Source organism: Schistocerca nitens, chromosome 8 (genome assembly GCF_023898315.1).
Source record: "Schistocerca nitens isolate TAMUIC-IGC-003100 chromosome 8, iqSchNite1.1, whole genome shotgun sequence".
NCBI lineage: Eukaryota > Metazoa > Arthropoda > Insecta > Orthoptera > Acrididae > Schistocerca > Schistocerca nitens.
In genome coordinates, this window is record NC_064621.1 from 19,605,879 (window position 1) to 19,750,057 (window position 144,179).

General features: G+C 42.8%; 1 protein-coding gene across 1 annotated transcript; it reads right to left on the bottom strand.

The window, feature by feature from the left end:
• Positions 1-19,792: 19,792 nt before the first annotated feature.
• On the bottom strand, positions 19,793-91,094 carry LOC126198861 (uncharacterized). The gene is made up of 3 exons (XM_049935456.1): positions 90,966-91,094; positions 88,781-88,909; positions 19,793-21,505 (listed from the first exon to the last, which is right to left on the bottom strand). The coding sequence occupies exons 2-3, from the start codon at positions 88,826-88,828 to the stop codon at positions 20,978-20,980; spliced, it is 576 nt and encodes a 191-aa protein (XP_049791413.1). The 5' UTR covers positions 88,829-88,909; positions 90,966-91,094; the 3' UTR covers positions 19,793-20,977.
• Positions 91,095-144,179: the final 53,085 nt, after the last annotated feature.

A 144,179-nucleotide genomic window follows, 5' to 3' on the forward strand; every position in this document is an offset into this window, starting at 1 on the left:
CTTCCTTTGCGCATTTATGAACCAAACACATACTTCATAAGCCTGATGCTCAAGGTGAACTTATCAAGCATCCCCTACTACTACTAAGTATAATACTTGGCCAATAAATGATACCAGATAATACAAAATAATGGTGGCGGGTGGTGGGTGGACATGTTTCATAAGTGTTTATTGCAAGTTTCACCACTGTGTCTTAGAAAGTGAGGCATAATCATCCAGATGACTGAGGTCATAAGAAATGTGCACTGGCTTTTGAGATCTCTAATGCCTCGCTGTCCGCTAGAAATGCTGTCTGGGATTTGGAATCAAGTCCCTCCATTGAAGCACATACCCGCGTTAATCACAGGCACAAGTGAATCATATTTCTGGCACTCTCATATCTCAAAACAAGTGACATTTCTCGAACCTATCTGCTACAGTAAAACTCCAGCCTCGTCGTTGGTAGTCCCTATGCATCCCGCAACATCCCCCTCAGACCCTGCACTTTGCGCATGTGATCATTCCAGTGTAAGTCGGCGTTGAGTGGAAGTCGGAGGAAACTATATCTACCACCTTCTGCATACCACGTAGATACACGCTAAGCCGCGACAGGACTGTGTTTTGACCATTCGATGGAAACGGAAACTGAGAGAAGATTGAGGATTTCTGCTACAGCACTGTGGTGCACCCCCAAACTATATACAAGCACTACAGATCCACGTCCATTCACATCTGTCTCCCCATAATACTATCCTCACTATTCTGTACCATCCATGAGGTAAAAATTACGAATTATATAAGTTCAACTAACTTCATCCAATAGAGAACTAGATAAGATTTTTATTGCATCTGCCTCCTCCCATATATCAAAAACAAATATTACTTGCTAGCAGGCATCGAGCACATGTGACGGTGCTATTAAGTATGCAGGTGCTGACCAACTGCGAAGACCTGTTTAAAATCTCATCACCTGTACTCTAGGAGGATGATCACATACCGCGGACTGTACTGTAAGTCGCAACAGACGCCCTCTGTGGCCCTGTCTTCTTGTTTGAAACGTTATTTTTTTCTGCTCTATCACGCTTTCTACACAGCGAATCATTTTGTTTTTCTACCACGAATTTGAAGTCTGTGTCAGGTTCTAAACTGACATTACGACGTTCTGATCCACTGCCTCTCACAGACAACAAGTACATCACCCCAAAGTACAGTTATCCAAGATGGCGCACTGTGACACGATTGATGTCATTCAAGATGACTGCCGTGATGTCAGTTAATGGCTCGAAAGTGGCTGGAAAGTGCCACATACCCCTTGCCAAGGCCCCCTTGGCGGAAAGTCTGAATTTTGGAGGGAAGACAGGTCAATTGGGCTACCTCTAGACCTCAAACTGTGTAAACCACATTGCTACTGCTGTTAGCATAACACATCACACACGCTGGATGATTTTAAACAAAAGTCATTTGCAACATAAGAAAATTGTTATCCTTTAACGCAGATGCACGTAAGTTTAGTGGTGAATGGTTCTCTGTCTTCCTAAAAAGCATCAAACACAGTAGTCAACAAGCGTGTACACCAGTACCTCAATAGACAATCAGTATAATGGTGCCTCGACAGCGAAAAATCGACTGCTTTCCTGATTCCCTTCGCTTCCATGTCGACGTTTTCTCGGATTCCTCTTGCTGCCGTATACTTGTTCCCATGTACAAATTGTTCTGCGTGAACCAGAACATACGAAAGTACTTCCACAATTTCCGCGCATTTCTGTGTATATTCGGTCAATCTACACCTACTCCCTCGTCATTTTTCGCAATTCGATCGATTTTATGTCAGATCTATCCATGCGATCATAACATAACCTCTCGTTCTGTGTTCTAAAATTGCTTGTAAAAGTATCACAGCCGCCAACACGTAGCCCAAATGCACTGATGGTGAGGTACAGAATAGCACTGTACTCGATTGTGTCCAATCACCTCCACATTTGGAGGGTGTTTGCTCTGTTTTCTGTATGTCTGTGTATATGCATGTGTCGCGGATGGCTCCCAGGTGGAGGGAGACATGTTAAAAATCTTATCTAGTTCTCTATTGGATGAAGTTAGTTGAGCTTTTATAATTCGTAATATTTCCCTGATGGATGGTACAGAATAACGAGGATAGCATTATGGAGAGATAGATGTGAATAGACATGGATCTGTAGTGCTTGTATATAGTTTGGGGGTGCACCACAGTGCTGTAGCAGAAATCCTCAATCTTCTCTCAGTTTCCGTTTCCATCGAATGGTCAAAACACAGTCCTGTCGCAGCTTAGCGTGTATCTACGTGGTATGCAGAAGGTGGTAGATATAGTTTCCTCCGACTTCCACTCAACGCCGACTTCACTGGAATGATCACATGCGCAAAGTGCAGGGTCTGAGGGGGATGTTGCGGGATGCATAGGGACTACCAACGACGAGGCTGGAATTTTACTGTAGCAGATAGGTTCGAGAAATGTCACTTGTTTGGAGATATGAGAGTGCCAGAAATATGATTCACTTGTGCCTGTGATTAACGCAGGTATGTGCTTCAATGGAGGGACTTGATTCCAAATCCCAGACAGCATTTCTAGCAGGTAGCGTGGCATTAGAGATCTCAAAAGCCAGTGTACATTTCTTACGACCTCAGTCATCACACCATCTACTATTTGTCATCCTTCTCAATTATCCATAGCCTATATCCCAGTGGAAATATCACCGACCCTCTGACATTGCATCGAGACAGAATGTGTTACAAATACTGGAGAAATATCTAGCGATGGAGGCGTAAAGGGGGTTGCAAATACCGGTTTCATACCAGGTTCCTTAGCTGAATAACTTTCAAAATTAAGTTATTTTATCACGAGGTTGCATCGTGGACTAGGTGTAACCGGACTGCTGGTCTTGATAATACATACTCCTGCGATCACCGTCTCGGTATTTGTCCGGAAAAACCAATTCATTCGGAAGTAATGCCATATCTCGATCTGCGATCGGGTTTCTTAACGTCTGGCCGATTATGCCTCTATTTATAAGACACAGTGGTAACACTCGCAAGAAAAACTTACGAGACATGTCCACCCACGGTTCATTTTTCTCTCACTATTATGTTGTATCGTCTGGGATCATTTATTGGCCAAGTATTATACTTATCAGTAATATGGGAAGCGTCATAGGTTGATCTTGAGCATCAGGCTTATAAAGTATGTGTTTGTGTTCAGACATGCACAAAGGAAGGTATGGATTTGACGTCATGTACTGTGATAGCAAAGGGAGAGTATGTCAGGTCATGAGAGTGGTACAGATATTTCTATTTCCAGAGACGTTCAATTGAGACAACGACCGTAACATTTAGTTGTAAGTACAATGATAAAACATATAAGTGACCGATTTCTTTGGATGATGATTCTCTGTGTGTGCTCTCAGCCTGTAGCGCTCAGCTGTCAGAATGGAGAGGTCTGTTGGGGTGTAGGAATGTGGACGAATTAACCGTGTTGTCCTCTAGATGACTCAATAGCGAACTAATACTTAATATGTGTTGGATAGCTTCACACGGAAATTTGAGAAGAGTGAATGTAGAGATGCATTTGTGCTGGACCGTTAGTCCCCCTCATGTAAATTGTTCGGTTGACTGCTTCTACACATTTCGCGCCTTTAGAGATTATGATGTGCACATCTAGCATGTGGAAGACACGTTCGCCGGTTCTCTAGGCATGAGAAACACCTTAGTTAACCTTGTTAATTAATGGGGTGATTTGGAATCTGCTACACCACCGACATCGATATTTTCAAGTGGAAATATCATTTTCTCTATTTTTTGTGTTTGTGAGTAAAAGTCTTCGCAGACGTGACTGATTTCTAGTTAGTGGTTTATAGCATGCCCCACCTAGCTAAACTTTTAGGTTTCTAGAGAAATAATTTCCAGTCTATATCTTCGGAGTTATATCGTGCGAGTGGTACTGCTATGCAAGCGATGTTGATATCTGTTTGATATCGAGATGTACCACGTAAATGGTATGATATTCTAGCAAGCTATGTGAAATTAGATAAGTTCGTGTAGTCCCAGAGTCAGGATATGGGTGCAGAAAAGTGAGCGAGCAAGCAAGCAGGTCCGGACCAGAAACAGTAATGCATTTGTGCCAAGGGGGGAAACGAGACCAAATTTGTGGAACTGTTCTGAGAGTGACTTGGATCCACTGAGGGCGCTCTGGCCACACGTTGGAGGTGAATGCTCGGCCTATCTCGCGATATCTTGTGCCACGAGTATATGTACTGTGCTGTCTGTCTTTGCGGTATATGTACGAATGATGTAAAAGGGCTGACTTTGTATGGCACAGGATACGAATTGCATGTTTACTACATTGATACAGTACGCGGTGATATATTGATAGGTTGGAGATCGGTTTCACACTGTAATATTCAAGCTCCTGTCCATGGTGGGAGAGCAGTGTAACTGAGTAGGAGTCTTACTGTATATGTCGATATGTAGGGTACGTGGTGATATATTGATGGGTTGCATGTTGGTTTCGCGTTCGAATATTCTAACTCTTGTCCTCAGTGGGAGAGCAGTGTAATTGGGTAGGAGTCTTTCCGTTTTTGCGATATGTAGGGGCACATTGCAGGATTTAATTTGCAGTGTAATATGGCGACCTTTGTAAAATATTGTTTTTTGCTGCCGAAAGTCTCGTCTGCAGCAAGAAAGAAAATTGCATGGTGCTTCCACACCGGCTTCATCAGTAATTCAGAGGGTAAATTCGATAAGAGCCAGTAATAATCCTCCATTCATTCAACAACATCCTTTGTGCTGGGAAAAAGGAGTCTCTACATAGCGGTGAGAACATTGCGTATGTTGAAAGCAGGAAGGCTGACAGATGATGGTTGGGGTGCCTCATTAGGAGCATGAGGAAGAATGCATTCCAAGGTTATTCTAAGCTATTTTCGTAAATAAGTTGTGTTAGGACAAGAATTTCCATGTGAACAAGCTGAGACATCATAAAAGCTCCTACAAAAGCGACCGCTAACTATTTCTGGGACACTATACAATTTCCGAGAGGTCGACTCGGTTCTTATTTTAGATAGCCATGTGACATCAGTATAACATTGAGAACCGTTTAGATGGTGAGTCGCCACACAGGTATAGTGTCAGCAACGGTAAACACACGTGCTGCCCAGAGGCGGTTTGCATATGGGATCGGTGTGAGCATGCCTTGGAGTTCTGTGGCAAGATGAACTGGGGTGTGTGCTGTACCTCACGTAATCGGCGAGGACGTGACGGTGGAGGAGGAGACGCTGCGGAATTGGGTCGCTGTGAGCAGCATGGTTGCTGCAGCCCTAACTCGCTAGCCTGAGGGAGCGTGGCCCATGGACATCAGAGCGACGCTGTGGTGGCCACGGCTGTGGTGGGATTGGGGCTGGGGATGGCGGAGGGTTGGTAGACGGCGGCGGCGGCGGCGGGCGTCCAGTGGCGGAATGTGTTTTTTATTAGCGGTCTTTTGTTTAAACAGTATTCCATCGATTTCACCCACCAATAGGCTGCTGCAAATTTTAAAAAAATCTACTCCATACATGTGAAAAATATCGATTTAATTAATTTGAATAAATTTTTTATATCAACATGGTGTTAGTGGTACTACAGTTACAGGAGGGTGTGCGTGACTGAGTGACATGGAGCAGAGCAGCAGGTTAAGTGCAGAACATTAGGTTAATGTGCATAATTTTTAAGTAAAATGCAGTACAATAGTTTAAGAGGGTGGGTGAGAAAGAAGAATGCGGCAGAAATGACGTTCAAAAGCATGTGAAATTCGAAAAGTGAACCAGAAAATGGTGGGAGGACAAAACTAATTACTTAATTTGGTATCAAAGGCGGTAGAACCCAAGCATATCAGAGCATGTGGTTTGTATCAATATGATAAATATACCGTCTCAAATCCATCCGTAAATAAATTGTTCCAAAGTAAATAAAGTACACTCCTACCTCTCTCCAGCAGTCAAGTGCAAACTGAGTCATTTTCCCCTCCAGAGTGTCATCTTGAGTTATGTCACGGAATGGGTGACAGCACCCTCTGGTGACAGTAGTGTGTACTGAGTCCATACCTCATGGCGACCACTCTGTTTCCCGCCATTTTCCTCCACCGTCATGGGTTACATCACGGAACAGACGACATTGCTCCCTGGTAGCAGTACTGTGTACTAGATCCAGACCTCGTAGTGAACACACTGTTTCCCATCCTCTCGGATAATGGTACTTGCGTCATCAGCTAACGTCATGGCCGCCATCTTGGATTACGTCACGGAATGAACGACAGCGCCCTCTGGTGGATGTACTGTGTACTAGGTCAGTTGTAGTCCGGACCCCATGGCGACTACACGTGATGGTGGTATTGCCTCTTATTGTTTAAATAAAGACTGGTGCACGCAAAATAAAGACGGACGTCCAGCACAGGTCGTGTCTTCTCCCCGCCATTTTCTAGGATGGGGTGGCGGTCAGATGACTTAGATCAGTGGAGGTAGCCCAAGTGACCTAACTTCACGCCATTTTCTTAGGTTCTTAGGTTAGTGGAGGTGTGTTGCATTCTCCTGATGGAATTTGAACTTCCCACCAGGGGAGGGGGGGGGGGGCAAGCCACGGGGCGTGGCAGAGGGGCGCAGCACTTTCCCACCACCTTGTATAATGGTAGTTGCGTCATCAGCTGACGTCTTGGCCGCCATCTTGGATGATGTCATTAACTGACGTCACAGACGCCGTCTTGAGTGACTTCATTAACTGATGTCATTTGATGACGTCATCGCTGTCATCTTGGATAACTGTTTTTTGTGGGCAACACCAGACTTGTCCCAATACTTCCCATACCGCACTTCAGTATTCTAAAAGAGGATGGACGAGCGTACTGTAGGCAGTGTCTTTAGTAGACGTTTTGCATTTTCTTAGTGTTCTGTCAACAAACCATAATCTTTGATATGCTTTTCCCACAACAATATATGTGTGATCATAGCAGTTTATAGTTATTTGTAACTGTAATCCCTAAGTATTTAGCTGAATTCACAACCTTTAGGTATGTGATTTGTCGTGTAACAGAAATTTAGCGGAATTCCTTTAGTTTTCGTGTGGAGGACTTGGTGCTTTTCATTATTTAGAGTCAACTGCCACCTTTAGCAGCGTACAGATATCTTGTCTAAAACGTTTTGCAATTGGTATTGACGACTTTACGAGACGGTAAATGACAACGTAATCTGCAAACATTCTAAGAGAGCTGCTGAGATCGTATCAGGAACAACAAGGGGCCTGTAACACTTCCTTGGAGAACGCCAGGACTGCATTTCTTCTGTTTTGCGCGATGACGTTCCTTCAGGTATTACGAACTGTGACCTTTCTCACAGGAAATCATGAATACAGTCGCGCAACTGAGGCGAGAGCCCTAGACACGCAATTTGATTAGAATCCATTTGTGACGAACGATGTCAAAAGCCTAATGGAAATCTAAAAACATCGAATCAGTTTGGCATCACATGTCGATAGCGGTTACTTTGTGGGAATAAAGAGCTAGTTGTGTTCCACAAGAACGATATATTCTGAATACGTATTGGCTATTTGTCAATAACAGTTTTCTTCGAGGGAATTCATAAAGTTTGAATACAGTGTACGTTCAAAAAACCTACTGTAAATCGGCCCTTCAACCATCTCTAGACTTTTACTATCTAACGTTCTAAAGAATTTGGCACGATATCCCCCAGGAGGAAATTACAATCAATGCCCAGCCGAATAACTGCTTGCGCAAAGGCCAGATGTGGACCACAGAGTTATTGACTTGCTCAATTTGTGAAGCCCTTTTCCTGAATAAATCACGCAATTTGTCTGAAATTGTAATAATTCATCTGTAAATGTAGATCACATCAGCCGATTTTTGTCACTTTCGGATAAGTCTTTCGTGGTACGTGTTTTTTCGTTTTGTTTTGTTTTGTTTTATCTTACGGTGTATTTTAATGAACTGGTAGGCAATATTAACAGCAACCCTGGTTTTTTTATACAATATTCCGTTATCTATAATGAAGTTCCATATGAAAACGGTGCACTAGTACTTAGGTATCTTCATAAGATTTCAAAGTGGTACAAAGATTGGCAACTTGTTTCAGTGTTCAGAAGTGTAAAATTATCAGTTGTCAAAACCAAAAAAGTGGTATCTGACAATTACAACACAAATTATTAACAATTAAAATCAGTCAAGTCATACAAATAAATACCTGGTTGTAACAGTTTGCAGGGATACGAACTGGAATGATCACATAGGCTCTGTTCACAGAGAGAATACTGACAAAATGCAGTCAATCTACAGAGGAGATTGTTTAAAAAAAACTCCCTGCGAGCCATCCCAGAAAACTGTTCGAGTGTGTAGGACCCACACGAATTATCAGGGGACACTGAACGTATAGAAAGAAAGGTAGCGCGAATGTTGTTTGACTCACGGAACAGCGTCACAGGCGTGCTTAAACGGCCAAATGCTTACACTTGGCCGCAAACTATCCTACGAAAGTCAATTTATAAAGCTTCAAGAACCAGTGTTTAGTTAACAATATAGAAATACACTGCTTGACGATTGCTAAGGAACAGAGACGCTGTTAGTCAGGAATAATCGCAGGTAATGAAGAACGACATGAAACACAGTGTATACGTGATAGAGTTGGAGTGGTATATTAATAACGAAAAATGTTACAGATTTTACCACATGGGGAAGCAGGATAACAGACATAAAAAACGTTAATCTTTGACTCAGAGCAGACTCCCGACATTAAGGTCGAGACCGGACTATCAGTAAAGAACATGCCCTCCTCTGTCACTAAGGCACATTTTACATCTGTTATTCATAATGGTCACCAAATCGTTGAGGAACCCTTGGGGGATATTGTCTTGCTTCTCTCTCAGGCGGTTTTCGGTTCTTGCACGGTTCGAGGAGGAGATGTTCGTTGAGAAACACGCCAGCCAAGAGCGCCCCCGGCGTGCTGTGCAGGGTTCAGGTTCTGGGAGTACGCAGGCCATTCCATACGTCCAGTATCTTCACTATCCAGTTTCTCCGACACCTCAGCGGTCCTATGTGGGCGGGTGTTGTCGCCCATAAACAGAAAGTCGGGACCTACCGCGTCCCTAAACAGACAATAGCTCTGTGATGTAACAGTACATCGTCCAAAGGTATGCAGCGGTTTTGGGCTATGGAGCTCAATGTCTCCCCACACCGTAGCGCCTAGGCCATACAGATGGTGTTCCATGTACATTCTGTGGTGTGTATTGTGTTCCTCTCTCTCTCCACACTCGCTGGTGGGCAGAATCAGTTGCCAAACCATCCTGATTTAATCAGGGAGAGACATGTATACCATCGATCTGCCGAGGAGTGAGGCCTTGGTTCCTTGCGATGTGGTGATCCGCCTACGACCACAAGCATAGCACTTCCATCTTCAGTGACCTTTTTTAATCGCGACATGACCGGCTTCATGTCGTCCACGATCGTAAACACTCCAATCGTGTCCTGCAGACACGGTGCCCCACCGCATGAATGTGGCTCTAATCGGTTCCACAACAAACTCCGTGAAACACAGCACCGCATGAACTGTCGGATGTGTGCAGAGCGTTCTTGCGCAGGCCGTCAATAGTCCCGCCCTCTATATTTCCATTTACTATCATTGTTCGAGTGTTACGTAGCAGTTGTATGTTTTTCCGTAGTAATTGGCAGCTGTTCCTTAGCAAATGTCAGTTATTGTTTATCAACTCTCAAGCAGTGTATAACACGGCCATCTATACGTAGCTCCCTAGAGACTAACGACAGCGCGCACAGAGGCACTTAATTTGTCATTGTTCCTGCACCTCATATGTGAATGGACGGAGAAGAAGCCTTAATATGTAATACAACGGGAAGTATGTTTTGAGATGCGCTTCTCAGTGGTTTGCAGCGTCTGCACTTTATGTAGACAGGCTCGAGAGGAATTTGTCATCTAACCATCTGCTCTGACCAGCGACGTAACATGGAATAAGGAGGAGTTTCAACAAATGTACAAGTAGGAAACAAAGACAAAAATATCGAAATAAGCAGTTTTCTTATATATAAGAACAACGGGCTTGTGAGATGTTGCTACAAAATACAGGGTGTATCAAAAATAATTATCCGATTTGGTACGTCTATATTTATGAAACTGATAAGCATATGCAATGAATTTTGTTTTTTGATTAACTCAAAAACTTTTTTTCCATACCTTTTAATAGGTGTACAATATGCCCCCATTGAGATGCACGGCTTTTGTCAATGCGGTATTCAAGTTGTTTCCACAACTGCAGCGAACATGGCTTGAATTACAGCTGCCACAGCTGCTGTTATGCGATGTCTCAGTTCATTCATTGTTGTTGGTAACGGAGGCACGTAAACAGATCCTTTTAAAAAAACCATAAGAAATAATCACATACAGTCAGGTCCATTTACCTTGGAGACCAGTAATGTAATTATTTGAATCAACGCGACAGATCTGTCGTTCAGTAACCCTTTGATTAAAAAATTTCCGCACTTCCAGATGTCAGTGTGGCGGTGCCCCATTCTGTTGTTAAATGAAGTCGTTCGAATCAGTCTTCAAGTGTGGGAAAAGAAAGCTCTCAAGCATATCGAGATATGGGCTTCCTGTAACGGTGTTCTCGAAAAAAAAAAAAAAATGGGCCATACACCTTTTTCCGTGCAACTACACAAAGCACATTAAATTTTTGAGTCTCCCTCTCATGCTATACAACTTCATGTGGTTGATCCATACCCCACGTTCCCATATTGTGATGGTACAACTTTCCATTTAAATAGAATGTTGCCGCGTCACTAAAAACAAAGTCTGGAAGAAAACTGTCATCCTCCATCTTGCCAAGAACGAAATTACAGAACTCCACACGTTGTTGTTTGTCACATTCATGAACAGCTTGCAGTAGCTGAATTTTGTACGGTTTCGTGTGTAAACGTCGACGCGACACACGTCAGACGGACTCAAAGAATAAAATGAAGCAAATGCTTTTCCTTCGAATTTCGAAGCTAAAGCTTCGGAATTTATGAATGAAATGTGAAGCAAGAGCTTTTGCTTGTGGGGACAAAAAGAACAATGAAAGCTTTTGCCTTCCCCTTGAGCTCTTGCTTCGGTATTAGATGAACTGTAAGAATAAAGAGAAGCTCTGACTTCATTCTGGAAGCAATTGACTGTAAAACTTGAAGGCTGGTCAGTAGCAGGCTCAAGTTGGCCGAGTGCACATATGGCTCAAATAGCAGCACGTTTACGTCGCGAAACATGCTACAGACCACGTCGATGTCCACCTGGAGAGCATTATGAAACTCTGTATCGCTTCAACGAAGAAAATGTTAAGTGGACTGCAAAGCATTTTCTGACAGAGACAGGGGAAAGAAGAGGTTGAGCACTATCGTCGGAACAGAAGATGAAGATTTTCCTTCGGTATGTAGCTGATCCAGGATTCCAGTCTGGAATAGCAGAAGAAATGGGAATTCATCAAACTACAGTGAGTAAAACAGTGAGTGGTGTTTATAAAAGATAATGGAAAAAGCTGATTTGTTGATCAACTTTGCGTCATCAACAAATGATATTACTGTGGCTAAAAATGAGTGACTACAAAAATGTAAATTTCCAAGTGCTGTTGGTGTAATTGACTGTACACATGCGCGAATTCCAATACCTGTGCAATTTGGCGACGAATATATCAACAGAAAGGGTTTTGCTAGTATAAATGTGCAGGCTACATGCAATGTGAAGGAACAGTTCACTAGTGTTGAGGCTAGCTGGCTCGGGTCGGTACATTACAATCGAGTATGGAGAAATTCAAGTGTCTGGAAAGTGCTGAGTGAATGTAAGAATACTGCTCTTTTGGGTGATGAAGGCTATGGCCTAGAGCCCTGGCTGATGACCCCCTTTCGTAATCCAACTGAGGACAGTCACAAGTCATTCAATAACCTTTTAAAAAATGAAAGAGTTGTGGTGAAGCGTTGCTTTGGTCAGCTGAAGAGGCAGTTTCCTGTTTTGCAGTATATGTGGATGGATGGATATGGTGTTGTGGGCGCTCAACAGTGTAGTCTTTAGCGCCCGTGCAGTATATGTGTAGAGTTGCCTTACCAAATGTTCCAACAACAATAGCTTGCTGCTTTATACTATATAATGTTGCGAAACATCTACAAGATGAAGATTTTGAAGACACGGCACAGGATTTATATGAAGATGGTGATAATGAGGAGGAGGAGCCTTTAACTGAAGCGGATATTCTTCGGAGAGGACGTCAAAGAAAACAAGAAATTGCAGCTCTAATACAAAATGCAGGGTTTTGAATTTTTTATTTATGAAAAGATACAAAACAACTGATCGTCTACAACAAAAGGAATAACACAGTCTACAGAACGGTATAGACATTAAAACTATTTTCATTGTCCTCCTGTTGCAAATTGTTTACATTATTCATCTTTATATTAAGAAAGTTCATGAACACGGCTTCTTTTTCCATTTCCAGTCGAGTGAGGTGCAGTTGCCGTAGCAGCATCAGCCTATGTAATTCTGTGGTACTGAGCATCTTCGTCTCGTCTGCTTCTGGCAATGCTCCTTTCTTCAAGGGTGGTGGCCCGACATATGGACTTGCTCTAGACGAAGAGGATGGTGGGCCAGCAAGAGGTGTCACATCTGTTCCTAGAAACACATACGTATACAACGGTACAACTTAACGCGTGTTTGCGTTTTTTGAAGATAACAGCGGAAACTTTCCTTCGCAAAGGGCTGCGAAATTTTGGCGGCCCAATTTAACTCTAGCCATGGCACTTAATGAAACTGAATAGCAAACATGGCTCTTACGTATCATATTACCACTGTTGTTGTTGTTGTGGTTGTTGTTGTGGTCTTCAGTCCTGAGATTGATTTGATGCAGCTCTCCATGCTACTCTATCCTGTGCAAGCTTCTTCATCTCCCAGTACTTACTGCAACCTACATCCTTCTGAATCTGCTTAGTGTACTCATCTCTTGGTCTACCTCTACGATTTTTACCCTTCACGCTGCCCTCCAATGCTAAATTGGTGATCCCTTGATGCCTCAGAACATGTCCTACCAACCGGTCCCTTCTTCTAGTCAAGTTGTGCCACAAACTCCTCCCCGATTCTATTCAATACCTCCTCATTAGTTATGTGATCTACCCATCTAATCTTCAGCATTCTTCTGTGGCACCACATTTCGAAAGCCTCTATCCTCTTCTTGTCTAAACTATTTATCGTCCATGTTTCACTTCCATATATGGCTACACTCCATACACATACTTTCAGAAACGACTTCCTGACACTTAAATCTATACTCGATGTTAACAAATTTCTCATCTTCAGAAATGCTTTCCTTGCCATTGCCAGTCTACATTTTATATCTTCTCTACTTCGACCATCATCAGTTATTTTGCTCCCCAAATAGCAAAACTCCTTTACTACTTTAAGTGTCTCATTTCCTAATCTAATTCCCTCAGCATCACCCGACTTAATTCGACTACATTCCATGACCCTCATTTTGCATTTGTTGATGTTCATCTTATATCCTCCTTTCAAGGCACTGTCCATTCCATTCAACTACTCTTCCAAGTCCTTTGCTGTTTGTGACAGAATTACAATGTCATCGACGAACCTCAAAGTTTTTATTTCTTCTCCATGGATTTTAATACCTACTCCGAATTTTCCTTCTGTTTCCTTTACTGCTTGCTCAATATACACATTGAATAACATCGGGGAGAGGCTACAAACCTGTCTCACTCTCTTCCCAACCACTGCTTCCCTTTCATGCCCCTCGACTCTCATAACTGCCATCTGGTATCTGTACAAATTGTAAATAGCCTTTCGCTCCCTGTATTTTACCCTTGCCACCTTTAGAATTTGAAAGAGAGTATTCCAGTCAACAGCTTTCTCTACGTCTACAAATGCTAGAAACGTAGGTTTGCCTTTCCTTAATCTTTCTTCTAAGCTAAGTCTTAGAATCAGTATTGCCTCACGTGTTCCAATATTTCTACTGATCTTCCCCGAGGTCGGCTTCTACTCGTTTTTCCATTCGTCTGTAAAGAATTTGCGTTATTATTTTGCAGCTGTGACTTATTAAACTGATAGTTCGGTAATTTTCACATCTGTCAACACCTGCTTTCTTTGGGATTGGAATTATTATATTCTTCTTGAAGTCTGGGGGTATTTCGCCTGTCTCATACATCTTGCTCACCAGATGGTAGAGCTTTGTCAGGACTGGCTCTCCCAAGGCAGTCAGTAGTTCTAACGGAATGTTGTCTACTCCTGGAGGCCTTGTTTCGACTCAGGTCTTTCAGTGCTCTGTCAAACTCTTCACGCAGTATCGTATCTCCCATTTCGTCTTCATCTACACTCCTGGAAATGGAAAAAAGAACACATTGACACCGGTGTGTCAGACCCACCATACTTGCTCCGGACACTGCGAGAGGGCTGTACAAGCAATGATCACACGCACGGCACAGCGGACACACCAGGAACCGCGGTGTTGGCCGTCGAATGGCGCTAGCTGCGCAGCATTTGTGGACCGCCGCCGTCAGTGTCAGCCAGTTTGCCGTGGCATACGGAGCTCCATCGCAGTCTTTAACACTGGTAGCATGCCGCGACAGCGTGGACGTGAACCGTATGTGCAGTTGACGGACTTTGAGCGAGGGCGTATAGTGGGCATGCGGGAGGCCGGGTGGACGTACCGCCGAATTGCTCAACACGTGGGGCGTGAGGTCTCCACAGTACATCGATGTTGTCGCCAGTGGTCGGCGGAAGGTGCACGTGCCCGTCGACCTGGGACCGGACCGCAGCGACGCACGGATGCACGCCAAGACCGTAGGATCCTACGCAGTGCCGTAGGGGACCGCACCGCCACTTCCCAGCAAATTAGGGACACTGTTGCTCCTGGGGTATCGGCGAGGACCATTCGCAACCGTCTCCATGAAGCTGGGCTACGGTCCCGCACACCGTTAGGCCGTCTTCCGCTCACGCCCCAACATCGTGCAGCCCGCCTCCAGTGGTGTCGCGACAGGCGTGAATGGAGGGACGAATGGAGACGTGTCGTCTTCAGCGATGAGAGTCGCTTCTGCCTTGGTGCCAATGATGGTCGTATGCGTGTTTGGCGCCGTGCAGGTGAGCGCCACAATCAGGGAGCGGTCTCCTACACTGGCCGTACACCACTGGTGATCGTCGAGGGGACACTGAATAGTGCACGGTACATCCAAACCGTCATCGAACCCATCGTTCTACCATTCCTAGACCGGCAAGGGAACTTGCTGTTCCAACAGGACAATGCACGTCCGCATGTATCCCGTGCCATCCAACGTGCTCTAGAAGGTGTAAGTCAACTACCCTGGCCAGCAAGATCTCCGGATCTGTCCCCCATTGAGCATGTTTGGGACTGGATGAAGCGTCGTCTCACGCGGTCTGCACGTCCAGCACGAACGCTGGTCCAACTGAGGCGCCAGGTGGAAATGGCATGGCAAGCCGTTCCACAGGACTACATCCAGCATCTCTACGATCGTCTCCATGGGAGAATAGCAGCCTGCATTGCTGCGAAAGGTGGATATACACTGTACTAGTGCCGACATTGTGCATGCTCTGTTGCCTGTGTCTATGTGCCTGTGGTTCTGTCAGTGTGATCATGTGATTTATCTGACCCCAGGAATGTGTCAATAAAGTTTCCCCTTCCTGGGACAATGAATTCACGGTGTTCTTATTTCAATTTCCAGGAGTGTACATCCTCTTCCATTTCCATAATATTGTCCTCAAGTACATCGCCCTTGTATAAACCCTCTATATACTCCTTCCACCTTTCTGCTTTCCCTTCTTTGCTTAGAACTGGGTTGCCATCTGAGCTCTTGATATTCATACAAGTGGTTTTCTTCTCTCCAAAGGTCTTTTTAATTTTCCTGTAGGCAGTATCTATCTTACCCCTAGTGAGACAAGTCTCTACATCCTTACATTTGTTCTCTAGCCATCCCTGGTTAGCCATTTTGCACTTTCTGTCTATCTCATTTTTAAAATGTTTTATTCCTTTTGGTTGCTTCATTTACTGCATTTTTATATTTTCTCCTTTCATCAATTAAATTCAATATTTCTTCTGTTACCCAAGGATTTCTATTAGCCCTAGTCTTTTTACCTACTTGATCCTCTGCTGCCTTCACTACTTCAACCCTCAAAGCTACCCATTCTTCTTCTACTGTATTTCTTTCCCCCATTCCTGTCAATTGTTCCCTTATGCTCTCCCTGAAACACTGTACAACCTCTGGTTCTTGCAGTTTATCCAGGTCCCATCTCCTTAAATTCCCACCTTTTTGCAGTTTCTTCAGTTTCAATCTGCAGTTCATAACCAATAGATTGTGGTCAGAATCCACATCTGCCCCTGGAAATGTCTTACAATTTAAAACCTGGTTCCTAAATCTCTGTCTTACAATTATATAATCTATCTGATACCTTCTAGTATCTCCAGGATTCTTCCATGTATACAACCTTCTTTTATGATTCTTGAACCAAGCTATGATTAAGTTATGCTCTGTGCAAAATTCTATCAGATGGCTTCCTCTTTCATTTCCTACCCCCAATCCATATTTACCTACTTTGTTTCCTTCTTTCCCTTTTCCTACTCTCGAATTCCAGTCACCCATGACTATTAAATTTTCGTCTCCCTTCACTACCTGAATAATTTCTTTTATCTCATCATACATTTCATCAATTTCTTCGTCATCTGCAGAGCTAGTTGGCATATAAACTTGTATCTTGTAGTAGGCGTGGGCTTCGTGTCTATCTTGGCCACAATAATGCGTTCACTAGGCTGTTTGTAGCAGCTTACCCGCACTCCTATTTTTTTTATTCATTATTAAACCTACTCCTGCATTACCCCTATTTGATTTTGTATTTATAACCCTGTATTCGCCTGACCAAATGTCTTGTCCCTCCTGCCACCGAACTTCACTAATTCCCACTATATCTAACTTTAACGTATCCATTTCCCACTTTAAATTTTCTAACCTACCTGCCCGATTAAGGGATGTGACATTCCATGCTCCGATCCGTGGAACGCCAGTTTTTTTTTTCTCCTGATAACGACGTCCTCTTGAGTAGTCCCCGCCCGGAGATCCGAATGGGGGACTATTTTACCTCCGGAATATTTTACCCGAGAGGACGCCATCATCATTTAACAATACTGTAAAACTGCATGCCCTCGGGAAAAATTACGGCTGTGGTTTCCCCTTGCTTTCAGCCGTTCACAGTACCAGCACAGCTAGGCCGTGTTGGTTAATGTGACAAGGCCAGATCAGTCAATCATCCAGACTGTTGCCCCTGCAACTACTGAAAAGGCTGCTGCCCCTCTTCAGGAACCACACGTTTGTCTGGCCTCTCAACAGATACCCCTCCGTTGTGGTTGCATCTACGGTACCGCCTTCTGTATCGCTGAGGCACGCAAGCCTCCCCATCAACAGCAAGGTGGGTGTTGATGGGGGGGGGGGGGGGAGATAAGTAGCAGTAATTAATTTTGTTTGACTAACAAAAACTAGAACTGAATCTTCCCAGATAACTTTGAGTGCTCTACTGGCTCTACGGGCGATAGTGTAGATATGGTGCAACCCCTATAATTTATCTTACCTGTTATCTGGTCCATTGTAGGATTCCCATCTCCTTGTAGCGAGCTGTAAAACTCTTTCTCCCAAACATTTAAAACAATCGATTTATTTCCCGTTCTGTTCTTATCCGCTTTCCTATTTAGTCTCGTTTTCATGTTACTAACTTTCTTTAGCAATTGTTTCCTGTCAATTTTAATGCTGGTATGAGTTTCAAATGAATATATAACATCTAGGATTGCTTCTTCTTTCTTTCATTTTGCTTCTGGAAGTTGTGACTTCTCTAATAACTAAGGATGATTTTCTAAAGCCGTGCCTAAAAGCAACATCGTATTTTCTGCACATACCAAGCTTTCATCTGAATCGGACGAGGACATCTTCAGTCTATATATGACAGTACTCACTGAAAATAAATGAAGCGCAATGCAGTTTCACGACAAAGGAAACAGTGATGAAGCCGGCTCTTGCTCAACAATGGTTTGCTGGAGTAAACGGTAGAGAGGAGAAGCAAAAGGTTATTCTTACAATCAGAAGCTAATGATTCTGCTTTTACCTTTTGTTGTGAAACTATGGCGGATGCATTCGACGTCTGCATCACTCCGAGATGGCCCGGCGATTTGCCTTTACACAAACAACCTGTTTCTCGGAAATATTCATGACATCGTCTAATGCTCTGTCCTGTAGGAGGATCCACACCATATCTAGTACGAAAAGTCACGCTAAACAGTTATTACTGACCCGCACTGCGGAAACGTAGAACACAACGCTTTCTTTTGTCCAGACACCATTTTTACTAAAACTGAAATGAGCTCACGCTATTGCTACCTAGCGGGAACCATGTAAAACTCGAGTTTGCTCTTTCCAACAGTACGTTGTTGAAGCGCGTATCTCAAATTTAATTTTTTTTTTCACATCGGATGATACTTTTTGATACACCCTGTACTTTTGTGTGACATCACTGCATAGTGAACGTTTTGATACAGTCTACCTTTTTATAGCGCAGTTTGTAGTTATATTTTTATTGGTTGTGAGAGAAATTATATTTTTAAACTCCGCTGAATATGAGAAAGAAAATTATAATGTTTAGTCGATGTCAGTCTTTCTTTCTTTCCTTCACAAACTTTTTTTTTTTAATTCATGAAATTTATCGTTAGCTGTAGTGCTTTTTCTTACGATACTAGGTTCGTTTTCTTTCCGATAAACAAAGTGGTTCAAATGGCTCTGAGCACTATGGGACTTAACATCTGAGGTCATCGGTCCCCTAGAACTTAGAACTACTTAAACCTAACTAACCTAAGGACATCACACACATCCATGCCCGAGGCAGAATTCGAACCTGCGACCGTAGCGGTCGCGCGGTTCCAGACTGAAGCGCCTAGAACCGCTCGGCCGGCTCCGATAAACAGTTAAAGTTCTTTATGTAACAACCGTTTCGATTTACTCACGACACACGCATATATTAGTTATTGGGTATCCAGTCTTTACTTCAGATATCTTGCTAAAGTGTATTTTTGGATGCTAGCTTCGACTTATAATCTCGTTTCAGATCACAGTGTGTACCGTTATCCCCTTGCATATTCGTAAATGCGTATCGTAGTCTCTACTTACGCTGTATACCTAAAGCGTGTTTCTAGATACTATTTATTTACGAAATATAATTTTTAAGTTTTTACTGTATGTTGTGATATCCATTACAGCTACAATACTTCTTTTTACGATACTTGAGCCGTTTTAAACGTCTAAAACTGTGCAAGGCGCATTACTCCAGTTGTAGGTTGCCTGTATGGCGGGAACGAGGAAGCAACAGGAATTTGGCATTCAGTGTTTCATATAACAGGCCGAATTCAAAAATTTATAACGCTCTCATAACACTGGGCAACAAAAAAAGATTTTTTTAAAAAAGTCTAGTGTTTTCCCGCTGAATTAGACTAATTTTGATGCCCTGAGTCCGAAAATGACCTTGGTTTTGTTCTATCAGGTCAGGATTTTTTGCTACAGAAATTTTTAAAAATCGATTTTTCGTAAAAAAACAAATTTCTTTGTATCATCTGCTGAGAAACCCCGGAAGATTTTTTCCGTTTTCCTCAAGAAGTAAAAGTCAACGTATGCAAATTCATTAAGTTTTTACTTACTCCATCAAATTAAGTAAGCATATTTATCATAATATTAGTATAACAATGAGCGTTACGTGACACAAAAGTTCAGAGTTCACGGCATGAATCGGCGTTTCTTCGATTCCCGTTTGTGAGCAGCTGCTGGGTTGTCTCTCTTCAGCATCCAGCAGTAGTCCGCCATCATGACTGCGTCCCACCTCCCCTGGTACCTATCCTCCATTTGGCGCATGTCCTGATGGAACCTTTCTCCCTGCTCGTCGCTCATCGCCCCAAGGTTTTCAGGAAACTTCTCCATGTGTGAGTACAGGAAGTGCATCTTTATACTCATCAAACACCCGAGCTTTTGAAAGGCCTCTATCATGCTGATGATGAGTCTGGCGTGGTTTGCTGCCTTCGTGTTCCCCAGGAAGTTGTTCACCACCTGCACAAACGATTTCCACGCGGAGCACTCTAACGTGTTCATGGAGTTTTCGAACTCTGTGTCCTTTATGAGCTGCCGTATCTGTGGCCCATCGAAAATGCCGGCCTTCAGCTTCTCAATGGTCAGTCGCGGAAAGGCTCGGCACAGGTAGTGGAAGCACCTCCCATCCTTGTCCAGAGCACGCGTGAACTGTTTCATTAACCCAAGCTTCATGTGTAGCGGTGGGATCAATATCTTCTCCCGGTCAACAAGAGGTTCGTTTATGATGTTTCTCGCACCAGGTACTAACTGCTCTCGTGGCGGCCACACTTTCTTTACATAGTGCTGGGCTCTGTCTCGACTGTCCCACATACATATAAAGCATGGGTATTTCGTGAACCCGGACTGCTGACCAAGTAGAAAGTTCACCATCTTGAAGTCGACGCAGATGATCCATTGGTGCTGCTCATATTGGATTTTGTCGAGCACGTACTTCACTGCTTCATATTTCTCTACGAGAGTTGTGGAGTGAGCAAGAGGGATTGAGGCGAACTCGTTCCCGTTGTGGAGGAGCACACACTTCAAAGAGCGCTTGCAGCTGTCAATAAAGAGTCGCCAATCTCTCGGATCGTATGTAGGAGCCCCGAGTTTAACAAGAAGACCGGCGACATCTCGGCAGTACACTAGGTCTTCCTCCTGGCAGAAGTAGCCCATGTAGTCCTCATGCCTTCTACGAAAGAAAGTGATACGCGCGTCCTCGCCAAGTAGATTTTTCTCTTTGAGTCTGGAGGCCAACAGCTCGGATGAAGTCTTCGACAAGCTGAGATCCCGAACAAGATCATTAAGCTAACATTGTGAAAAGAGCTGCCGACCATCTTGTGCTTCATACTCCTCGTCTGCTATATATCCTCCCTCGTCTGCAGTGGTGGCCTCGTCGTCGATGTTAGGAAGCTCTGTGAACGCTGGTACAGGAATTTCTTCGCAGTGAGCAACTGGACGGCGGGCAGATGGAAGGTCGGGGTACTGGAGGCTGTGCCGATTCTTCCGGTTGATGCCAGTAGTATTGATGGCGCAGAAGTAACAATCCGATGCATGGTCCAAGGGCTCCCTCCAAACCATCGGAATCCCAAACTTTAGTGAAGTTTTCGTGCCCTTCGTCCACCGCCGGAGGTATTCCACGCACTTCTTGCAGACCGTGTGCGGTGCCCAGGGCTTATCTTGGTCACCCAGCTTGACTTGAAAGTAAGCCTGGTAGGCGTTCTTCACAAATCCCGTGATGTTCTTCCTCTCCACTGAAAGCGTGTATTCTCCGCAGATGTAGCAGAAAACGTCTGGATTATTCATGCATGAACGTCGCGCAGAAGCCATATCAATCTGAAATAGTAATAGAAATATGCAGTTGACTGTCAGACAATAAAAATTAGAATAAATTTTATACTATAGTAAGAAAAGAAGGCATCTATTGGAATGATTAACTGTTACAATCTTAAAGGCTTCTTTTGTTTTCATATGTCCTGAATAATCCCCTTAAAACCCCTAATATTAGCATATTGAAGCCTATAAAAAGGCTTACATTTCAGGGAAAAATGGTCATGTAGGCCTGATAGAGCAAAATCAATGTGATATTCGGACTCAGAACACCAAAATTAGTCTAAATCAGCTGAGAAACCCATGACGTTTTTTTGGTTGTTGCCCAGTGTAATCGACTCATTAAGAGATATAACCTTACGTTAAGGTTTATCTCAAAAGTTAAATATTGTAAGTCGAATTGCCGCAGATGTTTGACGCATTATTTTTGTAGACCAAATTTTGATTTAAGAGGTATTTAATGAATGGATGGCTTACGTAATGTACTGGGACAATAAAGATCAATTTCAGGTAACTGTAGCGACGGTTGCTTCATGACTGTATTATTTCTGATAAATGAAGAAAGACATAGACAGTGGGAAGTTTAGTGTTAAACTGGAAGAGGGAAATCGTAAAGGCGGTTTGTGGAAACCGACAAATGACTACTTTCTCTGTGATGCGCGCAATTTGTGCAGTGATATTCCATTATTAATTTCTAACCAAAAACGTTTCGTTGTATCTATTATTGTTCCAAGAGTATTGAATGTTGCAGTGAACAATTTAGACGCAGCTAGCACAAGAACGAATAGATAAGCCACATTTTTACTACCGAACAGTTGTCATACGATGATTTTAGTAGCTGGCCCATAACCAAATTATTTATTTAGGATATAACGCACTGTGCCTCACAATTATATATCATATTTTAACATAAAATTTTTAGTAGTTGATTTGATGAATAAGTAGTATAGTACTTGACTACTAATCCGAGGTTGTCGGGTTCAGTCCCAAGTAAGCTTCATAAGTTTTTCAGTTACCGTTTCCCTCACCTATGATTGAGATTTTTTGTTGTCAAAACTGACTTTCGACTTATGACACATGCCTGTTTTCATGGGTCCATTAACAGACTGCACATTTTTAATTTAGAACCTTCATTTAAATTGATGTTTATAGACATTCACAGGGCAAATTACCGATTACGGAAGTATGGGACAAAGCGGACGCGAGCACAAACTACCGTTATCCAAGATGGCGGTAATGAAGTCATCCAAGATGGCAGATTTTGGCAGGAGGTTTGAATTTTGGCGGGAAGAAGGTCAGTTAGGCTACCTCTACTAACCTAATCCCCACCCCAATAAAAATGGCGGGAAGTTCAAATTACAACAAGAGAATGCGTCATACCAAGAAAAATGATGGGAGAAAGGGACTTGTATTTATTATTCAACCAATTTCAAACGCATGTGTCCACCACTAGCTCTAGAGCGCAACTGGCTTAGTTGATATCATCGCCACCAGAGAGCGACACCATAACGTCATCCAAGATGATGACTGTGACATCAATCAAGATGGCTGATTTTGGTGGGAGGAAAGTCAATTGGGCTACCTCCACTAACCTAACTCCCTCCCCAAGAAAAATGGCGGGAAGTTCAAATTCCAACATGATAATTCGACACACGAAGAAAAATGGCGGCAAAAAGGGACTTGTCTTTATTATTTAACCAATTTCAAGCACATGTGTCAGCCACGAGCTCCAGAGCTCAGCTGGCTTAGTTCATATTGGGCCCACCAGAGGGCGCTACCGTGAAGTCGCGTGATGAGACAACATCGTCTGCTCTCTCGTGAGCGAGCGTTATAACTGGACACGCGCCGCGCCTCCGGCCCGCGGGCGTCCGAGCGCTTACGTCACACACCCTCGGCCGCCACCTCCATACGTGCGCTGGACATAGTCTTCTGTAAATATACTAACTAAAGTAACACACACATCGTCCATCTAACACATCAGTTACCTGAGTACTTAATTCCATTTCTATTTTAATCATATTCAATAAGTCAATTTATATCGATCAAAGGAGAAGTTCCACATTTTCCCACTATCAGTGCAGTGTTCATTCATGACCTACCACCCTCCACCCCCAGAATGCTGCACTTCTATTGGCTACTGCATTAGTCACGTGATTCGACTTCATATAGGTAAGAAAAGGGGTTCACCATACTTTCAACTACCTAGTTTCAACTACTTTTCAAGTTCTAGACAGACACCTCCTCCTAGGAACCAGTGTCAAGTTTGAATTCTGGCAGTAAAGAAAGGACACTTGGGCTTTCGCTAGCAACATAGGAAAATTGTTGCAAACAACGCCCACACTCACTAACCCTAGCCTCCAGGCCACCACCTCTTCCTAGGGGCGGGTGGTAGTAGGACTCAGCCTGCACTAGGCTGATGGAGAGAGGAAGGAGTGTACTTTATTTATTTTGGAGCAGTTTATTTAGGGATGTAGTACATCTATCCCCCCCATGAACCATGGACCTTGCCGTTGGTGGGGAGGCTTGCGTGCCTCAGCGATACAGATGGCCGTACCGTAGGTGCAACCACAACGGAGGGGTATCTGTTGAGAGGCCAGACAAACGTGTGGTTCCTGAAGAGGGGCAGCAGCCTTTTCAGTAGTTGCAGGGGCAACAGTCTGGATGATTGACTGATCTGGCCTTGTAACATTAACCAAAACGGCCTTGCTGTGCTGGTACTGCGAACGGCTGAAAGCAAGGGGAAACTACAGCCGTAATTTTTCCCGAGGACATGCAGCTCTACTGTATGATTAAATGATGATGGCGTCCTCTTGGGTAAAATATTCCGGAGGTAAAATAGTCCCCCATTCGGATCTCCGGGCGGGGACTACTCAAGAGGACGTCATTATCAGGAGAAAGAAAACTGGCGTTCTACGGATCGGAGCGTGGAATGTCAGATCACTTAATCGGGCAGGTAGGTTAGAAAATTTGAAAAGGGAAATGGATAGGTTAAAGTTAGATATAGTGGGAATTAGTGAAGTTCGGTGGCAGGAGGAACAAGACTTTTGGTCAGGTGATTACAGGGTTATAAATACAAAATCAAATAGGGGTAATGCAGGGGTAGGTTTAATAATGAATAAAAAAATAGGAGTGCGGGTTAGCTACTACAAACAGCATAGTGAACGAATTATTGTGGCCAAGATAGACACAAAGCCCATGCCTACTACAGTAGTACAAGTTTATATGCCAACTAGCTCTGCAGATGATGAAGAAATAGATGAAATGTATGACGAGGTAAAAGAAATTATTCAGGTAGTGAAGGGAGACGAAAATTTAATAGTCATGGGTGACTGGAATTCGTCAGTAGGAAAAGGGAGAGAAGGAAACATAGTAGGTGAATATGGATTGGGGGGAAGGAATGAAAGAGGAAGCCGCCTTGTAGAATTTTGCGCAGAGCATAACTTAATCATAGCTAACACTTGGTTCAAGAATCATGAAAGGAGGCTGTATACATGGAAGAAGCCAGGAGATACTGACAGGTTTCAGATAGATTATATAATGGTAAGACAGAGATTTAGGAACCAGGTTTTAAATTGTAAGACATTTCCTGGGGCAGATGTGGATTCTGACCACAATCTATTGGTTATGAACTGCAGATTGAAACTGAAGAAACTGCAAAAAGCTGGGAATTTAAGGAGATGGGACCTGGATAAACTGAAAGAACCAGAGGTTGTAGAGAGTTTCAGGGAGAGCATAAGGGAACAATTGACAGGAATGGGGGAAAGAAATACAGTAGAAGAAGAATGGGTAGCTCTGAGGGATGAAGTGGTGAAGGCAGCAGACGATCAAGTAGGTAAAAAGACGAGGGCTAGTAGAAATCCTTGGGTAACTGAAGAAATATTGAATTTAATTGATGAAAGGAGAAAATATAAAAATGCAGTAAATGAAGCAGGCAAAAAGGAATACAAACGTCTCAAAAATGAAATCGACAGGAAGTGTAAAATGGCTAAGCAGGGATGGCTAGAGGACAAATGTAAGGATGTAGAGGCTTGTCTCACTAGGGGTAAGATAGATACTGCCTACAGGAAAATTAAAGAGACCTTTGGAGAGAAGAGAACCACTTGTATGAATATCAAGAGCTCAGATGGAAACCCAGTTCTAGGCAAAGAAGGGAAGGCAGAAAGGTGGAAGGAGTATATAGAGGGTTTATACAAGGGAGATGTACTTGAGGACAATATTATGGAAATGGAAGAGGATGTAGATGAAGACGAAATGGGAGATAAGATACTGCGTGAAGAGTTTGACAGAGCACTGAAAGACCTGAGTCGAAACAAGGCCCCGGGAGTAGACAACATTCCACTAGAACTACTGATGGCCTCGGGAGAGCCAGTCATGACAAAACTCTACCATCTGGTGAGCAAGATGTATGAGACAGGCGAAATACCCACAGACTTCAAGAAGAATATAATAATTCCAATACCAAAGAAAGCAGGTGTTGACAGATGTGAAAATTACCGAACTATCAGTTTAATAAGTCACAGCTGCAAAATACTAACGCGAATTCTTTACAGACGAATGGAAAAACTGGTAGAAGCGGACCTGGGGGAAGATCAGTTTGGATTCCGTAGAAATGTTGGAACACGTGAGGCAATACTGACCTTACGACTTATCTTGGAAGAAAGATTAAGAAAAGGCAAACCTACGTTTCTAGCATTTGTAGACTTAGAGAAAGCTTTTGACAATGTTGATTGGAATACTCTCTTTCAAATTCTGAAGGTGGCAGGGGTAAAGTACAGGGAGCGAAAGGCTATTTACAATTTGTACAGAAACCAGATGGCAGTTATAAGAGTTGAGGGACATGAAAGGGAAGCAGTGGTTGGGAAGGGAGTGAGACAGGGTTGTAGCCTCTCCCCGATGTTATTCAATCTGTATATTGAGCAAGCAGTAAAGGAAACAAAAGAAAAATTCGGAGTAGGTATTAAAATTCATGGAGAAGAAGTAAAAACTTTGAGGTTCGCCGATGACATTGTAATTCTGTCAGAGACAGCAAAGGACTTGGAAGAGCAGTTGAACGGAATGGACAGTGTCTTGAACGGAGGATATAAGATGAACATCAACAAAAGCAAAACGAGGATAATGGAATGTAGTCAAATTAAGTCGGGTGACGCTGCGGGAATTAGATTAGGAAATGAGACACTTAAAGTAGTAAAGGAGTTTTGCTATTTAGGGAGTAAAATAACCGATGATGGTCGAAGTAGAGAGGATATAAAATGTAGACTGGCAATGGCAAGGAAAGCGTTTCTCAAGAAGAGAAATTTGTTAACGTCGAGTATAGATTTAGGTGTCAGGAAGTCATTTCTGAAAGTATTTGTATGGAGTGTAGCCATGTATGGAAGTGAGACATGGACGATAACTAGTTTGGACAAGAAGAGAATAGAAGCTTTCGAAATGTGGTGCTACAGAAGAATGCTGAAGATAAGGTGGGTAGATCACGTAACTAATGAGGAGGTATTGAATAGGATTGGGGAGAAGAGAAGTTTGTGGCACAACTTGACTAGAAGAAGGGATCGGTTGGTAGGACATGCTTTGAGGCATCAAGGGATCACAAATTTAGCATTGGAGGGCAGTGTGGAGGGTAAAAATCGTAGAGGGAGACCAAGAGATCAATACACTAAGCAGATTCAGAAGGATGTAGGTTGTAGTAGGTACTGGGAGATGAAGAAGCTTGCACAGGATAGAGTAGCATGGAGAGCTGCATCAAACCAGTCTCAGGACTGAAGACCACAACAACAACAACAGTACATTTATCACAGAACACTGTCTCTGACATGTCCCACAGCATACTGACCAGCAAACTACTCCTACATATCTCATGTATAATGCTCTACACACACGCTTGCTAATTGTAAACCGTCATAAATAACGCATTGCACAGCCTACAACCATGCGAACCACTCTTAAATAATCCAATACATTTACGTCCAGATAGCCAAACAACTCGTAAATTGTCAAAATGATAATCCATCTAAAAGACTTTGCTTCCTAATTTTAAACTGTCGAAATGATACATCAGTCTTTATTTAAACAATTAAAGGCAGCACCAGCAGCAAGTGTATTCGCCACTGAGTTCATATCCCAACTGACTTAGTTCATATCGATCCCACTAGAGGACGCTGTAGTTACGTCAGGTGATGACGCAAGTACCGTAATCTAAGATGGCGCCACCTAGTCTGTTCACCACGAGCTCCAGACCCCAACCGGCAAGGTACATTTCGTCGCCGCCAGAGAACGCCACCGTAACACCAGCTGATGACGCAAGCACAATTATCCATGATGGCAGCAAACAGTGTGTTCTCCACGAGATCTAGTATTCAGTACCACCAGCAGAGGACACTGTCGCCCACTTTCGGACGCAAACCAAGATGGTTAGGGAAAATGGTGGCAAGACGACTCTGCCTGCTCAGGGCTGCTGAAGAGAGTAAGGACAGAGTGCAATCTATTTATTTTCAAACAACTTATTTAATGATAGAGTATATCTATCACACTGATACAAAACATCCACCCTGATGTGCCTGGGGTCATGTTGCACAGCCCACAGCCACACAACCTACTCGTAATTTCAGTACACAGTAACAAACTGCCCCTAAATAATTCTTCACACTGATGTGTAGACACGCTCTCAGTACTCGTAAACTACGCAAATAGCTCGTAGCAGGGCCTACAGAGACGCTCATGAAATAATGCAATCAACACGCGCAAGCACGGTTCACCGCCTCCTGTCCAGTAGAGTACCCAGGAGGTAGTGATAAGTAACACATCCGACAGATGTCAAACTGCGCACAGCCTCTTGCTCGGCTTCCGCAAGCACGAGGTGGCGGCACCCCCAAGTATAGGAACAGGGTCGGTACCATTCCAAAATACCGATATCCATGATGGCGGCCATGACGTCACCCCCCCCCCCCCCCCGCCTACGTATACGCGCTAGACATGAAATGTTTTCATAACACCGTCACCATTCCAAAGCATCGTTAGTCGACAAGGTCGCACGCAGTGTATCCGGCACGTGTTGACTCACTAGTCTTTATTACCGTAGCGGGTTGTGACAGAGAGAGAGAGAGAGAGAGAGAGAGAGAGAGAGAGAGAGTTAGCGCCATCTCTCTCTATGTCACAACCCCGCGCTTACATACACGCGCTAGGCAGGACCTATACAAATCAGTGCCCGGCCCACCTCACTCTCACACTGCTCGTATACTTCGTTCGTCCAGTACTTGTCACGTCTTCGTAATTAAACGTGCAAAAAATGAAGCGTTCAAGTGTAACTGCACTCACTAAGGATACGATATTACTTATTGCCTAATACACTTCCTCTTACGTCATCACGTACAATACATTACAATTATTTTACAGAAATACATTTCTTAAACAAAATTTTCAAAACAAAATTATAAAAACAATCATGATGATCTGTTCCTGTGGATAAAATAAACGTTTATTAATTTAGTCATCCCATCACCACATGGTCTCTAACTACTAATTTCTCTATTTCTACTTTCTACAGTTGACGTCAACATGCTACTACTACTACATGCCGTGACCTTTTATAGTAAACTCCTTTCCCTGGCGTCGCTCAGTTGTTGCTATTATCTGCGAACAATTAAAACCATTTGTTGCACATTATTGTACGTTACTGTAACTCCGAATTTCTCCGATACCCCTTCGATGTTACGCTTGTTTGACTGGTTATGGCATTGGTCTTCCGCTCCTAGTCTGCTTGTCTGTAACGGTAGGCTCAATTCAACGTCATGCTTATCTGTTGAACAAAACAAGAGTTAGTTTTGCACGTTACAGCAAGTAAAAATCAGTGATAGTGGTCAAGGTTCATGGCTGGACTTGAGAGCATCTATCTTTTGTGGTGACCTTCATTATCATCCTTTAAACGGACTGGCGTGTTGTTTTAGCGTCTCTGCTTAACTCAACTAGTTAAGCCCAGACTCGGCTAGCGTCTCTACAGCACTCCTACGGCCCAAATCATCAATAAGCTCTGTCGATCACGCTATTGCGTGCGACCAACCACCTGATTTACGTCTTTCTATGAAGGCTCAAAACTCGCCTTTTCACACAACATCCTCATCGCACCCATTACGAATTATCCATGTTTGGCGCGTCCCTATCGCCTAATTTCGATTGACTGGCCACCGGATAGTCGTTTTGATCACCGTACTCACACTATCAACACAATTGAGATAACAGGTGCGTCTCGAACACTACTGCGTCGGACAGACCACCTAATAATTATCACCCGAAACACCCACAATCGCCATACGCCGATAACGCAACGGGTGGGTCCGGAACACTACCGCGTCGGACATCATACCCTGCACTCGTCTCAAGAAACGCAACACATTCGGTGGGACGCAATATCCACCTACCACATCACAACACGCTCAACACACCCCACATCCATCCACCACAGATCCAGATTTTATCCTGAAAGCTCTCCTGTCCAATAGCGTTGCCATAAAATTTTGTATAGGAAGTTATCTACATAAGATAACCCCTTCTATAATTAATCTAATACTTCTAAATATTGTTTGTGTCATAGCTGAAGCAAATTTTCTATACTAAGCGACCCAGTGGCCCCCATACAACAAAATTTAACATCAAACACATAATATACACACAATCCATACCAAAATAAGACAAGCACATGAAAATAGGAAAATAAATACACACAACATAAAACAAATAATCACAAAACAAAAATAAAACACTGCCTATAGTAATACAAATAAACATCGCCAACAAATCACAAAAATCTAATCTAATTATACACTACTTTGTTCCGCTGCCGAGTGTGCCGCCCTAGCCATTCTTGTCTGTTTTGCGCAGTTTGCGTACGGCAAGTGTTAGCCGGACGTATTTTGATTATTTGTGTAGGTTCTGGATTGAGGTCTTCACTCGCTCTCCAGTTCTGCACTGGTTGATCCCTTCCATTTTTATTGGCTAGTTTCCAGTTATTATTACCCTGGTTCCACCTACGTTCCTGTGGCGGATAATGTTTGTCCTCTATTATCGCGCCACTGTGGGTTGTTTCCCCTATTGTTACCGTTAGCGGTATAGTTATTCCTCATCTGGTTTCTGTTTCTCTCTATATTCGCGTCTTGGCCTTCCTCATGCGGTCCCCTTTGCTTCTTCTTCTCACACACCTGCTGGTCATTATAGGCAAACTCCAGTTCCCTAAGAATGCCCTTAAATGCTTCTACTTCATTTCCGCATCTGCCAGCTAGCGTCTGCTGATATATAAGTGGCAACTTCATATAGCATACGCGTATAATCTCCCCAAGGCTGCACGGTTCGTCCAGATACTGATTCTTTTTCAGCATGTTCTATAAAAATTTCACAACACTTCGGAAACCTGAGCTCTCGAAGTCGCGTGTCATGAGAATTTCTTGTTTAATTCTGTTTTGGGTCTCCTTTGACCAATATCTGCTCATAAATGCGTCGCGGAACTCTTGGTATGTTCTGCAACCTATAGCAACACTACGCATACTTTCCGCTGATGCACCTTCCAAGTGCGCGCACACAAAGTCAAGTTTGTACATTAACGGCCACTATAGTGGTAACGTTAGATCAAACTGTCCAATGAACGTTTTTGGATGAAACGTATTATTATCATCCATATAGTGCTGGAACTTGTGTACCGACAGAAAGTGTTTATAATCAAACTGCCTAGTTTCATCTTTATGCTGTGGCGTTACGATGTTTTCATAAACTACCTCCGTGTGCGCCTCCTGGATATCCTGTGGCTCTTGCAAGTGCGAGGTGGATCGCCTAAACGGGTAGCAATTGCTTGCGCCAGTTGTTCTGCTACTGAACTCCGCCTCCGGCAAATCACTTACTACACGCGGTACCTCCGTACGTGTGCCTCGCGGTTCATAGCTGCCATGACGTTCTAACGGTCTGGTTTCCAGCATGCATGCTTCATTATCACGTCGGTTCACAACTCCTGTGACAGATACTGTGTCCCGTTAACGTACTTCCGAGGTTATCTCTTCCGTGGATACTGTCTGAATATCGGCTCCAGTTTGTCCTGTATTTGTAGAAGTTCTGTCGACTGACAGTGCCTCTACCCTGCTCTCGATTTGTCGTTTAAATTCGGCAAATTCTGCCATCAGTGGTGCCTCTCCGGCTTCCTCCTTCCTGCTCGACACGGTTTCTTCAATCTTTTTCACTCGTGTCTGCAGCATATTTATAACAGTTTTGCCGACCTTGGTCTTGTTCTCTATGTCCTCCTTCGTTTCTCTCGATAGTCTCTTGGCTCCCCGCGCAATTAATTTCGCCTCATTGGCGGTTCTTTTCGCTTCGGCTATCTCTCGCTCTAACTTCATCCTTCACACCGCATGTTTCACGCTTTATGATGGCAAGCTGCGCCCGGGTTTCCTTTCTACACTTCCGTATGCTGCTTTGTGTTTCTTCACTGATTCTTTCCAGACTAGCTTGCCTCTCCTTTCTACACGTTTAAATTCTTTCCTGCATCACTTTCGTACTAGCGTCTATCTTCTGCATCATACGCTCCAAGAATCCAGCGATGCCTGAACCGTCTACCGCCAAGTCTCCCCTTTCCGCATGATAACTACTGTCATGACTTGCAGGTGATCCCCTGCTCATTCTTCCGTCTCCTGTCGAGTAAGGTCCAAACCCTGCTCGGTACGACAGTGTCGGACTGCAGTCTTCGACATCTCCACAGCAACAAAGTTTTCATTGAAGATGGTGGCACGCTTAAAATTTGGCCTGGCTATACATTTTCTCACGCCATAACGCCCTTCCCATGCGGTTCTAATAACAATATCACGTTCATTTCTTACATATTGCATAGTTTTCCCGAAAATGGAATTATTCATTAATTTATAAAAGTCTTTTTCAAAATCATTACTCGCGACCGCCCTCTTTTCAGTATTTAGTTCAATATACTCCTTCAACCAGGGGGATTGCTTGAAGGAGATTGCCCGGGTGATTTTAATGAGCTCCATTCCTAATCTGAGGCACTGCTGGAAGTTACGATAATGAATAATATACCTCTGCTTATCCCCAACAGTGGCCAGCAGTTTAGGGCTGGTGCTTCCTCGTGGAATTTGTTGCTCTGAACATAACGGCAAGTCGCTTGTCAAAAAATGGTTCAAATGGTTCTGAGCACTATGGGACTTAACATCTGTGGTCATCAGTCCCCTAGAACTTAGAACTACTTAAACCTAACTAACCTAAGGACATCACACACATCCATGCCAGAGGCAGGATTCGAACCTGCGACCGTAGTAGTCGCGCGGTTCCGGACTGCGCGCCTAGAACCGCTAGAACGCTTGTCTCTCCATGCAAATTATTAGGGTACGCGATGTCTGCCTCAAGCACATACCCTACATCAGAATCGGCCGCAAGACCCATTATCTGTCCACCTAATCCCTTCAATTCGTCTTCAGGCACCCATTGGAACCCGGCAACCGGCAGCGGTTGCTTCATAGCATGCCCATATAAATTGTTAACATCTAAGTACAAAATGTAACTAGAATCAAGGGATGCGTTGTACTCGACACCCATCCGCGGGTTATTTGCCTTGGCGTGCCTGTGAACACATTGACAAAGTCCGCCGCGGATCCCTCGCTCAAAAATAGAAGCATCGAAGCATCAGTCAAAAGTTCAATGTTGCAATCCGTTTTTTTGAGCATAGCGTCCCAGGACAACCCAGGTGCCGTGTAATAAAAGGCAGGGTCCAGAGAGTACGTGGTCATACATACACTCCGGAACTTTTCGAAAACATCTGCAAGCAAACGAACGTCAGTGTCCATGTATAACCTTGCATATTCTCCCAAATTGGGGATGTTGAATTCCTGCCAGACATTAACGGCATGCTCATAATCTGTGATAGTTATGGTATCGCCTGTGAGAGTACTGGTAAAAGAAGTTATTTCGGGAAGCCTTGTTTCATTGAGTTTTGCCATACTATCAAGATACTCGTACGGGAAAACTCCTTTCCTCGTCGCAAGTTGAAACTTTTCCTCATCGGTAAATACAGATCGAGTGATATGCATATCATTCCGAGGTAAAGTCTCAACCAGTTTCTGGAGCGAAGTCTGCATAAATCGTAGAGAGTCAAGGAAGCGGAGCGTAATTTTCGGCGTCATTCGTTTTGAAAAAGAAATGTACTTTTCAACACTTTCAGGCAGGATACTGAGCTGATCATTCTTCATACCGAACTTAGCCAAGTGCTCAACGAGAAAATGAGCGTCATACCCGCTCAGATTATGAAAAAAGACGGGTATGTGTGTAGGTAACTGATACTTCAAGTTGCCCCTTCATCTATCGGGTGGACTCCTAGTTGTAGCAATAGTAATAATAGTAATTTCCCTATGGCTAGCGGTAGTTCTCTCCCCCGTCCTATCGATAATGAATTCGATCAGAATGACGGCATAATGACTCCCTTAGAATACTCAGCAGTTGCTAGAGCGTTTGAGGGGCGAATCTCTTTCACCAGAATTGAGAATCCAGGCGGGAGGTATCGCGATCCTGTAAGGTTTTTGGAGGCGTGTCTCCCCGTCTTCGAGACCGAGCTCCTCAAACTCTTAGATGATCCGGAATTTAACGCCATTAAATGCAGTGCGGTATTATGCTGTGAACTGAGTCACCCCCCTAAACATCAAGGACGCGGAGACGGCTACTCTGCATTATATATGGGGTGACAATGGCGTTATTTCTCGGAGCACATCGATTGCTGAGTGGTACCGAGAATCCACCTTGAGCGCTATTATGGCTCGATTTTCCGAGATGGAAGTACGTGGATCCGCTAAAGCGCTCAGCAGTATACCGCACCTCGACATCCATATACATGTCTATGATCCAATGAATGGAGGGTCCAGTTATATTAAACTCCCTATAGATATTGAGAAAAAACAGTCGTGCATTAATGTTCAAAATAACTATGATAATGCGTGTTTTGCATGGTCAGTCCTGGCTTGCGAGAGAAATTACAATTACAACCATCATCCCGAGCGTCCCAGCAGTTACAAAGTCAAAGATATTAAGAGATAGTATAACTTTGACGGAATAGAGTTCCCTTTAAGAATCCAGGACATACCTAAGTTTGAGGCTCAGAATACCGCCATATCGGTCCACGTTTATGGCCTGGAGAAGAAAAGCAAGTCAAATGAGCAGAACAAGCATACAGTAGTAGGCCCCCTCCATTTCTCAAAATTTGCAGGTGAGCGAGAGTTGCATGTCAACATGCTGCTCTTCTCCGAACGTGATAATTATCACTACGTCTGGATCAAAGACATGTCCCGACTCATTTCCTCCCAGTTAAGTAAAAATGAACATAAACAACATATTTGTATAAGGTGTTTGAATTATTTTTCATCTCAAGAGTTATTAGCGACACATCTATTAGATTGTGTATGCAAGGACCCGGTACGTGTTGTTATGCCCGCTGAGGAAAATAACTTCATTAAATTTAAAAATGCTCACCACCAGCAGCGTTGTCCTTTTGTTGTGTACGCCGATTTTGAATGCTTGATGGCTCCTATTACTCGTTGTGAAGGGAACCCCTTAGCCTCACACACAACCTTCACACAAAAACACGTACCTTATGCGGCGGCGTTCCAAGTTGTATGCGCGTATGATTGTAAACTTAATAGCTATCAGTCTTATGTAGGGGACGATCCGGCGGTTTGGCTTCTCACTGAGCTTTAAAAACTTTCATGGGAAGTTCACAAGCTCTACAGCATCAATATTCCCATGACCAAATCAAAGGAAAATGATGACTTGTATGAAAAGGCTGTTAATTGTCGTATTTGCGGGCTGGCCTTAGATAGAAAAGCGGAGACTCCTCGTAGAGACCATTGTCATCTTACGGGTAAGTTCCGCGGTGCAGCCCACAAAGCATGCAACTTGAAGTATCAGTTACCTACACACATACCCGTCTTTTTTCATAATCTGAGCGGGTATGACGCTCATTTTCTCGTTGAGCACTTGGCTAAGTTCGGTATGAAGAATGATCAGCTCAGTATCCTGCCTGAAAGTGTTGAAAAGTACATTTCTTTTTCAAAACGAATGACGCCGAAAATTACGCTCCGCTTCCTTGACTCTCTACGATTTATGCAGACTTCGCTCCAGAAACTGGTTGAGACTTTACCTCGGAATGATACGCATATCACTCGATCTGTATTTACCGATGAGGAATAGTTTCAACTTGCGACGAGGAAAGGAGTTTTCCCGTACGAGTATCTTGATAGTATGGCAAAACTCAATGAAACAAGGCTTCCCGAAATAACTTCTTTTACCAGTACTCTCACAGGCGATACCATAACTATCACAGATTATGAGCATGCCGTTAATGTCTGGCAGGAATTCAACATCCCCAATTTGGGAGAATATGCAAGGTTATACATGGACACTGACGTTCGTTTGCTTGCAGATGTTTTCGAAAAGTTCCGGAGTGTATGTATGACCACGTACTCTCTGGACCCTGCCTTTTATTACACGGCACCTGGGTTGTCCTGGGACGCTATGCTCAAAAAAACGGATTGCAACATTGAACTTTTGACTGATGCTTCGATGCTTCTATTTTTGAGCGAGGGATCCGCGGCGGACTTTGTCAATGTGTTCACAGGCACGCCAAGGCAAATAACCCGCGGATGGGTGTCGAGTACAACGCATCCCTTGATTCTAGTTACATTTTGTACTTAGATGTTAACAATTAATATGGGCATGCTATGAAGCAACCGCTGCCGGTTGCCGGGTTCCAATGGGTGCCTGAAGACGAATTGAAGGGATTAGGTGGACAGATAATGGGTCTTGCGGCCGATTCTGATGTAGGGTATGTGCTTGAGGCAGACATCGCGTACCCTAATAATTTGCATGGAGAGACAAGCGACTTGCCGTTATGTTCAGAGCAACAAATTCCACGAGGAAGCACCAGCCCTAAACTGCTGGCCACTGTTGGGGATAAGCAGAGGTATATTATTCATTATCGTAACTTCCAGCAGTGCCTCAGATTAGGAATGGAGCTCATTAAAATCACCCGGGCAATCTCCTTCAAGCAATCCCCCTGGTTGAAGGAGTATATTGAACTAAATACTGAAAAGAGGGCGGTCGCGAGTAATGATTTTGAAAAAGACTTTTATAAATTAATGAATAATTCCATTTTCGGGAAAACTATGCAAAATGTAAGAAATGAACGTGATATTGTTATTAGAACCGCATGGGAAGGGCGTTATGGCGTGAGAAAATGTATAGCCAGGCCAAATTTTAAGCGTGCCACCATCTTCAATGAAAACTTTGTTGCTGTGGAGATGTCGAAGACTGCAGTCCGACACTGTCGTACCGAGCAGGGTTTGGACCTTACTCGACAGGAGACGGAAGAATGAGCAGGGGATCACCTGCAAGTCATGACAGTAGTTATCATGCGGAAAGGGGAGACTTGGCGGTAGACGGTTCAGGCATCGCTGGATTCTTGGAGCGTATGATGCAGAAGATAGACGCTAGTACGAAAGTGATGCAGGAAAGAATTTAAACGTGTAGAAAGGAGAGGCAAGCTAGTCTGGAAAGAATCAGTGAAGAAACACAAAGCAGCATACGGAAGTGTAGAAAGGAAACCCGGGCGCAGCTTGCCATCATAAAGCGTGAAACATGCGGTGTGAAGGATGAAGTTAGAGCGAGAGATAGCCGAAGCGAAAAGAACCGCCAATGAGGCGAAATTAATTGCGCGGGGAGCCAAGAGACTATCGAGAGAAACGAAGGAGGACATAGAGAACAAGACCAAGGTCGGCAAAACTGTTATAAATATGCTGCAGACACGAGTGAAAAAGATTGAAGAAACCGTGTCGAGCAGGAAGGAGGAAGCCGGAGAGGCACCACTGATGGCAGAATTTGCCGAATTTAAACGACAAATCGAGAGCAGGGTAGAGGCACTGTCAGTCGACAGAACTTCTACAAATACAGGACAAACTGGAGCCGATATTCAGACAGTATCCACGGAAGAGATAACCTCGGAAGTACGTTAACGGGACACAGTATCTGTCACAGGAGTTGTGAACCGACGTGATAATGAAGCATGCATGCTGGAAACCAGACCGTTAGAACGTCATGGCAGCTATGAACCGCGAGGCACACGTACGGAGGTACCGCGTGTAGTAAGTGATTTGCCGGAGGCGGAGTTCAGTAGCAGAACAACTGGCGCAAGCAATTGCTACCCGTTTAGGCGATCCACCTCGCACTTGCAAGAGCCACAGGATATCCAGGAGGCGCACACGGAGGTAGTTTATGAAAACATCGTAACGCCACAGCATAAAGATGAAACTAGGCAGTTTGATTATAAACACTTTCTGTCGGTACACAAGTTCCAGCACTATATGGATGATAATAATACGTTTCATCCAAAAACGTTCATTGGACAGTTTGATCTAACGTTACCACTATAGTGGCCGTTAATGTACAAACTTGACTTTGTGTGCGCGCACTTGGAAGGTGCATCAGCGGAAAGTATGCGTAGTGTTGCTAAAGGTTGCAGAACATACCAAGAGTTCCGCGACGCATTTATGAGCAGATATTGGTCAAAGGAGACCCAAAACAGAATTAAACAAGAAATTCTCATGACACGCGACTTCGAGAGCTCAGGTTTCCGAAGTGTTGTGAAATTTTTATAGAACATGCTGAAAAAGAATCAGTATCTGGACGAACCGTGCAGCCTTGGGGAGATTATACGCGTATGCTATATGAAGTTGCCACTTATATATCAGCAGACGCTAGCTGGCAGATGCGGAAATGAAGTAGAAGCATTTAAGGGCATTCTTAGGGAACTGGAGTTTGCCTATAATGACCAGCAGGTGTGTGAGAAGAAGAAGCAAAGGGGACCGCATGAGGAAGGCCAAGACGCGAATATAGAGAGAAACAGAAACCAGATGAGGAATAACTATGCCGCTAACGGTAACAATAGGGGAAACAACCCACAGTGGCGCGATAATAGAGGACAAACATTATCCGCCACAGGAACGTAGGTGGAACCAGGGTAATAATAACTGGAAACTAGCCAATAAAAATGGAAGGGATCAACCAGTGCAGAACTGGAGAGCGAGTGAAGACCTCAATCCAGAACCTACACAAATAATCAAAATACGTCCGGCTAACACTTGCCGTACGCAAACTGCGCAAAACAGACAAGAATGGCTAGGGCGGCACACTCGGCAGCGGAACAAAGTAGTGTATAATTAGATTAGATTTTTGTGATTTGTTGGCGATGTTTATTTGTATTACTATAGGCAGTGTTTTATTTTTGTTTTGTGATTATTTGTTTTATGTTGTGTGTATTTATTTTCCTATTTTCATGTGCTTGTCTTATTTTGGTATGGATTGTGTGTATATTATGTGTTTGATGTTAAATTTTGTTGTATGGGGGCCACTGGGTCGCTTAGTATAGAAAATTTGCTTCAGCTATGACACAAACAATATTTAGAAGTATTAGATTAATTATAGAAGGGGTTATCTTATGTAGATAACTTCCTATACAAAATTTTATGGCAACGCTATTGAACAGGAGAGCTTTCAGGATAAAATCTGGATCTGTGGTGGATGGATGTGGGGTGTGTTGAGCGTGTTGTGATGTGGTAGGTGGATATTGCGTCCCACCGAATGTGTTGCGTTTCTTGAGACGAGTACAGGGTATGATGTCCGATGCGGTAGTGTTCCGGACCCACCCGTTGCGTTATCGGCGTATGGCGATTGTGGGTGTTTCGGGTGATAATTATTAGGTGGTCTGTCCGACGCAGTAGTGTTCGAGACGCACCTGTTATCTCAATTGTGTTGATAGTGTGAGTACGGTGATCAAAACGACTATCCGGTGGCCAGTCAATCGAAATTAGGCGATAGGGACGCGCCAAACATGGATAATTCGTAATGGGTGCGATGAGGATGTTGTGTGAAAAGGCGAGTTTTGAGCCTTCATAGAAAGACGTAAATCAGGTGGTTGGTCGCACGCAATAGCGTGATCGACAGAGCTTATTGATGATTTGGGCCGTAGGAGTGCTGTAGAGACGCTAGCCGAGTCTGGGCTTAACTAGTTGAGTTAAGCAGAGACGCTAAAACAACACGCCAGTCCGTTTAAAGGATGATAATGAAGGTCACCACAAAAGATAGATGCTCTCAAGTCCAGCCATGAACCTTGACCACTATCACTGATTTTTACTTGCTGTAACGTGCAAAACTAACTCTTGTTTTGTTCAACAGATAAGCATGACGTTGAATTGAGCCTACCGTTACAGACAGAAGCAGACTAGGAGCGGAAGACCAATGCCATAACCAGTCAAACAAGCGTAACATCAAAGGGGTATCGGAGAAATTCGGAGTTACAGTAACGTACAATAATGTGCAACAAATGTTTTTAATTGTTCGCAGATAATAGCAACAACTGAGCGACGCCAGGGAAAGGAGTTTACTATAAAAGGTCACGGCATGTAGTAGTAGTAGCATGTTGACGTCAACTGTAGAAAGTAGAAATAGAGAAATTAGTAGTTAGAGACCATGTGGTGATGGGATGACTAAATTAATAAACGTTTATTTTATCCACAGGAACAGATCATCATGATTGTTTTTATAATTTTGTTTTGAAAATTTTGTTTAAGAAATGTATTTCTGTAAAATAATTGTAATGTATTGTACGTGATGACGTAAGAGGAAGTGTATTAGGCAATAAGTAATATCGTATCCTTAGTGAGTGCAGTTACACTTGAACGCTTCATTTTTTGCACGTTTAATTACGAAGACGTGACAAGTACTGGACGAACGAAGTATACGAGCAGTGTGAGAGTGAGGTGGGCCGGGCACTGATTTGTATAGGTCCTGCCTAGCGCGTGTATGTAAGCGCGGGGTTGTGACATAGAGAGAGATGGCGCTAACTCTCTCTCTCTCTCTCTCTCTCTCTCTCTCTGTCACAACCCGCTACGGTAATAAAGACTAGAGAGTCAACACGTGCCGGATACACTGCGTGCGACCTTGTCGACTAACGATGCTTTGGAATGGTGACGGTGTTATGAAAACATTTCATGTCTAGCGCGTATACGTAGGCGGGGGGGGGGGGGGGGTGACGTCATGGCCGCCATCATGGATAACGGTATTTTGGAATGGTACCGGCCCTGTTCCTATACTCCCCCATTCGTACGTAACACATGAGAAATTCCTATCCCCTAGACACCGATGATGGCGCGATCGCAGGTACGGTCGACGCGGCTGACACCTGTCAAACCACGCACAGGCCCCCCACCCACGTCCCGCAAGCGGGGGCATCTCATTCATCATTTCTGAGAAATTCCTATCCAAATATGTGTTCACCTAGAGACATATGCTGACATGATCGGGCGGGACCACAGTAGCGAGATGCCCCTGAAGGCAGGCGAAAGTTGAATGTAACCACCATTGATAACACGTCCAGATAGGGTCGGGGGGCTTATTTACTCCAAGCAGAACCGCGCACATGGGTAGGTCCTCCATACCCTCACTCTAACTGCGGTCAGGCGAAGACACTGCAGAATACCATTCCACAATAGCAGAACCTGCTTTCCGCTTAGCGATTCTAACGGACCATAAGTGAAATTTGACTGACACTTCACTGCGCGCAGCTACATACCACCGCGAAGTGAGGCAGCTGCAGTTCGGGTCCCGTGTGCTCCGTCACAGTCCCCAAGCTGGCATCGTCGAACACCGGTGAAATTTGCATGCTTCTATACAGTCACCGTTATACTCGCATAGCATTCCAAAGCGCGTTCACGGCAGTCTCATATTCGAGCCATCTCCAGACGCCACTTGTCTCTACCATTGAAGGCAGAATAGCACAGAGCGTGTTGACACACGCGTTCAACCGCACATACCCGCCCCAGCGTGACTGACACATCGCCATCTAAAACATTCTCAGTGTTATTCTTACGTCACTTGGCTTTGTGAAAAAAAAAATATCAGCCAAGTTCAGCTCTCCCTAATTTTATAATGCCCCAGAAATAGTTAACGCTCGCTTCCTGTTGTCTCAGCTTGTATGCGCCAAAATTCCTACCCTAACAGAACCGGTTTACCAAAATACCGCCTAATCCAGTCTTCCTCCCGGACATAACGTGATAGCCTTCCTGCTCTCAACATACACAAATGTTCTCACCGCTCCTATATCCCACCACAATCAATCGAGCATTCTAATTGGCTCTTCTCGAATTTACCAGTCGCATTACTAACGCCGTCGGTATCGAAGCACCATCCACCTCTTCTTTCTGGGGCTTTCTGTCGTTATTTCGCAACGATTGCTAAATTGCACCAACAGTTCCCTCAATCTACGAGGTGCATTCAGGTTCTAAGGCCTCCGATTTTTTTTCTCCGGACTGGAAAGAGATAGAAACATGCGCATTGTTTTAAAATGAGGCCGCGTTCATTGTCAATACGTCCCAGAGATGGCAGCACCGTTCGGCAGATGGAATTTTACCGCCAGCGGCGAGAATGAGAACTGTTTTAAATACTTAAAATGGCGACGTTTTCCTTACTTCAACAGCGTGCAATCATTCGTTTTCTGAATTTGCGTGGTCTGACATCGACAGTTGAAGGAGACATGTGGTGATGGAGTTATGGATGTGTCGAAAGTGCGTTTGTGGGTGCGACAGTTTAATGAAGGCAGAACATCGTGTGACAAACCGAAACAACCTCGGGCTCGCAAAAGCCGGTCTGACGACATGATCGAGAAAGTGGAGAGAATTGTTTTGGGGGATCGCCGAATGACTGTTGAACATATCGCCTCCAGAGTTGGCATTTCTGCGGGTTCTGTGCACACAATACTGCATGACGACCTGAAAATGCGAAAAGTGTCATCCAGGTGGGTGCCACGAATGCTGACAGACGACCACACGGCTGCCTGTGTGGCATGTTGCCAAGCAATGTTGACGCGCAACGACAGCATGAATGGGACTTTCTTTTCGTCGGTTGTGACAATGGATGAGACGTGGATGCCATTTTTCAATCCAGAAACAAAGCGCCAGTCAGCTCAATGGAAGCATACAGATTCACCGCCACCAAAAAAATTTCGGGTAACCGCCAGTTCTGAAAAAATGGTGGTGTCCATGTTCTGGGACAGCGAGGGCGTAATCCTTACCCACTGCGTTCCAAAGTGCACTACGGTAACAGGTGCATCCTACGAAAATGTTTTGAAAAACAAATTCCTTCCTGCACTGCAACAAAAACGTCCGGGAAGGGCTGCGCGTGTGCTGTTTCACCGAGACAACGCACCCGCACATCGAGCTAACGTTACGCAACAGTTTCTTCGTGATAACAACTTTGAAGTGATTCCTCATGCTCCCTACTCACCTGACCTGGCTCCTAGTGACTTTTGGCTTTTTCCAACAATGAAAGACACTCTTCGTGGCCGCACATTCACCAGCCGTGCTGCTATTGCCTCAGCGATTTTCCAGTGGTCAAAACAGACTACTAAAGAAGCCTTCGCCGCTGCCATGGAATCATGGCGTCAGCGTTGTGAAAAATGTATACGTCTGCAGGGCGATTACGTCGAGAAGTAACGCCAGTTTCATCGATTTCGGGTGAGTAGTTAATTAGAAAAAAAATCGGAGGCCTTAGAACTTGAATGCACCTCGTATACACCCCCAACCTGTTCTTTCTTTCTACAGACGCTACACTAAGTGGTAATAAACTACTTTACACCGATCACCATTTTGTACCAACAACTAAACATTGCAAAGTTGTCTACAGGTCATAAAACACAAACGACACTCGCAAGAATATTGGAGCGTCAAACCGATCTCCAACCAGGGAATATATCACCTAGTACCGTCTCGATCTAGTAAACATGCAATTCATATCCATCACAATACCAAATCATCCCCTTTACATCAACGAACCGAAGTCACTCTCAGAACTGATGTTCAAAGGCAGGCTCGTTTCCCCTCGGCACAAACGCGTTACTGTTTCCGCTTTCTTGCTCGCATTTCTACAGACATCTGCAGACTCATCGATTACAAGAACACCCGTATTTTCGACATAATATTATGCAATTTTCCCCGTACTTCTCGATACCAAGAACACAGCACTAGCCTCCCGATCGCTAACGCAACGTAATGCACAAGATACAGACTGTAAATTATTTCTCCACAAACAATAAATGTTAGCGAGGTGCAGCGTGGTATTCACCATTGACTAACCAGAAACAAGTAGAGTAAACTGATATTCGCACTCTCGAATATCGAAGTCGGTCAACTAACAGATTCCAGATGATCAATATTCCTTACAAACCAACTAGGGTCTCTCCCACGTCTAGAGAACGGGCAAACCTGTGTCCAACACACCACAATCGATCTTCCTTCAACTAAATAAAGGCACCAAATGTAAAAGGCACCAAATGTGCAGAAGCAATCGGCCGAACAATTTACATGGCAGGGAATAACACGCCACCGCAAACGCATCATCTCAAAGTTACATTTGATCACGAAAGCCACCGAGCACATACTAAGTATTAGATCGCTCTTCGGACGTCTAGAAGATGGTGAAAGGTCTCTGTTGGATTCTTTTCATGTTTAATTTCTCAAATTTGTTGTCTTTTAAGGAATAAATTCCTCTTCTAAATTTACTGTGGCGTTTCTGACTATCTGGGAGGAGACTGAGTAGTGGAACGTGTTACTTTTACACGTAAACAAGAACGATCTCTCACACTACTACACTTTAAAGCACAGTTTATATGTAATTCTTATATGTAATTCATGTCACACAGTCTCATACGGAACCTACATCCGCTTTCTTTTATATACTGTGTATGATAAGATACTGTCATCCCCCTTCCCTTCTGTGTGAGAGGATGAATGATCAAATGTGTTTGTAGCTGCATGCTTGAGGGTAGCAGACAAGGCTGTCTGCTAGAGAACAGTAGGACCAACGTTGAAACAGGTAGCTACGTTTCCTAAAAGCAGAGAGGTTTCCATTCTTAGTATGGTCCGGTCCGTCCCCTGTCATGTTGGTATAGGAAGCTGCCCCTCTGGCGCCTTCCGTTGGTCTTTGTGAGCGACTCTCGGGAGCACGCTGGGTAGTTCAGTGGGAGTCTGGCAGCTGGAGAGTAAGCAGTTGGAGTCCAGTAGTAGCGCAGGGCAGTCCAGCAGTTGCAGTCTGGCGGTGCGAGCGTCTGAAGTGGTAAGATCTCCGGCTAAGCGCGTGTCTGTTAAGTCCATAGGACAATGGATTTGTTAAGTTCAGCTTAACTGAGAATTTAATCATTTTATTTCGGGTTAGCTTTAAAATAGCTAAGGTTATCTTTAATTCCAGCGGAGTGTAATTCTCGTGTCCAGTTCAGATTAATTGGCGGTAGTTGCTTTGTTATTACTTTGTGAGTAAAGTGGAACCACGTGTTGGTCAGTAACTCTAAGTAAGATCAATCTTAAAGGCAAATGCTTGTGTGTTTATAACGTATCGTCTTGAAAAGATTTTGAATATACCAACTTTTCTTTATGTTCAACCCACGTGGCGTGTACTTTGTGAGACCAGTACCACGTGCTTATATAACTGTTTGACCCATCAGGTTCGTAGTAAGACGTTAGTAACCAGTTCGAGGTTTTTGTTTTGTAATTTGTTTTTTGATCTAATTTACTTTTATTATCTAAATTATTGCGGAGTTATACGCTTTCTGTAAACCAAGTTGACCACGTGAAGGGTAATTACAAGACGGACAGGATTGTGCTATGAAAGTAATCTCTGAATCTGTTTGTAGTGATTAACTTTCTCTTGCATGCGTTTCAATGTTCTTTGTGTGTTGTTTTATGAATGCAGTGTTGTATCCAGTCTCCCAATCTTGGCTCCATATTTTATGTGTTCCGTAATATTCCAATCTCACAGTCTCACAATCGTAAATAAGGCACCAGCTCAGTTATAACTCACGTATAATATGCTGAAATTTCAATGAACAATCTTTAAAATAAATTTGCAAATATAAACTGATTTCTTTCTTTTTATTTAAATTCTCCTTTTATATAGATATATTACCGGTTGTTGTATGACTGTAAAAAGATTATAATCAATGATAGTCTGATTGGTAATGTGGTAAACCTAGACTAGTTACCCAGTCGTGAAACAGTGGCTCAGTAAACGCACGGTTAACCTCACAAGACAGCTCACAGTTTTAAACCGCTTTCATGGTCTAATTAGCACCCGATTTCAGCATACCAAATTCAAGTCACAATCTTACGCTATTCAGCAAAGCAAATTAGAGTTACAATCTTTCACATGGCGACCCTGTTCTGTGATTCCGCTAGACTCTGGAATCTCTGAGACGTTAGATTGCAAGCGTTGTATAATCTTAATTTTTTTTCCCTACAGCGCTCAAACAACTTTTGCGTTGTTTCTGAGCAGACGTTCAAAAGATTCACGGCGTTGTTGAGCGGCGTTGTGTTGTTTGTCTTGTTTTGTTTTCTATATTTGTTTGTTCTATATATGTGTGTTTTTTTTTCTCTTCGCTTGTAAATTCCACGGTTTCGAACAAAGATAAAAATTTGTTTTGCGTATGAAAAATTGCGTACTAGGTTGGGTATCTTTCTTGTGACTGTCGTAATTTTTGGGGGACACATTTATTGTGATTAGTGTGTTACGTACTGGGTGTAAATTGCACTAATGCTGACACGTAACCAAGCTAAAAGTAAGCGGTCCGACAACTTAAGCAACATGGACCAAGGGGATAATTTGATTTCCAATATTAACGCGTCGGGCGGTTCCGAAAATGCAATGGGGAATACTTCAGACGAAATGCAAAACAGCACGAACGGGCTCACATCAGAGCCAGAAATTAATTCGCCTCCAACTAACCAAATTGATTTGGCGGAATTCATGAAAGCCTTATTGCAACAAAATAAAGAATTGTTCCGAGAACAAAAAGAATCATCCGAAAAATCGATTCGCGAGCTAGGCGAACAAATGACGCAAAAATCTGAGAAATCGATCCGCGAGCTAGGCGAACAAATGACGCAAAAATCTGAGAAATCGATCCGAGAGCTAGGCGAACAAATGACGCAAAAATCTGAGAAATCGATCCGAGAGCTAGGCGAACAAATAGACGAAAAACTAATCCAGCAGACAAATAAAGTCGACAAGTCGATGCAGAGAGTGTCCGATGATATCTCACAAAGAATAAACAATCTGGCAAGTGAAATAAAAAGCGATATTATGAAAGAATTAGGCCGTACATTTGAACAAATCGATGACCGTCTGCAAGCCCTAGAACAGAGCAAGCAGTGTGGCGAGGCGGAATCTAAAGAAAGCGAAGAACGGCTACTTAGGAATTTCCAAGAGCTGAGAGAACAATGCCAAAGAGATCGTCAGCAGGTACTCTCGAGGGTCCAAGATGCTGAAACGCATTGTCCCACGGCCGTTAGCAACACAATAGCGGACAACAGTTTAGCGATCCACGCGTTGGAACTGCAGGTCGAACAATTGAAGCAGACTGGGGCGGAGGACAAGAGACAAATAGATGAGAAGATCGCGGCATTAGCGGACATTGTAGGCACAATGAAGCTGACGGAAAGCGAGAACAATATCACACAGGTAGCGGCCGCAGAGACCGAAGAAGTGCGTTCGCTTCTTAAATTCCAGAAGGGACAGTTTGAAGTGAACAGACAACACAAAGCTGTAACAGGCGATTTACAAGAACGCGTGGCGCATCTGGAAAACCGCATGGCGTGTGATTCCGAACTCGCCAATAGCAATAAAAATAGCCGTACGAACAGTGCAGAGAGGGACTCCGGCCACGAGGGAGATTGTGACGACAGGGAAGAATGTAATTTAAGGGGCAGACATGAAACAAATAGAAACATTCAAGGGCCTCGCCAGGAGGAAATGCGGGGATTTGATTTCAAACATTTCCTTACGGTAAGAAAATTTGAGATATTCCGTAATTCTCAAAAAGGCATACATCCACGAGCATGGCTCGAGCAATTTGAGTTCTGTCTTCCTCCCGACTGGGCAAGTTCACATAAAATAGAGTATATGTGTGGCTATTTGGAAGGCGAACCGGCGAGTCGTATGAGGTCGGCAGCGCGTCACTGCAACTCCACTCGGGAGTTTCGACAAGCCTTTCTCTCCGCCTATTGGTCGGAAGCGGCACAAGATAGGGTCAAACATGGCATAATTATGCTGCCAAATTTGAACCAGTCTGGTTTCGGCAGCCCTGCACGCCTATTCGACCACATGCTGCAGGCAAATCAATTTTTATACGACCCATACGGACCTGCGGAACTAATTAGGATATGCATCACCAAATTGCCGATGCACTTGCGGCACGTCATTCTTGCGGGACGATGCAAAGAGGACGTGGAAACGTTTAAAACGCTTCTCCAAGAGTTGGAATACAATACACCAGAATGCCCGCCTAATCAGGCACAAAGTTATTACGGGGCACAGCAGCGCGATCGCAGTCGTGACCGTGTTACTAATCAACGGCGTGACTGGTCGTCGCGACGCGAACGAAACAATAATCGAGACAGGCCGTATAGAAACTGGGGTAACAGTCGCGAACACAGATGGAGCAACAGAAATGATCGAGGATGGGGACAAGATCGTGAACGCAACAGGTACGGCAACCAGCATCGTTACTACGATGAACACGGTGGGAGTAGAATTGTAGGAGGAGCCCCACATGATGTCGAAATTCGGCCAGCCAACCCCAGACATAATCCAACAAATGGAAATGAACGAAACCGGCAATGACAAATGATCAGCCCAGAAGGCGCCAAATCGGAACAAATGAGCGACATGGCAAATGAGTAGAGAGGATGGTGAAGAGAATGAATTGATTAGTTTAAATTTGTGATGTATGCATTTTGAATAATATGATGGTAAATATAGTGATAAAGATATTTTTATGTGATTGATTGAAGTGATGTTGTTAATTTGTTTTCTTTCCTTGTGCAATTAGGATTTAGTTTGATTCAAACGTAAAGATAAAAGGTTTCCTTGTGAACAAGTGAAATGCTTTTTTTTGTGTCAATTGAAAAGAGTTGCTCCTGAGAGAAGCAAGATCGTTGATGAAATTGCAAGAACTCAGGGGAATATCCGATCTGTGGATATTATGGGTCTGGCAAACCCAGGTCCCCAGCTGTTAGTAGCCTTGTTTCCGATTTTCTGCTTTCAGTGCTACTATCTATCTATTACTATTCTATATCTGTCTGTATAAATGAGGATCTCTTACTGTAGTATGCGTGCTGTATGAAAATTTTAAGTTACGAGAACTCTGAGAAAGGAATGAGTAAAGCTGGAATCGTGAAAACAGGATGCGATAATACGATTGTTTAACCATTGGCTTCCCAATATGCGATGATATGTTAATATTGATGATATATGTCTTTTTTGTTCTTTATAGCTGAGTACGTAAAGTGCTGTCTGTGGATTTCGTAAGTATATTGATTCCCTTCAAGGTGAAAGAAGAATTGTGGTTTGTGTAATTTACGTGGTTCTGAAATATTATTGTGGTAGTCAAATACGAGCAGTTTTTCAGCAAATGGAGAATGGAACGGAAATATAGATCCTTTTTTGTAGTCTTGATTGATGTTGAGCCAAAGCCCGAAAAATTATTCTGCGTGAATACTTGTCCTAGAAAAGCGACGTTTATGTGTTTTGTATTTTGCTGATGCTGTGAGCATTGCAGCTTACTGTTTTCGCTGGTGCGGGATGCACTGCAGCTTATATGGTTTGTACTGAGGAAGTTTCCCTCTTGAAGGTAGAGGATGATTAAATAATTTTGATTATGGGAACGAAGGAAAGCTTGGTTTAAGGTAATAAGGATGAAGCAAAACATTTGTCATTTAAACTACAAGAGGATTCGAATCTTTTGTGTCTGTTGTAAGTTCAAATATGTAAAGATGAAACTGTTTTACAGAATAGAGGTCACCACAATTTTGCCATTCATGAGAAATGAATCCAGAATAACCACCACAGGCGAAATAACTGATTTGAAGGCGAAAGGTAACGTAAAGAAGGAACGAAATCGAAGCAAAATGGGTAAGAAAATGTAATATAACCTGTATAATTAAAATATTTTACCTTCTCAGAGCCATCTGTGTGATTAATTCTTGTAATAACGTAATTTTAGATGAAATTTTCTTACTGTGTTATGTGTGAATATATGAGTATGATAAATGTATAATTGCGAGTCTCTTTTCAGGTGTGCAAACTGGTATAAATGTTTTTGCGTGTAAATAACCATTGTTCTTTTTACTGTGTATGTTTAAGGAAAGTTCTCCATTTATCATGTGACAAGACGTATGCCGCGAGCGTCAAGAAGAGGGCGAATTAGAACATTTCTGTAGTGGTGTAAACACTTTGTTGAAGTAGCATTGAAGTGGCTTGTGGGATTAATTAGTAGTGGATAGAAGTAGAATTTTGAGTAATGCATGTTTATGGGTAGTTAGTTTGTAGAATAGACAACAGGTGTGCATGTGTGTGTGTAAATAACATGTGAACCCCATGCTCTCCTAACCTATACTTGCGCAAGGCATAACCCTATTCATTTTAGTGGATTAATAAGTGGCATTTGATTTATTAAAACACAAGTGAACCACATTAGTGATGTGGATTTAAATATTATGTTGTCAGTTCATTTAATTTTTATTTTTACATTGTAAAGTCATTTCACTTTTATTTTTTATATTGTCAAGTCATTTAACTTTTAATTTTATATTGTCGATTCATATAACTTTGTTCTTAAAAATTGTGAAAGACAATACTAAGTGGTATTATGTATGACATTGTGTAATCACATAAGGATGATAAAAAAAAATTTCTGTGAATGCAGTTGAGAACGTGAAAGCGAACCGGCAAAACTCTTAAGAGACAGCGGGAGCAGCCAGCTAGTTGTAAACTGGCGGGTTTCCCAGCGGGACACGCTGTCAGCCAGGCCACTTCGGGAGCGCGGCCGACAACAAAAGACCCTACGCCGCAAACACTTTCCCGTATACCTGCAGCTAATGGGCGGCCGCCCCGCGCGACCCCCCTGAAGGGAATGACCTGAGATGGGCGAGCGGTCCACCGCGCGGAAATCCATCTCCTGGCAACGCACCTCACGCACGCGACGGTGACGTGACGGCCGCGGTGAAACAACACAAGGGGCGTGGAGCCTTTTGACAGGTACTGTCCAAAGAAACTTGCAGACGTCAACGACGCCTATCGACATTTCCTGACGGATGCCTACTGTCAAGCGACAGTAATTCATGGTTAGATGTTCTCTGGTCGCTAAGGGTGACACGAAGAAGAGCCATTGAAGTGTCATCCTTGCCCAGGAATATCAACCTGGCATGTCAATCGAGGATACTGCACGAATTTGACAATACAAACATGGAACAAAATCGAGATGTTCGTGACACAAGAGAAACTTCATGAGAGGGCAGAGACGGCGGGATCGCACGCAACAGATGGACAAAAATCCCTACTGACAGCTGCGGCGACGAACCCCCTCCCCCTCCCCTTATATTGTGCCACGGAACAGTGGAACTAGTGAGTGTATCAGTGAACAGTGATTATACGGTTCTTAGTTCAATGCATATACGTGTGTTTCTGTCACAGAAACTTTGACTCGTGTGTTTTGCAGGGACTCGATTTATTGGTCTTTATTAAACTTTGACTCTTGTATTTTGCAGGTGTTCTATATTTTTTTAAAAACTTTGACTGTTGTATTTTGCAGGTGTTTTATTTATTGGTGTTTTGTTTTAGATGTTGACTATTGTACTGTTTTATTGATCAATGTTTGTTCTTGTGTTAGGTATTAGATCTGTGATATTTTGTTTCGAAAATTCATTGCTGTGGCACTGCTTCCTTTATGAGTCAGATAGCTATTCATTCTCATTGGACTGTGATCGATTAGCCTTTGCATGGGGCATATTTATTGTGAGGAACCCCTTAAGGGTAACAATCACACAATTATTGTACTTTCAGTATAATGACACAGTGCTCATTGTTTGCTAACTAACTGAAATATTGTAGAGTGATTAAATTAGTGCCACATAGTTAGGTTAATCCTACAGATTATTAGTTTTATAAGATATAGAATTTTTTTGCGATAACCACTTAGTAAAACATGTTTTTTTTGTCGATTTTTTTGCTTTTGCGAATTGTGCATTGTAATGTTCTACTTTATGATACTGATGTTATTTGATGTTCTCCTTTTTAATTGCTGTGGCACCTTTGCTATTTTCATAAATTTTGCCTGTTAATAAACAGTCATAAATTTGCCTGTGATCAGTTGGCTCTTGCAAGGAGCAAATACTGGTGAACTCCATAAGGGTAACAACCAGAAATTGTTTTCATATTAATGACACAGGAACCATTGTTTTTACTTGCTGACCGATTTAGGTCTACATGATCTTTTAAATAGGTGTCACAGATTGCGTGTTTTTATTTTTTCTCTCTTTGAAATTGGTAGATTGTAAAGATGTTTGAAATTATTGTGTTTTAGCAAGTAGCTGGTGACCTTTTGCCTTTTTCTTTACACTTTTGGTTTAAGTAGGGTGTGAGAAGCCTGCTTGGGAATGTCCTAGCATGGCCAGAAAATTCCCTGCACAGTCTTTTCCCGGAGCGTTGGGGTTATGAAAGGTCTCTGTTGGATTCTTTTCATGTTTAATTTCTCAAATTTGTTGTCTTTTAAGGAATAAATTCCTCTTCTAAATTTACTGTGGCGTTTCTGACTATCTGGGAGGAGACTGAGTAGTGGAACGTGTTACTTTTACACGTAAACAAGAACGATCTCTCACACTACTACACTTTAAAGCACAGTTTATATGTAATTCTTATATGTAATTCATGTCACACAGTCTCATACGGAACCTACATCCGCTTTCTTTTATATACTGTGTATGATAAGATACTGTCATCCCCCTTCCCTTCTGTGTGAGAGGATGAATGATCAAATGTGTTTGTAGCTGCATGCTTGAGGGTAGCAGACAAGGCTGTCTGCTAGAGAACAGTAGGACCAACGTTGAAACAGGTAGCTACGTTTCCTAAAAGCAGAGAGGTTTCCATTCTTAGTATGGTCCGGTCCGTCCCCTGTCATGTTGGTATAGGAAGCTGCCCCTCTGGCGCCTTCCGTTGGTCTTTGTGAGCGACTCTCGGGAGCACGCTGGGTAGTTCAGTGGGAGTCTGGCAGCTGGAGAGTAAGCAGTTGGAGTCCAGTAGTAGCGCAGGGCAGTCCAGCAGTTGCAGTCTGGCGGTGCGAGCGTCTGAAGTGGTAAGATCTCCGGCTAAGCGCGTGTCTGTTAAGTCCATAGGACAATGGATTTGTTAAGTTCAGCTTAACTGAGAATTTAATCATTTTATTTCGGGTTAGCTTTAAAATAGCTAAGGTTATCTTTAATTGCAGCGGAGTGTAATTCTCGTGTCCAGTTCAGATTAATTGGCGGTAGTTGCTTTGTTATTACTTTGTGAGTAAAGTGGAACCACGTGTTGGTCAGTAACTCTAAGTAAGATCAATCTTAAAGGCAAATGCTTGTGTGTTTATAACGTATCGTCTTGAAAAGATTTTGAATATACCAACTTTTCTTTATGTTCAACCCACGTGGCGTGTACTTTGTGAGACCAGTACCACGTGCTTATATAACTGTTTGACCCATCAGGTTCGTAGTAAGACGTTAGTAACCAGTTCGAGGTTTTTGTTTTGTAATTTGTTTTTTGATCTAATTTACTTTTATTATCTAAATTATTGCGGAGTTATACGCTTTCTGTAAACCAAGTTGACCACGTGAAGGGTAATTACAAGACGGACAGGATTGTGCTATGAAAGTAATCTCTGAATCTGTTTGTAGTGATTAACTTTCTCTTGCATGCGTTTCAATGTTCTTTGTGTGTTGTTTTATGAATGCAGTGTTGTATCCAGTCTCCCAATCTTGGCTCCATATTTTATGTGTTCCGTAATATTCCAATCTCACAGTCTCACAATCGTAAATAAGGCACCAGCTCAGTTATAACTCACGTATAATATGCTGAAATTTCAATGAACAATCTTTAAAATAAATTTGCAAATATAAACTGATTTCTTTCTTTTTATTTAAATTCTCCTTTTATATAGATATATTACCGGTTGTTGTATGACTGTAAAAAGATTATAATCAATGATAGTCTGATTGGTAATGTGGTAAACCTAGACTAGTTACCCAGTCGTGAAACAGTGGCTCAGTAAACGCACGGTTAACCTCACAAGACAGCTCACAGTTTTAAACCGCTTTCATGGTCTAATTAGCACCCGATTTCAGCATACCAAATTCAAGTCACAATCTTACGCTATTCAGCAAAGCAAATTAGAGTTACAATCTTTCAATGGTAAAGTTAACTATCATACATTCCTACACTCCAACAGGCCTCTGCACTCGGAAGACTGCTACCATTAACATGGGAACCCGAATCAGTACCACCACACACTTTGCATACACGGACACATTCTGTATGTTCTATCGTTATATTTAGAATTAAATGTTACGATCGCGGTCTCAACTGAATGGTATTCGTCAATGACCGAAGTATCGGAAATACACTCTGTTGACCGCTGTGGCTCTGGAAGTACCTGTACCTTCCTTAGCACTAGTCACACTCTTCCCTTCGCTATCATAGTACTTCAAGTCAAATCCATACCCTCCCTATAACAGCACATAGACATTTCCTTTACACAAACAGATATACTTTATAAACCTGATGCTCCAAAGCGAACATATCACACACCCAGCACTAATACTAACTATAATATTGCCTCCTCAATAACTGGATGCATACGACACCAAATAATACTGACCAAAATTCAGCAATGTGTGTGCATGTCTCTTACGTTTTTCCTGTGAGTCATACCACCGTGTCATAGACGTAATCGAGCACATGTTAAAGAAAAAAATCTCGATTCCAACAACGAATGCATGTTACTCTCACAAGCACTCTTGGTTCTACAGGTGCACTCAAGTCTCCATGTTAAAACTTATAACTTTACGAATCCGGACAAATACCATGACAGCGATCGTAGGAATACATATTATCAGCCAACGATGCAGCCTATGGATAAAAATCACTGAACTCTGAAAGTGATTCGGCTAAGGAACGCGGTATGTACGCGGCATTTGCGACTCCATCACACCGCACCCAACTAGATAATTGATTAGTTTTTGCAACGCATTCTGTCTCTAGACCATATCAGAGGTTCCGCTATATATCCAACGAGTTATAGGCAATGACAGATGATGTGCTGATTGAGGTCGTAAGAAGAAAAATATACACTAACTTCTCAGATCTCTAACGTTACCCTATGTGTTTACGTCCATTCAAACACACATAGGCTCACACCAACGAGTCAATCATATTTCACACACTCTCATGTCTCTAAACGAGTCACATTTCTCGAACCTGTCTGCTACAGTAAAATTACAACCTGGTTTTAATCACACCTTACCCATTTCTACAGCTTTCAACAAGTGCTCGTTCCAATTTAAGTCCAAACTGAGCAGCAGTCGGAGAAAGACATATCCAAAACCTTCTGCAATCCCTATAGAAACAGATCGAGCTGATTTACTGCAACAGGACCGTGTTTTGACCATTCAGTGGAAATGCGCGCAGTGTGATACGCCCCCAGACTAGATACAAGTACTACAGATCCACGTCCATTCAAATCAATCAGCCCAAGAGATAAAAATTACGAACTAGAAAATCTCATGCGAATTAGAAGTCACCAAGGCACCGAGGCAGGCGCAATGACACACAGCTGCGGTCGGCCTCCAGATTTCACAATACATCCCCAGAATGGCGTGGTGTGGTGTGCTGCCATCCAAGCATTCCTAGCGGTGCAGCCCTTCCTCACCGGCTCTCGCCTCAAGCTGCTACTGCTACTCCTGCTGTGTCTATGACACGATTCTATTAAATATACAGACACCGCATAGACCACTTCAAAGTTTCATCACCTACACTCTATGCGAATTATCATATGAGAGGCTCCCTCTGGTCCTGATTCAAACTGCTTTCTAACACGCTTTTGTACACTGCCAAAGATTTCGTTTTTCGCCACGACTTCGAGGTCTGTGTCAGATTCTAAACTCACATTACGACGCTCTGATCCACGACCTCTCGCAGAAAACTAGACATCGCAGCGTGTAAATAATATTCTTATGGCGGATAGCATAAGAATCGATCATTTTCAAATAAAACACACTTACCACATAAGGAAACTAGAAGAGTTTGGCAGCACTGTAGAGATTTTCCAAACTACCGTCCAAAAGTGATTGATGACCTCTACATTTATACTCATATGCCACAGTGACGGAATAGATGATGGCTCTGTGTTCCATTTCCACTCATTCCTCGTGTTGAACTCATGTACGCAATTACTGTTTCACTGCTAGCAACCCCCGGAAGTTGCTGTCCATCCACGAAAACTTTTTTCCCAACTCAAACAAGCCATATCAGTCAATCATTATCTGCTAACCAATGCAGGGATGCGATGGAAAAGACACCATCCATGTATTCTAATAATAAACATGAAACTTGATAGCGCGAACAATTTTAAACTAAGTTCAACACCGGCCAATCATGTGACAGCATGTTTCCTCAATTTCACTATCATAGTTAAACCATCCATTCTCTACTTGGGAAGTATCATTGCGAACATGGATAGATGACTACTCAGCACACCCATTCAGAGTTAATTTTCAAACACTTAAATCATCAAAGTATACAAGACAGCACTCTACATATTTCTACGACCTCGAGCATAGTACTTATTTTAAGATCCATCTCCCAGCGTATGGGGACTCACAGAGCATTCTCAACTCTAAATTATTGTTCTAGAGCCTAGGATCTGTACGCAGAAGGTACTGGTAAGAGAGAGAGAGAACATAAACACACGCACTCTTAGGACTACAACGTTCTGCACTTCGCTATAATGTTAGATCGATTACCTTTCCGGCCTATCAGACATACATCCTTTTACACAGTTTCTCTACGCTGAACTATTTTATCGAATTGCAAAACGAAAAAACTACTTCTCTAAAACATTTACTTTGAATCATACGAGCACAATGTAACTTTGCGGAGGCGTATAGTGTCCGCTGTTGAAATCCGATCACAGTTCAGAAATTATACCAGGCCTATATAAAATGATAGTTAGTAGCAGTCGATAAATCCTATAAGGAAACAGATAAACGGATAGCAGCATCGTCCCACATGTGAAAATTACAACTCATTCCGCCACTAACGCTGTAAACACAAAATACACTCCTGGAAATTGAAATAAGAACACCGTGAATTCATTGTCCCAGGAAGGGGAAACTTTATTGACACATTCCTGGGGTCAGATACATCACATGATCACACTGACAGAACCACAGGCACATAGACACAGGCAACAGAGCATGCGCAATGTCGGCACTAGTACAGTGTATATCCACCTTTCGCAGCAATGCAGGCTGCTATTCTCCCATGGAGACGATCGTAGAGATGCTGGATGTAGTCCTGTGGAACGGCTTGCCATGCCATTTCCACCTGGCGCCTCAGTTGGACCAGCGTTCGTGCTGGACGTGCAGACCGCGTGAGACGACGCTTCATCCAGTCCCAAACATGCTCAATGGGGGACAGATCCGGAGATCTTGCTGGCCAGGGTAGTTGACTTACACCTTCTAGAGCACGTTGGGTGGCACGGGATACATGCGGACGTGCATTGTCCTGTTGGAACAGCAAGTTCCCTTGCCGGTCTAGGAATGGTAGAACGATGGGTTCGATGACGGTTTGGATGTACCGTGCACTATTCAGTGTCCCCTCGACGATCACCAGTGGTGTACGGCCAGTGTAGGAGACCGCTCCCTGATTGTGGCGCTCACCTGCACGGCGCCAAACACGCATACGACCATCATTGGCACCAAGGCAGAAGCGACTCTCATCGCTGAAGACGACACGTCTCCATTCGTCCCTCCATTCACGCCTGTCGCGACACCACTGGAGGCGGGCTGCACGATGTTGGGGCGTGAGCGGAAGACGGCCTAACGGTGTGCGGGACCGTAGCCCAGCTTCATGGAGACGGTTGCGAATGGTCCTCGCCGATACCCCAGGAGCAACAGTGTCCCTAATTTGCTGGGAAGTGGCGGTGCGGTCCCCTACGGCACTGCGTAGGATCCTACGATCTTGACGTGCATCCGTGCATCGCTGCGGTCCGGTCCCAGGTCGACGGGCACGTGCACCTTCCGCCGACCACTGGCGACAACATCGATGTACTGTGGTGACCTCACGCCCCACGTGTTGAGCAATTCGGCGGTACGTCCACCCGGCCTCCCGCATGCCCACTATACGCCCTCGCTCAAAGTCCGTCAACTGCACATACGGTTCACGTCCACGCTGTCGCGGCATGCTACCAGTGTTAAAGACTGCGATGGAGCTCCGTATGCCACGGCAAACTGGCTGACACTGACGGCGGCGGTGCACAAATGCTGCGCAGCTAGCGCCATTCGACGGCCAACACCGCAGTTCCTGGTGTGTCCGCTGTGCCGTGCGTGTGATCATTGCTTGTACAGCCCTCTCGCAGCGTCCGGAGCAAGTATGGTGGGTCTGACACACCGGTGTCAATGTGTTCTTTTTTCCATTTCCAGGAGTGTATGTCAGGGAAATGTGTACACGGGGATTGTAGTTCACCCTAAAACAGATAAACGCATAGCAGCAGCGTCCGATATACGAAAATTCCAAGTCATTCCACCACTAACTCTGTAAACACAACATATGTCAGGCAAATGCATTTACGGGAACTGTAGCGTGTCACAAGCTCAAGTCACAAGCTGAAGTCTCGATTTTACATACACAAGATGCGACAGGGGTGATCGTATAAGTCAAAGCTCGTTTAGAGGAGTGTGTCAAGTTTCTTCACACATGAGATGCAAGTCCTCTAATGACAGACAAGTTTACCATTAACGATCGCAAGTAGGCAGTGCTTTAAAACACATACCTGTATACGAGTAGAATGTGGGCCATGTCACGTGACTGATGCATCCGGACAGCACACTCAAAAAAAAAAGACCTCCATCAACTTACCCTTCTCTAGAATGAATCTGGCAGCCATTAAATCGTACGTCGTTACAACCCCATCTCAATCGATCAGCCAGTCCACTCTCTGTTATCCTTTATCAGTGTGAAGAATTATTTAGGAGCAGTTTGTTATTGTGTACTGAAATTACGAGTTGGTTGCGTGTCTGTGGACTGTGCAGCATGACCCCAGGCACATCAGGTTGGATGTTTTGTATCAGTGTGATAGATATACTCTATCATTAAAAAAGTTGTTTGAAAATAAATAGAGTGCACTCCATCCTTACTCTCCGCAGAAGCCCAGAGCAGGCAGAGTCGTCTTGCCACCATTTTCCCTAACCATCTTGGTTTATGTCTGAAAGCGGACGACAGTGTCCTCTGCTGGTGGTAGTGAGTACTAGACCTCGTGGAGAACGCACTGTTTGCAGCACAGTAGAGCGCGCGATGCCGCAGAGTGCGGGCAGCGGAAGGCGCGCGTCCGAGCCAGCCGGCTGGGTCGCGCCGGGGCCCGCCCCGCTCCCCACAGGACGGATACAACGGCGACGACCCCTGCAACGACAACGGATTCTGACAGGCAACATAATGAGGACAGGACCACGACGAGCGCTATGCGAATGCAGAGCGGAGGACAACATACGTCAAACCCCTATGACGAGCCACATCAGCTAACACAGAACGAAGGCAACAACGGGGACTGAGACGTGAAATACAACACACGATTCTGCAAAGTGAGGAAGTGTACGACAACCGCACTAGTACAGTTCCTACTTCACAGCCTGAAGAACAAGTAGACGACGTGGAACAATTTTCTCCTCCAGAAGACGACGACGAAATGGAGGGAGTCTCCTGTGAAGAAGTTTGGACCGTGCAGCCCACCGACGGAGAGGGCGATTTTACACTAGTTCGCCAAAGAAAACGACTCAACGCTTCTGCTAAGCAGAACAACTCTCGGAAGCGACAACGTCCAGAAGAACTGAAAACTTCCAACCGTTATGCGGCTATTGCGACGGAAGATACTACGGATGCTCCAGAACGTATGGACCAGACGAGTGATGTCAATCTCGAAGCAGATAAAGAGGGGACAGATGGCTCTGGCCGTAACTTACTACGCAAAGTCCCGCCCGTTACTATTTACCATACCAAGAACTAAATGGAACTCAACAAGGCACTGAAGGCGAATATTGACGGCAGTCTTAAGGCCATCTACCAACGAGACAGGATCAAATATCACTTTGACTCCTATGAAGATCAACGGCGGGCCATCAATTTCTTTGTGTCGAATGACATCCACTTTTTTACACATCAGGCCGCAGAGGACAAGGATCTCAAAGTGGTTGTCAAACGTCTACCTGCCGAAGTAACGGAGGAAGAACTGAAAGCCGCTCTGACAGAGAAGGGTTTTTACGACATCAAATACCTTCTATCTGCTACAGTCGTTATTGAAACCTACAACAGACAAGAAGGACCTGTTCAATGTCGCCACTGCCAGCGATTCGAACATACGGCTAACTATTGCAGCTTGCCTGCTCGCTGCGTTCGATGTGGAGGGCAACACCGATCTTCAGCATGTACTCATCCCCGAGGGGCTCCGCTGAATGGTGCTTACTGTGAAAAGGACCATCCTGCCACATGGCGTGGTTGCCAGAAATACCAGGAACTTGTCAGTAAATACACACAACGGTCTTCCCCGCAGCCCTCTCAACGGAGGACTCGTGTAATACGGAACTCCAACCTGACGCCACACCCTCCGCCCCACCGTCAGCAGACGCCACAAGAACAGCCGGCGGCGACACGGCAGCCAGTAACACAGCCTCCTCCTGAAGCACGCCCACCTCGACAGCACCGTCAGCATTATTCATACGCCCACGCAGCATCACCACGCCGACCGGAATCGGAAACCTACGTCTCACCAGCTCATTTGATGGAATCTATAGCTCCAGCGCTCTCTGATGTCGCCAAACTTCTCACCGCCGTGCAGCAATAACTAGTGGGGATACTTTCTTTAATCGAAAGTGTATTGAAGGCCTTTCGAACACCTTAAGATGGATCGCCCTCGGACCACGAGAAACCTGAAAATCTGTATATGGAGCGCCAACGGAATGAAACACAAGAAAACAGAATTCACTGAATTTTTACAACGTCACAAAATCGACATCGCACTTGTATCGGAGACGCACCTTCGTCCAACAACTGAGCTCAGATTTCGTAACATGTACGTCTATAGAACGGACAGACAAGGCCAACGAGGTGGAAGGACCGCAGTTCTGCTTAAAAGGGAACTGCGGCACCATCATGAAACGCTACCACACCTCCAACATCTGGAGGCAACAGCAGTAACGGTTCGATCGGCGGCAGGCAACATCACTTTCATTGCGGCGTACAACAGCCCCGGTAAAAACCTGGTGCCAGACGACCTAAGGAGTATCTTCACCAATTTTGACAAAATCTTCCTAGGAGGTGACCTTAACAGCAAGCACGTCGCGTGGAATTCCTGGCGTACGAACCCTCGTGGACGAACTTTGATTGCCATGGAAGAAGAACTGGGCATCACAGTCCATGGCCCATGAGAGCCCACCCGGATTCCTTACGTCGATCGGCAAGAAGCAGACGTCCTAGATATTTCTATCATCAAAAATATCGAGACGAACCTCCAGCTCCGCACCCTCGACGATCTTTCGTCTGACCACCGACCTGTTATCAGCATAGTGGAAAACGCAACGGCCAACCTTCCGCCCCCAACCTCACAAACTCTGAACTGGGGTCAATTTCGGACATATCTTAACAACAATATCTGCCCGACGCAGGACGTTTCCACACCGGAAGCCATCGACATCGCGGTACAAACTTTGACGCAGAAGATAAAGGTAGCCAAACGGACGGCAACTACTCACACGGTCTACCCTGTAGTAGCTTTCGACGAGTTCCCGCCTCTACTCCAAGAACTGAAGACACAGAGAAACAGGAGCAGGCGACATTGGCTCCGCTATAGAAACCCGATCGATCGACGAGAAACACACGTCTTAACACGAGAACTGCACAGGAGAGTGGCCGAGTGGCGACAGCAGGTCTGGGAAGATAAGATGGAGGAATTCTTACTTCGAACCAAGAACGAATGGCAGGTAGTCAAGAACATACGACACCAGCGGATACCTAAACGAGTCATCAGAGGACCAGATGGCCTCCTCTATGACGAACTCGCCCAGGCGGAACTGAATGCTACGACTTACCGAGAACACATGTCTACACCAGCGACCCCCGTGAACGACGTCCGCCTGCAAGAACAGGAAGCCGTCGTTACAGCAGAATGGACTGCTTTTCGTACTGCGCCTGTGCAGAGCCGCCCACAACTCACCACACCAGCAGAGATCCGTAAAATTATCCGGAAGACTCGGAATAATGCGCCGGGCAACGACTCCATAAGCAACACCGATTTGAAACAGTTGCCCAGGAAGCCAACTGTGCTCCTTACCCGAATTCTCAACAGCTGCCTTCTGCAGGGATATTTTCCTACGGCATGGAAGACGGCTCGAGTAGTTCCAATACCCAAGCCAGGCAAAGACCCAGCAGAACCCAACAGTTACCGGCCAATTAGCCTCTTGCCGACCCTTGGCAAGGTGCTCGAGAGAGTGCTGTTGAAGAGGCTCCATGACACGCTTACAGCGCATGATGTTATACGACCCGAACAATTCGGTTTCAAGGACAACTTATCTGCCGAACTTCTACGGATCACCGAATGGATACAAGACGGATACAACAAGCAGCACTTCACGATAGGTGTCTTCCTTGACATCGAAAAAGCTTACGATAAGGTGTGGCGGCTCAACCTTATCGTCAAAATGCATCGCACTACCCCTATTGCGGATTGTTACATTACTCATAGACAGCTTTCTGCAGGACAGCAAACTGTATGTCCGAGTCGACGACAAAAACTCCGAAATGAAACTGATCTCCGCAGGGCTCTGTCATTTCGCCTCTGCTTTTCAACTTATATATAAATGACGTCCCAACAGTCCCCCTTGTTACGGCGAGTTTTTATGCGGACGATACGGCCTTTCTGACAACTGGACGACACTTGGACCAGCTAATCGCTTGGATGCAACGGCAACTTGCTGTAATGGAACGCTGGGCGCTGCAAAATAAGATAACCATCAACCCGACGAAGACGGCAGCCGTTCTATTCACACGGAGGAAACCAATTCTGAACAACAGACTCCAAATAGCTGAACAATTTATCCTGTGGTCGCCGGGAGTGAAGTATCTCTGTGTCTACCTTGACAAAAAATTACTCTTTACGATGCATATTGATGACAAGAAGACGGCAGCCCAGAAGATGGCCAGGTCATTGATTCCGTTCCTGAAGAGTAAGGATCTCAACCCTAAGACTAAACTCCAATTGCATAAGGCAACGGTGAAACCCACAATGTTGTATGGCTCCACCTCGTGGGGAACTACGTGCGTCTCCAACTACAACAAACTCCAAGCGCTGCAAAACATTTGCTATCGATGGATCACAGGAGCTCCGTGGTGGACAAGAAACGTCGACATCCGCACCGCACTCCGCGAGACCACTATACAAGAGAAGGTCCATGACAAGGCTCTACGAGTTTTTGACAAGATCGATGCCCTTAGGGACGAAGTTCGACAATTAGAATCGGTAGGAACGGTAAACCCTGCAAGATGGCACAAGTATAGAGTACCGAAGTCAATAACGTTTCACCCCCCATAGGCAATCTGTCGTAACACGAGGAAGCAGTCACACATAACAGCCTTGACACATTTCACCCTCCACAGGAGATAAAACATCACCAAAGACAGCAGGCTAAAGGACCCATTGCGTGCCCAAGCCTAACTGAATGTGTAATAAATAAAGTGTTTTCCTTTTATCCTTACATCCCATCCTAGAAGAATAAGTCATCAAGGATGATCTCTTCAGTCCACACTACACACTATATATATATATATATATATATATATATATATATATATATATATATATATATATATATATATATATAAAATAAAAACTGTTTGCAGCCATCAGCTGGTGTCACGGCGGCGTCCTCTGGTGGCGATGAAATGTACCTAGCCGGTTGGAGTTTGGAGCTCGTGGTGAACCGACTAGGTGGCGCCATCTTAGATTACGGTACTTGCGTCATCACCCGACGTAACTACAGCGTCCTCTAGTGGGATCGATATGAACTAAGTCAGTTGGGATATGAACTCAGTGGCGAATACACTTGCTGCTGGTGCTGCCTTTAATTGTTTAAATAAAGACTGATGTATCATTTCGACAGTTTAAAATTAGGAAGCAAAGTCTTTTAGATGGATTATCATTTTGACAATTTACGAGTTGTTTGGCTATCTGGACGTAAATGTATTGGATTATTTAAGAGTGGTTCGCATGTCTGTAGGCTGTGCAATGCGTTATTTATGACGGTTTACAATTAGCAAGCGTGTGTGTAGAGCATTATACATGAGATATGTAGGAGTAGTTTGCTGGTCAGTATGCTGTGGGACATGTCAGAGACAGTGTTCTGTGATAAATGTACTACATCCCTAAATAAACTGCTCCAAAATAAATAAAGTACACTCCTTCCTCTCTCCATCAGCCTAGTGCAGGCTGAGTCCTACTACCACCCGCCCCTAGGAAGAGGTGGTGGCCTGGAGGCTAGGGTTAGTGAGTGTGGGCGTTGTTTGCAACAATTTTCCTATGTTGCTAGCGAAAGCCCAAGTGTCCTTTCTTTACTGCCAGAATTCAAACTTGACACTGGTTCCTAGGAGGAGGTGTCTGTCTAGAACTTGAAAAGTAGTTGAAACTAGGTAGTTGAAAGTATGGTGAACCCCTTTTCTTACCTATATGAAGTCGAATCACGTGACTAATGCAGTAGCCAATAGAAGTGCAGCATTCTGGGGGTGGAGGGTGGTAGGTCATGAATGAACACTGCACTGATAGTGGGAAAATGTGGAACTTCTCCTTTGATCGATATAAATTGACTTATTGAATATGATTAAAATAGAAATGGAATTAAGTACTCAGGTAACTGATGTGTTAGATGGACGATGTGTGTGTTACTTTAGTTAGTATATTTACAGAAGACTATGTCCAGCGCACGTATGGAGGTGGCGGCCGAGGGTGTGTGACGTAAGCGCTCGGACGCCCGCGGGCCGGAGGCGCGGCGCGTGTCCAGTTATAACGCTCGCTCACGAGAGAGCAGACGATGTTGTCTCATCACGCGACTTCACGGTAGCGCCCTCTGGTGGGCCCAATATGAACTAAGCCAGCTGAGCTCTGGAGCTCGTGGCTGACACGTGTGCTTGAAATTGGTTAAATAATAAAGACAAGTCCCTTTTTGCCGCCATTTTTCTTCGTGTGTCGAATTATCATGTTGGAATTTGAACTTCCCGCCATTTTTATTGGGGTGGGGATTAGGTTAGTGGAGGTAGCCCAACTGACCTTCTTCCCACCAAAATTCAAACTTCCCGCCAAAATCTCACCATCTTGGATGACTTCATCACCGCCATTTTGGATAACGGTAGTTTTTGCTCGTGTCCGCCTTATCCCAATACTTACATAAAATAAGGAACAAGAGATATAACCCTAACATTGCTAGTGTGTATAGCTTGGGTAATCAAGTACCTCTTATGCATTACTTTTACTACTACTACTACTACTACTACTACTACTACTGTTTCAAAGTAGAAAGTATTGATATTTTAATTTCGAAAATCTGCTACTGTTAAATTGTTTTTATTACTCTCCAGTACAAGGGAAATTTATTGGTTCCACAATAACTAATTGAAAATATATTAGACAAGGACAATAAAAAGGTATTCAAAGCTTAGAGGCTACTAACAAGAAAAACTGAAATGTCTTTTGAACATATAAAGCAAAAGAAATGAAAGTTTGTCTGTTAGATTCCGGTTATTTCCACAACATCACGAAAACGGCAATAAATTGCTAATATTTCAATATTTCTGGCATTCCTCCGACGTACACACTGCTTCACATCAAAATGGTGAGTATGTTCCACATTAAATGTGGGTGTATGAATGTTACATGTTTCAGATATGTACGAAATAATGTGTTAGAATCGATGCCTTGTTGCAATCCGGTAGGCGACCCATTTCTTGTTGCAACGCTACCTACCAGAACATATATCGTGCGCAGCCTGGACAAAAAAAATGGCTGCCTCCTGTGGGCTGGCCCCTCTGTCTCTACTGGTCGGTGGTTCACCAATCTAAACGATGGATAAAGGTGATTCTTCTGAGATAGTTTCAGCAGCCATTCCTGGAGTTGGCCATATGTACAGACTGAATGACCGCCGGCTTACAGAAGAGCTTCTTTGACTTCAAGCTGTGTTGCTTCTAGATACAGTCCGGAATCAACGAAGACCCTACGGAAATGAAAACTGAATACCGGTACCCATAAGCGGTGAAAGTACATTTACGATGCCCACGGGTTTTACGTTGCTATTGGTAACGTTCGCATGGTGAATGATGGGAAGAGAAGCCGACGAATCATGAATCGAATGTGGTTAACCAGTCACATTCCTCGTTCGAAAGTTCCTATGTTTCTTAAATGAAATTGGCTAGAAATTTTAACCATCACCTCGGAAATCGCGACATATTATGGAAAAACAGCGACATGTTTACGATAAAAGTGATTGTAGACATCTTTACTTCACTTTCCACTGACAGCAATTTAAGCTCCTCTTTAAGATCTGAATCTGACCACAACCTTGGAAACTGTGACATATTGAGAAGAAACAGCAAAATATTTGCGAGCCCAAGCACTTCTTATTGGTTATAATACGCTGTTACCCAACTGGCAACGTCAACGATAACGAACTGTCAACAGTAGCACACAACGGAAGAGCTGCATACACTTGAATTCACTTGAGCCCCATATGTGGCCTATCCAACTAAAGTGTGTCCCATAAGGAACCCCAACTTTTGGGTGCATATGACATACAAACTTATTTAAGAAATTATGTACATATTATTGCAGTGTATGGTATCTGTGAATATGTGTGAAATATGATGTTTCTCAGTGCCTTCCACGACTCTGCAGGCACAGTCCTGTCGATGAAATTTTCCGTAACTTTTCAGCAAACTTGCACCTCTAGTTCTGAATTTATGCAATGAATTTAGGCTTTGAACTCTGGAAGTGATCGCGGTGTTTTGGCGTACACAAGGGGTTTCAAATGTCCCGAAGGAAAGAAATCGCATGGTATTAAATAACAAGATCCGGGTGGCCAATTCATATCACAGAAGTCCATTATCGCAATCGATGCGTGACAGATGGCATCAGCTTGTTGTAACCAAACCACTTCAACATTCATACGATCCAGATGAAACAAAAAAAATCCCTTGCAGCATACTGCGGTAGCGTTCGCTGTCCACTGTCAACACGTTTCCAGTGCCATCTTCGAAGAAGCACGGACGCAGTTACACCTTCATCCCAGGCGCCACAAAACAGTCATTCGTTGTGGATGTAACGTCTTCTCTATAATTCTATAATTATTCTAGGGTTTCCTGTGCTCTAATCATGCAGTGTTTGTTGTTCAGGAAGCTATTCAACAGAAAATGTGCCTCATCAGTTACAACGATTTTCTTGCTGAAAATTTTGTCCACTTTTGTTATGCGAGCAGCCAAATGCCCAACGGGCAAATGGTCGGTGTTTTTTGTGATTGTTTGGCGTCAGTTCTTGTGGCATTTGGACTTTATAGGCCCAAAGGTGCATATCTTCTTTCAGAATACGTTGCATGCTGCTTTTGGGAACCTCCAATTGTTGTTAACGTCGGCATATAGATTTCACCGAACTTACAACCACATTATCACTCATGATGGCGATGTTTTCCGCAGAACGATTAACATGAGAACCCTCCAAGAGCTTAATGGTTACAGTTGAACCGGCTTCCTCAAATTTAGCGATCTGTCTCATCACAGTCGACTTATTTAATGAATTACGTTGACCAAACGTTGCACAGAGCTTGCGAACACTCTCTGTATAACACTCGCCACATTTTTAAGAAGTTTTCAATGTGATAATACATTGTCCCATCGTGAAGCCTTCATTACTAACCACAAAGAAAACAGATGAAATTTGTGCAACATTCGATGCTGCCACCTTACTAGAACAGAAATGGCGGGTATTTATGAGACACGATTTCCATGGCTGACTCTAGGATATGTTTTAGAACTGGTGAGGAACGCCATAGAACATGGTCCACAAACAAACGTGCATCACAGGGTCATTCCATTGAGTAGGATTATCTGTGAAGTGAGCATACGCACTGTGCCTGTCGTCAATACTAAACCGAAATAGTCACGTGATTTAAGTATTAAGGCTATTTGCTTGCTGTTTGCTCTACGACTGAAACTTTAATATTAATCGCATTTGTCATGTTTTCACCTTTATGTATTGGTAACAGCAATGGTGAATAATTACTGCTAGTAGAAACAGATTGGGAAATATGTGAATGAGGCAACAGATGCTTTTCATAGGCAAGAACCACAAAGACACGTGAACTGCGAGGCAATGGACCAGGCTGAGTTAAAAGTCATCCGGATTTTTCATGAAACACTTTTCTTAAAAAATAGAGTCTGATATACTCATTATTTTTCAATATAGTCTCCTTTCTTTGAAAGACACTTGGCCCAGCGGTCCACAAGCTTGTGTATTCCTACCGAAAAGAAGGTTTTCTGTTGGTTGCAAAGCCACGGATGCACCGCTTCTTGCACCTTTGTGTCGGAGGAAAATCGATGACCTAGCAAAACGTGTTTCAGCGGCCCAAAGTAATGAAAGCCTGACGAAGCAAGATCTGGACTGTAAGTGGATGTTCCATCAGCTCGAAATCTAATTTCTGGATGGTTTCAAGGGTGAGGTTAGCCGTGTGAAGACGGACGTTATGGTGCAACAGCAACACTTTCCGTGACAAAAGACCTTGCTGCGAACTGCTGGTTTAAGATTGTTAGTCAACAGTGCACAGCAATAGCCTCTGTTGATGGTTTTCCCCTTCTCCATGAAATCTTCCAGTGAAACCCTTTTACATCTGAAAAGACGGTTAACATAATCTTTCCCGCCTATGCTGCAGAAATGAACAATTTCTTGAGTGGTAATTCGGAGTACTTGCAGTCCGTACTCCGTCATTTGGATCCTGGCTCATAGTGATGAGTCCACGTTTCATCACAGGTCACTATTCTGTCCAAAACTGACTCGCCTTCTCTGTTGTAGCAGTCGAGTAGGCATTGGCAGATGTCAGAACGTCTGAGTTCGTCTTCTTCAGTGAGTTATCATGGCACCCATGGCGAACAGGTTTTAGTGGTGCAAAGTTCTCATGGATAATGGTATAGGCAGAACCATGACTGGTGTTCAACGCAGACGCTAAGCCGTTGATAAGAAAAATGGCTCTGAGCACTATGGGACTCAACATCTGTGGTCATCAGTCGCCTAGAACTTAGAACTACTTAAACCTAACTAACCTAAGGACATCACACACATCCATGCCCGAGGCAGGATTCGAACCTGCGACCGTAGCAGTCGCGCGGTTCCTGACTGAGCGCCTAGAACCGCTAGACCACCGCGGCCGGCCGTCGATAAGAACCCGCCTCTTCGTCAAAACCATCCATTGAGCTTGCACCATTTTGTCGGTCGTTGTGGACGCTGGGCGGCGTCCTGCTTACAGTTTGTGGGTTACATTTATCCTGCCACTTTTGAACTTCTTAATCCACTCGAGAAAACTTGATCGTGGCAATTCACTGTCCCCGAACTGTACTAACAGTCTAACAGTCCCCGTTCACTTCTGGCCAAAGAAATCGCATCACCGCGCTTTGTTCCTCCTTCCAGCCTAGCGGACGCCTTCACGCTGCTCCTGGCGGCTGGCTTCTGTTGCGATGAAGGCCACGTGAGGCGCTCGCCGCCACAGTACGGCCATTTGTAAGCACGCACTCGAGGAATGCAGTACTACTATTGCAGAAGTGATTTTTTTAAATTAAGGAAGTCAGGATGATTTTTTATTTGCATTGGTATACTGAAAACAGAAATACTATTCTGGGCATCTGAATGCTCATTCCATGGACATCCCTGTTCTATGGTGCATTCTACAAATGGATTAATATCGTTAAGTGAAAAGAAACGCTGGCCTCCTAGTAAACATTATCGAGGAAGGATGAAAGTCAGCCGTGCGGGATTAGCCGAGCGGTCTACGTCGCTGCAGTTCCGGACTGTGCGGCTGGTCCCGGCAGAGGTTCGAGTCCTCCGTCGGGCATGAGTGTGTGTGTTTGTCCTTAGGATAATTTAGGTTAAGTAGTGTGTAAGCTTAGGGACTGATGACCTTAGCAGTTAAGTCCCATAAGATTTCACACACATTTGAACATTTATTTATTTATTTATTTATTTATTTATTTTTATGGACGTCTTGGGAGCTTTATGACGTGTCACGCCTAGTTCCCATTTACGGTGTCCACCTACAACAGCTTCATGACTTCAAATCTAGCTTCGACATGCCGCTTAGAACGAACTCTATCGCAAATTGAGACACGTTGCTTACCTTGGCGTACTTCCGTCACTTGGTGAAGTATTCTTCTCTCTTTCTCTGTGGTGTCTCAATGGTTTCGCTTTGCACACGACTACTATGTGATAAATTCGGTTTCCTAGGAAATGACCTTACTGTTTGTCAACTGTCATCCACTGTCACGTGAATTCTAGTTTTGTGTCAGACGCTAGTGAATTTAGTGACAAAACATGTCTCGTTGGTATGATTACGGATTCTGCTTTTCTTGGAAGCTGGAAGTTGTGGCAACGCACATCCTGGTGTGTCAAGTCTCGTCACATCCCAGTACCGTAGTCATACGTACCGGTAACAAGAGTTGCGAGTCGTTTTTCTGCAGTAACCCAGACGAGTTTCTAGCCCAGTCCCTGACTATCAACTAAGCTACATCCCTAGAGTTCAAGTTGGTTATGGCTTCAACAGAAGACACTTATCGTTTGGGTCCACTATGTAACAACAGAGCAACATTGAAACCAAAATGGTCGCAGAACCTGTCATCCGCCTTACATCACAATCTTCATGTGATACGAAGGTCATTCTAAAAGTGAAGATAATGCAAGAAAACTTATTTTAGAAAATATTTTGTTATCTTAGCTATTTTTCTATGTAGCCGCCGTTCAAAAGTAAACATTTTACGTGACGCACCAAACATTTTCCCATTCCTTCTGCATAGTAGCTGCCACCAAGTTGTAGAGCCAGTCAGCAGCGTCCTCTGTCTACAAATTAAATGTATTCGTAATTGCGAATATGGACTACCATCAGCTGTAGAACGGAGTGACGAGAGTGAAAATGTGTGCCAGATCGGGACTCGAGACCAATTTCCGGCTTATCGCATGCGGTCGCCTTGCCATTTGGCCGTCTGTGCACGGCTCTCAGCCAGATCCTAGCTTCCATATGTCGTTAACCGTGCGTCCACAATCGTATCGTATCCTCTTCCCGTTGTCATTTTATGGTGCTTTCCTCTCCGAAAATCCTTCAATCCGGGAAAAGTCGGCAGTTCAAATGGCTCTGAGCACTAAGGGACTTAACTGCTGAGGTCATCAGTCACCTAGAACTTAGAACTACTTAAGCCTAACTAACCTAAGGACATCACACACACCCATGCCCGAGGCAGGATTCTAACCTGCGACCGTAGCGGTCGTGCGGTTCCAGACTGTAGCGCCTAGAACCGCTCGGCCACACAGGCCGGCAAGTCGGTAACTGCTCGTCGTTTACGTCTGGGCTACAAAGTGGATGTTCAAAAACTTCCCAAATTAAAACTGCCGAAGCAAAACCTTCCTTAACGCATAGCCCGTTAGTGATCGTTACTGTGAAGCAGCACAGTGCCACTGGACAAGAATCCACACCGTTTGTTTGGAAGGCCGCTGCTTTTACGGTCTCTCCTCAAGACAAAGTCGATTTCGGCCTGAAGCCCCATTCATCACATTTCTATAAACTTTCGTTACCGGTTTGTACATTCAGATTATTTAAAATTGAGAAAGCTTATTTCGCTACGAATCTCACACTTGACAGGATGGTTAATTTTGTCACACAAAATCGAACAAATAACCAATAAACGACCGCTCCTTCTCTCTGTCAGCTTCACACCGGCACCAGGGAGGGCCAGGGGTCAGTGACACGGCAGCAGTGGTACAGCGAGAATTACGCGGCTCGTCACGTCAAATGACACTCGGATCTTGTTGGTCAAGAGGGAGAGCGCCAGCTTGAGTACCGTAAGTCAGTGGCAAAATCATCGTTAATTTTAAAAAATTTTCCGGCGAATTAAATGTCCAAACAAATTTCGGGCTTGCAGCCGGTCGTCGTTTAATTTATTGTACCACCTGCCTGTGATCTTCAGGTGAGCCATCGAAGACTAACGGAGACTTACTCCGTTCCGCTCTGCTCTGTATATAGCGCGGTGTATTCATTAGCGTGCGTCAAAATTCCAGCTGACAGACAACGGCCTCGCTGGTGTAACCGCGAAACTCGGCTGGCTTCTGTGTCAGCGCTCGCCACGGCCGTTGGCGCACTCTGTCCTTTTGGATTAGAACAAAACGTGGACAGGCGGGGCTCCACGCGCTGTCCAACTGGTAGCCGCCATCACGGTTCATCAGATTTTCCGCCATACGTATTCCGTGGATTCTTTAGTAAAGGAGTGCCAAAAAGACGTTACTGTGGTCAAAATCACAACTCTATCATAATCCGTTGAATGTCCAGTGGAAATACAGTGTTCGGCAATAGCGGACTTGCGACAAGCTCACTCGTACTGATTTGCATTTGCAAGTTGTCATCACCCGTTGCAGACTACGGGCCTGCTTAAAACACTCGTACACAGAGTTCACACTGTCTGAGATACAGACAGCTTGCCTAGAGAGCTGGCACAACTAAAGGCAGTGTTTAGAAAAAAAAATGGATATTCCACTTAGCAGATTAACAGGACAATGTCAGTTAAAATCAAGAATCAGGAAGTGAATAAAGAGGAGACTACGCCGGCAAAATCTTTAGCTTTTCTTCCTTTTGTGGGCAACGTTTCCTTCAAAATAGCAAGAATCTCTGTAAATTGCGAGTGAAAGTGATTTTCCGTCGACCATCTAAGATTGCAGACTTTTTGGGATCGGTGAAGGACGACTCGTTATTTACAAAATACCGTGCCAGTGTGGTATGTCTTGTGTAGGAGACACCACATGCTCTGTGAAAGAACGTGGCGCTGACCATCGACGTTACATTGATCTTTTGCAACCGAGCAATTCCGCTGTTGCCCAACACTGTATCAGTGGAGTATGATAGAACTGTGACCCTGACCACAGCTTAATCTTCTTGGGACTTAAAGAATCCGTGGAGATATGACTGGCGGAAAATCTGATGAACCGTGATAGCGGCTACCAGTTGGACAGAGTGAGGAACCCCGTCATCTCCACGATTTGTCCTAAACGAAGACGACAGAGCGTGCCAACGGTCGCGGCGAGCGGTAATGCAGAAGAGAACTCTGTTCCGCAGTTCCGGCAGACAGTGGGGCCGCAGCGGTCAGCTTGAGAGTTCAGCGCAGCGCGCTGCTGTATAGGGCGGCCAGGAGGCAGCCTTCGCCAGTCCGTGACGACTCACCTGGAGCTGACTGGCATGTGTTCAATGAAAACATCGTACAATGAATAAAACGACGGTCGGCTGCAAGCCCGAAATTTTTTTGAACAAGTAATACCATCGTTTCCCCCTTTAGCAGAGAGTAATTACTGTATCAGTATTGACATACACTGCCCCAAAAATAATTAGAACACCCTTTTAGAGATTTACAATGCACTCAAGGTTTATTGTTGCAACAGCGCTTATTGGGTACAGTTACAGATCAATAGCACAAATAGTTCTGAGGTATTAGTATGTGCTGTAGCCTCCGTGGGCGGCAATGCTGGCGCTGACTCGGACATGCAGAAAATCGTACAGTTGGCGTATACTATCCTGGGACACGTTATTCCACGCCTGCCCGAGCTGCTCACATAGTTCTGTAAGAGTTGTTGGTTGACAAGTCACGCGAGTCATTTCTCGTCCGATTATAACCAACGTGCACTCGATTAGTAACAAGTCCGGAGATTGTTCTGGCTAGGTATGCTGCTGCACCTCTCGCAAAGCACGTCGAGTTTCACGGGCAGGTTGTGGGCGAGCGTTATCCTGCTGGAATAACACATTATTGTTGCGATAGAAGAATGGGGCTAACAACATTCTGCATGTACCGAGCGCTGGTCTGCGTCGCTTCCAGGAACACCAAAGGCGAACGAGAGTTGCAGATCATCGCTCCCCAGCCCGAGGTGAGCCCTCTACGAGGCAGCGCTCACGCTGTCTGTGTCGCACGTGTGAACGACCCTCGTCTGTGTACAGGCAGAGTCATTCATCGCTGAAGATCACGGCGCGCCACTCCATCTTTGGCACGATTCGCAGACGGTCTAGAGGTGCGTGTGCTCCTAGTCCCACGGCACTAGTTTGTGTTGACACCTCTGCTGAGGTAGCTGTACGATCTGCCACTGCTGCCCTTAACAATACGACGATGCTGGCGGCCGTGACTGCGTGTTACATTTGCACGACTAAACCGCTGAACCGATTTCCATGAAATTTGGACTCTGAGGAGGATCACAGACAGCAAACAAAAGAAGACCCCTAATATGGTGAAGTAGGGAATAAAACACGTCGTTTTCACATCATCGAATATCAAGTATGTTAAAAAATTATTAAATATGTTGGATAACGTATACACAGTGTAATGTAGCAGCACGATGCATGGACGTGCACTCCTACCCAGACACTTCCACATGCACATGCACATGCACATGCACCACTCGGCAGTGATACTGCGTGTGCCACTGAGCCAGTTGTTGGGGCACTTGCGGGCTTACATGAACAGGCAGACATGGGAGGGAGGGAAGCTGATGTTACTGCACACGAGTCATCCTACTTACTCATCGTGACAAAACTACGGATATGTGAGCACAGCCAAGGGTAACCGTTACTAGAAATATAATAAAAAAATAACAGAAGATCAGTCTGCTAGTCCAATTCAGACCAGCTAATATTAAAAATGACAGCAACGTGAAAGGGGCGCTGAAACAGGTCCCTTTTATTACTCCACTGTTGACGAGAAAATTACGCTGAAAGTGCTGTCATGATATGATGGCAGTGAAAAGTGCTTTTTTTTATTAATCACAATATAGTTTAGTAGCATTAAAAAGAAAACGTTACTAAATCATTCATGCCCTAATCGGACCATACAAGTTTTGTAAACAGACTTCAACGCGCGCACACGCGCGCACACGCGCGCACACGCGCGCACGCGCGCAGTTTTGTCACGATGAGTAAGTAGGATGACTCGTGTGCAGTAACATCAGCTTCCCTCCCTCCCATGTCTGCCTGTTCATGTAAGCCCGCAAGTGCCCCAACAACTGGCTCAGTGGCGCACGCAGTATCACTGCCGAGTGGTGCATGTGCATGTGCATGTGCATGTGCATGTGCAAGTGTCTGGGTAGGAGTGCGCACACGCACACGCACACGCACATGCACGCACACGCACACGCACGTACACACACGCACACACACGCACACACACGCGCACACACGCACACACACGCACACACACGCACACACACGCACACACACGCAAATATTAATTTAATAATTACATAGTCAATTTTCTAACATTTACCTTAATGGCTGTGAGCACTATGGGACTTAACATCTGAGGTCATCAGTCCCCTAGAACTTAGAACTACTTAAACCTAACTAACCTAAGGACATCACACACATCCATGCCCGAGGCAGGATTCGAACCTACGACCGTAGCGGTCGCGCGGTTTCAGACTGAAGCGCCTAGAACCGGATGTGGGCATAGTACAATTTATGAACTGTGATCGTATGTAAACAGTGGGCGCTATACACCTGTGGAAAGCTATACTGTACATGTATCACCAAGAATCGATGGTTTAAGGAAGTTTTTTTTTCATTTTACAATTTGTCACCATAGTTTATCGTAGAGAAATCTGCCAGGAGAATATATGTCGTGCGCTGGAAATATATTTATTACATTGGGATAGTAACAGTGTTGCATTCCACACGAGTAGTAGGTCGGAAATCACATCGTTAACATTATAGCCTGTTTTAAGTGCAGAACGGTGTAGCGTTAGCAGTGCATGTGTTTATGTTCTCTCTTACCAATGCCTGCTTGCTACTGACCCCAGACACTAGAACAATAGTTTATAAATGGTAGCACAGTTGATTTTCGTAAAATACTTCAAACTCGATCTGCCTGGAGCTCCAACATGCATGAAAACCACATCATTTTCATATCTACCGTAAACTGATATTGGGTGCTAACGTCCTCGACATGGCCCGCATCTGGAGAAATTTTGTGCTCCTGGATGGGTGTGGGACAACAGTTACAGACTCGGTTCACTCTGTTCCTTCATGAAACGTGGAATGTAGCGGTCGACTTATGGTCAGCTGCAGATTAAATAGGTGACAGTATTGCAGGGAGCGTTGGTCAAAGACAATGCGAGGAGATCTTTCAGTCTGTAACTTTATCCTAAGAATGCGAGAACAGTCTGTGACTAGCATCCACGTAAGGAAAGATGGACTATCGTAAGCGTAAATTACGCACTGTGATCAAACTGCTTGAAATATGTAGATCGCTGTCTGATATACTTTGGCGTATATGTTTGAGAATCAACAATTATTGGACGTGTTGCACAATCATCTACCTACATTCACAATGGTACCCGCAAAGTAGAGGAGGGGCGGAGTAGCGATGATACAGAAATTGGGAAGTATGCTGCCGTGTCATTGTTCGGCGTTGTAAAAAAAACTAATAAAATTGCTAAAATTGATTGCACTGTCAACAGTGATGTTTATTACAGTACATTTCTGGTGCCTGTTCCATCCCATCCATACACTGGTATGCTGCTGTTTACCACGTAATGATTGACTGACATCGCTTTTTGAAATGGAGAAAGAGTCTTGGTGGAGGGGCAACACCTTCCACGGAGCACTAGCACCGAAAGAGTGATCGAGTACATGAGCGCAATATGAGGAATCAACCAAAAGGGAACACCGAGGCATCGGCTATGATGTCACTGTGAAAGATGAGTTTAAATGTAGAGGTCATCAATCACCTTCAGGCGGCCGTTTATATATGCTCCACAGTGCCGCCAAACTCGTCCAGTTTCCTTATGTAGTGACTGAAATAAAAGACAGTCATCGAGTGTGTGTCTTGTGGAAGTAGCACGATTTACACCGTGCAATATCCGGTTTTCTGTGGGTGCCAATGGATCGAAACGTGTTAATGTCAGTTTCTAACCTGACACAGACCTCGAAGTCATGGCGGAAAAAGAAAATGTATGGCGGTGTACAAAGCGTTTACAACAAAACAGGGACCTTCTCTTGCGACTGATAGTCTGTGGATATGGTACTCCAACAGTACAGGCGATTAAACTTTACACTGGTCTGTGCAAGCGACTTTGAACACTGGTCACCTGCTCCAATGGAAAAATACCTGTATACAGGGTGGTCCATTGATAGTGACCGGGCCAAATATCTCACGAAAAAACTACACAGAACGAAACTCGTCTAGATTGAAGGAGAAACCACATGGCACTATCGTTGGCCCGCTAGATGGCGCTGCCATAGGTCAAACGGATATCAACTGCGTTTTTTTAAATAGGAACCCCCATTTTTATACATATTCTTGTAGTACGTAAAGAAACATGAATGTTTTAGTTGGACCACTTTTTTCGCTTGGTGATAGATGGCGCTGTAATAGTCGCAAACGTATAAGTACGTGGCATCACGTAACATTCCTCCAGTACGGACGGTATTTGCTTCGTGATACATTACCCGTGTTAAAATGGACCGTTTACCAATTGCGGAAAAGGTCGATATCGTGTTGATGTATGGCTGTTGTGATCAAAATGCCCAACGGGCGTGCGGTATGTATGCTGCTCAATATCCTGAACGACATCATCAAAGTGTCCGGACCGTTCGCCGGATAGTTACGTTATTTAAGGAAACAAGAAGCGTTCAGCTTCATGTGAAACGTCAACCACGACCTGCAACAAACGATGATGCCCAAAATAGGTGTTTTAGCTGCTGTCGAGGCTAATCCGCACAGCAGTAGCATACAAATAGAGTGAGAATCGGGAATCTCAAAATCGTCGGTGTTGAGAATGCTACATCAACATCGATTGCACCCGTACCATATTTCTATGCACCAGGAATTGCATGGATACGACTTTGAACGTCGTGTACAGTTCTGCCACTGGGCACAAGAGAAATTACGCGACGATGACAGATTTTTTGCACGCGTTCTATTTAGCGACGAAGCGTCATTCACCAACAACGGTAACGTAAACCGGCATAATATGCACTACTGGGCAACGGAAAATCCACGATGGCTGCGACAAGTGGAACATCAGCGACCGCGGCGGGTTAATGTATGGTGCGGCATTATGGGAGGAAGGAAAATTGGCCCTCATTTTATCGATGGCAATCTAAATGGTGCAGTGTATGTTGATTTCCTACTTAATGTTCTACCGATGTTACTACAAGATGTTTCACCGCATGACAGAATGGCGACGTACTTCCAACAAGATGGTTGTCAGACACATAGCTCGCGTGCGGTTGAAGAGGTATTGAATAGCATATTTCATGACAGGTGGATTGGTCGTCGAAGCACCATACCATGGCCCGCACGTTCACCGGAACTGACGTCCTCGGATTTCTTTCTGTGGGGAAAGTTGAAGGATATTTGCTATCGTGGTCCACCGACAACGCCTGACAACATGCGTCAGCGCATTGTCAATGCATGTGCGAACATTACGGAAGGCGAACTACTCGCTGTTGAGAGGAATGTTGTTACACGTATTGCCAAGTGCAGTGAGGTTGACGGACATCATTTTTATTGCATTAATGTGGTATTTACAGGTAATCACGCTGTAACAGCATGCGTTCTCAGGAATGTTAAGTTCACAAAGGTACATGTATCCCATTGGAACCCCCGAAATAAAATGTTCAAACGTACCTACGTTCTGTATTTTAATTTAAAAAAACCTACCTGTTACCAACTGTTCGTCTAAAATTGTGAGCCATGTGTTTGTGACTATTACAGCGCCATCTATCGCAAAGCGAAAAAAGTGGTCCAAGTAAAACATTCATATTTCTTTACGTACTACACGAATATGTAATAAAAAATGGGGGTTCCTATTTAAAAAAACGCAGTTGATATCCGTTTGACGTTTGGCAGCGCCATCTAGCGGGCCAACCATAGCGGCATCTCGTTTCCCCTTCCAAGCTAGACAAGTTTCGTTCTTTGTAGTTTTTTCGTGAGATATTTGGCCCGGTCACGATCAATGCACCGCACTGTATTTAATAGAACCACCACATATGCTAGATGCCAGTATGCAGACGGTATTTGTTTTCGGTATATATATCGGAAGACAGGGAGCGGAAAAATCTTATCGAGTTCTCAGTCAGATGAAGTTAGTGGACCTTTTAAAGTTTTTTCTCTGTTGGATGATACAAAATAATGATGATTGGTGACAGACGTGAGGGACGCAGATCTTTGGAGTGTACTACCTGTATCTAGTTTGGAAACACATCGCAGTGAAGTACCAAAATCCGCATCCTTGTTCCAGTTCCTGTATGATGTAGTACATTCCCTATAAGAAACATCACTGTAATTGTTCGAACTGTCTCTTGTACTACGTTGTGTTGCAGGAGAAAGCTTCGTTTTGGCGCTGACCTTACACATCGTACACCGTTGGTGGACATACAACACGTCCCATTTCCATCTAGTGGTCGAAACATGGTCCTGTCGCATTAACTGAGCTCGCTCTGTTTATACACGCATTGCAGAAAATTGGTACAATCACATACGCAAAGCTGCAGGAGTGGCAGGGACAAACTGAGGAGGACTTTCAAGATGCTTAGGGACTATCTGAAACAACGTTGGAGTTTTACTGTAGCAGATAGGTTCGAAAAAGGTGACTGGTTTCGAGATATGAGGGTGCCATGAATATTATTCAATAGTGGCTGTAATCATTAAAAGATATCTCTATAGGATCCATCGCAGGTATGTGGTTGAATGGGAAGACTTGATTCCAAATTAGGTACAGCATTTCTACCAGAAAGTGTAACACTCTCAGCGACTCTTGTATGTAGCTGCAGAACCAAGACGGCTTTTTATGCAGGGTGACAGAAACATAGTCGTTGTGATCGTGTTATTAATAGCGCAGGCCTTATGCGTAATGTATGCTGCTGGCGTTAGAATCCTTCTGTGGTCAGCTTCGTTGGCGGAGCTACGCAAGGTTTTCCTATTACCACTGAGTGATCAAAAGATGGGCCTACTGCATTGACTCAGCTCACCCTGTCTCTACACTGGTTGCAGAAGGTGGTGGATATGGTGCTCCATGACTTAAGTCAGCACATGGATGAAGCTGCAAGAAGGCGGGGCAGAGGCTGAGGAACAGTTACAAGATGCACAGGAATTGTCTAAAACCACGGTGGAGTTTTGGTGTAGCAGTTAAGTTCGAAAACGGGGACGTACATGGTGAGTGTAATCCGATTACTGAAAAAGAAAAATTACTCGCCATTCAATGTTGTTGTTGTGCTCTTCAGTCCAGAGACTGGTTTGATGCAGCTCTCCATGCTACTCTATCCTGTGCAAGCTTCTTCATCTCCCAGTACTTACTGCACCCTACATCCTTCTGAATCTGCTTAGTGTTTTCATCTCTTGGTCTACCTCTACGATTTTTACCCTCCACGCTGCCCTCCAATACTAAATTGGTGATCCCTTGATGCCTCAGAACATGTCCTACCAACCTATCCCTTCTTCTGGTCAAGTTGTGCCACAAACTTCTCTTCTCCCCAATCTCCCCCACCTCCTCATTAGTTATGTGATCTACCCATCTAATCTTCAGCATTCTTCTGTAGCACCACATTTCGAAAGCTTCTATTCTCTTCTTGTCCAAACTTTTATCGTCCATGTTTCACTTCGATACATGGCTACACTCCACACAAATACTTTCAGGAACGACTTCCTGACACTTAAATCTATACTCGATGTTAACAAATTTCTCTTCTTCAGAAACGATTTCCTTGTCATTGCCAGTCTACATTTTATATCCTCTCTACTTCGACCATCATCAGTTATTTTGCTCCCCAAATAGCAAAACTCCTTTACTACTTTAAGTGTCTCATTTCCTAATCTAACTCCCTCAGCATCCGCCGATTTAATTCGACTACATTCCATTATTCTCGTTTTGCTTTTGTTGATGTTCGTCTTATATCCTCCTTTCAAGACACTGTCCATTCTGTTCAACTGCTCTTCCAAGTCCTTTGCTGTCTCTGACAGAATTACAATGTCATCGGCGAACCTCAAAGTTTTTATTTCTTCTCCATGGATTTTAATACCTACTCCGAATTTTTGTTTTGTTTCCTTTACTACTTGTTCAATATACAGATTGAATAATGCATAGTGACTCTCATTTAATTAATTAGCATATCAGTCTGATATCAGTGACTTGCCGCCTTGGGAGTGTAGGCGATGGCTAGGGCACCACGGATAAGATTCTTCATTTGGCTTTTTTTTCGTTGCGGCAATATCTTTTAACGATATTTCAGTCATCCATCTTTACAGGAGGAGACAATCATCGTAATAAAATCAGATTAATCAGATTAGGTGACTTTGATATAGACGCAAACTCAAATAGTACAGTAAACTTGAAACTCAGTGATGTACTGACCTCATGCAATCTTTTAAATATATTGAACTCTGACACCAGAGTGACGGACACATGTTCCACTAGAATGGATGCTATAATCGACAAAGGTGTTATAGATAAGGTAAATTACAGTAACTTATATTTTCTTTATTCTGACCACTTCTGTCAGGTGATAGAATACAAAAATTCAGTTGTGCCTAAAATAACAAAATTTGTGCTACAGAAACGAATGCCGAATACCTCAAATATTAATGCTCTTAAAGACAAACTACCGAATGAGAAATGGGATTCTGTGTACCAGGTAAAAGGGTAGGATGAGAAATGGAATGAATTCTACTCAACGCTACTGCGTCATTATGAATATAGTTGTCCAGTCAGAGAAATCCAGAAGGTAGTTAAACACTGTCAGAATGGAAGTAATCCTAGACTAAAACTCCCAACAAATCTGATTAGGCTCAGGCAGAAAGTACATGATCTAAACCAGCTTTATAAAGCTACTAATATGCAAGATTTCAAGGAAAAATACAATAGGGCCAAGCAAAATTTTAAAACTGATATAATTAACCTAAGGGAGCAGGTAACAGCAAAACAATAGAACAGTCTGACAACATAAGCAAAGCATCTTGGAAGCTGATTGGAAAATACCGAAAAGGTCTCAACAAGATCAACAGGGAACAACTCAGCATAAGACATGATGGTAACATTATAAAAAAACCAGATACTATAATTAATATTTTTAATAACTGCTACATTTCTGGCGAACAATCAACCCACATTATACATTCACAGGTAGAGATAAGTGAACCGTATTTGAATTTGTGGAAGTGAATGAGAACGAGGTTCGCATGGCAATATACATGCTAAAGAAAAAATTTTCATCTGGATGGGATGGCGTATCCAGTGCTATTACTAAAGCGTGCTTAAAAGAAATCTCTAAACCTCTTACTCACCTGATTAATTGCAGCATTAGAGAAAACATGTATCCAACCGTTATAAAAATGAGTGAAGTGAAACCAGTGTATAAAAAAGGAAGTAAGGAAGATGTCTCCAACTACAGACCAATATCATTAATTCCCACTTTTAGTAAGATATTCGAAAGCATTATCCTTTCTCAGCTAAATGCCTTTTTCACAAAACATAAACTGCTTGTAGATTCGCAGCATGGCTTCAGAAAAGAGCTAAGTACAACCACAGCAGTTACACAGTTCATCCATGAAGTTTACTGTCTGTTGGAGCAGAATATGCAGACTGTAGGTATATTTTGGACCTGACAAGAGCATTTGATACTGTAAACCATAGGGTACTTCTTAAAAAGCTAAAATCTTATAGTATTGGTGATCAAGCCATGAATTTTATAACCACATAACTGCTGAATCGTAAGGAAAACATTAAATTGTCGTACAAACAAGATAATAAAATCATGAACTCCCAGTCCACCAGTGAACCTGTATTACAAGGTGTACCACAGGGCTCAATCCTTGGACCCTTTCTCTTCCTTATATATATTAACGACATTGCACAACCCATTAACTCCCATATTGTAAGCTATGCAGATGACACGTCAATCTTATTCTATGCGAGTGAATCTAATGAGCTAGAATCTCTTGCTACTAGTGGTGTAACAGAAGTAACAAAATACTTCAGTGATCAGGGACTCAAGGTGAATGTCACCAAATGTCAACTACTGACATTTAAAACAGGCAGTTCTCGCCAAAACAACATGAACAGTGCGCGTAATATCTCTGCAACAGAGAATTGTAACTGTAAATTCCTGGTTGTGTATGTTGATGAAAATTTGCAGTGAACATACCACATTAATTTTGTATGTGGAAAAGTCAGTAGTGCCATATATCTTGTCAGCCAGATTGCAAAGATAGTTCCTAGCCGAGCACTGAAATTAGTAGATTATGGAACACTTTACCCCTTTCTCAATTACGGATTTGAACTATGGGGATGTGCAGCTGATGTACATTTAAATAGAATACTACTACTACAGAAAAGAGCAATAAGACATATATATGGGATGGGACATAGAGATTCATGTCGTGAAGTGTTTGTGCAGCACAAATATCTGACAATATGTTCTCTTTACATCTTCAAAATAGTTGTACTTTTTATAAGTCAACCAACAAGCTATCAAGGGCAGTGATGTACATGATCACAACACTAGAACAAAATGTAACTATTTCCGTAACAGAACGTTAAAAATGACTGATAGAAGTCCATATATCAGTGGTTTGATTTGGTATAACAAGCTACCAAACTCTCTAAGAACATACACAGGAAATGTTTTTAAAACAAAATTAAAATCTTTTCCAACAGAAAAATGTTTATATTCTTTAAAAGAATTTTAAGATAGTGATTGTAACATGAGGCATTAGCATATCAGTTGTAATGTGATAAATGTAAAAAATAGACATAATAAGCAACAGCTACAGAATATAGTGTATTTTATAAGTGTAATTATAACCATAGTATTAAGTCTGACGTTTGCAAAAGCCATCATTATGATGGCTCCACGCAAAGAAAATGTAAATAAATAAATGTGTTACCGAATGCATAAAGTGATACATAGTATAAAACTTACATTTAAAACTGCCCTGTGCTGTTACCTTAGGAGACTTCGTATGTGGCGAGACATTTGGTTACCTCAAGAGAGAGTTCGAAAGTGAGGTGGTGTGCAGTGACAGTGGTAGATCTTAGCACTCCCATCATGAGCCAAAAATGATTTTAGTATTCTAGTCCCGTGATGCATGATGTGACAGATAAGGAAAGATATTTTACTACGTGATGAAATAATAGTTAGAGGGAACATTCGTGTACAGGATTTTCAGAACACTTAACGATAGTTTAGTACCATGAAAACGCATGTATTGTTCGATTTCTTATATCTTCGAAAATAACTCGTATAAACGGGAGGAATCTACATTTCGCGTCAGAAATTTGAGGTGTACGGTCGTTGCCTCGGATTGGGTAAAGCAGATTTTTTTAAACTGGATTGTGTGTGTCAGGGTGGAATTGTTTAGAACTAGTGTATACATTCAGGCTGCAGCTGCTCGTTTCGCAGTGCAACACGACTGCCTGAAAGGGTGGTCACAAGACGTTGGCAACCAGAAGAAATGGATTAGTTCAGCCTTTGACCTGTACATAGAATGCGCCTAGCCATCTGATCTTGCACTTGGCAGCGAGGGCTGGCTAACTGACCAGTGTACCAGATGATCGCAACAGAAGCAGACGTGTGTGAGAAGATTCAAAATTATGGACGTTTGCGCTGGACACATTGATAACATCTCAACTGCAACCACTCCAATCACCCCTGCATGCCCTCGCCCTCCATGACCGGTGCACTGCGCACCACGCATGTGCACGACTGCGATTGCGGCCGCAGCGGAAATTTTCACTTACCTCTTTACGGCGGCGCTGGCGGAGTCAAACGGGGGATGGGCGCGCTCTGTGTGGGCGCCTAGGAGGTGAGTGCACAGGATGTGCGAGTGTTTTCAGCTGTCTCTGGCATCCAGCCATGACGGCTCATTGCTATGGACTGGATCGTGGTTTAATTGTGTCGTGTTTAGTGCTTCTCAATACATTGCAGTGAAGTCTATCTTGCAGTGGTATTTGCCGATGTCTCTACTCCAACATGCAGCAGAATCTTCCTCCCTCCTTCCAAATGTAGCGGACTGAATCAATTTAGACCGTCTATAGTACTTTCAAAAACCCAATCACGACGTTAAATTCCCAATTGCTCAATTTATTGTTTCCGATAGTTGTATTGTGTGCACGTATGCATTTGGTATGGGTGGACGTGACCGGCACGGGTGTGGGTCTCTCTCTCTCTCTCCCTCTCTCTCTCTCTCTCTCTCTCTCTCTCCCTCCCTCCCACTCAGCACAGACGGGGCTCCCTGCAGTCAGCACAATTCATGATCGCGAGTTTGTGTCTCCAGCATTAGGCAATAGCATACAGTATTCTGTCGAGACATGAAAACCTGTGACACCTTCGAGTTATGTATGTGACAATATTTTGCAGCACCAGCTGTTATAACTCCTGAAGCAGTTCGTGAAATGCAACACAAGAAACTACAAGAAACTGCGCCAGGAGGACTGGGGCAATTCAGAGTCCACGGTGGAATCGATTCCCAATCAGCCATTTGCCTCAGAAGCAGTTCGCGCACACATCGGTATCCCAAAGGGGTTTACTGGGTAAACGCTGCTTTGTTTGCAGTTCGGTCTGACCACAAGTGGCGGTCAGAGCTGGCCTGGCTGTGGGGTGCTGCCGGAGGAGAAATGGAGAAAGAGCACGTGTCTCGGCGGGAATTTCCCGGGTGCTTTTGTTTGGGGATTAGTGCGACATCCGGGTTGTAAGGCACGGGGCCAGAGTGGCCACACTTGGACAGGGGGCGTGGCACGGCCGCTGACTGACGTGTTGCTTTGCAGAACCCCGAGCGAGCTGCACATGCGGTGACACAAGCCAGCATCGGGTGCGAACCAGCGGACATGGGACGGCAGATTTTTAATAGCACAATTATGTGTGATGTGTGTTTGATGATGGTATTCCTTTTGCGATCTGGATAAACAAAAGCGATCGATTTAATTACTTTTTTACAAGACCTGCATCTTCCCAAACAGCAGAGAATGATGAGCAAGAGAAATCCAACCCCTCCAAACCGAGTTTTTGATAAATAAACAATATACCTTCTACTATGTAGTTGAATTTCCTGTCATTAGAGCTTTCTGCAGCACAGAGCTGTCAATTTCTGTGTGGGGGAGAGGGAGAGTGGAGGGTGGGGTTGCGGGGTTTACCAAAGGGTAGGGGTTAATTTAATTAAGTAGTCGACCAAATTGATAGAGTGCGATGGGGCTATTTGAATAACACAGACCTGAAAGTGTACCTATATCAGTGAGGGGGAGGGGAGAGAGTTGGAGGTTTCCTGTGGCGTTGGGAGGAGCAGGGGGAGGGGAGGGGAACAATAGGTTAAGAACCTATCAATCAAAAAAGAACAACAGAATTGCCACTGAATGTATACTTGCTCCTGATGTAGGCAACTCATATTAACACAATACACCCATATCGGCCTTGTCCCACTACTGTCATCATCCTTCATTCATCCCTGCTACTGACTTTCTCACTTCATTAATGAAGATTTAAATAGAAGTTTTCGTAATTTCCAGTGGCTTATCTCCATCTGAGGTTCCATACCAATGTCACTCACTAGACTATTGCTTTCATGACTATTACCATTCAAAAGTTGATGATTTGTCTAGGAACGACTAACACCTGTTGGATATTAGTCCACACTCATGTCACTGATTTAAATAAACGTCCTCTTAATGTTTAGTCACGTTCCTATCTTTGTTACTGAAGATGACTGACATTTAATCAGTTTTCATCAGAATGTTCATCACTCATAAAATGCACACAAATGCTTAGCATACCAAGGTCAAATATGCCTCTTCAGTTCATAGTGAACTTCACACCAAAGATAGAGAATGGGGCTGATAGAGAGTGCCCCATCTGAAAAATATACTTCTCCTTTTATCCGAATGGTCTCCTATTTCTCTGACAGTAAGACACATGTGTGAGGTACACCCTTCTCTTAGTATTACAAAGATTGCTTTTTTAAACAAAGACAGTGGCTTTCTTAATAACTGATTATACATAAGAGACATCTTAATATTTAAATTGGTGAATGCCCACTTAGGACAAGGAAGCATAAACAAAATGTATAAAAACCATTACTGCAACACCACTTACAAACAACCCATTAACGAAAAGGCAACAATAACAAAGGTACAGAAGAATTCTATCATCCCATTATGCCTGAATACTATCGATGTAGTATCAGGTTGTCATTTCCTCATAAAAACTAGATCAAGGACACATCTCACTATGAAATGCACAAAGTGCTACTTCTTGCTGCTAACTCCCGTATCTGCTTCCGATTCGACTGGATGTATCAAATAATTTCCGTTTGAGGGTGTTGCAGCAGCACATACGCAACATATTGCGACTCCATTGCGTGTACACTGGATGATTCTTATTAATGTTTAAAAGCCGCTGAAGTGACACAGATAACGCTGAGACAAGTCATAAGAGACATTGTGCCACAAATGCGGGAAATGTCCGAAAAGCGGATGTGTCGAGCAGATGCCATCACACGAAGCGCGTCGTCACACGAAGCGCGTCGCCACACGTGTAGCGGCCGGACTTGTCGATCCTACTCTCACTGGAGGGGGCATGCCGCACGTGGTTCTGCTGGGCTACTCGGATTTCGTAACTGGCTTAGTCTTGTGTTCCCACCACTGTCCACTGTGAGCACTGCCATACCACACTGGAAAATGCAAGAGTGTAAACAATGGGGCGATGTGTAGCACTGCCCCCTGTCAGCGGGGCTGGGATCGGCAAACCCATTGCTGCGGGTCGGCGAGGTATGTCACCCAGTAACATCACATGTGCAACATTTCTCATCTACTTTTGAGGTGTTTCCCGACGTTTGTGGCCCTACTTGTCTCTGGGATTTTTTAACTGTTAATAAGAACCATCCTGTGTAAGCACCGACATGTAGGCAAGGGGCTAGTGCGGCAGTCATATTTTTCAGGCATGTGTGAGGTAAATGTGGAAACGTGAACTGTGGCGAGATTATCACCAAATTCATCCAAACGGGAACTGTGTCTTGCTGTTCTTTTCTTAGCAGTGGAAGAATCCACTTGGGAGAGGACAATGTGTATGGGGCAGCATGTCTGTCAGAAACCGCCATTGTGGAATGATGCACGAAGTCCCTTGCGGTTGCGATACGACTCAAGAGACCAGTCAGTCTGGAAGGCCAGCCTCATCCATTACAGCTAACAAGAAGTAGGTGATGATGATGTTCTGAACTTTCCCAGGCAACTGTCACTCCTTCAGCCCGCTGAAAAAAGGCTTGAAGGGCGAACGATTCTTTTCAGACAAGGATGTGCAGCAGGCAGTTAGCGACTTGTTCACGTGACAGGACAATGTGGTTTACCAAATTGGTGCGTCATTGGGATCATTGCCTCAATGGTCACGGCTATTTTTCCGGACTGGCATGCCGGCTCTGGAATGTACAGCCTTCGAACAGAAACTTTTTGGTTTCTTCTGATACAAATAAGTACATCACTGATTTGCACTTCTTTCCAGATGTCAAATCATAATAGAAAAAGACAAAAATAAACTACACACTATTGGAAAACCTTGGGTCCAGGTCATTTATGTCTTCTTCTACATTGGTCTATTGTACTTGACATTCTTCTAAACAAACACTCAATGTAACTACACATTGGATCATAAACAACATAAAAATGATAACACAATAAGAATATCACATCAATTACCATACTGACATAATACACAAAGCATTACTCACGTTAGGAATTACACATATGGTTGAGGGCATTGATACGTCTCATTCGTCTAAAGTATATTGTTTTTTTCATGTACTCACCCTCTTTCGATTTTGGCATCCTCTCTTACAATTTGGATAGATTCTCATCCTTCAATTTCTTATCTTCATATGCCGCAGTCAGGGATTCTTCGTATGACATTCTCACTCCTGATCACTTAATCTATGCACCTGTGAAAACAGCATGTATATCAATCACACGTTTTCAAAGGGCTCTGGCTCTACGACACATTTACTCTGGCAGGCATTTACTCTGGCAGTCCCCTCTGCTCCTCCGCTCTAGGAAGCGCTCACCTCTACTTCTGCACTGACATGCATTTACCTCTGCTCCTCACATAGCACGTTGCTTCCTTTGCATCTGGCACTGGTGATAAAGGACAGAAAAAACTCAAAGCGGCTGCAGAAGTTACAGCTGCTCTACACATCTACCCTCCAGACTCTTGTTCATCAGTTTACTCTCGAAACTTTTTAGATTAGACACATTATTTACGTCATGAGATCTTTCCGTGCCAAGTGCCTCTTTCTCAACCACATTTGGGTGAATAACTCAATGGATCCAAAATGGCTCACTATATATGTAAAAAGATTTATTACATAAGAATTTTTGTTTCTAGATGGAGTTTGACCAATGTCTTCTCTCTTTCTATTAAGTGTATGACGCATATTGTGTCGTCGTAATTGTTTTTCCTCCTCTGCTCTGCTCGTTCAAATGCCGTGTGAACAATTTCAGCGTGTCTATCTCTTCCTGCAGGAGGAAAGTTAGTTACCTCCCTGAACTTCTCATCTGGCTTTTTTATTTTTTTTACCTCGATGGGTGCTATCTGTGTGGCCTCATTTGGTAATTTGTTTATTATATCTTGGAACACCTCCAAGAAAATGTCCCAGTTTCTCTAATGCTTGTGGCAGTAAAGGTGGCACATCCTACTAGTTTCCTTCAGTATTTGCCACATTTGATGCAAGTTAGTATCCACACACAGATTATTGTTATCTTCCTTCACTGAAAAAGGCAAAAGCGTTTGCCATCTTTGTCATTGGAACTGATGTCCATTTTCTGTCAGAAAGCACTCTAAAAGTGCCTTGCAAAGCGTCTTTGCGGTAGCACTGCACAAGGAAGTGAAAATTATATACTTCGACGTTCAATCCGCTGTTACCCTTACACACTGGAAACAATGCCTTATCCTCAGAAGGTGGCCAAAGAGATCAGTCGCAGCAAATTCTCTAATTCTAACACCATGATGGCAAGAAGTATACCTCTGTGTAACACAGCCCATGCTTTCCACACTGATAGGATTTACAAGTTGCCAAAACTTTCCGAATTCTTCTCCCTGTATTATTAAAGTACAGTAACGCCTTTACCTTCGTAAAACATTTCTTTGTACCAAAGCATGGATAGTTTAAGTGGACATAACGGGATAACTTATTCACAAGTCCCCTGACATGCATGAAGTCCAGTTGTCGCCATTTTTTTCTTTTCCTGGAAAAAAATAAAATTTCTAAGGAGGTAGTATTGACATAGCTTTACTTCTTCACTATTTCTGCAGCTCACTTCCAAGTCCTTCGATACTGGATACTTATCCTACTCATGTGAGATAGAGTTGTACCAACAAAATTCTCAAAGGGGACATTTCGTGTATTGCGATGCCACTATCCGAATGTACTGTAACATATTTAGACCATGCGGCATCGGACGTCTAGAAAGTGGAAAGGGGCTATCGCGTGTAATAAGCCTGAATAGGCTTGCTATGTAGTTCAGACTACTACACGGAATTAATGAATAAATATTGGCGACGGCGTACAAGAAATCGAATGTTAAATGAATTCTGATTTTCATTAACAAAAATAACACCTTTGAAGTGACTGAACAGAAAGCACTAACTGGGGTACGTTAATCACGCCTAGCAGTGGAACCACTTTTACGTAACACATATACACACACATATGATAAACACTTGAACGAGCTGTAAGTTAGATTGATCTACACTAACTGTCATTAATGAATTTAATGTTACTGCATTTGCATTGTACTGAGGGTACAATGAGTACTGTGGTGGCAATGAATTCTTTAATTGAATAATCAATGAACACTATAGAACTGATGGTTACTTGAGATGTTAAAAACGTTACTTTACAATCATTTTGTTCTAATGAAACTGAATGAGTTTTTACGTTGATAATGTACTGAAAAGCCACCACATCGAGTTGAACTGTAATTAATGTGGCACAGTACCTGGCGCCTTCTGTCAGTTGTATAATCCGGCGTTTGTTGGAAATTTTCGGCGTTAACTCTGATTATATCCCCTTGTTGCATTAATACGCCGATACTCACGTAATATAGCCTTTTTACTGGTATTGCTGCACACACAGTGATGGATTTGGGATAATAATGAACTATTTTCTGTAAATAATTGATGACACTCGTGGAATGCACTTTGAATCACAAACTTATTATTTCACTCAGACATTACACTGTAGAGAACTTGACTTGATCAATACATAAACTGGTTCACTATGTATAAATGTACTTGTTATGGTGGCAGTATAAAATGCACTGTTCATAAAAACACTGTCGTACGACGATTACTAGTTCGTTGCTTGTGCTGGCGTGAGCTCATCAATGGATCTCATATGGTAGTAAGATCACATTGCAAGACATTGCAGACACTGGTCACTTCATACCTTGCTGCCAGTCGCTGCAGTCCATCGTAAATTACGCAGACTTCCACAAGGCGTGCCATATGCTTTTTGAGCGGAAACAGCAACTATATCGCTCACAAGCCAACTCCGTCGAAATGTTACATCCTGCAAGCCTTATTGTATATATATATATATATATATATATATATATAAAATTAATATTTTTACTATGCGTAATAATATTATCCTAGTTTAATGCTTCTTTATTTCGTCGTCCGAGCGCAGCACTATTCAGATACTGTCATACTCGTAGCGCTGTTTCATTTGACTGCCACCAGGTGGACGCACCTGTGCTTTTGTTTGCGCAACTATCCAACAGATGGCATAAGCGTTCACTTATTCAACTGCTGCGCCTTGGCTATGCTTCGCTGTGGCATTACAGTATCCTATCTTGAAAACATTCTAATGCAGTTCTCTGTCATTCTGAACATTTAGTCATACTGGCACGTGATAGTGTATCTGCTGCCACGTTTGTTTTCCCTGGTACAGTCGTGGACAAAACGAGCGAGACCCCTCGCCTTTTCTTTATGCTGACCCGCACGGCTTTAAAGTCTGCTACACAGCATAACAGGCAAGGCGACGAAGTGCTACCAACATACTATGCACAGGCGTGAAATTGACAAACTATCTGAATTTTTTTAGACTGTTTTCAATGATTTGTAAGACTATATCAATGCTGATTAGTGTGTTAAATACAACACGTAAATATAAGAGAGAACTGAAAGAAGAAACGCTGATTGGTATGAACTGTACCAAAAAAATTATGAATTTCAACTTATCGACATAACATAACTGTTTCAGTAAGACAAAGAACCCCAGATTGTTACGAATTAGCAAAATATTATCCGCATTGGGCCGCGAAACGGTCTGTGTCAACGTTCAGACCAGTCATACTGGATTACTGTTGCTGACCTACCATGAAAGTGTGCAAATTTAGCAATGCGTGAAGATTCATAACGAAATTCAGTTAAAAATCTTTCAGTGCCACACTTAAGTCAATTCCATTATTGACAGAAGCGGAAAAAGTAGGCAGTAACATGTATGAAATTCTACAAGAGTGTCATATTGACATCCACAGGGCACCAGTACAGAATAAAGGTAGCGATAAAACGTATTGGGGGCGCGAGAATTTCTTAAAATTGCTTTGCTGATGTTCTACCCGCCTCCATCGAGATTAGAGCCAAAAACAAACCAGACCTTCCTTTCACTACGCTAGCAGACAACCCAGGCAAACAGCCCTCTATTATTACCCCAGACATGAATAAGCCGGCAATTTCGCAATGAAAATGGCAAAATGATCTGCAGTTTCTGTTGCATAGAGCTTTCTGGACTCAAAAACATGAATTTTCTTCCTTTATGTCACCGCTTATGTGACAATCATTCGGGATGTTTATCGAAATAACAAAATACAGTTATTAGAGAGTAAATTTAGTGGGATAATTCTGCACCACCCCAGGAAATAAATGGCTACATAGCTGCCAAACGTATTCTACACTGTTTCGAATTCTCCACTAGACTCGCCACAGCCAGAATACGTTAATTAGCCGAAGTGTTTCTTAAGCTAGCTAGCAATGGGAATGTTCGCACTTCTAAACCGCGGTGGCATTAATACTGAGATGTGAATTACCACGTGTATAGGCAAATGGATTCTATTTGCATTCCTGTAAACGTGATTTAGATCGAAAGCGTAGCTACGACTAATACGGTGATGTATCGACTGCAAGTAGAACATTTCGAATAAAGAGTAGGGGGTGTTATTTATGCGGCCCTCATCTTCAGTAGCTGTCGTAGCTGTTTTCGTTGTTAGGATTTCGACACCTAAACCGGTAAAAACGGAACCCTTCTACGACAACGCAATCTAAAGATACGGCCGTTTATGTAAAGAAAATTTACGCGAAAGGTCAAAAAATGGGTTCAAGAACTATGCGACCAAACTGCTTAGGTCATCAGCCCCTAGACCTAGAACTACTTAAATCAAAGTAACCTAACACGCATCGATGCCCGGGGAAGGATTCGAACTGACGGCGCAAGCAGCCGTGCGGTCCGCGGAATGACGCCGTTGAAAGCACGGCTAACCCGCGCAGGCAAGCTGTTAATATCATCTGATGTTGCTAACAAGTTATTTAGTTCTGGTGAATGATTTTCTGCGCAGTTCATTTAAGATAGAATAACTAAAATATATTAGATGTTACGGAAGACGAAGGACGCCTAATTCATTTCCCTCTCTTTATTTATGATTTTAGATTCGCAATCTGAGCATACCTATTATCCATAACCACACTTTAGCGCCACACAGGTATGTGAAAGAAACACATTGGCGTACAGTTTTAGACATAAAAACTGACCGCCGGTCGGCCGCCACAGAGACTAAGTCCGAGTCGTTCACTTAACGTGGCCAATAAAACACAATCTGGCAATGCGGAAGTGTTAGGAGGAAGTGTTGTCTACTTCCGAGATGTTCTCGGATTCTGTGAGCCCGTGGTCTAGTGGTGCCCGAACGGTAGTTCAGTGTGTTCGGTCAGAGGGCTAGCTGCCCTCTGTAATAAAAAAAAAATAAAAAAAAAACTGAGTTAATGGATCAACAACGAACTGAAACGGGTGTCTTTCGACGTCCGCCCCGAGCAGATACAACGAACGAAAACGAACAAAATGATATAAACTTCGTGCATCCTAAACTTATGGTCACCTGTTCGCGTCCAACTTTTTTTCTTTTCTTTCTTTTTTACCATTTCGGTCTAAAGCTATGAGTCTGATTGAGCATCGAAGATAATTCGCATAACATTCTACCCACCAGCAATAACAAGTATTCCAGAAACAACTCCGCAGGACAGCTCGCGGCTGCGTCGCGATCATAACAGCTTACGCTCGAGCGTTTCCTCGCGCTGCAGCGGCTACCGGCCACCGGCCAGACGCCACCCGCGGCCTGAAATCCGGCGCCGCCCATGTGAACGCGGCGCCACGCTCTCAGTGTATATATCAACTGTCATTTTCGAATTTGAAGTTCTAGTTATCATCTTGCAGTTAAGCACTGGATTTTGCATACTTGAAAATCATGAACTACAGTTAAGCATTGTAAAATAGAGTCGCAAGTGGAAAGAGGTGTAACATCTGCAACACAACGTTTACTTTTGGTATAACAGAGGGGTGAATGCAGAGGAGGCAGCTAGAGAGATTTGAACTGTGTTTGGAGCGAGTGCTTTTGGAAAAAATACGCCAGAAAAAGATATTCGTGTTTCAACAAAGATCGTTCTGGCATGAATGATTTTTCACATTAAGGAAGTCTCGACTACTGATATATGTGATAGATTACCATTTTACCATCATGCGACATTTGCATTCAACAGGCAAAGTTCAGAAGTCTGGTGTAGGAGTACTGCATGCTCAAATTCGAAACAACAAAAATCAACGGAGTGACTATTATTGAACGTCATCAGGTCGCTCATCGAGCATTCCTATGCAGTTCTGTTACTGGTGACGTGTCATGATGCCTTTATCGTTAACTTCCTAAGAAGAAATGAAAGGGGGAGCCCCACCAAAAGACGTAAACTCGAGGAAAGAGTAGTGTGAACGTAATATTTTACATCTGATAAATCCAAAAGTGTGTTTTGGGCTACGAATTCTGCCCCCAGGGTATGTGCAACACAGCTGGAATTTGTTGCCAACAACTGAGACACTTTTCGGTATCAGTGTAAGAAAATCGAGCAACAAAGCTACATCACCTGTACTACTGCATGATAACGCACTATGTTGATTTGAGAAACAAAACTATCCAGGAGATTGATAGGAAGGTCGTCTCTCAGGCACTTGTATTGATAGGGAAGTCCTCTCTCAAGAACTTGTCCCTCTCGTCATATATTTGTAAAATTTTACCTTTCCCGCTCTTGATCGATCAACCATCAAGGAAATTCATTTCTAGACGAAAATACTCTTATAACTACTCTGGTTTAATGACTTCGTTAGAACCAGTAGGTTTCTACAGGCGTAGAATTTGTTAACAACTTTAGCATTGTCAGATCGTTTTAGATATCGTGAAAGAAAATTCTGCTGCTGATTAATTTCTCTTTGATAATCACTGTTGCGTTTAGTAAACTAATGGAAAATGCAATTAAAATACTCACTGTACTATTACAAATTAAATTCAGCTTACTACAGAAACATCACGACGGCAGTCTAACTTAATGAAGCATTAAGTGTCTGTGAGACGATTGAGCCTATGTTAACACGAATTAGTAGGATATTACCGACTATTGGCTTCGAAAAGATCTTTATTTATTTCATTTCCTGTACCATTCGTAAGTATTATGAAAATGTGATTTCATAGATAAAATTATGTATTAACAACAACAAAAAATATGTCGGCAGAAAACAAAAATGGCATTATGAATTTGGCAGTACCGTAAGGTACTAAGGGTTACTGAAAGAAGCAAGACGAATTTTGCTCGAGCGTTGTCTTACGATTTCCTTATTGAGATTTTGTGTGCCTGCTTGTAGCTGTGCTACAAAAGAATGAAAAGTCTGGCTTTCAGCGAGTCTCGAAAGGCGTACGAAAGCAGCTTGCACCTGCCAGCTTAGCATGTTACCTGGGAAGTGGTTTTTTCCTAAAGTGGGAAGACATCCTTTTGTGGTTGAATTGTTGGCAAATTGTCAGTCAGTGATTATTTTTTACTGGGGCTCTGAATGAGCATAGTCGTAAGTCGCTTGTTGATGGGCCGGCTGCGGTGGCCGAACGGTTCTAGGCGCTTCAGTCCGGAACCGCGCGACTGCTACTGTCACAGGTCCGAATCCAGCCTCCGTCATGGATGTGTGTGATGTCCTTAGGTTAGTTGGGTTTAAGTAGTTCTAAGTTCTAGGGGACTGATGGCCTCCGCTGTTAGGTCCCATAGTGCTCAGAGCCATTTGAACCTTTTGATTGTTGATGGGTGAGATTTCTTTGACAGAGTTGATGATAGATCTGTGTTCGAGAAATGCAATGCCGAAGACTGGTACGCCTTTCGCTACCTTTTGTTGTATTTTGCTCTTGAAGATGCAATGGTTTCCCTAATGCAAGATTTCATTGTCAGTTAGTCGTGGTTCTTAAAGAGCAAGGATGAGAATTTTTTGTCGGTCGATTTCCTTTGTGAGATTATTTAGTTTTCGTGTTTGGATCAATGTATCGATGTTTACTTTACCGGACAGGACCAGAGGGTGTTGAAGCCTTTGAAAGCAAATATTTTCAGCCAAGCTCATTGAGCTAACAGACGCTGACCAGAGTAACGGTGATTTTCACTCAGACGTGTCTGGATTTTGGGTTCAACGGATTGGGTAGCCGTTCAGGATTGTGTTAGTATTTGGTTCACCCCCTGATTTTGATTTCCTCGGTACCACCCATATGGGGGAGGGTTTCCCCTATCCGCCACACGCGATTATTATTATTATTGTTATTATTGTCATTATGTCATCAGCAAATCCGATATGGTGTATCTTCCCACCACAGAAATAGATGTGTATTGTTCGACTCAGTATTTCCATCACATAAATGTGGGTTATAATTACGTTACATTGTTGCTAGTAGACATATTTCTCAATTTTTCTTAGACAGTTGCTACGTTATTCCATCATAGGAATTTATGTGCGCAGCATTGTTGCAATACAGACGTTAAAATTATCCGATTTCTGTAATTTGATTTCGATACCAGATCGTTATAATCAGATTTAGCCAGGCAGTCTTAATGTGGAAATCCGACTACGACTCTCATCATATGATAGACGGGGTAAACCACATTCTTAATCGGACTGTTGAATATAGATCACTTATCTATGACAGGGCCTGAATTCTTAAACACTGTGGAAAATAATAATCCAATGTGCTTATTACAAATACGTTATTTAAATATAAATATATGAACTAACGAGATAACACTTTATTTACAGGAGCCGAGGCCCATCCATCATAGCAAAGCAGTGCGAGATTGGTTTCAGGGCCAAGAGAGGGTAAAGCTGTTGCCGTTTGTTCCACGATCACCAAACATCAACCAGCTAGAGAATATGTGCCACGTGGATCTACAAAAGCAAGCGACCTTTGGACAAATATAGAAAACATATGTTGGGAGGTAAACCATCACGCTACAATGTCGACGGTTTAATGAAATCAACTCCCCTACGCCTTCGAGAAATCTTACGTAATGGTCGTGGGTGGGGTGGTTACTAAAAGTATAAAAATATGTTCAAATGTGTGTGTGAAATCTTATGGGACTTGACTGCTAAGGTCATCAGTACCTAAGCTTACATACTACTTAACCTAAATTATCCTAAGGACAAACAAACACACCCATGCCCGAGGGAGGACTCGAAACTCCGCCGGGATCAGCCACGCAGCCCATGACTGCAGCGCCCCAGACCGCTCGGCTAATCCCGCGCGGCTACTAAAGTATACTCGACCACAAAACCCATGTGGTCAATTATCTGATAATCGGTCAAGAATTGCTTTGTCGCAGCTCTTTAACATACAAGTCCATTTACTTTCTGTCTCCTCCTTGCAATTCTTGCATGCAAGGTAATTGAAAAAACTCATCCACTCGACGCCAACTGAGGAACTGACTGGTGCATATGATGTTCAACACACAGTAGTTGTCACCCTCACTGGAATCAATGATTGTGTGTGTGTGTGTGTGTGTGTGTGTGTGTGTGTGTGTGTGTGTGTGTGTGTTTTCGTGTTTATGCACAATCTGAATCAATACTATTAGCATTAGAGAGACAACCAACAATAAATATTGCATCAGATATGACTGTAAAGTATTTTAATGCGATGGGAAGTTACAAACTGAATTTTCACCCAACCCACGTCCTGCATATTACGTTAAGTAAGATGTATTAACTACATAGTATCGTTAGCAGAGACAGTGCGCTCTTGTTGTCGAGGCTCGCGACACGTGCAGCGATCGGCAGTGCCCAATGCCGCCACGATTTGTTTATGTTGGCTGAGCGTGGACACTGCAGCAGACGCTTCGCCATAAACAGAAAGAAATCATCTTGGCTCTGACTGCAGTGAGCGGATATCACTGCCTGCGTGTTCTTATAGTAACCAACGTGAGACTCTACTCACAGGTGCCATGGAGCAATTGCAACGGGTATCATGTCATTAGTCATCAGAATATTAACCAGTGACGAAATGTCCACTCTATTTGAATCCGAAGAAAATAGGAACCTTCTCGCAAAGGAATGTGAGGTGATACCAAAATTTATCCAACATAGAAAAATTAACTGCAGGGTTTTCATGTATGCAGTAGTAGCACACAAGGAAATATTATATGTCTTGGAAGCGTATATTTCATTTCCTCTTCTCATATTAACGCCCTTGTTTTAGCATGAAGTGAGAAAATAAACACGAAAAACTTAAGTTCCTGAGAAGCATATGAGTCATTTCCTCTTCTCATATCATAACTGTTGTTTTAGTATGAGGTAAAAAAATAAAGAGTTTAGGGTTCTGAAACATAATATGACACCAGATTCTTATCGTAGGCGCTATCGGAAACGCAAAAAGCAGGGAGCTATCCATTCTTTTGTCCAAAAGTCTGTTTCCTTTCATGCATTACTCACGCTAGGAGATTCTTATTTAAGGATTTGTGGGCATCAAGTTCTTCAGCAGAACAAGCCTTATGTTATTGTGCTAATTACGGTATGGAAAAAATGCAACGAAGACGAGTTCCGCTGGAGCAGTGAGGCTATTTGCACATGTCTGTATTCAGCAATGACCGCCAGCTGCCATAGAATCCTTGCGGCAGGCAACACAACTGTGCGTGCACTTCAGACTTCATTCAGTAAGTCGTCAGGAGATGGATGGAAACGTCAAATTAACGTTGCTTTCCAAGTCGTATTCCATCCAGAATGAGGTGTTATTAAGGTAGTTGAACGTTCTAGCAATTACACTTCTATAATTCCCATATGAGTATTCCGATAGCCAAAAGAACCCGTTAGTGTGAAACCATGTTGTTGTTGTTGTTGTGGTCTTCAGTCCTGAGACTGGTTTGATGCAGCTCTCCATGCTACTCTATCCTGTGCAAGCTTCTTCATCTCCCAGTACCTACTGCAACCTACATCCTTCTGAATCTGCTTAGTGTATGCATCTCTTGGTCTCCCCCTACGATTTTTACCCTCCACGCTGCCCTCCAATACTAAATTGGTGATCCCTTGATGCCTCAGAACATGTCCTACCAACCGATCCCTCCTTCTGGTCAAGTTGTGCCACAAACTCCTCTTCTCCCCAATCCTATTCAGTACCTCCTCATTAGTTATGTGATCTACCCATCTAATCTTCAGCATTCTTCTGTAGCACCACATTTCGAAAGCTTCTATTCTCTTCTTGTCCAAACTATTTATCGTCCATGTTTCACTTCCATACATGGCTACACTCCATACAAATACTTTCAGAAAAGACTTCCTGACACTTAAATCTATACTCGATGTTAACAAATTTCTCTTCTTCAGAAACGCTTTCCTTGCCATTGCCAGTCTACATTTTATATCCTCTCTACTTCGACCATCATCAGTTATTTTGCTCCCCAAATAGCAAAACTCCTTTACTACTTTAAGTGTCTCATTTCCTAATCTAATACCCTCAACATCACCCGACTTAATTCGACTACATTCCATTATCCTCGTTTTGCTTTTGTTGATGTTCATCTTATATCCTCCCTTCAAGACACCATCCATTCCGTCCAACTGCTCTTCCAAGTCCTTTGCTGTCTCTGACAGAATTACAATGTCATCGGCGAACCTCAAAGTTTTTATTCCTTCTCCATGGATTTTAATACCTACTCCGAATTTTTCTTTTGTTTCCTTTACTGCTTGCTCAATATACAGATTGAATAACATCGGGGAGAGGCTACAACCCTGTCTTACTCCCTTCCCAACCACTGCTTCCCTTTCATGTCCCTCGACTCTTATAACTGCCATCTGGTTTCTGTACAAATTGTAAATAGCCTTTCGCTCCCTGTATTTTACCCCTGCCACCTTTAGAATTTGAAAGAGAGTATTCCAGTCAACATTGTCAAAAGCTTTCTCTAAGTCTACAAATGCTAGAAACGTAGGTTTGCCTTTCCTTAATCTTTCTTCTAAGATAAGTCGTAAGGTCAGTATTGCCTCACGTGTTCCAGTATTTCTACGGAATCCAAACTGATCTTCCCCGAGGTCGGCTTCTACTAGTTTTTCCATTCGTCTGTAAAGAATTCGTGTTAGTATTTTGCAGCTGTGGCTTATTAAACTGATTGTTCGGTAATTCTCACATCTGTCAACACCTGCTTTCTTTGGGATTGGAATTATTATATTCTTCTTGAAGTCTAAGGGTATTTCGCCTGTTTCATACATCTTGCTCACCAGATGGTAGAGTTTTGTCAGGACTGGCTCTCCCAAGGCCGTCAGTAGTTCCAATGGAATGTTGTCTACTCCAGGGGCCTTGTTTCGACTCAGGTCTTTCAGTGCTCTGTCAAACTCTTCACGCAGTATCGTATCTCCCATTTCATCTTCATCTACATCCTCTTCCATTTCCATAATATTGTCCTCAAGTACATCGCCCTTGTATAGACCCTCTATATACTCCTTCCACCTTTCTGCTTTCCCTTCTTTGCTTAGAACTGGGTTTCCATCTGAGCTCTTGATGTTCATACAAGTGGTTCTCTTATCTCCAAAGGTCTCTTTAATTTTCCTGTAGGCAGTATCTATCTTACCCCTAGTGAGATAAGCCTCTACATCCTTACATTTGTCCTCTAGCCATCCCTGCTTAGCCATTTTGCACTTCCTGTCGATATCATTTTTGAGACGTTTGTATTCCTTTTTGCCTGCTTCATTTACTGCATTTTTATATTTTCTCCTTTCATCAATTAAATTCAATATTTCTTCTGTTACCCAAGGATTTCTACTAGCCCTCGTCTTTTTACCTACTTGATCCTCTGCTGCCTTCACTACTTCATCCCTCAAAGCTACCCATTCTTCTTCTACTGTATTTCTTTCCCCCATTCCTGTCAATTGTTCCCTTATGCTCTCCCTGAAACTCTGTACAACCTCTGGTTCTTTCAGTTTATCCAGGTCCCATCTCCTTAAATTCCCACCTTTTTGCAGTTTCTTCAGTTTTAATCTACAGGTCATAACCAATAGATTGTGGTCAGAGTCCACATCTGCCCCTGGAAATGTCTTACAATTTAAAACCTGGTTCCTAAATCTCTGTCTTACCATTATATAATCTATCTGATACCTTTTAGTATCTCCAGGGTTCTTCCATGTATACAACCTTCTATCATGATTCTTAAACCAAGTGTTAGCTATGATTAGGTTGTGCTCTGTGCAAAATTCTACCAGGCGGCTTCCTCTTTCATTTCTTAGCCCCAATCCATATTCACCTACTACGTTTCCTTCTCTCCCTTTTCCTACACTCGAATTCCAGTCACCCATGACTATTAAATTTTCGTCTCCCTTCACTACCTGAATAATTTCTTTTATTTCATCGTACATTTCTTCAATTTCTTCGTCATCTGCAGAGCTAGTTGGCATATAAACTTGTGCTACTGTAGTAGGTGTGGGCTTCGTATCTATCTTGGCCACAATAATGCGTTCACTAAGCTGTTTGTAGTAGCTTACCCGCGTTCCTATTTTCCTATTCATTATTAAACCTACTCCTGCATTACCCCTATTTGACTTTGTGTTTATAACCCTGTAGTCACCTGACCAGAAGTCTTGTTCCTCCTGCCACCGAACTTCACTAATTCCCACTATATCTAACTTTAACCTATCCATTTCCCTTTTCAAATTTTCTAACCTACCTGCCCGATTAAGGGACCTGACATTCCACGCTCCGATCCGTAGAACGCCAGTTTTCTTTCTCCTGATAACGACATCCTCTTGAGTAGTCCCCGCCCGGAGATCCGAATGGGGGACTATTTTACCTCCGGAATATTTTACCCAAGAGGACGCCATCATCATTTAATCATACAGTAAAGCTGCATGCCCTCGGGAAAAATTACGGCCGTAGTTTCCCCTTGCTTTCAGCCGTTCGCAGTACCAGCACAGCAAAGCCGTTTTGGTTATTGTTACAAGGCCAGATCAGTCAATCATCCAGACTGTTGCCCTTGCAACTACTGAAAAGGCTGCTGCCCCTCTTCAGGAACCACACGTTTGTCTGGCCTCTCAACAGATACCCCTCCGTTGTGGTTGTACCTACGGTACGGCTATCTGTATCGCTGAGGCACGCAAGCCTCCCCACCAACGGCCATGGTTCATGGGGGGGGGGGGGGGTGTGAAACCATCTGGAACTGCATTAACCTCAAACTGCAAGAGCTTGAGACAATACGTGGACTCTTCTCTTCGCTAGGTGATCTATTACTGATATTTAGGATTCCCTCCGTCCTAGGCGAACTTCAGAGGCGCTTTCCGCTATTCTTGACAAACATGAGAAACTTGTAATCACTGCGAGTTACAACTGCGTGATGATAATGGTTCAGGTTGTCAGTAGTGTGGTGGTGTTATGCTGTCAAACTGCTTACAGCAACGTTAATGGTGGCACACATAATTTAGCGCTGACTACCTACTTAAGTAAAGATAGTGTTGTGACGTCGTCGCTTGTCTTTATTAGGCCTCAGCTTGAGTAATCCGATTTAACGAACATAGTACTACATCCGCGGGCTGCTAATGATACAGTATGACTATAGATATCATCTTGCGGGTATTACATTAATTCAGCAATGAATTGCTTAAAAAAAATTACCCTCAGCTATGCAGCTGGAATGACTCACTACACAGGTACTCTACGTTAAACTTTGTTAAGTGATCAGTTCGCTGCAATCCTGCTTCTACTGTTTGTAAATACTTGTATACTTCAAAAACGGTTCAAATGGCTCACAGCGCTGTGGGACTTAACGTCTGAGGTCATCAGTCCACTAGAACTTAGAACTACTTAAACCTAACTAACCTAAGGACATCAGACACATACATGCCCGAGACTGGAGTCGAACCTGAGACCGTAGCTGTCGCGCGGTTCCAGATTGTAGCGCCTAGAACCGCTCGGCCACCCTGGCCGGCATACTTGTATACTGACCATTCGTTATTTGACTGAATATGAACTACAATCTAATTCGCATGTATACGACATGGGTTAGCGCCGGCACAAAGGTATGACTAAGGATTGGATGCCGTTGGAGTCCCGTTATTTTGATGGCAAGACAAATGTTCGCAAATCACCTCTATTGCCTCAAAAAACAATTGCATCTTAAATATCGAAGGACCGATGGCCACACTGTCACAGCGCGTTGAAATACAGCAACGACGGCAGTTGAAAATTTGTGACCGACTGAGCTTCGAACCTAGACCTCCTGCTTACTAGACAGACGTGCTGACCACTGCACTATTATTTGTTTAAAAAGTTTGAGAAGACTTTCAGCACCAGCTAGGCGGGGGCAAAGAGGGCAGGGGTTGAAAATCCGAGGCCTGGCCACAATGCCTCCCCCATACCTGTCACTGAGCAGCTGCATTATTCACATGTATTCCATGTGTGCATTCATATATTCCTTTAAATTGAAGAACAGAACTGAAGAAGTAATTAAGGTAAAATAAATTACAGATTGTCGCCTCCAATGGCGTGCGTTCCTTGTAGAACGTAACTTATAACAGTGAACAGGGTGAAAGAAAAATAAATAGCAAACATTTATTCAGAAATATATTCACAATTTAAGTTATTATGCACTGGATGCATATGAGGTCTGTAAGGAAGCCATATATTTTTCAACAAATGGAAGAAGTTTCGGAGCCGGAGTGGTTTTGCCAAATTAGAACAGTTCTGATTGTAGAACCAACGTAAAAGAATATTCCAGGAATAAAAAAAGTGAAAGAATATTATTCTGCTTCTAATCAATAAAATTGTCCACCTCTTTGTAGCCCACATAAAGCAATAGATAAAAAAAATTTTAAACCATTCCTTATATTTGTTATTCTTCTTCAGCTTAAAATGTTCTTCTGCAATATAAAACATGCACTCTTCTAAGTTTTGTTTATTACGACGTAAAACAGAAACTGTCCCAGAAGCCACGAATAACTGTTATTCTTTGCGGACGGGTAACATTTCCAGTCGGGCTGTAAAGCTTCAGTTATAGGTATATGACTTTCTTCGGTTCTGTTGATAGTGCTAATTTCTTCCTAGTTCAGTTCGAAATTCTGATTCTATTTTCACATAAGAAGGTGTGCGCTACAGTTTCTACAAGCCCACATTTGTCGCAGTATAGAGATGGTCTCAATTTTATTTTTCATAATCGTTCCGCTGTGGGTATGGTTTCGTCTACAACGTCGCACCGTACGGCACTGACTCTAGTTGGTATAATTTTATTGTTGATATTTTTCCAGACGTTCCTCCAATTTTTTGTAGGTTAATTTACCGGAATTGGTTTGTGTAGACGATGTCTGGTAACATAATCATAGACGGTTCTAGTGTTGGTTTGTGCTGGTAGACGTCTTATACAGCTCCAGTCGCCATAGTACTTTCGGACGTAATCTAGGATGGCATGCTACATTACCAGGAGCGTTCCTGTCCCCAGGCTCTAACGAGAGAAACAGAAGTTTCGTGATGCCTGTCTTAATGGAGTGTATTAGTTTAAAATCACGTCTTTAATTCCAGGTTCTCTGTTTTGCCTCTACAAAGTCGCCGTGTGATAGGATACTTTGAAGATTTCTTTTCCACTCATACCAAGATTCTACAGCTAATATTTAATGTGCTGTGGCCTGCAGTATCGGTAAGACTGCTGCGACATGATAAATTTTGCTAAGTATGTGTGTATTTATAAACTGAACTTTCTGCAGTCAGTCTAACGATCGCATGTCATGGGCCTTCAACAAGGTTCCGATGACATTAAGTTTCCGCTCCCAATTGTTCGTGGCCATGCGCTTGGGATTCGCCCTTAATCACAATCCGAGTTAGAGTCTCTCTTCAGTTACATCTAACAAAAAAATGATTCAAATGGCTCTGAGCGCTATGGGACTTAACTGCTGTGGTCATCAGTCCCCTAGAACGTAGAACTACTTAAACCTAACTAACCTAAGGACATCACACACATCCATTCCCGAGGCAGGATTCGAACCTGCGACCGCAGCGGTCGCGGGGTTCCAAACTGTAGCGCCTAGAAGCGCTTGGCCCACTGAGGCCGGCAGTTACATCTAACCAGTGCGCACCTATTGCACTATTGTAAGAACCGAGATACAGTATTTTGGATTTAAAATTTTGTAAATTTGTGATAAGAACTTATGAGACCAAGCCCCCCGGCCATTATTTCACTCGCTCGCCCCCACACTGTATTCCCGCGTGGGTTCGGAAGATGTCGTGCGTCTAGCACTGAAAACTTTAGATGAGCCGCCGAGACCCAATTAGTTATACAGGATGTTTCAGGAGAAATAGTAAATATTGTAGGAAATGGTAGTATAGACAAATTGCAGAAACAGTGACATATAACATGTGTCCAATTTTTATCGAACATACATATAGCTGGGTTGTAGTGTATCTAGAGGTAGCCCTGGATGGAAAAAATATTATGAACACCTCACATAAAGAATGTGTTCCACTGCGAAAGACAATCTTATAAGCACTAGAAGCTGCTGTAGGGTAAACTGGGGTCGAAACCCAATACTTACTGGATATACACCTCTGCAAAAAGACCATTGATAATTTATAGGCCTATAATATGAACAAAGTCGAACAGAAGGTGGCTGCTAGGGAGTCTGGCAAAGTGCAGAGACTGATCTGCTTTCACAAACAGATGGAATTAGCAGGACATCCACTCCTGTGATTGATATTACGCTAGACATGCCCGCCTTACACCTGTGGCTTAAAATGGAGGCAGCGGCAGGGACATAAAGGCTATAAATTGTAAATAGCTGGATATAGTTAGAATATACGGAATCCCAAATCAGTGTGGCGCTGGTTGGGGAAATGCCGACTAACTATACAATAACTTCTAGCTGTTTCAATAAACCTTGCCATGTAACAGTTGGAAGCAGGGAGCAGTGGAAGAACGAACCACTACACCGTGCAGTAGACATAATATAGTGGTTTACTGACAGGTCGAAAACAGATGAAAGTACTGGGTCCGGTGTACTGCCTAGAATCTCTTTAGCGAAGACGGCCACAGTATTACATGACATCTTCTATCAGCATGTGCACGGAGGAGAATTAGAGTAGAGCCTACAAAAATCGTAGCATCTACTTTTATTCAGACAGCCAAGCAGCTCTGAAATCTCTATCAGCCCCTGTAACTAGATCGAAGGTCGTGGCAGAATGCCATGAAGCATTTTCTTTCGGACATGTCCGAAAGAACAGACACCACACATATCTCCATAGACAGGGTGTTTCGGTAGGAATAGTAGATATTGTAGCAGGTGGTGGTACAGACGAATTGTATAAAAAAATTCCATATAAATGGCTCCACTTTTTTTTGAGGACAGAGATACAGCTGTTAGTACGTAACCCTAACACACTCAAATCAAAGGCAAATGAGGACGTTCAAAGTTGATTTTCAAAAATTCCGCCACCAACTTCAATGCACACTTGACTTCTCTAGATAACACCACGTGCAGCTCTTCTTAGGTCGTCTTTGCGTTCTTTTATGGGGGCTGCACTATTCATAATCCGAACAAATCGGCTTTTGGGTTTACTTTTTCTTTGTAGACTTCGCCTTTAACCTGTCACACGGCGACTTTGTAGAGGCAAAACAGAGAACCTGGAATTAAAGACGTGATTTTAAACTAATACACGCCATTAAGACAGGCATCACGAAACTTCTGTTCCTCTCGTTAGAGCCTGGGGACAGGAACGCTCCTGGTAATGTAGCATGCCATCCTAGATTACGTCCGAAAGTACTATGGCGACTGGAGCTGTATAAGACGTCTACCAGCACAAACCAACACTAGAACCGTCTATGATTATGTTACCAGACATCGTCTACACAAACCAATTCCGGTAAATTAACCTACAAAAAATTGGAGGAACGTCTGGAAAAATATCAACAATAAAATTATACCAACTAGAGTCAGTGCCGTACGGTGCGACGTTGTAGACGAAACCATACCCACAGCGGAACGATTATGAAAAATAAAATTGAGACCATCTCTATACTGCGACAAATGTGGGCTTGTAGAAACTGTAGCGCACACCTTCTTATGTGAAAATAGAATCAGAATTTCGAACTGAACTAGGAAGAAATTAGCACTATCAACAGAACCGAAGAAAGTCATATACCTATAACTGAAGCTTTACAGCCCGACTGGAAATGTTACCCGTCCGCAAAGAATAACAGTTATTCGTGGCTTCTGGGACAGTTTCTGTTTTACGTCGTAATAAACAAAACTTAGAAGAGTGCATGTTTTATATTGCAGAAGAACATTTTAAGCTGAAGAAGAATAACAAATATAAGGAATGGTTTAAAATTTTTTTTATCTATTGCTTTATGTGGGCTACAAAGAGGTGGACAATTTTATTGATTAGAAGCAGAATAATATTCTTTCACTTTTTTTATTCCTGGAATATTCTTTTACGTTGGTTCTACAATCAGAACTGTTCTAATTTGGCAAAACCACTCCGGCTCCGAAACTTCTTCCCTTTGTTGAAAAATATATGGCTTCCTTACAGACCTCATATGCATCCAGTGCATAATAACTTAAATTGTGAATATATTTCTGAATAAATGTTTGCTATTTATTTTTCTTTCACCCTGTTCACTGTTATAAGTTACGTTCTACAAGGAACGCACGCCATTGGAGGCGACAATCTGTAATTTATTTTACCTTAATTACTTCTTCAGTTCTGTTCTTCAATTTAAAGGAATATATGAATGCACACATGGAATACATGTGAATAATGCAGCTGCTCAGTGACAGGTATGGGGGAGGCATTGTGGCCAGGCCTCGGATTTTCAACCCCTGCCCTCTTTGCCCCCGCCTAGCTGGTGCTGAAAGTCTTCTCAAACTTTTTAAACAAATAATAGTGCAGTGGTCAGCACGTCTGTCTAGTAAGCAGGAGGTCTAGGTTCGAAGCTCAGTCGGTCACAAATTTTCAACTGCCGTCGTTGCTGTATTTCAACGCGCTGTGACAGTGTGGCCATCGGTCCTTCGATATTTAAGATGCAATTGTTTTTTGAGGCAATAGAGGTGATTTGCGAACATTTGTCTTGCCATCAAAATAACGGGACTCCAACGGCATCCAATCCTTAGTCATACCTTTGTGCCGGCGCTAACCCATGTCGTATACATGCGAATTAGATTGTAGTTCATATTCAGTCAAATAACGAATGGTCAGTATACAAGTATGCCGGCCAGGGTGGCCGAGCGGTTCTAGGCGCTACAATCTGGAACCGCGCGACAGCTACGGTCTCAGGTTCGACTCCAGTCTCGGGCATGTATGTGTCTGATGTCCTTAGGTTAGTTAGGTTTAAGTAGTTCTAAGTTCTAGTGGACTGATGACCTCAGACGTTAAGTCCCACAGCGCTGTGAGCCATTTGAACCGTTTTTGAAGTATACAAGTATTTACAAACAGTAGAAGCAGGATTGCAGCGAACTGATCACTTAACAAAGTTTAACGTAGAGTACCTGTGTAGTGAGTCATTCCAGCTGCATAGCTGAGGGTAATTTTTTTTTAAGCAATTCATTGCTGAATTAATGTAATACCCGCAAGATGATATCTATAGTCATACTGTATCATTAGCAGCCCGCGGATGTAGTACTATGTTCGTTAAATCGGATTACTCAAGCTGAGGCCTAATAAAGACAAGCGACGACGTCACAACACTATCTTTACTTAAGTAGGTAGTCAGCGCTAAATTATGTGTGCCACCATTAACGTTGCTGTAAGCAGTTTGACAGCATAACACCACCACACTACTGACAACCTGAACCATTATCATCACGCAGTTGTAACTCGCAGTGATTACAAGTTTCTCATGTTTGTCAAGAATAGCGGAAAGCGCCTCTGAAGTTCGCCTAGGACGGAGAGAATCCTAAATATCAGTAATAGATCACCTAGCGAAGAGAAGAGTCCACGTATTGTCTCAAGCTCTTGCAGTTTGAGGTTAATGCAGTTCCAGATGGTTTCACACTAACGGGTTCTTTTGGCTATCGGAATACTCATATGGGAATTATAGAAGTGTAATTGCTAGAACGTTCAACTACCTTAATAACACCTCATTCTGGATGGAATACGACTCGGAAAGCAACGTTAATTTGACGTTTCCAACCATCTCCTGACGACTTACTGAATGAAGTCTGAAGTGCACGCACAGTTGTGTTGCCTGCCGCAAGGATTCTATGGCAGCTGGCGGTCATTGCTGAATACAGACATGTGCAAATAGCCTCACTGCTCCAGCGGAACTCGTCTTCGTTGCATTTTTTCCATACCGTAATTAGCACAATAACATAAGGCTTGTTCTGCTGAAGAACTTGATGCCCACAAATCCTTAAATAAGAATCTCCTAGCGTGAGTAATGCATGAAAGGAAACAGACTTTTGGACAAAAGAATGGATAGCTCCCTGCTTTTTGCGTTTCCGACAGCGCCTACGATAAGAATCTGGTGTCATATTATGTTTCAGAACCCTAAACTCTTTATTTTTTTACCTCATACTAAAACAACAGTTATGATATGAGAAGAGGAAATGACTCATATGCTTCTCAGGAACTTAAGTTTTTCGTGTTTATTTTCTCACTTCATGCTAAAACAAGGGCGTTAATATGAGAAGAGGAAATGAAATATACGCTTCCAAGACATATAATATTTCCTTGTGTGCTACTACTGCATACATGAAAACCCTGCAGTTAATTTTTCTATGTTGGATAAATTTTGGTATCACCTCACATTCCTTTGCGAGAAGGTTCCTATTTTCTTCGGATTCAAATAGAGTGGACATTTCGTCACTGGTTAATATTCTGATGTCTAATGACATGATACCCGTTGCAATTGCTCCATGGCACCTGTGAGTAGAATCTCACGTTGGTTACTATAAGAACACGCAGGCAGTGATATCCGCTCACTGCAGTCAGAGCCAAGATGATTTCTTTCTGTTTATGGCGAAGCGTCTGCTGCAGTGTCCACGCTCAGCCAACATAAACAAATCGCGGCAGCATTGGGCACTGCCGATCGCTGCACGTGTCGCGAGCCTCGACAACAAGAGCGCACTGTCTCTGCTAACGATACTATGTAGTTAATACATCTTACTTAACGTAATATGCAGGACGTGGGTTGGGTGAAAATTCAGTTTGTAACTTCCCATCGCATTAAAATACTTTACAGTCATATCTGATGCAATATTTATTGTTGGTTGTCTCTCTAATGCTAATAGTATTGATTCAGATTGTGCATAAACACGAAAACACACGCACACACACACACACACACACACACACACACACACACACACACACACACACACACACACAATCATTGATTCCAGTGAGGGTGACAACTACTGTGTGTTGAACATCATATGCACCAGTCAGTTCCTCAGTTGGCGTCGAGTGGATGAGTTTTTTCAATTACCTTGCATGCAAGAATTGCAAGGAGGAGACAGAAAGTAAATGGACTTGTATGCTAAAGAGCTGCGACAAAGCAATGCATGACCGATTATCAGATAATTGACCACATGGGTTTTGTGGACGAGTATACTTTTAGTAGCCGCGCGGGATTAGCCGAGCGGTCTGGGGCGCTGCAGTCATGGGCTGCGTGGCTGATCCCGGCGGAGTTTCGTGTCCTCCCTCGGGCATGGGTGTGTGTGTGTTTGTCCTTAGGATAATTTAGGTTAAGTAGTATGTAAGCTTAGGTACTGATGACCTTAGCAGTCAAGTCCCATAAGATTTCACACACACATTTGAACATATTTTTATACTTTTAGTAACCACCCCACCCACGACCATTACGTAAGATTTCTCGAAGGCGTAGGGGAGTTGATTTCATTACGGCAAAGGCTTTACCCTCTCTTGGCCCTGAAACCAATCTCGCACTGCTTTGCTATGATGGATGGGGCTCGGCTCCTGTAAATAAAGTGTTATCTCGTTAGTTCATATAAGCCGGCCGAAGTGTCCGTGCGGTTAAAGGCGCTGCAGTCTGGAACCGCAAGACCGCTACGGTCGCAGGTTCGAATCCTGTCTCGGGCATGGATGTTTGTGATGTCCTTAGGTTAGTTAGCTTTAACTAGTTCTAAGTTCTAGGGGACTAATGACCTCAGCAGTTGCGTCCCATAGTGCTCAGAGCCATTTGAACCATTTTTTAGTTCATATATTTATATTTAAATAACGTATTTGTAATAAGCACATTGGATTATTATTTTCCACAGTGTTTAGGAATTCAGGCCCTGTCATAGATAAGTGATCTATATTCAACAGTCCGATTAAGAATGTGGTTTACCCCGCCTATCATATGATGAGAGTCGTAGTCGGATTTCCACATTAAGACTGCCTGGCTAAATCCGATTAGAACGATCTGGTATCGAAATCAAATTACAGAAATCGGATAATTTTAACGTCTGTATTGCAACAATGCTGCGCACATAAATTCCTATGATGGAGTAACGTAGCAACTGTCTAAGAAAAATTGAGAAGTATGTCTACTAGCAACAATGTAACGTAATTATAACCCACATTTATGTGATGGAAATACTGAGTCGAACAATACACGTCTATTTCAGTGGTGGGAAGATACACCATATCGGATTTGCTGATGACATAATGACAATAATTACAATAATAATAATAATCGCGTGTGGCGGATAGGGTAAACCCTCCCCAATATGGGTGGTACCGAGGAAATCAAAAACAGGGGGTGAACCAAATACTAACACAATCCTGAACGGCTACTCAATCCGTTGAGCCCAAAATCCAGACACGTCTGAGGTAAAATTTTACAAATATATGACGAGAGGGACAAGTTCTTGAGAGAGGACTTCCCTATCAATACAAGTGCCTGAGAGACGACCTTCCTATCAATCTCCTGGATAGTTTTGTTTCTCAAATCAACATATTGCGTTATCATGCAGTAGCACAGGTGATGTAGTTTAGTTGCTCGATTTTCTTACACTGATACCGAAAAGTGTCTCAGTTGTTGGCAACAAATTCCAGCTGTATTGCACATACCCTGGGGGCAGAATTCGTAGCCCAAAACACACTTTTGGATTTATCAGATGTAAAATATTATGTTCACACTACTCTTTCCTCGAGTTTACTTCTTTTGGTGGGGCTCCCCCTTTCATTTCTTCTTAGGAAGTTAACGATAAAGGCATCATGACACGTCACCAGTAACAGAACTGCATAGGAATGCTCGATGAGCGACCTGATGACGTTCAATAATAGTCACTCCGTTGATTTTTGTTGTTTCGAATTTGAGCATGCAGTACTCCTACACCAGACTTCTGAACTTTGCCTGTTGAATGCAAATGTCGCATGATGGTAAAATGGTAATCTATCACATATATCAGTAGTCGAGACTTCCTTAATGTGAAAAATCATTCATGCCAGAACGATCTTTGTTGAAACACGAATATCTTTTTCTGGCGTATTTTTTCCAAAAGCACTCGCTCCAAACACAGTTCAAATCTCTCTAGCTGCCTCCTCTGCATTCACCCCTCTGTTATACCAAAAGTAAACGTTGTGTTGCAGATGTTACACCTCTTTCCACTTGCGACTCTATTTTACAATGCTTAACTGTAGTTCATGATTTTCAAGTATGCAAAATCCAGTGCTTAACTGCAAGATGATAACTAGAACTTCAAATTCGAAAATGACAGTTGATATATACACTGAGAGCGTGGCGCCGCGTTCACATGGGCGGCGCCGGATTTCAGGCCGCGGGTGGCGTCTGGCCGGTGGTCGGTAGCCGCTGCAGCGCGAGGAAACGCTCGAGCGTAAGCTGTTATGATCGCGACGCAGCCGCGAGCTGTCCTGCGGAGTTGTTTCTGGAATACTTGTTATTGCTGGTGGGTAGAATGTTATGCGAATTATCTTCGATGCTCAATCAGACTCATAACTTTAGACCGAAATGCGGTAAAAAAAAAAAAAAAAAAGAAAAAAACAGTTGGACGCAAACAGGCGACCATAAGTTTAGAATGCACAAAGTTCATATCAAGTTGTTCGTTTTCGTTCGTTGTATCTGCTCGGGGCGGACGTCGAAAGACACCCGTTTCAGTTCGTTGTTGATCCATTAATCCATTTTTTTTTTTTTTTTTTTTTTTTTAGTTACAGGGGGCAGCTAGCCCTCTGACCGAACACACTGAACTACCGTTCGGGCACCAACTAGACCAAGGGCTCACAGAATCCGAGAACATCTCGGAAGTAAGTTAACGACTCGGACTTAGTCTCTGAGGCGGCCGGCTGGCGGTTATTTTTTATGTCTAAGACTGTATACTTGAGATATTTCGTTTCCCATGAAATGGTGGCAGACGATGCTGTGGCGTCTTCGAAGCGCGAGCTTCGTCAGTGCAAGATATCTCAGTACAGCTGAGCGAACGTTTTCTTCCTGCTGCTAGTCTAATGGACAATGGCGATACTATAGAATACTTTTGACAACTATGTGACCATCGATTTACGTTCGTGAGTGGTTCATAATTATGTTAGTAAATTCACTCGATATTTTTATGTCCTTTAAATTACATTTGCTACATGATTCGCATTGAAGACGTGGGAAATGTATGTTATTTGGTCCAGTAAGCACGTTCCATCAGAAATTAATGCTTACATTGACATTTATGTTGAGAATTAGTCGTCTTATCCATCACATGGATAACGAGGATGCTCCGTTTTGCTACAGTTGGTTTATAGCTAACAAGGGAACCTCCCCATCGCACCCTCCTCAGATTTAGTTATAAGTTGGCACAGTGGATAGGCCTTGAAAACCTGAACAGGAAGAAGTTGTGTGAAACTATGAAAAAAAATAAGCAAGATATACAAACTGAGTAGTCCATGTGCAAAGTAATCAACATCAAGGAGAGTGTGAGCTCGGTAGCGCCGTTGTCGCGTGGTTAGCGTGAGCAGCTGCGGAACGAGGGGTCCTTGGTTCAAGTCTTCCCTTGAGTGAAGAGTTTAATTTTTTTATTTTCAGACAATCATCACCACACGTACTGTTTATCAGCAAATGTAGGAAATAATCATACAAATGTTCGACAATCGTTCGATCCCTTAAGGAACACTCCGATGCCTTACAGTTCGGAAAATATTCATTGGCATTGTTATTGAAGTCGCGAGCTATATTTGCTGGATTCATATTGCCCACGGAATGCATCTCACGTATTTAATGCACTCTCGTCCAAAGTAGCGAACAGTCAACTGCCAGTCAGGGAGCCTCGTTAGCAGGAATACTCTCTCTTCCGTGCGCTGTAGTCGACTTACGTCATGTGATTCGATGTTTGTTTAGGTGTAGCGTCATCATACTGCGGCGCAGTTACCTCGCATCGGACGAACGGACGGACAGATAATAGTTGTCTGAAAATAAAAAATTACACTTTTCACTCGAGGGAAGACTTGAACCAAGGACCTTTCGTTCCGCAGCTGCTCACGCTAACCACGGGATCATGGCGCTGCTGAGCTCACCGTATCCTTGTTGTTGCCTATCTTGCGCATGGACTACTCAGTTTGTATAATTTGCTTATTTTTATCACAGTTCCACACAACTTCTTCCTTATTTCTCGATTGATCTGTGTTCAGTTTTTCAAGGCCTATCCACTGTGCCAACTTATAATTAAATCTGTGGGGGTGCGATGGGGATGTTCCCTTGTTAGTCGTATTGTGTGTTGGTGGCGTTGCCAGTTTACATACTGTGCATGTAACACACAATAAATGCGTTGGATGCCTCCTGTGATCAGTTTACTTGAAAAACGTTTGTCGTCATCGTAATTTATGTAACTGGTTCTCCGACTTCCAATTTCACAATTTGTGGAAAAATTGTTTACCTTGCTAGTCCTAGTTTCAAACATTGTCTGACAGGAAACGTAAGCATGAAGGAGTCAGTAAAAGCAATTATTCGCTATTATAGCAAACTTTTGAATTCACTGGACACTTGAATTCTCTATATTGATTCTGAGAGTTTTGTTATTTCTGTTGTTATTTACTGTCTCAATGTCATCCGCGAGAATAAAATTAAAGGCAGTTGGATTAGGTTCCTGATCAATAAACTATGATTTAATATTCTGCGTTGCTAAATAAATTTTGAAGGTTATATTCTTTACGTAAAACAGAGTATCGGTTTCAGTCCTAGGATTGACGATAAACTTCAGAAATACAATTACAGAGTAGAGGCATATCGATTATGGCTCCTCGCCATTAACAATAGTTATTACCCATAGTTTCGTATTTGCTATTTTACCGTCGCTTCCCTTTAGAGACCAACCTGATCTTTCCACAATGCCATTTTTGACTTGCTTCTTAATATGTCCTGTAACTAAAGATTTGTTGAAAATATTAACTGTTAAATACGCTATTCCACAAATTAAAAACTTCCAGTTATTCTACATATCTTGAAACTTACTACCGTTGACTTTCACCGAAGAAAAGATACATAATAATAAAATGAAATCAAAGATTAGAATGTCAAAGCATAGTGTGAATGGTTAAAATGAAATGAACTAAAAATTATCTTCTTGTTTAAAACACGTTACTCTTCCAGAGAACTTCGCAACCTCTCAAAATTTTTTACACCTCTGATGTTTAGCCACATGTGGACAAATAGTGGGTCTCATGATGCAGCACTGTTTAGCCGTCACAAAATGAAGCCTCAAAAATCAGTAAATAAAACTATTCTTCTACTGTTGCTCCGAATCGCATATACCAACCGCCATCTGCTGCGACAACGACTCAGGGTATTTGATTTTTCTCTGCTTTTTCGGGCCTCCTTACCTCTCCTTCTAGCCCAACCTTTGTTCTCCAATTACGCCTTCATCGGCGAGCTTCTGCTCAATATTTTTCATTTGCGCTGAATTGTTTTGTACCCTTCTTGCATATACACGTGTGCCATGTATTTTTTAGAGACTGCATGAATATATAAGGTGAGTATTTCTTCTCTTATCAAATTAAATATTACATATCTTGCTGTGAATTAATTTGTTGTTCCACATTCCACTTTCTGCGATTCCTTGAAATATTATAAAATATACGTCTGAAAAAAAACTTGAAACAGCTGTTGCAGCTGATTGGTGAAGGGCTGAAAAAAGAAAAACACCTCTGCTGATGCTGCTTAGTATCGCGTATAACCTCCTTCGGCTTCCACAACAGCTTGAAGTCTGTTGGGCATTGAGCCCACAACTCGAGGAGCCACATAACTAGGATATTCAAGTAACTCATTCCAAGCGTCATGAATAACATCAGAAAGCTGTCGGCGAGTCGACGGTGACTGCCCCTTTTCTCGTATTACTCTGACCATTTCTGTCCAAATATTCTCAATGGGATTCATGTCAGCTCCTTTAGGTGGCCATTCCGTTACAGTAATATTACTATGGTCGTCGAACCACTTCTTAACCACAGGTGCCATATGAATAGGCGAGCGATCTTGTTGGAACATGATCTGACCATCGCCAAATCTTGCTGTCACAGAAGGCAACATCACGTTCTCCAGAATTGGTATGTAACTGCGCGCATCGAATCTTCCTTCCACTTCTCACAGGAGGCCACACCCTTCGTCCGATATCCATGCCCATACCGTTACCGACTCCCTGCCACTCCTTCGGCAACTGTAAATATATTTTCGATTATACCTAGCACCTTTAGGCCGGTAAACAAGTACTTTTCCGGTTGATGCCGTAGAGAAAACTTTTTCGTCCGTGAAACTCACTCGCCTCCAAAACAGGAGAGGTTTGTCGACATTTTCAGCAGCAAAAGAAAGGCGAGCTTCTCTGTGGGAAACAGTCAATGTCTCTTTCACAGCAGCGCTTCTTGCTCTCAGTCCACCTTCCCTTAGACGACGAGTGACGTTCTTACTGCTAACATTGAGACCCGAAGTTTGCTGAATTTGTCGTGCGTTGACAAATGGGTGGTTCTCACTGAAACGGCGTATCTGATGATCCTGAGCTGCTGTTGTTTTACGGCGACGGCCATGAGGCCTCCCATTCAGGTTACCACTCTCTTCCTTTCGTCTGACCCACCTGGCTACCGTCGACTTGTGAAGACCCATAGTTCTTGCTACATAGCCATTTGAAGATCCCTCTGCATGGAGTGCTATTATAACACCCTTGTCTGCCTCAGCTAGATGGACCATTTAGCGTTGACTGAATGATTCGTCGCGGTTAATATCTGCTGCGGAAACAGCGCTAGCAGGAAACAGCTGCCTCCTCCACGATGGCAGCCACAACGCAGTGGCCAAGTATGTGTAACACGGAAATCGATGGCATAAACGAGAGATCGCAAGCCCGTACCCGTGTCATTACATAGTGGAGCAACTTAGAATCTGTAATTTATCTCAGAAGGGATTGGTCCACTCTTGTCATGTCTTATCCTGATAAATATTACATGAAATGAAATGTTTACGTTTTGCATATGCGGCAGGCCTAACGCAAGAAACATTTCTGAAATATCTGAGGCAACCTGAAGAACACTTCGTGAATTTTAGCTGTAGAAGGTTGCCTTAGAAGAAGGAAAACGTGTTTATCCCCGCTCTCCGTGTTTCCAAGTGGCGCAGTTTACTCTGAGGCATACATAATTCTCGCCGGGCGTAAGAAGCGACTCGACTAACGAGGGGAACTCGCCAGGTGTCATAGGCTGATTGTCCGGAAACTTTGCTCAGTGAAGGAGAGGACAAAATAAGCGAACATGTGTTTCGACTTGTCTGCAGACACTCGACCGTTTCAGAGAAAACGACGGTCAAAGTTATCAACGCGCTGTTGCTATAGTGTAGATACCTTCTGCAGCCGAGAACGCAATTGAAGCGGTGGCTCAGTGGCTACCGTCGTTCCTTCTTAACTTTGATTCCCGTGTTCGAGGCCATATTGTTTTTTTTATTATTATTATTTTCCTGCCTCTCTATCAGAATTATCTACGAATGTTTTTTTCTTCTAATTTATGTTGAAATAATGTTGTGATTATTCGCCAATTAACTTTATATGTAATTAATAAATTATAAAAATAATAAACGAATGAGACAAGCTGATCTAAAATCATCTGGTCTGCCTCATGTATCGTTATATCCAAATGGTTTATAAATGTTAATCTACATTCAGATCCGATGATGGCATACCTTGAAACCGGTTATCCAGTAGACAGTATTTAAGCGATCTTGGCTTCTGAATTATTTCTACAACAGAGTGATCGCCCCACCACTCACTGTGTGTTCCCTTTTTAACTTATTTCTTTACACAGTAAATTAACTGACGAATAACGACAACAGTGTTTCAACTTCAATTAGAATAAACATTCGTAGATAATTCAGAGAGTGAGGGGGAAAAAAGGAAAAACGGGGTTTCGAACTCGCAGCGCAAAGTTCCGAAGTTGCTATGGTAGCCGCAGAGCCACCGCTTCAGTTGAATCCTTACCCGCTAAGAGGTATCTACACTATAAGAACAGCGCATTGATAACTTTCACCGTCGTTTTCTCAGAAGCGGTAGAGTGTAAGCAGATAAGCCGAGACACGTGTTCGCTTATTTTGTCCCCTCTCTCACTGAGCGAAGTTCCAGCAAGATCGGGTATGACATTTGGCGTGTCCCCTCGTAAGTGGCGTGCGTTGGAATTCAGTAGACAGAATGCGTCCACTTTCCTCGACTACTCATTGACATGTTTGGAAATTTTCTTTCTTGTAGTGGCACTTTGCATTATGAGTTCTGGTTTTCCTGATAACAATCTACTAATGGACTTTGCTCCTAATTTACGTCACTGTGTAGTAGACCTACTGCAACTACTTAAACCGGAAATGTTTGTTTATTTGGATACTCAGCTTCTTAATTGCTACATTTCGCTATAATATTTTCCTTTGTTTCAAAACGGGAAGTTAAGGTGACCACTGCAACTTGGTAACATCAGTGACAATTTAATACTTTGAAACAGTTATGTGTGGTGTACGAGGAGTGTACTCTGTTGAATGAGGAAAACATTAAACACGAAAGCTGCGACCAATAACAATAATTAACTTTCGGTTACATGACAAAACACAAGTCAAATCACTGTCAGTTCATCTCAGTACCCAGTAAAACTTAAACTGGAACGATCGAAAACACACTTTTGTGGGGAAGGCAAACGAATGACTGCGTTTTATTGGCCGCACACTAAGAATACGCAACAGGCCAACTGAAAACACTGCCTACACTACGTTTGTCCGTCCACTGCTATAATATCCTTGACAGACGTGATTGACTGTGCACGCAAAAACGTCCAAGGAACGGTAGCACGATTTGTAATGTCACGAAATAGGGGAGAGAGAGTGCCAGATTTGACAATCGAGTTGGGGTAACATTCATGAAGCGTTTTTCGTTGCCGCGAGATCTTTTCACGAAATTTCAATCACCAACATCTGTTCTCAATGCCAAAACATTATTTCCTCGGGAACTTACACAGGAAGAAACCATAGTAATAATGTAATTCAAGGCTCGCAAGAAAAGATTTAAGTGGTCCTTTTCCCACACACTGTAATGACGGTAGAGAAATAGTCCGAACCTTCTGCCAAGCACGTAAGTCTGGATTGCAAAGAAATCCTGTTGATGTAGTCATGTAGATGTAACAACGAAATTATGTTGTAATTGCGACATGTGACTTTCATTTGATTTGAACATCGAAGTTGCTTGCTGTTTATTTACTTTTTGTTCATTAGCTTCAGCCATATACGAACACCTAGGAGCGTTAAATTGATATTGAAATAAAGTGTCATGCATGGACTAATAACAATAAATTCTTACCTACTTGTGATGGTACTGCAGTATCTGCCAGCGTCTTCAGAAGTGGATATCGCATACGACGTTCCTAGGGTGTTTATAAATGGATATTGCAGACGACTTCGAACAAAGTTTGAATGTAGCTTCGTAAAAGTTCTGTGATCAAACGATCTGAATTGCTGGCGAATACAGTTTATCCTCACTAGACAGCATATTTTATCATTATACATGAGGTTATAGGGTTTCGCCGGGTGCGGTGGCCGAGCAGTTCCAGGCGCTTCAGTCACGAACCGCACGGCTGCTTCAGTCGCAGGTTGGAATCCTACTTCGGGCATAGATGTCTGTGATGTCCTTAGGCTAGCTAGGTGTAAGTAGTTCTAGTTCTAGGGGCTGATGACATAAGCAGTTTGGTCGCATAGTTCTTGAACCCATTTTTTGACCTTTCGCGTAAATTTTCTTTACATAAACGGCCGTATCTTTAGATTGCGTTGACATAGAAGCTCACTTTTTTGCACCACCAAGGGACGGGTTACCGCAAGAAGTGCGATACATTTCCACTTATTATGTCTACCCGTTCTGGAGGTAAACTGGTTTTAAGGGTTGGGTAGACCGATAGAAAGTGAGACTAGTTTTTACTGGTTTAGGTGTCGAAATCCGAACAACGAAAACAGCTACGACAGCTACTGAAGATGAGGGCCGCATAAATAACACCCCCTACTCTTTATTCGAAATGTTCCAGTTGCAGTCGATACATCACCGTATTAGTCGTAGCTACGCTTTCGATCTAAATCACGTTTACAGGAATGCAAATAGAATCCATTTGCCTATACACGTGGTAATTCACATCTCAGTATTAATGCCACCGCGGTTTAGAAGTGCGAACATTCCCATTGCTAGCTAGCTTAAGAAACACTTCGGCTAATTAACGTATTCTGGCTGTGGCGAGTCTAGTGGAGAATTCGAAACAGTGTAGAATACGTTTGGCAGCTATGTAGCCATTTATTTCCTGGGGTGGTGCAGAATTATCCTACTAAATTTACTCTCTAATAACTGTATTTTGTTATTTCGATAAACATCCCGAATGATTGTCACATAAGCGGTGACATAAAGGAAGAAAATTCATGTTTTTGAGTCCAGAAAGCTCTATGCAACAGAAACTGCAGATCATTTTGCCATTTTCATTGCGAAATTGCCGGCTTATTCATGTCTGGGGTAATAATAGAGGGCTGTTTGCCTGGGTTGTCTGCTAGCGTAGTGAAAGGAAGGTCTGGTTTGTTTTTGGCTCTAATCTCGATGGAGGCGGGTAGAACATCAGCAAAGCAATTTTAAGAAATTCTCGCGCCCCCAATACGTTTTATCGCTACCTTTATTCTGTACTGGTGCCCTGTGGATGTCAATATGACACTCTTGTAGAATTTCATACATGTTACTGCCTACTTTTTCCGCTTCTGTCAATAATGGAATTGACTTAAGTGTGGCACTTAAAGATTTTTAACTGAATTTCGTTATGAATCTTCACGCATTGCTAAATTTGCACACTTTCATGGTAGGTCAGCAACAGTAATCCAGTATGACTGGTCTGAACGTTGACACAGACCGTTTCGCGGCCCAATGCGGATAATATTTTGCTAATTCGTAACAATCTGGGGTTCTTTGTCTTACTAAAACAGTTATTTTATCTCGATAAGTTGAAATTCATTATTTTTTTGGTACAGTTCATACCAATTAGCGTTTCTTCTTTCAGTTCTCTCTTATATTTACGTGTTGTATTTAACACACTAATCAGCATTAATATAGTCTTACAAATTATTGAAAACAGCCAAAAAAAGTTCAGATAGTTTGTCAATTTCACGCCTGTGCATAGTATGTTGGCAGCACTTCGTCGCCTTGCCTGTTATGCTGTGTAGCAGACTTTAAAGCCGTGCGGGTCAGCATAATGAAAAGGCGAGGGGTCTCGCTCGTTTTGTCCACGACTGTACATTCTCTATTTTAAACATGAAATCTTTCAGATACAATGACCAGTGCACCAAATGCCCAAGTGTTAGTTTGGCAGTCATAAAGAACTGCAGCGCTTTATAGTCACTGTAGACCTTTGTGGTTCTGCTGAAAAGGAAGAGCCTGAAATTTGCAAATTCCCACGCATTCACGGGGGCCTTGGAGTCAGTGACAGAGCAGTTTATTTCTGATTTAGATAAAATTCGGCTTGTGAATGAAATTTTCTGTGGAATAACTACTTCGTGAAGTTCTATCTCCTGGAAGAGGTGTACCTCGATACCAGTAAAGGACCTCTCTGATGCAAGGCAGAAATCTCTCTCCAAGGAAGGATGTACAAGAATGGAAACATCGATTAACGTTTCCTTCAGCATGTCTGATTCTCACTGCATCTGTTCGTCCCAACTGCATGTAGTACACTTACTGAGAGATGTGTGTAGGCCTGTCATCTCCTGAGGCAACTGCGACTCACAACTGCTGCAACAGGTCTTTTCTGTTCTGAACAGTGACACTGCGATAGCGCTGATGTAAATGCAGATCCCATATATATTTTACTGCGGACCGACTTGGGAGAATCTCGTTGACCACGGAAATACCTCAACATCACGCCGACAGCTCATAGAAGCACATGTACACGAGCCGTATGTAGACGAGCATCGTCTTCTTAAGGGTGTATCAAAAAGAACCCATCAGATTTCACACGTCTATATTTCTGAAACCAATAAACATATACAATGAATTTTGTTTTTTGATGAACAGGAAACTCAAAAAGTTCTTTTCTTCATAGCTTTTCATACATGTTGAATATAAACCCCTTGAGATGCGCGGCATACCTCAAAGCGGTATTCAAATTGTTCCCACTCTGCAGCGAGTATGTGTTAAGCTTCCACAGCTGCTGTTATAAGATGTCTAAGTTCATTCATTGCTGTTGGTAACGGAGGCACATAGACTCCTTTATAAATCCCTACAAGAAATAATCACGTACAGTCAGGTCTGGCGATCTTGGCAGCCACTAATGGTAAGCTGAATCATTTGGTCTAGTGCGACTGATCCATCGTTTAATAATCCTTTGATTTAAAAATTGCCGTGCATCCAGATACCAGTATGGCGGTTCCCCATCCTGTAGCAAATGAAGTCGGTTCTTATCAGTCTCCAACGGTGGGAAAAGAAAGCGCACAAGCATATCGATGTATGTACTTCCTGTAACAGTGTTCTCGGCAAGGTAAAATGGACCATACATCTCAAAAACATAATAGTTACGATTTTTTTAAAATCGGATGATTGTTTTTGATACACCTTGTATTATTCCGCAAAGTGACATAGTCGCAGTGTAGTCACAGTCATACTAACTAACAAAATTTTAATAGCCCAAAGAATGCACATACTTGCCATTTTGTCTTTGGTAGTGCAAAATTCTATGTAGCCTCAAGTTCCTCCGGACAGGGTCGAATATCTTCTGACGTGATCACATGTCCCCGGAAATTGATCTCTCTATGCCCAAACTCTGGTTTTGCTAAATTCTCCATCACTGTGTGATCTCTTAACACTTACAGTAGACAGTTTAGAGTTACGCTACACTCTCGTCAAGATATCTATGCAATTAGTACATGTTTTACATATAGTGTCACCTTCTTCTTCAGTCCTGAAATTACCGAGTACAGACCACTAATAAATGCAGACGACAATACATTCGGCCCAAATAGTAAGTTGTTAAACTGGTAACAATGGTCATAACAGAGGAAAGCAGTATATGGCCAGCACTTCGGGTGTAGTTCCACCTGTCAATAATTAGCAGGCTTATCCACTGAGATGGCTATGTTTAGCCCATGGAAGAAAGGTAGTAGTTCTTTTCACATTTCAAGATGGTCCATTTCTGGCTCTACAATTGTATAGCCTAGTTGCGAGTCAAGCATATTGACCCACCTTTCTTGAAAACATTCATCAACAGATTGTTCTAGGAACTAGTTCACATTTCAATAATTCCTTGTTCAACCATGGTCGTACCTCTTCCACGACCGTCTTTACGTACACTAACGGAAAAATGCAACTAACTCAAGAACAAGTTAATTTTACTAACAAGTAAGGTGACAGTTAGGTCGTGATTTTAGGAGAATATGATAAATTCAGACCAAATGAAAGACACACGTCACTGTAAAGAGTGCCCAAACAGTCACATCAATAGATAGTGTACCCTCCGTTCTCTGCCGCCCCCCTTCCTGGAGGGAACACGGGCGTGTAACGATCAAAAAGGTGACGGATGACGTCCTGTGATGAATTCTCACAAGATCGTGCCCCTTTTGTTGCAGTTCAGTGATGGTCCTTGCAGGGCCTGGAGAACGAGTGAGTTCTCACTTCCCCACGTTTCATACATGTTCAATTGGCGGGGGATGTGATGATCTCCCTTGTCAGGGCAGTTAATGTACATCAGAAAGAGAACGTTGCTTTGCAGCAGCCTTATGTTGCCATGCATTATCCTGCTGAAAAAGGAGGTCGCCGTCCTATTGAAAAATTTACAGTAACACACGCCTGTGCAGTGTAGCAGGCACTAGCTACTTTACCTTGCGGAAACACCAAATGTGACCACAGATTGCCGCTCTGAAGCCGGGGATGGGACCCGTGTGTCCTGGGTGAATGCGCTCTCGAGTAGGCAGCTCACGAGATCCACGCCACGGAGTAGAGAGTAAACAGGAAGGAAAGCAGAGGATCGCTCGTTCGATTTGTACCAAGTCAGGCGTTGCACTTGACGCCATATTGAATCCGAGTGAATGCGAAACGATAGCTGCTCACTAATACGGCTTGAAGTGGACTTTATTAGAAAACGTAACTAATCTGACTACATGACAACTTTTATGGAAGAAAACATTAACAAAACAAGTTGCGATAAATCTTTAGTTGAAAACTTATCACATAAGCTTTTAAATTTATTACTGTTCACACGTACAAGCTGTAACTGCCACTGCTCCTAGTTCCAGATGACACTGGAGCTACTGTGTTTTGTAAACATCGGTTTTTCCTTGCAGCAGTTTTATTTTGCTTCTCTGCTTTTCTTTTCTGGGACTGGGAGCTGATAAATCAACCTTATTTCCAACAGCTCTTCTAGGACACCCTGCAGGTGCTTCAGTGTTTGCATCAGTGCTGGAATTATCATACATGTTTTCAGCCTGACCGTAACATTACTTCTTGCATATCTAGGTGAATAGTCAGTAATGGCGATTGACAACCGTCCAAAATTAATTCTAAACAAACAGGCGTGCACAGACAAAGTGATTGAGGCGACTGCTCACGATGAGCGGAAAATCCGGCTCAGAGTCCCCCGCCCGGAACACATTTTCGTCCGTCACTTACAGGCGGTGTGTCTAACACTGGCTGATGCCAAGCTGTACGCATTCAGCGAATTTGGAATTAACATAGATGTTACTTTAAATCAAGACAGTAGGCTGCGTAAAATTTAATTTTTACAAATCGTTTGAATTAGGTCGAGACCTACAAGTTCACTCTAACATTATGTAACATGATTCATATTCGTTTAATAAATGATGGCTGGTAAGAGCCGCAAAGAAATTTTTGTCAAGCTTTGTCCTACATACGAGATGTGTTTCAACTTTTCTTATATAACTTATCGTGTAGAATGTCTTCATCAGTTTTTTCCCAGTAATAAATGCAACAATAAATCACAATCACTAATTTGAGAAACATGCATCTACTTGCATGAACTGTCTGCGACTGAGCTACAGATCACTTGGAGGTGGTGTCATCAGGCAGTGTGCTCAAATAAAATACTATAACTTCAATTTTCTCCATACTGTAGTGAAATGTGGCTTTTCTTCCAACTTTAAAAACAATTTCGATAGGTTAGCTGCATCTGGTACACAGAAACGTGTACCCCCTGCTATTGTCTGCCTCTAGTTTCAAAATGAAAATAAGTCGTAATGCTATGGTAACTTAAAATTTGATTGTAACTGACTTCGTAGACCACATACGAAAGAGAAACACGAGCCACAAATCCGCACAGTGCGCGGCCATAACGTCGAGTGTTGCGCCTCGTAGCTCGTTGCTGCGGAACGTCAGAGTATATTCTTTAGTTATTCGGGACTGGAAAAAAGGTGTCGCTCTCCAGGCACCGTTAAAAACAATAGCGAAGTGTTAGCTATATTTTGTATATCCTAAAACCCAACAAAAGTAAACTGTTCTTCACTGCAAACTTCTCAAAATGTGTTTGTGAAGTATCACAATAATTATGGACAATAGCGGAAATAAAAACACTCCTTAACAAGCTGTGATCTCAGACTACAAGATGCCGAAAAATCTTTTTTTAAAGACTGCATAGAGGAGAACGTGTGAATCCCAGGACAGTGGTTTTCAATTTTTTTTTACACGAAAAGTAGAAGTTTTACTCAGAGACAGTCAAAAATATTCCTACTGGAACGTGACTGTACTGCTATTATTGGGTGCAGTTGCATTTCGATAGTTTGCTTGCATAGTGCACATTCCAGGAACAGAGATACGTACGTTCACCGTTGTAGGCCACGAGGTACGGGCGTCGTTTTTGTAGTTTAGGACGTCCCAACTGCTCATAAATATTTTCATTAATCATGTGACTGAAGCACTAGCATCTAACTGAACTAGTAGAGATTGATGGCAAATCTGCAGAGAGATAAACAATTTGCAGTTTGTCCTCTGAATGTGACTATCTGTTTTGACTTGCGGAAGACAGTCTTCGTCCGGATTGGGATGGAAGAAGCGTTTACCTGTACATCTATTAGAGGAGAGCTGATTAGAATGAGGCAAGTTTTGCACTGAGCGTTTCGCTGTGCAATTTTGTTGCATTCGTCCACGGTTCCTGCGTGGATTTCCAGAAGAAGTGGCTACAGATTCAGCATGAGAGATCATCTTAATTTCCACTTTTTTCAGCTCGAGATACTCATATGTGTGACGCAGAATTTACTTTGCGTTATTTTGCATGCACACTTGCTGCTTGTGACCTGAGTTATGGTAGAGTTAGGATTCAGCGTGGTGGAGGAAGCAGTTTTTGCGGTCGTGCATTGCGTAAGATTTGACCCAAGATTTCGGAACTAGCCGAAGACGTCGCCGCGCTCGTCGTGCTGCGTTTGCAATGTCGCCTGTGACGGCGGTCGTTCTGAACCTTGCGAAACTGGGGCCACTGTGAGCTACCGCAGTCACCCTTGCGACAATATTCACATTAAAGTCAAGGTCAGCGGAGTCTGCCACTTCCTGGGCTTCCATTACTGAACGCACACTACTGAGAGCAGGGTTCCGACGCTTTAGAATCTGTCCTCCTCCTGTTAACAAGAAGGTTTTGATAAAGGCACCGGGAAGCATTTCATCTTGAAATGTGGATCGACGAAAGCAGTTAAATTTACATTTCCTAGACATGCCCTCGAGTTCAGCGATCCCTTCCTTTTATCGCCTATTTCACACAGACATGGCGTGGCGCAGATGTCTGGCAGGGACGTGGTGCTCTCGGTGTCAACAAACGAAGCAATTCTCACAGACGTTGCGTGGTGGGGACGTGTCGCTTCGTGGTCCGCGTCAGATCAGTGTGTCGCCGTGAGTGGGGATACAGAGAACGGGTGGCGAAGAGCTCGAATTGACGCACTGCTGTCTTTATTAATTTTTAGACATCTGATGTACTTTCCCATGCCAGTATTCGTTAGTACTGTAAAAAAAATATGGACATTTGTTCGACGATACATTGCGATCTGAACTAAACACATTACAACAAATCGGTGTTTTGAAATTCTTTTCTGTAAGCCAAGCGACATCTCCCCTCGTGATAACGAGAAAATGGAACAGAGAAATCAGACTTTGTGACGATTTTAAAGCTACAGTTAACGCTCGAACAGCGATTCCTTTCCGCTCCCAGGTATTGATAGCTTATGGGATAACCTAGTAGACGATCGTTTTCAAAAATTTCAATGCTTATCTTCAACTTCCCCTGGTAAAGGACAGGCCCGAGCTAAGGGTGGCGAGGGGAGGGGGGGGGGGGCGGCAAACCGGGGTATCTGCCCCAGGCGGCAATTTCAAGGGGTGCCAAATTCATTTTCATGAAGACAAAAGCCTTGTTTCACAAAGCACCTAGCATCCAGCGCATGTTGGTCTATCGATTTTTCATATGATTTTGAAACGCATCTTCTTTGTGTATCCAAGAAAATGAAATTTTTGCAGAAAACTTTTGCCAGAATGCTACGGCCAGTTGTACAGTCCCAAGTTAGTAAAAATGGTTCAAATGGCTCTGAGCACTATGAGACTTTACATCTATGGTCATCAGTCCCCTAGAACTTAGAACTACTTAAACCTAACTAACCTTCTCGGAACAGCGCGGGAAACGAACACGTACTAATGCCTAGCCGGAGAATAAGTTTTGATAATGCCCGGAATAGTTACAGAATTGGTGATGACAAGATTGTTTATTAGAATGAGGAAGGAGAATAAACAGCGACATCACGCAAATTATATGGAAGAATATGACGATTTCAAATTTATATAGAAATTTCGTACTACTGCTTTTCGTCTCATACTTGAGAAACCGGAGCATATGAATGAAATGTGAAACTATTTCCTAACATAAAACTTTTTGCTAGTAGTAGGCCCAACAGGCATTTGATAATTGGTACTTCGTGACTATAGTCACGAAGTGCCAAAACAGTCCCGCTTTTTTGGCGTGTGTTACAATTGCTGCAATATTAGAAACAGCGATTTCGGTCTGTCTAGTACACAGTGACAAAATAGACGTAATCAGATTGAGAAATCACAACAGTCTTGGGTCTATTCGTGTTGACAACTTTTTCAATATTAGACAGCGACATTTTGATTTTTCATCTAGCAAAACTTTTGCCGAACTTTGATGAGGTAGGAGATTCTTTCGCAGAAAGGAAAACAAGCAGTGTAGAGCTGTAACAAGATAGAGAGATAAAAATGCTGGGACTTAAAGATTGACGAAATGTGTACTATCTTGCTTGTCTCTTGTTTTTACTAGTTTTATGTTTCCTATATTTAATTTTATGTCACACAAAAGAGAAAGTTATTGGCTAATACGCAATAAAGACTAAATTTTCTGAAGAACTCTTATTCTCCCCATCACAAATAATCCCACCCAGTATTAATAGTGAGGCTGTTTTTAAGTGGTGGTGGTGGTGGTGGGGGCGGGGGGGTAGGATGTCAAACTGGCCGACTGTGGGAGCAGGAGAGGCACCACAGGACATTTTAATTTGAACTGTCCTAAATATAGGTCTGATGGCTTCCATTACAAAATATACACGTTTGAATTCCACAGAGCGAAATAGAGTTGAGTGCGATAGAAGAATGCTGAGTGAAGAGGCATGGCATTGCACTTTAGCACACTTATGAGTGAATAACATGTCTAACATGTAAGCCGAACTTATATGTTTATATATCAAACTCTTCAGAAGGATGTGCGCTACAAAATGAACGTATTTAATGAAAAGGGGAGGGGAGCGACACTATCAAATTTTTGCCCCGGCTCGGAAATATCATAGATCCGGGGCTGGTAAACGAAACAAAAAACTGTGATTGTTACCACGCACATCAGCATGTACCAATACTAGCGCCTTCTTTTTAGAAGTGCTTTTGCTCCTGCGTTATTTCAGTGCTTTCTTGAATAACTGACGCCGAAAGTTCCGTCTTTTTCAAATTATTTCGACCACATCATTGTAACCGGAGAAACCCCGGAAAATCATCTCAAAAACTTCGAATCCCGTTTTCAAGTTTTAACTGACATAGGACTCAAGTGCACACTTCTCGGATTTGCCGCCTCATCATATTGTGCAAATTCCACAATATGTCATCGATACAACTGTTCAACATATTCGGGTGCTGCCGTCACTGCTGCAATGATAATCGTGCGGCGGCAGCGAAATTTATCAGGCCGGGAGCAAGCAACACGCGTGCGCGAGAAGATGCTCTCCGCTGGAGCAAAGCGGCGCTGACGGGCGCCACAGAATGTCCTTCCGCGCCTGCACTGCGGGCAGTGACTGTTGCCTGACGCTCCTGTCGCTAAAAGCTGAATTAAAACTCAGCAGTATCGGATATTCTTGTTTCACTTGTTTTAACCCATGTAAACGACACTTTCCTAGTGTGGCCCCACAGAATAAAGACGTTACGTATGTTTCTCCGGCATTTGAACTCGCTCCATTCGAATAAACAGTTCACCATGGAAGTGGAAAAAGACGGCATCTTACTATTCCTCGATGTCCTGGTTACAATAAAAGCCGATGGTGCACTGGGACATAGTGTCTACCACATACCAATTCACTCAAAGTTATATTTGTAGGCCAGAAGCTATCATCCTGCACAACACGCTAGTGTCGCGCACTCTTTTGTACACGGAGCGCATGTGGTCTCAAATACCGACAGTCTGCCTGGTGAGCTACGACACCCAAGAACCGTGCTCCAACACACAGATGCGCCATGCATTCCGCTCTAAGCAGGGATGTAAATGAAGAAGCGCAAGCACCCACTGCAACGACGTCGTTGTTGTATTTTGGCGGCATGTCTTCAAGAATAGAAAGAATTCTCAGGAGATCGCACGGCAGTGTGGGAAATCTTATATTTAGCAAACATGTCGAACGGTGTAAGAACGTTGTGTTGAACACCATCGTCATACGTGCATGCGGCAACCTAATAAATCAGCGGTCGTGGAGCGTTGCCTGGACACGGGGCACCGCACGTTCATCCCCGGCATCACCTTTCTGAGACTGTGTTCTTCAGGAGGCCATACGGCGGGCAAACTTATCAACAGGGGTGCAGGTTTTCACGCATGGAATCTAGCACTGGCTGCCAGTAAATTAAAACAGGAGAAACAAGAACTTCCGACTCATGACCGGACGCAGGCACCGCACTGCTGAGATTTAGTTCAGCTTTCAGTCACAGGAGCGTCTGGCAGCAAACTTACAAGCCGTACGGAGACTACCTTCTACAAATTTACGAGAATTCCTAGCTGTTCTAGGCAAAACTGACATCAAATTCAATACAGATGCAGCGCAAGTTGCTGCCCCTTTGCAACACCTGAGCCGAAAAATGGTCCTTTTAGTTGGACTGAGAATGCGTGAAATCTTTTCAGAATTTGAAACACGCACTGCGATCCGCAAAAACCGATAGTACTCGCAGATGAAGGGTCACCACAGAGTAGGGGCAACATGGAACGCTCCGTAGCATTCGCATCCAACACGTCGAACAAGGCTCAAACGAACTAGAGTCAGCTGGAAAATTAAACTTCTGCCATAACTTACGTTCTTACAAAATTTTATCAGTATCTGCCTAGTAGAAAAATTTTTCCGTAACTGATCATAAGCTGCTGACAGCTCTTTTCCATAAGGCGAAAGATGTCTCTTATCATACAGCTCTAAAGCTGCAACTTTTGTCACAGTGACCAACTATCTACAGGGTGGCGCGCGAAATGTGTTACCAACTGTTTCTTTCACAATTTACGACGCACATTAGATATCCCGCTGGGATCTCTACAGCAGTACCAGCAGAGCTTGGAAAAACAAATGAGTTACGAAATGATGCGCAATACACGATACTGCCGCTAGGAGACTAGTAAGCAGCAATCGCTGACAATGGAAGACTGACGACACAGCAACGATCGGCAATTGTGTTACTTTTTCATGAAACGAAAAGCCTTGTGACTCAGAGGCGTTTTCGGCAACCGTTTAACACACGATGGGTGCCTTGCAAAAAGACCATCCACAGGTTGTACGATAAATTTGTACAGGAAGGAACAGTATTGGAAGCGAAGCGACCTCGGCCGAAGCCTGTTTGTTCGCCGGAGAATACTGAAGCGGTACGAGTTGCTGTACAGAGAAGTCCCGGGAAATCGTGTAGAAAGGCAGCAGTGCAACTGGGAATATCCAGACGCTCCGTTCAACGCATTCTTAAAAGTGACCTCCATATGTACCCATACAAGATGACCTGTGCACAGAAGCTCACTGAAAAACACAAGCAGCAGAGACTGCTGTTTGTTCAGTGGGTGGAGGATAGGGAAGAAACTCTCAACAACGTTTGGTTTTCAGACGAGGCGCATTTTCATTTAGACGGTGTGGTTAACAAACAAAATGTACGCTTTTGGGCCACTGAAAACCCACAAGTGCTTCACGAACAACAACATTATGCTCCGAGGATTACAGTGTGGGCAGCAATTTCCAGTCACGGACTTATTGGACCCTTTTTCTTTGAATAAACTGTGAACAGCTTCATTCCACAGCTTCTTGCTACTGCCTTGCCCTTCAACACGCAGTGGTTCATGCAAGATGGAGCAAGGCGGCATACTGCGAACACTGTGTTGGAGTTTTTACACGAGCATTTCGACATGTGGATCATTTCACTCAGGTTTCCAGGTCGTTTCAATGACGGACAAAATTGGCCTCCCACCTCAATCCATGTGACTTTTTTCTTTGGGGGTACATAAAGGAAAAATTTTTCCCGAAACGTCCACGTGCTTTAATGGAGCTCAGAAGACTTATTCTTCAAGCTTGAAGTGAAATTACGGAAGACATGTGCCGTAGGGTAATCACTAACTTAAGTGTTCGTCTGAAGGAAGTTAGGAAACGAAATGGTGGACATATTGAGCATGTGCTGAGTTAGAACAAATCTCCATGGATGGCTCTTCATTGTAGTATATATTCCTTTCAGATTGTATTGACAATAAAGTTTATATTCAAAAACAAAATGGTAACACATTTCATGCGCCACCCTGCATATGACATTCTTTATCAGCCTAGGGCACAGCATGAAAACACAGACACTGTCTCACTTACCTACAGAAAATGATCCTGATTTTGACAGATCAGAAGGTATTTTTTTTTTTGTCTTGAAATTGATCTGATTCACAAGCATTGCAAGCTTTTTCTCATTAATTCTCGGCCTGCTGCAGAGCCTACTGAACAACATCAGTTACAGCGACTGCTGAAGTCCTACATTCAGTTCGAAGTCAGTCTCAGATGAAGTAGTTCGCAAATATCATGCACAATGCAACAGCCTAGCTCTTCAGAATGGTGTAATTTTATTGCTTTCTTCTAATGAATAAAGGCAAGTCCTCACATCTTCGCAACAATATGTGCTGCAACTAAGCAGGATTTCTCGAACTGTGGTCTGTGAAGTAGAGGGTACCAGTAATAAACATTCGAAAAATTACGATTTCTATGTTATTATTATTTAAAATTGAAGTAATAACTGAATAAAACAAGTTGTTCTCATTTTTTAAATATTTCATTGACCATCAAAATCAACATGGCTAATCCCCAGGATAGTCAGTGTTTCGTCTGAGGAAAAGTTTGGGAACCCCAGACAGAGGACATTAGGTTATTGTTAGAATGAAGCAACTTGCACTCCAGCATTGTACATGACTCGGGCTGGATAAACAGATAGAAGTTATGAACATCCACCGCCGCGCATTCGCGGATAACCATTGCCAAAAAATTTTCAATCGGCCTTGACCTGACAGTCCTTGGCAACGTATTCTAATTAATTTTGATTGTCCTTTCTCAAACACAACATCTCTTAACGTTGATGCGTACAGCAAATGTTCTTTCTTCATTCCAGTGTATCTGGCTACCAGTGCTAGCACTATCAAAGCACTTGCTTCTGTTCTTATATAGAAGGTCTGCCACAAACAATTGCTTCTGAAAATGGATCACAATTTTCTTCATCGGAAATTCACCAGTTTTTGCCAACAAAATGGAATTCACCATACCCAAATGGCTCCATTCTCTCCTCAATCAAACCGAATGTTTCATTTACACTTTCAAGGCTCAGATTTCCATACTTTGCTCCTTTCACGTGAGGGGAAATGCTTTGTTGTTTTTTCTAAACAACTGTCACACTATGCTTGGTCGTGATGGTTTGCCAGCAGAACTCTTACACGGTCATCGCCATTGATTGCTCTCTACTGCGTCTCCTACACCACTCTGCTTCCGGCACTATCTTCATAGCAAAGTCCTGAACGATGGACAAAATTTTCTACCATATCTACAACAGGTTTCACAACTGTGAATCTGGCATCGTCACTCAGATGTCTGGCTGTATTCATTATACCATTTACGGTGCAACAGGTGCTCATTGACAGCACCAAAACCAACTTGGTATCTGTGATCGTAGTGCCCCTGGCATAGATTTTCATTTTTCAAACATGCTGCCTGCAAACCAGCCTACTGCCCTTAAGCAGCCCTTGCCAGTACCTGAGGTCTGAGCACATGGGTCTTCCCACGACTGCCAAGGAGATGGCTCTTGCCCGCCTATGCAGCCATGACCACCTACTCAGCTGCTGTCCATGCATACGCAGTACCAGGGATCGCTTACTTCACATGACCAAACTGGTTGCTTCTCTGATTGGCCAGCGCATTTTTTTTTTAAGCAGCTGCACTCAATAGCTACATCCACAAAGATTCAGTAATCTTACAGGCTTACCGGCATTAGTATGGTATACTGCAGTAGGATACATCAACACAGCACGATGCTTCTAATCAATTGCTACTTGTCAGTGTCTTATTGAAGTGCAAACGCATTCAAACAGTTTGTTACTATCAAGATCCTACAGCATTTCCAAATTATGTATATCTCAATTATTAAGTGTACTAATTGTAAATAAACTTATTGATGTGTTATCTTTCTGTGGAAGTCCGATTGTATTTATTGGTCATCTGCATTCCCACATATGTGTGACTGCACCAGTGTTGTATTCTGTCATCATAGCTACCACAGATCGCCAACTATCAAGCTACGCATGGTGGCCATGCCTCCAACCCACAGGTACTTTGATGAGATGAACGTCCAGTACCTTGTCACCTACTCGCGGTTCCGCCGTACATTAAACTCTTTCCATGGATCTTCACAACAGCACCGCGCAAACAGCAGTTTATCTTCACTGTTTCCATGATAGTTGTTTCCAGGCACCAAATCATAAAAAAATTCCCTTTGTGACAGTCATTTATGTCCATGGGTTTTCCCCATGTGTAGTCAGTATTGTTGCTAGAATGAGTCCTCATTCGTCTTTGTTCCACTCGTGCACTTTTCTTACCATCTCACATCCCCAGAATGCCACCAGGTGGTATTCAGTTTCATCTTGGACAGTGACTGAAACGTTTTGGCATCAGTGAAGATGGTTTTCACTTACTTTTCAAACAAGCTAAGGAATAAATGCATACTAGATTTCATTATTCATGTACCACAATGTGGTTACCCAAAACGTTTTCAGCAGATGCAGAAGAATGCCAGCATAGATTGCTACAGCAGTGCTCGAGTTGAAACCTGACTCTGAAGCGCAAGGATTTTTCCGTGATCTGGCTGCGAACATTTCTGGTTGAAAGCGAGAAATTCCTATTCTCTTCTGTGTCAGAAAGTTATGTCACTCGTTTAGCTTTTCTGTCTACCTACTTAATGAAGAGGAGCAGCTCTTGACAAAAGCAAGAAACAATGTGCAGATATGTGAAAGGGACATAGATTGTGGCTGTCAAATATGGAACCAGATACGGGGAAATTAGCAGCAGTTTTTGAGGTACAGGGGACCCCTTAATGACGAATTAACTTGATTATTATGAGAAGAATTATTAAAACTTTTTAAATTACATTGTACTTGCATTTTATATTAATCTTCTCACCTTCACAGCTCTGTGTGCCTGCTACTTTCTTTTTACATTCAAAATTTCTATCATGTAGTAATCAAATGTTGAATCATTCAATTTCAGGCATTGCCTTCCCAAACAGAACTTGTTTGTTTTGTTATTCAATCTACCCATCTAAGGTTTAGCATTATTCTATAGCACCACATTTTAAAAGCTTCTGCTCTCTTCTTGCCTGAATAGTGTATTGTCACAGTTTCACTTCCATTCAAGGCTACACCCCAGACAGGTACCTTTGGAGGAGACTTCTTAACACTAAATTTAAATCCAATTTTAACGTATTCATCTTTATCAGAAATACTTATCTTGATATTGTACTCTGCATTTTATATCCTCTCTACTGTGGCTAGGTCAATTATTTTGCTGTCCAAATAGCAAAACTCATCTACTACTTTTAGTTTCTAATTTCCTAATCTAATTCCATCAGCAACACCCGATTTAATTCAACTGCACTTCATTACCCTTGTTTTACTGTTGTTGATATCAATCTTTTTAAGATACCATCTCTTACATTCAGTTCTTCCAAATCAGTTACCATCTCCAACAGAATTGCATTGTAATTGACAAACCAAAAGCTTTTATTTCTTCTCAATGAACTTTAATCACCTTTCCAAATGCTGCAAGGGTTTCTTTACTGCTTGTTCAATCTACAGACTAAATAACATCAATGATAGGTTACAATCTTCTCTCCCTCCCTTCTCAACTAGGGCTGTCCTTTCACACCCTCAACTCTCATAATTGCCACCCGGTTTTCATAAAATCTGTAAATAGCTTTTCGCTCCATGTACAAAGGTGATTCAAAAAGTCTCACAGAGTAGTCTCTAATTTTTTTTATTTTTTGCAGGAGGAGAATGTAATTTTTTGTGAACGTACTTGGAATATTTAGCTATAAGTTAGTATATAAAAGTATTGTCTTTTATTTACAGGTGAGACATAATGGAACATGAAGTAGATGTCAGGTTGCGACAACGGACAGTGATGAAGTTCCTCTCCAAGATCGGCAATGACTCTGCCACATCAATTCACAGGAAGCTGCTCCCTGTTCATGGGGAGGACACAGTGGATTGCAGCAGTATCCAGCGGTGGTTGCAGAGGTTTAAAGAAGACGATTTCTCTCTACTGGACAATCCACAATGTGGCAGTGAGTGATGTGAATAAGGAATACATTGATCAAATCATTCAAAATGACAGATGTGTGATGACATGACAGCTTGCTCAAATGACTAGTTTGTCATTGGGTAGTGTGGTATTACTGGTACAGAATAATCTGTGCACGTTGGGTGCCTAGATTATTGACACGAGAAATGAAAACGATGAGGAAGAATGTGTGCGACGCTCTCATGAAGACCTTTACTGAAGAGTGGAAACATGTTTTGACAATATCATTACCGAAGATTAAACATGGCTATTTTTGTCCAAACCTGAGAGCAAAACCCAATCCATGGAATGGCGTCATCTGGGTTCCCCTTGAAAGAAGAAACCAACACTTTCACGAATAGCAGGCCGAAAGGTGATGGCCTCCTTCTGGGATCAGTGCGGTGTCATTTTCATTGACTTTTTGGAACTTGGCTCCACAATTAACCGGGACCATTACTGTTTGTCACTGGACAAGCTGCAACGTGCCTTCAAGACCCACAGACCACAGCTTCAGGATTAGCTCATCAGACTACAACATGACAATGCCAAACCCCATACAGCCCTTATGACGTAGGAGAAAATTGTTCCTCATTCTCCCTACAGTCCGGACTTGGTTCCATCTGATTTTTTACCTCTTTGGTCAAAACTCATTCTCCTCCTGCAGAACATAAAGAAATTAGAGATGACTGTGCATAATTTTTGAATGCCCTTTGTATTTTATCCCTCTATCTCAGAATTTCAAAGAGAGTACTCCAGTCAACATTTTCAAAAGTTTTCTTTAAATCTACAATTGCTATAAATGTAGATTTGCCTTTCCTTAACTTATCTTCTATGATAAGTAGTATGTGTCAGTATTGCTTCGCATGTGCCCACATTTCTATGGAATCCAAACTGATTTTCCCTGAGTTCGACTTCTACCAGTATTTCCACTATCCTGTAAAGAATTCGTGTTAGTATTTCGCAACCATGACTTATTGAACTGATAGTTCAGTAATATTCGCACCTGTCAGCATCTGCTTTCTTTGTAATTGCAATTATTATGTTCTTCTTGAAGTCTGAGGATAATTCGCCTGTCTCATACATCTTGTTCACCAGATAATAGAGTTTTGTCATGGCTGACTCTCCCAAGACTATCTGTAGTTCTGGCAGAACATTGTCTACTCGAAGGGCCTTTTTTCGACTGTGGTCTTTCAGTGCAGTACCTTGTCTCATATCTCCTCATCAGCTACTTCTTCTTGCATTTCTATAATATTGCTTCCCAGTTCATCTCACTTGTATAAACCCTCTAAGAACTGCTTCGACCTTTCAGCTCTCTCTTCTTTGCTGAAACTAAAAACACTATAAGTGTAGGTTGGTCATTCTTCAAGCAATGTTCTAAGACATCGTAGGATCATTATTGCCTCTCATGTTCCCATGTTTCTCTGGAAACCACACTGATCTTACTCTATTTCAGCTCCTTTGAGGTTTTTCATTTTTCCGTAAATAATTTGTCAATTTTTTTTAACCATGACAAACTTATGGTTTGGTATAAACCATGTAAGTCAGCTCTTGCTTTCTTTGGAAACTAAATTATTACATTGTCTTCCAGTCATTCTGTATGTTCTGTCGATTTTTCAACGCCCTTAGTGACTTATCTGCTGCATTTTTTATTTTGTTCTTTCAACTAAAACAGTTTTTATGTTATCTGGGGGATTTCTGCTAGGCCTTCCATTTTAATCTATGTGATGCTCGCCTGCCTTCCATATTATATCTCAAAGCTACCCATTCGCCTTCTACTATCCTTTCAATTGATGCCTAATGTTCCCTGAAACTCTGACAACCTCTGCTTCTTTCAATTCATCCACGTCTCATCTCCTTTATTTCCTACCTTTACACAATTTCTTCAGTTCCAATCTGCAGTTCGTAACCAATAAATTATAGCCAAAGTCTACACCTACTCATGGAAATGTCTTACAGTTTACAATTCAGTTTCAAAATTTGTCTTAACATTACATCATCTGAGTCTCTTCCACATATTCAGTTTTCTTTCATTATTCTTAAACAAAGTATTCTACCAGGTGGCTTCCTCTGTTATTTCTTTCCCCCCCAGTCCATATTTTCTTATTTTTCCTTCTCCACCTTTCCTACTATTGTATTCCATTCCCCATTACAAATTTTGATCTCCTTTCCCTGTCTGAATAATTTCTTACATTTTACCACACTTTCTTTGAATCTCTTGATCATCTGCAGAGCTAGCTGGAATATAGACTTATACTACTGTAACAGGTGTTGACATAGTATGTATATTGGCTGTGATAATGCATGCACCAAACTGGTTATAATGACCATACATATCTATACTCTGTCCATAACTATAGCATACCTTTATCTCCATTTATCACAAGTGGCTGGTCGTACCTGCAAAACTGCGTGACCTTGCTCAGCATTGAGTGGCTTACATAGTGTCTAGCTTTGGACTTGCAAAGAATATAAAATTTACACTTTGATAACTGTTTATATTTAAAATGACCACTCTTACAACTATTAACCCCATGTAAACCTGTTTCAATGTTTGTTAGGCTATCATGCACATTCTAGAGCATTTAGTGAAAAACTAGAGAGCCTTTCTATACAGAAAGGAAGTTCCTCTTCACTTCACTTCACTTCTTACCTTTATCATTTTGATAATGCTTCCAATAAAAACATAGTGCCAGTATTTGTCATTAAGCCAGGAAGCAACACACCTTGGGGAAGTTTCCTTCTGAAAATAAATAATTTTGCTTTCTAAGCTGCCAGATAAAAATGTTAATACACCCTTCTAGAGGTTTCCGATTACTCAACATTTATTATTACAAAAGTGCATATGAAGTACAAGAAATGATTATCATCACGATCAATAGTATAATCAGTTCTGAGGCACCAGTATTGGCCCTGGCTGAAGCAACACATATTAGTACATGGTGTAGCCTCCATAGGCAGCAATACAGGTGCTGACTCTTGGAACCATTTGATCATACAGATGGCAAATACTGTCCTAGAATATGATAGCCAATGCCTGCTCAACCTGTTCATGTAATTCCATAAGAGTTGTCGACTGACAAGTCGCACGAGTCACTTTTTGTTCCATCATATTCTACACATACTTGTCTGGAGAGAAGTCCAAAAGTAATGCTGGCCCAAAAATGCAGAGCACGGTGAATTTCGCAGGAAGTGTGTAGACAAGCACTAGCCTGTTTCAACAGCACATCACCTTCCTCTTGCAAAAAAGCAAAGAATGAGTCTAACAACATTCTGCACACAGCAAGCACTGGTTAGCGGACCCTCTAGAAACACCAAAGTTTAACAACAGTTGTAGCTTATTGCACCCCAGACAGTAATGCCTGGGGTGAGGCCAGTATGTCTCGGACCAATGCTCTCTACTAGAGCGCACTAACCAGGTCTACAGTATATGCGCAAATGAGCATAACTTGCACGCAGGCAGGCAGAATCTGCTTTCATCGCTGGAGATCACAGTGCAGTATTCCATTTTCCTAGTGATCATCTGATGGCATCAGTTGAGCTGTGCACATTAATGCTTTGGCCTGAATGTAAGACGGACTAGAGAAGTGTGTGCCTGTAGTCCTAACACTAATAACCTGTTTGCAACAGTTTGTGTTTACACCTCTGGCTCAAGCCATCTTATCTGTGCTGTTGCAGCTGTTCAATCTGCCACTGTTGCCCTTACATTACAACAATTGTGGCAGGTGTCTGGTTGCTGCGTGGATGTCCAGAACCTCATCTATGTTCTCTGGAAAGACCATCCAGCCACTCTGAAGGCCACAATCAGTCCCCTTTCAAACTCGCTCAGTTGGTTGTAGGAAGCACCATGGCATGAGTGCCTGCCTGCTTGCTTCACACCTTTCCACCACTCTGACCCTTCTGGCTGAGCGTCCCCCTATTAAGACAAAGATGGTGCTCTGGTAGCTGTGTCACAATGTTATCTGTTAGCAGATGACACTGAAACCATCATCAGTATATCTAGTACCCCCAGGTGTCTTAAGTATGCCCTCGTTGGTCAAAACTGACATTTTTCCGAGCAAACAAATTTTTTTCCGGCAGTGTAATACCAGTTGCCATTACTGAAGGAACAAATTTTGAAAACAATTCTATTCTTCAAACTTGAAATAGTTAACGAATTTGAATACATGTACTTTTAGATTTTTGGAAAATGGAATGAAACTCTGAAAATCTTTAATGATTTCCATTTTATCAATCAATTTATGTAAATTTTGAAATAAAAATTAAGTCAGTTATTCTTCACAGACTGACTATCTTAGTCTTGACAAACTAAGCAAATACATTTAATCTAGTAATTTTGCAATGCAATCCATCAAAGTTGTGAGTCTCCACTTTGTTACCCAGCTACATCACAGGAGCATAGCATTAAATGCAATTAATTTCCATTTAAAAACAATAATTTTAAGGTAGGGTTTAAGCAAAGTAAATATAAAGTCTGGCTTTCCTACTACATAAATAATAACAAAATTGTCAGAAGCAAGGCATCTGAGAACATTGTACAAAGCTGCTTCCACATACCTTCACATTTCATTTAGACAGACCAAACATGCATATTGTCTACCTTTTGAAACCGTTCTTTAAGAATGGTGGTGCAATTCTTGCAGCATCATAATTTTTCCCAGAAATATCTTGGATCCAGAGCTACAAATTAAATTAGATGACTAAAGACTGTGCCATAACATGACCTGACTCAACCTTTGCTAGCTGGCTACTTCTACTTCTCTGTCTGTCTGTCATGTTCCTCATTGCAAAGGAATGGCATTCCAGAAACGAAAATGACCAGGGAAAAGCTTAACAGTACAGTCATTATGGCTTCCCAATTAAATTAGCTGTTTACCTCTTTTCAATATAGTAAACTATTATTCCTCAGGAGGATGTTCCAGAAACAAAAATGTCATGGCCACCTGCTAATCCTACACCAATACCAGCCTCTAAGTCAGAGTACTGGGCATTTCTCCCATAGAAAATGCATGAAACTAAAATGGCCAGGAAAAAGCTTGTCAGTTCACAGGCCTAATGGCTCTTTAATTTCGTTAGTTGAATACCACTCTTTTCTTCATGAATATGACAGTTGTAGATACAAAGTGCACAACAATAAAATTAAGTGTTCTACTGCTAACAGCAACATTCTTTTACAGTCATTTTATAATATCCCTACGCAAATCCACACTGAAATAATTATTAACAAGTTATATCGCACATTGACAACTCGCTGCAGAAATGTGAAAATAATGCTCCACATTTTCTTGCAGTATTCTGTAAGGGTAGTTTCAAGGGAATGTGCCTTCACATGTAAAGTGTTGTTTGTGGAATGTAACATCTGTGATCAAAAAAATCTTGAAACATTACACATCAATATTTAAATTTTTATCATTATTGTATCACTGTTGAACCGTTTTATGTAACTATTGTTTGAACAATGGTTTTACTGGACTTGGGTACCAGACAATTTGTCATCCCAGCTATTTTAGATGGACCTATTACTATTTCTTCTGTAGTTATTACATGCTCCAAAAATTTAATCTCCTCATTTACAAATTCACATTGTCATTTTTTCAAGTTCATCTCTCCTCTCATTACAGCTTGAAATACATTACATTACCTGCAAGTGTTTTTACCAAGTTTTGATGGTTAAATTGCAATCTTTCTTGTTTACCTATGACTTTATCGAGGACTCTGATGATACTGATACTAACATAATTTAATCCCAACAGTACCACTTTCTATTGGTAGTATTTTCATGCAGATGAAAATGCAGTAAACCTTCAACATTCAGATGCTAATGGCACTTGCCAATAGCCTCCATTTCAATCCAAACTGGTCATCCATCTTACATCATAGGATTTTTTTAACATTTTGTCAAAATTCTTGAGACAGTCGGTTTCCCATTTGACCACTTTCTTCAATGTAAGAGCATCAATCACAACTAACTCCATCTTCCTTGGTCACTATTTTCAAGGTATTATTGTATACACAACTACTTCACGCTCTTATGCTACATTCAGTCGTCTCATCAGTTTCTTTTTGTACCTCTTCCTTCTTTGAAATATAAATTGGATATGGATGAACAAAAGAGGGTTCATGCTCTACCATGCCTAACTTGAGCTCATATTTTAACTAAACCAGGGTTATCAGAATATACTCTATTATAGTCCATTAACACCCTATATAATTGCTGCTTTCGTGATAATGATATACGAATCTGATTTACTACTTCCTTTAGATTTTGCTCTCAACCATTAACAGGTTTTACACGGTACTGTTCTTAACTATAACCCAAGCCATAGTAACATAAGTGTAAATAATCTTTAAGGATCACACTAACAATACTATTGCTATACTGGTAATGCACAAGTGCAAGATAGATAAGCAACCTGCTCTCTAGAATGGTGCAGACCTAAACAATAGTACAGCTATGGGGCTACAAGCCCAGCTGAAAAGTCATACAGGTCCATCAACTGCCCTATGTATGACATCTATAATGTCATAGGGGGAAGGAGAGGGTTATTCCAATTGTCCTAGTATAGAATGGTAGGAAATTCAAATAGTCAGATTTCCCTACGTATAAAATGGCGCAGTCCAAGATCACGAACAAAGCCCAGTTGTCCCAAGCATAAAATTCAAGATGGCGGACCTTTGAGTACAAGCAGAGCACTAAGTCTTTGCTTCTTTAAATGAACTGATCCTGCTTTTCTGCTATATTTAGGATGTGATCATTAAAAAGATTTCTGACTTTTGAATCGTGTCACAGTGAAGTCATTAGACTGAATTCTCATCCTATTTTGCTCTTTGGTTGGTTGTCCTCTCCCATATCGCAATATAACATGCGAGTTTAATTCTGTTGTTGGCATTATTAGTTTGTTTGATGAGCATAAAGATCATAGTATGAAGGCTTTCACGACCGGATGACATATCTTCTGGTAAACCTTCCGGGGTGTAAGAGTTTCATGGACCACGACCTTACATCCCGGAAGGTTTACCTGCATAAAGATCGTTTCAAAAGTATTTATCGGAGTTAACAAGGCCATCTTCTACATGGATGCAGATGGAAAATTGGAGTAAATTTTATCCTACTCGTTGAACTTACCTTAGCTCAATTTGTTACTGGA

Coding starts and splice junctions, on each gene's coding strand:
- LOC126198861 (XM_049935456.1), bottom strand. CDS start 88,828: ATGAGAATCTATCCAAATTGTAAGAGAGGATGCCAAAATCGAAAGAGG. Junction 21,506..88,780: donor GATGCCAAAATCGAAAGAGG/GTGAGTACATGA, acceptor TTACTATTTCAG/ATTGATATGGCTTCTGCGCG.